The sequence below is a fragment of the Mercurialis annua genome, linkage group LG2, assembly GCF_937616625.2.
Source record: "Mercurialis annua linkage group LG2, ddMerAnnu1.2, whole genome shotgun sequence".
Taxonomy (NCBI): domain Eukaryota; kingdom Viridiplantae; phylum Streptophyta; class Magnoliopsida; order Malpighiales; family Euphorbiaceae; genus Mercurialis; species Mercurialis annua.
In genome coordinates this window covers 4,748,397-4,863,128 of record NC_065571.1, presented here as the reverse complement: position 1 = coordinate 4,863,128, position 114,732 = coordinate 4,748,397, and the positions used below count along the sequence as shown (strand labels likewise).

At 32.3% G+C, this 114,732-nt stretch overlaps 11 protein-coding genes, 2 non-coding genes and 1 pseudogene across 17 annotated transcripts; 8 read left to right on the top strand and 6 right to left on the bottom strand.

The window, feature by feature from the left end:
- The first annotated feature begins 3,451 nt into the window (after positions 1-3,451).
- Positions 3,452-4,013, top strand: LOC126668084 (protein SMALL AUXIN UP-REGULATED RNA 16-like; annotated as a pseudogene).
- A 9,551-nt stretch (positions 4,014-13,564) lies between these two features.
- Positions 13,565-14,109, top strand: LOC126669849 (protein SMALL AUXIN UP-REGULATED RNA 16-like). The gene has a single exon (XM_050363416.2). The coding sequence runs from the start codon at positions 13,589-13,591 to the stop codon at positions 13,880-13,882; it is 294 nt and encodes a 97-aa protein (XP_050219373.1). The 5' UTR covers positions 13,565-13,588; the 3' UTR covers positions 13,883-14,109.
- A 3,741-nt stretch (positions 14,110-17,850) lies between these two features.
- On the top strand, positions 17,851-20,724 carry LOC126666695 (malate dehydrogenase, cytoplasmic). The gene is made up of 7 exons (XM_050359541.2): positions 17,851-17,995; positions 18,736-18,894; positions 19,024-19,199; positions 19,420-19,697; positions 19,791-19,926; positions 20,018-20,129; positions 20,446-20,724. The coding sequence occupies exons 1-7, from the start codon at positions 17,953-17,955 to the stop codon at positions 20,538-20,540; spliced, it is 999 nt and encodes a 332-aa protein (XP_050215498.1). The 5' UTR covers positions 17,851-17,952; the 3' UTR covers positions 20,541-20,724.
- A 1,996-nt stretch (positions 20,725-22,720) lies between these two features.
- On the top strand, positions 22,721-24,960 carry LOC126666696 (malate dehydrogenase, cytoplasmic-like). Its single transcript, XM_050359542.2, has 7 exons — positions 22,721-22,864; positions 23,017-23,175; positions 23,305-23,480; positions 23,587-23,864; positions 23,958-24,093; positions 24,186-24,297; positions 24,667-24,960. Exons 1-7 carry the CDS (start codon positions 22,822-22,824, stop codon positions 24,759-24,761), a joined length of 999 nt encoding a protein of 332 aa, XP_050215499.1. The 5' UTR covers positions 22,721-22,821; the 3' UTR covers positions 24,762-24,960.
- A 2,807-nt stretch (positions 24,961-27,767) lies between these two features.
- LOC126666697 (transcription factor MYB30-like) lies at positions 27,768-29,788 on the bottom strand. Its single transcript, XM_050359543.2, has 3 exons — positions 29,568-29,788; positions 29,298-29,427; positions 27,768-28,681 (listed from the first exon to the last, which is right to left on the bottom strand). The coding sequence occupies exons 1-3, from the start codon at positions 29,698-29,700 to the stop codon at positions 28,162-28,164; spliced, it is 783 nt and encodes a 260-aa protein (XP_050215500.1). The 5' UTR covers positions 29,701-29,788; the 3' UTR covers positions 27,768-28,161.
- A 17,698-nt stretch (positions 29,789-47,486) lies between these two features.
- On the bottom strand, positions 47,487-50,074 carry LOC126670779 (chromatin modification-related protein eaf6). Of its 3 annotated transcripts, none has more exons than XM_050364602.2 (7): positions 49,882-50,074; positions 49,650-49,772; positions 49,448-49,548; positions 48,813-48,882; positions 47,980-48,007; positions 47,843-47,912; positions 47,487-47,753 (listed from the first exon to the last, which is right to left on the bottom strand). In XM_050364602.2, the coding sequence occupies exons 2-7, from the start codon at positions 49,755-49,757 to the stop codon at positions 47,645-47,647; spliced, it is 486 nt and encodes a 161-aa protein (XP_050220559.1). In that variant the 5' UTR covers positions 49,758-49,772; positions 49,882-50,074; the 3' UTR covers positions 47,487-47,644. The 3 variants fall into 3 exon arrangements, with proteins under 3 accessions (XP_050220559.1, XP_050220558.1, XP_050220560.1); XM_050364601.2 differs by having other exon boundaries at positions 49,650-49,744; XM_050364603.2 differs by having other exon boundaries at positions 47,843-47,903; positions 49,650-49,744; positions 49,882-50,072.
- A 5,320-nt stretch (positions 50,075-55,394) lies between these two features.
- Positions 55,395-59,620, top strand: LOC126668028 (cryptochrome-1). Of its 3 annotated transcripts, XM_050361224.2 has the most exons (6): positions 55,395-55,491; positions 55,758-56,636; positions 57,197-57,418; positions 57,599-58,305; positions 58,441-59,110; positions 59,347-59,620. In XM_050361224.2, the coding sequence occupies exons 2-6, from the start codon at positions 56,327-56,329 to the stop codon at positions 59,385-59,387; spliced, it is 1,950 nt and encodes a 649-aa protein (XP_050217181.1). In that variant the 5' UTR covers positions 55,395-55,491; positions 55,758-56,326; the 3' UTR covers positions 59,388-59,620. The 3 variants fall into 3 exon arrangements, with proteins under 3 accessions (XP_050217181.1, XP_055960560.1, XP_050217182.1); XM_056104585.1 differs by lacking the exon at positions 55,395-55,491 and having other exon boundaries at positions 55,705-56,636; XM_050361225.2 differs by lacking the exon at positions 55,395-55,491 and having other exon boundaries at positions 55,709-56,636; positions 59,371-59,620.
- A 5,413-nt stretch (positions 59,621-65,033) lies between these two features.
- On the top strand, positions 65,034-66,585 carry LOC126667070 (phosphoenolpyruvate carboxylase kinase 1-like). Its single transcript, XM_050360035.2, has 2 exons — positions 65,034-65,937; positions 66,309-66,585. Exons 1-2 carry the CDS (start codon positions 65,142-65,144, stop codon positions 66,341-66,343), a joined length of 831 nt encoding a protein of 276 aa, XP_050215992.1. The 5' UTR covers positions 65,034-65,141; the 3' UTR covers positions 66,344-66,585.
- A 9,871-nt stretch (positions 66,586-76,456) lies between these two features.
- On the bottom strand, positions 76,457-78,766 carry LOC126667322 (low affinity inorganic phosphate transporter 1-like). Its single transcript, XM_050360284.2, has 2 exons — positions 78,175-78,766; positions 76,457-77,705 (listed from the first exon to the last, which is right to left on the bottom strand). Exons 1-2 carry the CDS (start codon positions 78,686-78,688, stop codon positions 76,702-76,704), a joined length of 1,518 nt encoding a protein of 505 aa, XP_050216241.1. The 5' UTR covers positions 78,689-78,766; the 3' UTR covers positions 76,457-76,701.
- Positions 78,767-80,025: 1,259 nt separating this feature from the next.
- LOC126667736 (probable inorganic phosphate transporter 1-3) lies at positions 80,026-82,181 on the bottom strand. Its single transcript, XM_050360794.2, has one exon. The coding sequence runs from the start codon at positions 82,127-82,129 to the stop codon at positions 80,516-80,518; it is 1,614 nt and encodes a 537-aa protein (XP_050216751.1). The 5' UTR covers positions 82,130-82,181; the 3' UTR covers positions 80,026-80,515.
- Positions 82,182-90,039: 7,858 nt separating this feature from the next.
- Positions 90,040-90,507, bottom strand: LOC126668083 (uncharacterized). The gene has a single exon (XM_050361301.1). It carries the CDS (start codon positions 90,505-90,507, stop codon positions 90,040-90,042), a length of 468 nt encoding a protein of 155 aa, XP_050217258.1.
- Positions 90,508-96,876: 6,369 nt separating this feature from the next.
- Positions 96,877-96,983, top strand: LOC126670806 (small nucleolar RNA R71). Its single transcript, XR_007638802.1, has one exon. It is a non-coding gene; the product is annotated as a small nucleolar RNA R71 (small nucleolar RNA).
- Positions 96,984-103,795: 6,812 nt separating this feature from the next.
- On the top strand, positions 103,796-103,902 carry LOC126670799 (small nucleolar RNA R71). The gene has a single exon (XR_007638796.1). It is a non-coding gene; the product is annotated as a small nucleolar RNA R71 (small nucleolar RNA).
- A 3,981-nt stretch (positions 103,903-107,883) lies between these two features.
- LOC126668082 (transcription factor bHLH160-like) lies at positions 107,884-110,838 on the bottom strand. Its single transcript, XM_050361300.2, has 4 exons — positions 110,185-110,838; positions 109,248-109,577; positions 108,250-108,324; positions 107,884-107,946 (listed from the first exon to the last, which is right to left on the bottom strand). The coding sequence occupies exons 1-4, from the start codon at positions 110,635-110,637 to the stop codon at positions 107,884-107,886; spliced, it is 921 nt and encodes a 306-aa protein (XP_050217257.1). The 5' UTR covers positions 110,638-110,838.
- Positions 110,839-114,732: the final 3,894 nt, after the last annotated feature.

Sequence of the window (114,732 nt, the reverse complement as noted above, 5' to 3'; positions counted from 1 at the left end):
TTTAAAAAAATTAAAAAAATATTAAAAAAGTTTATTTATTATTTTAAGTATATTTTTTAAAATAAATATTCAAAAATAGTTTTTTTAATAATTATAAATTTATTATTTATTATTAAATTATTTTGTAAAATTTTGATTCTCATTCCCAAAAGTCCATTCTCATTGAATAAGGGGGGATAGGTGATTCCTATTGAGGGGGTAATTACATTCCCATTTCCTAATACAATTTGACAAAACAAATATAAACAATGAGAATCATTCTCATACCCATTCCCATTCCCCTTTTAATGGCGAACCAAACGGCCTCTAAAGAGTGTGTAATTTGACTAGCAGAACTATTTATTTTGGAGCGAAATAACTTTGCAGTTTGCATTACATTGATTTTGTTTTGAGGAAAAAATCAACTCGGTCCTTGAATTTATGACTCGGAATAAAATAACCGACTCTCAGCTATTTTGATCTGATAAAGATTATATTTTTTATTTTTATGTCAATTAAAAATAAATTATACAATATGAACAAATATAAGTTCAAGGACTATAATATTCCAATATCATTTTTAACTGATTTAAAAATAGAGGTTGTACTTAATTGATCGAAATAATTGTGAATTAATTATTTGATCCAAGTCACAAATTAAGAACTAGTTTACATTACCATGACCTACGTTGTTTTTGTTTTCGTGGGCTGCGTGGCGCTTGCTACACAGCGTTTTGTTCAAGTGTCTTCTTAGGTTTTATGAGAGGTTTAATACAAAGTTTGACCCTTGAATTTGTATTTTCTATCCATTTAACATCTAAATTTAACGTTTAATCTATCAAATCTCTGAACTTGTTAAATTATCCTTCTTAACCCCTGAAACGGAAATTGAGTCTCAAACGCACTGACGTGGCGAAAGATCTTTAACTCAGCTGCCAGCTCGTTTGCCAGATAATAAATATATAAGATTTAATACATCGTTTGACTCTTAAACTTGTATTAATTTACCATCTGACTCCTAAACTTGTATTAATTTACCATCTGACTCCTAAACTTTTAATTTAACCCATCACACCTTTAAACTTGTTAAATTATCTTTTTTAACCCCTGAAATTGAGAGTTTTACATTTATTTTAATTTACATTTCACTTTTGATATATTTTTAGTTTATTTAATAATTAATAATGAAATATATTTTTCCATGTTATATATACTATTTGTTTAATGATATTGTTTATTTTGTATATATTGTCATTTACAATAAAATTCCAATGAAAAATAGTATTATTTTTATTTAATTGAATATTTATTTTAATATATATTTTAATATATATTTTAATATATTTTAATCTACAACTACAACGGACGGTATGAGATCCGAACGACTAGGTTACAAGCAACTCAAATGGCTAGAAAAACTATTATATTGTATTGTTAAATATAGTTTTCATATCATTGAAAAAAATTAATACGAATAGATAATAAACATAAATAAACTATGATAATTATAAAATAAATATTTAATAAACTAAAAATAAATATTATATAAAAATATATTAAAATTAACAAAAAAAACTAAAATAAATATTAGATTAAATGAAAATAATTATTAACTAGGATATAATTATTTTTCATTATAATATTATTAGAATTGATAATGTATACAAACTAAATACAAAATAAACGATATATATTAAAAAAATATAAAGATTGGAAAAGAAATAAATATTTTACTAATAATTATTAATTAAATTAAATATATATTAAAAATAAAATATAAGTTTAAATAAAATTTAAAATTTTCAAATTTAGGGATTAATAATGATAATTTAACGAGTTTAAACATATGATGGGTTGAACAAAAAACTTAGGGGTCAGATAGGTAAATGAGTACAACTTCATATGTCAAATGATGTATATACGACATTTAATTTTCTCCACCTAAACTTTGATTTTCTTCACTGATGCGCCAATTTTTGTTTGAACACATACGCCAAAGTTAGGTGGACGAGGAGAAGTTGAACGTTTATAAAATTTTCAAAATCATGGGTTAAAAAGGATTATTTAACAAATTCAGAAGTCTGATAGGTCTAATGTTAAGTTTAGAGTTTAGATAGATGTTTGGCAAAGAGTTTTAAGATGATTTTAAAATCATATTGTTTTGAATTAAATTGATGTAAAAATTTACAACGAATTGATTTATGGTGTATTTGTAGTGTCTTATGGTGTATTTACGTTATAATGTATTTTTAGTGTATCCAGAGTGTATTTCTGTTTTTCTGATGTATCTATGTTTTTCTGATGTTTTTCTAGTCAATATATGGTGTATTTGCAGTGTTTTATGGTATACACTATAAAAACACTACAGATACACTATATATACAACATAGATATATTATAAAAATACCAGTTATATTAGAAAAAACACCATAAATACACTATAAACATCATATTTATGCTAAAAAAACACTAAAAAAATCTATAAAAACAAGCATAAATCATTATAAAGTGAAAAAAAAAAGTATTTTTGAAAATAAAAATAAAATATTTTTGTTTAAAAAAAGGTACAACCAATTAATATTAAAAAATAATATAAAAATAAAAATAAAATACAAAATAGTGTATTGTAGGAGATTTTCTCATTATAAAAATATTACAATATATTTTTCAATTATGTTGATTTATTTAATAGTTATGTTTTAGTTAAAAAAATATGTTCGAAGTAACGTAATAGTTCTAAAAAAGTATAAAACAGAAACTTTACAAAATCAGTTGCAAAGAATCATTCACTCAGTAATCAAATATAATTCTTTAATTAACTAAAAATGATTTTAAAACTTTAATTAATTGATTAATTATTAATAATTAAACATTGACTATTTAACAAATTGTTTTAGTATTATTAGGACTTCTTAAAATCAACTGAAATGTTTCCTCAAAAAAAAAAATCAACTGAAATGATTGGCCACCTAACAGTGTCAAAAAGTCAATTTTTTAGATTTTTTTATAATTTTACATAAAGTTTTTAAAATGTTCAAATCTATTCTATTCAATTTTTTCAATTAAATAAATTATTTTAATATTTTACATCATACAATATCTATTTGTCTTTTTCATTTATTTTGAATTCCAAACTTGTTAGTTTTGATTTAAATATTAAAAAATAAAAACATTAGAATCAAGTTTTGATATTATTTTTGAATTATAACTTTTTAAATTAATAGTTAAATTTTATAATTTTAAAAAATAAATTTTACTATCTAACGAATTTTGGTTACACATCACCTTTTTTGGTTATATTTTACTAACACGAACAAATACCCTTTCTAAAATTAGAACAAAATTCATTAACTTCCAATGTTTTAAACCCCCCCAAACCTAACATTAAAATTTTCCCAATAAATACATCTCTAGCCAACTCAATTTCAATCATTCAATCTAAATTCTCTTTTCTCTTCCACTACTACAAACCATGGCTATAAAAAAAATCAAACACGAGTCATCAAACAACTGCTGTAAAGCAAATTCTTAAAAGATGTTCAAGTTTTGGTAAGGAGAATGGGTTTGATCCTCATCGTCATGATCAAGATCTTCCTTATGATGTACCGAAAGGTCATTTTGCGGTGTACGTGGGTGAAAATAGAAGCCGACAGATTGTTCCGTTATCATGACTAGGTCATCCCGAGTTTCAGAATTTGCTTCAGAGGGCTGAAGAAGAGTATGGATTTAAACATGATATGCAGGGTCTTGCTATTCCATGTGAAGAAGGTTTTTTTCGCTCTTTAGCAGCACTCATAAGATGAAATTAATGTATATATTTTCAATTATTGTAAACCTAAGTACAGCTCAATAGCTCAGTAATCACCATTGTTTAAAGTAGTCATCATATAGGGTCAATTTTTTATTATTTAATTTTTTTTCAAAGGATTGATAATAATGAGAAGCTCTCTTGGGTTCTGTAATTTAAATTATGGATTCGAGTTCAAATTCTTTAATATTTAGTCTGATCAGTATATTTCAAGTCTTTTAGAGTATTCTGCTGGCTTTTCTGTAATGGAGGCAAAATTAAAATGGACAGGTTTCATATTTGCTTCTCATACAATCAACAAAGGATCAATTCACCCCCTCAAGTTGGCACAAAATATTAAAAAAAACACTTCTAAAAAAATGGACAAAATAAAACCCTACCTTCGTCAAACCGTATCAAATCCCTCCTCCTCCAATCGCACCACTAAGATTGAAACACACTGACACGTGCTGATGCGTGACTGGCACGCTTTTCTGACACGCATGTCAGACGCGTTTTGACGCGTTTCTATAACTGTTTGACAACTGAATTTTCTTGACTTTTTTTTTACTTTGAGTGTGTCATGTATCTATTATTTAGTGGTTGACTAGAAAATGTAAACTTTCTCCTTATTTTGTCATGAATGTAAAGAATTTGAGTTTTAGCTATTTGAGTAATATTTAATTTATTTTGGAATGTTTTTGTTTTTTTCTCATATCTATTTGCCTTTTTCATTTATTTTGAATTCCAAGCTTGTTAGTTTTGATTTAAATACTAAAAAATAAAAAATTTAGAATCAAGTTTTGATATTATTTTTGAATTATAATTTTTTAAATTAATAGTTAAATGTTATAATTTTAAGGCTAAACTGGAGGCCCTTGTACTATATCATTTTTGTTTAAAAAGTCATTGTACTATTTTTTTATTCTTCAGGTCCCTCTACTTACATAATTTTTGATTTTCAGGTTCTTTTTTAGTTTTTTCTAGTTCCTCTATTTACAATTTTTTTGTTCCTCTAGTCCCTCAAAAGGACCTGAAAATCGGAATTTTGCCAAGTACAGGGACCTGAAGAAAAAAATAGCATAAGGGCTTTTTGAACAAAAATGATATAGTATAAGGGCCTCTAGATAGGTTTAGCCTAATTTAAAAAAAAAAAAAATTTACTATCTAACAAATTAGAATAATAATTCAATTGAAAATTAAGGTAAATTAGTTTAATTTGAATTTGTTTTAGATAAAATTGAAATAAAATTATTAAATTGGTATTATTTAGTAAAAAGTCAAAAAAGATTTGACAGTGACAACCTTAAACCTTAAAATTAAAATTAAAGTTCAAATGATCTTATCCATTAGGCCAATATAAAACATTGGTTGAAGTTTTTGTAAAATAGCAAATCTAAACATAAAGGTAAGATGTTGTGAGCCTTGGAACATGAGAAGTGAGTCGTGTGATGGCAGCAAAGATTGGGCGATTAGAGTGGTGCCAAGTGTTGAATGTTTCGGTAGTTAACTTTCTATTTTTGATTGTTACCATTTTGGTATCAGCAGCAACACATAATGGGTATATATATATATTTTTTTTGGTAAGTCCATACGGTTTTCAAGATTTCGCCTTAATTAATCCGGATCCGACCCGCGTCGCGCATCTGACATGGTGGGTGAGTCTGCCAGTGGGAATTTTCTGCATTCACAAGGACTCGAATCCGAGACCTTGCTTAAGCGATATCAAGCCGCTTACCACTTGAACCAATTCCCATTGGTGATGAGTATATAAATTGACACAAGTTTTTTGATAATCCATTCACAATTTAATTAGTTGTCGGCAGAAATTAGAGAATTTACATTGCACTTTGTGCTGGAATTGTCTTCAAGGAAATTGATCCAGTAGGTATTACACGTCCACATTACACTTTTTAGCCTGAAATTTGGCAACTTATTGCATCAAGGGATTATCCAACTTAGCAAGATAATCAAATTACTCCTGACATTTGACTCGTCGTGTTATATCATTCTTAAGTTGTTTCGTTAACCATAAATTGCCGGATTTTTGAACAGTATATAATTGCAATTAAAAGATATAGTTAATAAAATTAATAATTTGTAATATTCGTTATATAATTACAATTTAGTGTAAAGACAATTATTTTATATGTAAATAATTTAAAAAGAAAACTTACGTGGATTCAAAGAAATTATCATCTAAGATGATGTTTTCTTTATTATTTATTTACAAATAGATGAAAAATATATGGTTTTATAAGAAAAGGAAGAAAACCCAAAAATTATAAAGATGCATTAAACGAAAAGAGAAGGAGATGAATAATCATTTTGAGGGTTTACAAAGAAAACCTGCACGAAAAAAAATAATATAAAGTTGAGGTTTTTTTATCAATTTCGTTGAAAATGATTTATTTTATATTTGTGCTGAATTGAGGGGGGTGAATGAATCCTTTATTCATTTGATAATACTTTATAAATTCTTTTTGTTTTCTTTCAATAATGGCAGAAATTAGAGAAATTTACATTGAACTTTATGCTGGAATTGTCTTCAAGGAAATTGACCTAGTAGGTATGACCCGTCCACATTACACTTTTTAAGCTGTCACAATGTGAAATTTGGTAACTTACTACATCAAGGGATTATCCATTAATTTGATGTTCAGACTTTTTAGTCCAATAAATAGATATTATCACTTTGTCACTCAAATGATTCGAAAATATTTATAACTAATTTTATATGGACAAAAATGCCATTCTAAAATGCACCTCGCCGAATGAACCAAAAAACTAATTTGCGCCAAATAAAAAAAATCGGCTCGGTTTATTTATTATAAATATTTCAAGTATATTTATTTAGTTTGAATTTTATTATAAAAAAAAACCAAAAATTTAATTATCTAAATATATTATAATTTTTTTTTGATTCTCGATCTAAAGAATCGTTATCTTTGCACTAATTTGCAATTCTATCACGAGTATTACAAAAAATCAATGTCAATTACCTAGCTTTAACTTTTTACAATTATATCACCGTTAAAAAATCTGATGATTTATAGCTGACATAACAACCGGAAAATAGCGTGGGACAACTCTGATGCCATGAATAATTTAATCATAATTTGCGCTAATATTTTGGAGCATGATTTCATGCTTTGCATTTTTTTCTCATAAAAATATGCAGTCCTAAATTATATTTTGAGATAAATAATCAATTTAGTAACATAATAAAATTAATTGTGGCATTTGACATGCCGCGTCATATCGTTCTCCGGTTGTTTCGTCAGTTATACGATGATATAATTGTAAAAAATTAAAAAATGGTGACTGGAATTGATAATTTTTAAAAGTCGTGATATAATTGTAATTTGATATAAATGTGTTGAGTTTACTATAATTAATCTAAAAATAATTTAGAAAGGAAGTTTATGTGAATTTAAAAAATGAGTATCATGAGAAAGAAAGATGGTGCTTTTTTACTGTATATTTAAAAATGTATAAAAAATATACGAGTATCATAAAAAAAGAAAAAACTCAAAAATTAGAAAGATGCATTGAATGGATAGAGGCGAAGATGCCTAAAGGGGAAAAACATAAAAAAAACTGGAGCTTAATACATAGTTTAACCCCTGAACTTGTACCCTTTTACCCATCTAACCTATGAACTTAACGGTTAACCTATCGAACCTCTAAACTTGTTAAAATAATCCTTTTTGACCCCTGAATTTGATAATTTATAAACGTTTAACCCTATTCGTCCACATGGCTTTGGCGCGTGTGTTCAAACAAAAATTGGCGCGTCAGTGCAGAAAAGCAAAGCTTAGGTGGACAAAATAAATTTGTTTAATACGTCGTTTGACCCTTGAACTTATACTAATTTATCTATTTGACCCCTAAACTTTTTGTTCAACCCATCAGACCTCTAAACTTGTTATATTATCCTTCTTAACCCCCTAAACTTGAATGTTTCAAATATAATTTAATTTTTATTTTATTTTTAATATATATTTAATTTAATTAATAAGTATTAATAAAATAATTTTATATAAAATAATTATTCATTTTCCATACTTTATATAATATTTTTTTAACATACATCGTTTATTTTGCATTTATTTTGTATATATTATCAGTTCTAATAAACTTTTAATGAAAAGTAGTTATACTTTATATAGTAATTATTTTCATTTAATTTAATAGTTATTTTAGTTTATTTTTTTTATTTTTTATATAGTATTTATTTAACAAGTCTCACCTGATCATTCAAATTTCATCCCGTCAGTTGAAAAATAAATTAAAATAACTAAAAATAACTAAAAATAAATATTTAATTAAGTAAAAATAATTATTTAATAAATTATAACTATTTTTTGTTGGAGTTTTATTAGAATTGATAATATATACAAAATAAACGGTATCATTTAAGTATGGAAAAATAATATATTTTATTATTAATTATTAATTAAACTAAATATATATTAAAATAAATTTTAAACTCTCAAGTTCATGGGTTAAGATTGATAATTTCATAAGTTTAGAGGTGTAATGGGTTAAACAAAATATTTAGGGGTCAAATAGGTAAATTAGTATAAATTCAGGGGTCAAATAATATATTAAGCGTTATATATTTGGTGATGTGGCAAACGAGCTGGCAGCCCGGTCAAAGGTCATTTGCCACGTCAGCGCGTCTGAGACCCAATCTCCGTATTAGGGGTTAAAAAAAATTATTTAACAAGTTCAGAGGTTCAATAGGATACACGTTAAGTTTAAAGGTTAGATGGGTAAAAGGGTACAAATTCAGGGGTCTAATTATGTATTAAGCCAAAAAACTGGTGTTTCTCAAATTACAATTGAGTGACGAAAATATACGGGTTAATCATTCTAAAAATTCCATCCATGTTATTTTATTTTTCATTTATAGTTTTACCTTTTTTAAATCTTCACCTTTAATCTATTTCTCCAGTTTTCACTTTAAATTATAACCATTTATCTAAGTTGGAATGGAAAAAAATTTAAATATATTATAAATTTTTCATGAACCGGGTCTAGGTAAGACTTTCCCTATATTACTTCATATTATTCTAATTTTCATCTTTATCATAATAAATTATAAAATGAAACAATATGAGAGGTTATTTATACTCTTTTTTCACTTCATTTTAAACAAATGGCTACAACTGAAAACAAAATTGACAAATGGGCTATAATTGAAAATTTTAAAAGGTGAATGCATAAACGAAAAAAATTAAAAAAGTGGAGTATTTTAGGGTGATTAGACCAAAATATAAAGTTGTGAGTTTTTTTTACCGATCTGTTAAGAATGATTTAGCTGATATCTTATTCCAAATTGAGGGGTGAATTTTTGAAGAATAATTGAGGGGTGAATTAATCCTTTGTTCATATGATAATACTTTACAATTTAATTTGTTGGCAGAAACTGGGAATTTTACATTGTATCCAGTACACGTCCACATTACACTTTTAGCTGTTAGAATCTGAAATTTGGCAACTAGGTACATCAAGGGATTATCCATTAGGGCTTTATTAATCTGATATTGAAACTTTTTAGTACAAAAAATAGATACAATCACTTTGTCACTCAAATAATTCGAAGATATTTATAATTAATTTTATTTGGACAAAAATACCATTCTAATTTTCTAAACATGCATTAGTACGCACCTAACCGAATGGACCAAAAAATAATTTATACCAAATAAACGTTAATCGGTTTAGTTTATTCATTAAAATATTTCAAGTATTTCAGTTTAGTTTGATTTTTAAAATATCTAAATCTAACAATTTAATTATATATTTATAATATGAAATTTTAATGTGTTCAAATGGTTAAAGTGTATTATATATTACTATTTATTTTAGAGATTTTCTTCTAATTTTAATAATCTGCTTTTCGTTGATATTTTTTCCCCAATTATGAAAGAAAAAGGAAAGCAAAATAATTTGGAATTCTTACATGATTTTATGAGTTGGTTGACTATCGTAAATAAACTATCTATGAAGAGCAGATTATTTAAATGAAGAATTACAATTTGTTGTCTCTCAAACAATGATACGTACTGAAAATCTACAGCATTGAGGTTGGAAAGTAATGGGGATCAGAGAGGTTTTGTGTTGGCTTAAGGATGGCTCAAATTTGATTATAGAGTTTGATGCGTTGGAGGTAATTTTAGAAATCAGAAATCGTAATTTACTTGATCCTGAAATTTTAGTTGAGGATTGCATAGAGTTAGTAAAGCAGTTTTATAACATTTATTTTGTTTTTAAGACGGTCTGCGAATCAAGCAGCGCATGTTTTGGCGCAAAACATTCCCTTGTCAGGTCATCATGAGTGGTTTTGTCACTTTTCTGATTTTGTTAATGATATCTATCTTATTTTTATTTTTTAAGGAATCACCTTAAATTTTATTGAATGATTTAATATAAAGTATGTAGAATTAAATAACGGTAGAGAAAATTCAAATTACGATATGACTGAATTATCTTAATTGATCATATTATAAGATATTTTTGTTGGAAGAATGATTTACAATTCATTTAAAAATTAGCAGAAGTTTGTCTGTTGGATATAGCCAAAGTCAACATCAGCAACAAAGGAGACCATATATTGATCGTTACTATTCTCAATTTTGGCATGACTATTTAGTGCCACGCAGGCAGGACTACTATTTTAGGGATCGGAAGGGGTCATTTTACGATTTACACCGTTTATCGTGAAATAAATGGTGTTAAGATTATATTTTTTTAATTTATACCGTTCATTTTATGATGAAGAACGGTGTAAATCGTGCACATGACCCTTTCAAATTTAAAATGAATTTAAGAGAATTCCAATTTTTATTTTATAAGTATATTATTCGTCTTTTTCATAGCCTTTACACAGTGGTGGGAACAGACGGATTTGGCTTATATTCCGATCATAATTGATTGGAGATGTAATTTTAAACTTTACATAATTCGTATGAAGAAATTGTCAGTTTTAATTTTCTTCTTTATAATTCGTCCCCTTATTTTCTAGCTATGCCGTTGCCTTTAATCGAACTGGCTCAGATTTTTTTTGGCTTGTGCCAAAATCCAAAAGCTTTAAACCCTATAGCCACTGAAAATAAAGATGTGGTATCTTGTTTTTATCTTCTTTCATTCTTGTTTATCCCAATTATTTACAAAGCCATATGTGAATATTATTAAATTTATTATAAATTTAAACAATAATATTATCATATTATGGTTACTTGTTAGGCTAAATTCATCCTAATTTTTTTGTACCATTACCTTTTATTTCATTTGATTCTTGAAAATTTATTACATGTAATCGATTTTCTAACTATTTATTTTGAATATATGTGGTCATTTTAAGCGTAAAACGTCGTCGTTTCATGCAATTAGAACGATAATGTTTTTTTTATTCACCCACAAAAAGATCATAAAGTACAAATAAAATAGTTAAAGGACTATTTATATATAAAAATTTATTGAGAACTAAATAAAATAAAAGCTAATAGTACAAGAATTTTATGATGAGATTAGCCTATTTATTATTAATTACATAAAAAAGTTTTCTTAACCTAATTTATCATTTCTAATTCCTTGCTTAAAAAATTTGTTCCTCTAATCTTTGTTACCTCTTTTAATTTTAATTATGAATATAGACGAAAACCACTATTTTGTTGAAAATTCTATATATTTTTTTATGTAAAAATTTAATTTTGTTTCTCTTTTCAGATGGAAAATATTTAAAGATTAGTATTTATATTTTCTAAATGCACTAATGAAATATTTAATACTTATTTTATATCAAATTGGTAGGCGTTTTTCAAATTATAAACACTCAATATTAATTCAATAATTAATTTTTTTAAATATCCTTATTAATTAATTATATTAAAATATATTAAAATAAATAAAAGTGACCAAAAAACACAAAATCACTATTGAATTAAAACAATGATAAATATGATAGCTTCTTTAACTTAAATTATTTCACCTATATAACTTAAATATTTCAGCAAAAAGCGGTAAAATAATGCCTTGAAAATGCACTTATTATCATAGCTGATTGAGTAGCTCTAAAATCATGTGTACAAACAATTAAATTCTTCGTGGATATCATCAATTTTACGATATCTAATAACGGCATTTTAATCCTTCTTTACCCTATAAAAATATTAAATATATGAATTCGACTTACATAATAACATCTATCAAAGCAATGTTTGTCAAGGAAAAAACAAAAAGATTATAAAAAAGATTAGTCACTACGAGCGCCTAATCCGTGTTATTTAATATAATGTTGTTTGTTAAAAATTGTCTATCAATTTAAATGGGAGAGAAGAATTTTTTAAAAATTGTTTGAAATTAAAATAAAATAATCAGAATTTCAAATAAAAGAAGGATAATGAAGATTAAATATTTTCCAAACTTTTGGTCTATAATAAATACATTTAAATATTAGGTAATTTCAAAATAGATAAGAAATGTTTTTTATACTAGTAATTAATAGGGGTAATGTTATAAAAATTCACGAACTTTACATGTTTTCTCATTTTAATCATGCACTTTAAATTTTCTCATTTTCATGCACGAACTACCACTTTTTCTCAAATTCATGCACGGTGCTGAAGTGTCACGGCTCTATTGGTGTAATTCGCTGAGGTGGAGGTCATTTTACACCAATGAATGAGTGTCACCTCAGCACCGTGTATGAATTCGGGAAAAAATGGTAGTTCGTGTATGAAAATGAAAAAATTTAAACTTCATAATTAAAATGAGAAAACGTATAAAGATCGTGATTTTTTTTGACATTAACGCTAATTAATATGAGAAAATGAAGAAACGTGGGTGGATTGGATAAAATGTTATGCAAGAAAAGGCACAATAGGGACAACACATATTAGTAAACCCAATAACTTTTTTACAACTATAGAACTCAAAAAAGGTCCACCAAATGACACTATTAAGACAAAAGTTGGAAAAGAAAAGAGAGAAAGTGTATCATTGATGTCTTTGAAGGAGGCGACAACCCTCATTGGCTTTGAAACTCTACTTCTATTAAAATTCTTCTCAATTTGCTCTCATTCCTAAATCCTAACAACTCACATGTCTTTGTTTCAAACCCCTAAACCAAACCAATGGTAAAATATACTCCCTCCGTCCCACTCTAATTGACAAAATAACTATATTTCAATAACCAAGACAAGTTAATAAATGACATAGAAAATTATTTATATACCCTTCTATTGATAATGGAGCTAATTAATGCTATTAGTATATATTAGACAAATTTTCATTAAATACTCACCATTTTCCATAAAAGACATGGTTTTAAATGAGGGTAAAGATGGAAAATTAAAGAATAAAATTATAGTTATGTTAGTTTTGTCAATTAGAATGGGACACCAAAAACTCCATATTTTGTCAATTAGAGTGGGACGGAGGGAGTATTAAGGGTGAGTTGTGACTAAACTTTATTCTAATTCCAATAAGGATATCCAAAATTGATTTTTATTTTTAAAGTTACTGAATTCTAATACGTTGATTAACGGTTGATACTTTAGTGAAATATGAACGAAAAAAACGGATATAGCCGGAATCGAAATACATGTGATTTGTGATATGGCGAGTGTTTTAGTTACACATCAATTTTTTTGGTTAAATTTATTAACACTAAAATTAGGACAAAATTCATCAACCTTCAATGTTTTAAACCCCCTAAACCTAACTTAAATTTCCCCCAATAAATACTTCTCTAGCCAACTCCATTTCAATCATCCAATTTGAATTCTCTCCTCTCTTCTACTACTACAAATCATGGCTATAAAAAAATCAAACACGAGTCCTCAAACAGCAGCTCTAAAGCAAATTCTTAAAAGATGTTCAAACTTTGGTAAGAAGAATGGGTTTGATCCTCATCATCATCAGCAAGATCTTCCTTATGATGTACCGAAAGGTCATTTTGCGGTGTACGTGGGTGAAAATAGAAGCCGACAAATTATTCCGTTATCATGGCTAGATCATCCTGAGTTTCAGAATTTGCTTCAGAGGGCTGAAGAAGAGTATGGATTTAAACATGATTTGCAGGGTCTTGCTATTCCATGTGAATAAGTTTTTTTTCACTCTTTAGCAGTACTCATAAGATGAAAATGAAATTACTGTATATATTTTCAATTCTTGTAAACCTAAGTACAGCTCAGTACTCACCATTGTTTAAAGTAGTCATCATATAGGGTCAATTCTTTTTTTTTTTCAAAGGGTTGATAATAATGAGAAGCTCTCTTGGGCTTTGTAATTTAAATTATGGATTCGAATTCAAATTCTTTAATGTTCAGGCATTTCGAGTATATTCGACTATTCTGTTAGTTTTCTGTAATGGAGGGAAATTAAAATGGACAAGTTTCATATTTGCTTCTTATAAAATCAATAAAGGATCAATTCACCCCATTAAGTTGGCACAAAGTGTCAAAAAAGCTAACTCTAAGAAAACCGAACAAAAAAACTCCAACCTTTGACAAAGCGTATCAAATCCCCCGTCCTCTAATCGCACCTCGCGAGAGTGAAATACCTGCATCATTAACTTTTTTTTTTTGGAAAAGAAGTTTAAAAATGACCTTAATGTTTACCTCATATCTCGGATTAAAACTTTAATAATTTTGACTGTCAATTATGTCATTCACATGTCAATTAAATTAAAAATTTACAAATTATATTAAATTGAAAACTAGAGTTAAGGATTTTTATGCACTTTTTCCATTTCTTCTTCTCCTCGTTTCCACTGTAGTCGTTTGTCCCTGCCGTTTTCTGGTTCGTACCTGCAAAATGATAATCTTTTAATTTTCTCGTAAGATAAACAGAGATCAAATGGAAAATAGAAGTGCAAAAAATATATAGAAAATCTACGCAATATAGTTTAAGAAATAAGCAATTTTAGTTGAAAATTCTTTTTCTATCTGGTAATTAAATGCACAATTTCTCATGCTTTAACAATTGTTGAAGAAAACTAAAAGCTTAAAATTGCAGATAAAAGAATTAAAAAACACTTCCACTTACAGTATGGAGTTGTTGCCGGCATGTACCCGTTTTCACATACCAGCTGGGATACTTGTTTGAAGACGGTGGAAATTATTTTTCTTGCGAAACGGTGTATTGTTTCAAATTTTTAGATTAAGTAACTTTTAAAAAATTAAAAAATAATTATCCAACCATTTCAAATAATTCTATTTACATTTACATCGATTTATTCATATTATTTGTTAAATATTATTTTTTGAGTATTAATAATCTAATTCACTTATGTAAAATATATAAGAATTAAAAATTCTAGATTAAAAAATTATTTAATAATAATAAATTAATTTGTCAACTATCAATAAATAAGTTTAAGTTACTAATTAATATTAATAAAATCCTAACTTATTTTAGTTTAAATTCATCATTTATTACTGTTAAATCAATATATACAATTTAGTGTAATTAAGCTATAATTCTATAAGGAAAACAAAAGTTATAATTCTATAATAAAAATCAAAGTATATAAGAGAATAGTATTGTTTGCCAGTGAGGCCTAACCCAAGTGGTTAAGGCGCTCCAGTGCATTCATGAGATCTCGGTTTTGAGTCTCAGTAGGGCCAGTGTTTAAGGCCGAATTAAAAATGAAAATTTAACTACTAACCACTAACTACTAACGTAATTAGATTCTACCACGGTAAAAAAAAACAAAAAAAAAGTATTATTTGGTTTCTGTTTATGGGTTTTTTATTTGAGGAAATTACACCATTTACCAAAAAAAATGAAAATAATTATAAAAGTATATGTTGACTTTTTTCATTTACAAAAATATTAATAATATTTACAAAAGTACAAAAAAATAAAAAATAATATCAAACATACGGTGTATACTGTGGGTATAATGTTAGTATACTAATAAACTAACATTATATCAACATTGTACCAAAATTATACCAACATTATACATACTGAGATTTTATTAATATTAAATAAAAATTTACCAAAATTACATCAAATCGTATACTGAAAATTAAATTAATAATATACCAAAATTATACCATCAGTATACCAAGAGTATACAAATTTTCTAGTTCATTACCAACTATAGTGAAAAATACACATAAAAAAAAATACATGTTATCAACTAGAAAATATATATAAAAATTTATAATAAATATACCAAAAATATACTGAAATTATACCAATAATAAACCAAATATTATTTTTAAATTATCTGATTTATAGTTTTAATATTCCAAAATTATACCATAATTATACCGACATTATACAAATCGTACTTTTGTAATTAATTTTCATTTTTTGATACTTTTGTAATTAATTTTAAATCAGTCGTATTTTTGTAAATAAAAAAAGTTTACAGGTACTTTTGTAAATATTTTTAAAATTTTAGGTACTTTTGTCATCGTCCCTTTTTATTTTTTTTAATGGGCTTTCATGGGCCATGACTCATTTTAATATCTTAAAGGGAAAAAGTACAAAAAATACTCATAATTTTCACAAAAATACAGATAAACCTTTTTATTTATTTTTATATATAATTGAACGCTCTTTATTTTCAAATTGAACAAATAACCCATTTCGTCCAATACTATTAAAAACATTCGTTAATAGCTGACATGTCTCTCATAATCATATAGAAAAAAAATTCAAAAATAATTTTAATGTTTCAAATATTTATCGAAACTTTGAGAGGGTAAGTGTCCCAAAAGTAAAATAAAAGGATTTATATGTTCGATTTTAAAATAATAAGAGTTTAATTATTTAATTTTAAAAACATAAGAGTTTAATTGAGCCCAAAAAAATAAAAAAGATTGATTTATATTTTTGAAAAACCTATCTTAAAAGTAAAAGTTATCCTAATGGATATTAAGAAATGTGAAAACTATGCAACTATACCTGACGACGAAACTGTCAAAAACTAATTCGTCTTCTTCAAAAATCTAAAAACTAATCGGCGCCGACGTTCACAAATTAAGGCGTAGCAGGTGTATCCTATTCATCTCTCAAGAAGTTTGTGGTAAGAGGCTATCTTTGAATTGGACGAATTATCTGAAAAAGATCGCTTAACTGTGGTAAGAGCACGAAAAATTAAGGGTTTCTCATCACAACCTTTTTCGTAGCAGAAGTCTTTACGACACCGACTCCGCCTTGCCGTAACTCCGCCACTGATTAGTACCATGGACCGAGCAAATTATCATAAAGAAATTTCATATATATTACCATTCATATTTTTGTTTTCTATATTTAAAAATCAAATAAAATATGGCATTTTTTTGATAATTGATAAAATATGACCTTTCAGTTTTTTTTAACAATTTAATCATTCTATTCATTGATTTATTTGTGTTAGTAAACTTTATCGAAGGACTAAAATGAAAAAAGTCAATATCAAGTTATTTCTTAAATTTATTTTTTAAAATTCAATGCCTTAATAAACACAAACAAAATTAAAGTATAATTATAATCTTTTAAAATTTGATGCCTTAATAAACTCAATTTATATAATATTTACTTCTTTTGTTTATATTTTGTTTATTGTTTTTCACTTAATTTTGAAATAAAAAATTAAATTTAAAAAAAACTATATTTTTTTAGTTTTAAAATATTTTAAAATAATAAAAATTAAATTGAAGCTGTTAAATTACCAGTATATATTAAAAATATAATTGTTTTGATTATTTTTATTTAATTTTTTAGTTTAACTGATTTATACTAAAAAATAGACAAAAAAATTAAATTATCAGTAAAAATAAAATTTAAAAATTATTAAAAGAGATAAATATGTGAATTTTAAAATATATTCTGGCTCATAATAATTTTGCATCCTATTAAATGTCTATACAAGCATGATTCGTGTCATCATCTGCATCATCAAACGAATCTCAACGGCTATGCGTCACACGTACGCACGCTTCCATACCATGGGCCCCTCCATCCCCAAAACTAACGTCTCTTAGGCAATAGATAATATACATTTATAAAAAAAACTAAAAAAAATTTATTTAAAACGAAGTCGTTTCTTGTGGATTACCTGCAACAACATAACATAAATACTGTCGCTTCGTACTCTCCTTGTAAGCCGATCAAAACTAATCTACTCTCAGTTGCTATTACCAATCCTTAATCAGTTGTTTCTTTGATCTCTATCAATGGCGAAGGAACCAGTTCGCGTTCTTGTCACTGGAGCTGCAGGTACTTCAAAATGATTTAATTTTTTTGAACTGTTTTTAACACTCAGATCTGTTACTAATTGTTGTCTGTTTAACCTTTGATTTTGATCTTATGTTAACTTAACACTGTTTTACGATTCAGATCTATTATTTCTAATGTTGATTGGCTAGATTTTAGACTCTGGATCACTGTCTGTGATTTGTATTGATTAGATCACATTTAAGTTTGATTTCAGTTTCTATTAGTTTAATTGAGTGAGTTATATTTGCTTGGCGCTTACCGATCTGAAGTAACAGTGATGTTAAATGATTTGGTTGGCTGTATAACACTATAACAGTGATGACTGATGAGTCCCTTTGGTTACAATGTTAATAATCAGTAATTGTGGATTTACTTAGGATATAATTTTGAAACATTGATCTTATCGTATTGTGCTTGTGCGCCACAATCTAGTAGTTTATTATTCTGTATGAATGTTGACTTTAAATTCACAGCTTATTAAATGGAGTGTTTTGTTTTCTTCCAATTTTTGATCTTTTATAACGTAAAATTGCAACCGTTTGCTTGTGGGTTTGTTTGATAACAAGGAGAGGTTTAGAATTTGGGTATTTTGTATGCTCGACTAGAGTTGAATTCCAACAATTTTGACCCTTTTGCCAGCTACTTCACTTGACTAAATAGAATTGAACTGACTTCATTTGAATCCTTGCATTTTACACTTCCCAAACACTATGATAATGGTGCGATGATGAATTTTGCAGGACAAATTGGATATGCCCTTGTTCCCATGATTGCTAGGGGAGTAATGCTTGGTCCTGACCAACCTGTGATCCTCCACATGCTTGATATCCCACCTGCAGCTGAGGCATTGAATGGTGTTAAGATGGAGTTGGTGGATGCTGCTTTTCCACTTCTCAAAGGTATCTATCCGACTCTAATTTCCTTTAACAAAATCTGAAAAGAGGTTGATTAACATTGTTGGGCTCTGTAAGGAATCAATTGCGTATGATTGTGACATATGATCTAATCCTGATATTATTTTCTGTCAGGTGTTGTCGCTACAACGGATGTTGTTGAGGCATGCACTGGAGTGAACATTGCAGTCATGGTTGGTGGTTTCCCCAGGAAAGAAGGAATGGAGAGAAAAGATGTCATGTCAAAAAATGTTTCAATCTACAATTCACAGGCTTCTGCACTTGAGAAGCACGCTGCTGCTAATTGCAAGGTAATTGCAATATATTGTGCTAAAAATTGAAAAATTGAACTCTGAATTCAAGTAAAAAATGGTCTTTAAGAAGATAAAACATTTTTTTACACATGTTGTGATTAATAAAAGGACGAGCAGTAACATTTTGCGTTAGATGCTTGAAATTTTCAGTTGCCAGTTTATTTACGTTATTGTAGTAATTGTGGTTTAATCTTTTGTCTTGCCTCCTCTATCTCAGGTTCTGGTTGTCGCCAACCCTGCAAACACAAATGCACTGATTTTAAAGGAATTTGCTCCATCCATCCCTGAGAAAAATATTACTTGCCTGACCAGGTTGGATCATAACCGGGCACTTGGTCAAATCTCAGAAAAATTGAATGTCCAAGTCTCTGATGTTAAGAATGTCATAATTTGGGGAAATCATTCATCAACTCAGTACCCTGATGTCAACCATGCGACAGTGAAGACACCATCTGGCGAGAAGTCTGTCAAGGAGCTCGTTAATGATGATGAATGGTATTAATCACTATACTCTCCATGTTATAGTAGGATGATATGTTTTGTGAAAATATTGAAGCTCTAGTATTAATTTTTTATTATTAATTGAAGGTTGCATGGAGGTTTCATCTCTACGGTCCAGCAACGTGGTGCTGCAATCATCAAAGCTAGAAAGTTGTCAAGTGCACTCTCAGCTGCCAGTTCTGCTTGTGACCACATTCGTGATTGGGTTCTTGGAACTCCTGAGGTTTGGCAATACTGCCTCATCTTTTCAGATTCACTTTTGGTTTGCTTACATTTTTTCTGATCTTTTATATAATTTGTTATTCGACTTGTAGGGCACTTGGGTTTCCATGGGAGTTTACTCCGATGGATCATACAATGTTCCAGCTGGGTTGATTTATTCTTTCCCTGTCACATGCCAAAGTGGGGAATGGAAAATTGTTCAAGGTAACCATCTGCAAACAAAGTAGTTACTCAGTTATTAACTCATTTAAGTAGCTTTCTCTTTATTATGTTTTCCTGGTATATAACAGTATAATACATAGTATTTGTTTGTGCAATTGCTATTATGTTTTAATTACTTTCTCATTTCTTATTTGGTAACAAAACTAAATTTAATTATTGTACTTTTAAGAATGCAAAGGGCCACGTTGAATAAAGATAATTAATCATTTAGTCTTTTCTGAAATCAACATGCTCAAAACTAGTCTGCAAGTTCCCTCGATGCTCGCGTATATGTTATTATTATTGTTATGTGGTATAGGGCTCAGCATTGATGAATTTTCAAGGAAGAAATTGGACTTGACCGCAGAGGAACTTTCAGAAGAAAAGGCTCTAGCTTACTCATGTCTCTCGTAAGTGCATCAATGGTGTAGCAAGTGGGCCTCAATCGACGTTTTCCTCGTCGAGGCATAGTTACAGTTTTGAATAAAGCCTTTGTATTTTGAATTTTACTTTGTTTATGGCTTTAATGAATTTGAGTTGGCTACTTCTTATATGATGAATTGTTGGGACAATTATGATAATTTCACATGGTTATTTATTTTACATGTCTCATCATCTCTATGTGCACCAGTACTATTGGTCCCTTCAAATTAAATTTAGATATTGTCAACTCTTAAAAAAAAATTGTTTGATACGCTTTTAAAAATTTGAAACACCATTAAAAAAATTAAAAAGAGAACTGTCAAGACACCATTTATGTAATTTTTCCTAACATTTATCATTATAGTAGTACTTCTAAGTTAATGGTTATGGATTAATTTTATTGTGTACTCTAAATTAGTATACATTATTTTAATGAAGAGATAGCAATCAAGTAGTGTAAAACTATATAACTATAACGGAAAGGTATAACAAATATTTGTGTTTGCATTTGTCAGTTGAGTTTTACACTTTTAATTTTACAGATATTACTTAAATTAATGTTTCAAGCATTTAATTGTTTTAAGTTGGTTTGATAACCTAAAAAAGTTAAACTTAATTTATTCAGTTAAGTCAAAAAAATCACTTAAAATAATAAGTCAAAAATTTTGACTTATTATTTTTACTAAAAACATTAAATTATTAAATATTAGTTTTATCATTAAATAAACTTTATATTCTTATTATTTTTAAATATTACTCATGAATAAAAATATTTTATCTCACATATATTAATTTTTTTTACTATTTTTTAACATCACAATGAGCGTATTATACTCTAATCAGCACTTAAAATTGCAAATTAATATATTTTTTATTATGAATATTATATTTTCTATCTTTACTTTTGTTTTTATAGTCTATATGTCATTTATTTGATATATCCGCTCTTAAATATTATTTGAACTTTAGATGTAATACACAACATTGATTATCAGATTTAAACGGTTTTTCAGAGTTCTAAAAACTAGTATTTTATTTAAGGACTAATTTTCAAGTTAAAGTGGAGTATCATATTTTTAAAGACTAATTATCAACATATGCAACTAAAATTTATAATTTTTATTTATAATATGTGTAATATTCATAATAATTTTAAAAATTGTTTATTTATATTTTAAAAATTATTTATATTTAATAATTTATTTTTAAAGTAGTTAATCTTTAAAAGTTTTATATGTAAATATAGTAATTTCAATAATATTCAGTTTTTGCTGACTTGCGGTTATCAAACGGACTTATTTAGTTCAGCACTTAACAAAATCAGCAATTATTATTTTCAACACTTAAAATTCAACACTTAATTTTCAGCACTTAATTTTCAGTGTTATCAAACATCACCTAAGTCTTGCCGTCTCTAAAAATGTTTCTAAGATCGAAAAAACTAGTGTAGGACTTACTATTAAAGGATGAAAAAGAATTAAAATATTATCTCGCACTAATAGTGCATGAAGTACATTTATTTTATTTTGGCGATGAATGGATTAATGTCTAAGAAAATAAAAAATTAAAGATTTAAAGCTCACACTTAAAAGTCTAGGGATTCAATATCAAATAGTGGACAAATACATAGACTAAAATATGCTCCCAATCAGAAAATCACAAATATTATTAAAGTCCCATAAAGCTAAATGATAAATATTAGCTCTTTTTTTGCCACTATGAAATGTTCCCTGTAATTATAGCTACTTTGAAATCCATATCCAAATTCAATACTCAGCAGCAGTATATAAATTATAATCCGAGAGATCCAAGCACAGCCTAACAAACGGAATAAACTCTGTACATTGTCACCATTAAAATTCGAACTTAATCTCCGATCAACATCTCAGTACCGGTTTGGATTAATCGTTGTTGGTAGAAATAGAAGCAGAATAAAAAAATAACATTTGGAGTCTAACCTGAGGTTCTACACGTGCCTTTTAGCCTCCACATTTTCCAAAATAGCCTCCATTATTTTATGCGAAAGAACGCCATTATTGTTTATTAACAAAACAAAAAATGTGATGAAATGTAGAACAACGAGGCAATTATTATGGCCCCTCTCACCAGTCACCACTACCACTACCTTCTGTCAGATTTTTTTAAATACTACAAGACATATCATTTCATTTCCTTTTATAAACCCATCACCTTCTTCTCACTTCCCCTGTTTTCTTTCTCTTTTAGCTAAGTGTTCTTACTTTAATTTCTTCTTCTTCTTCAATTTCCATCAATGGCCAAAGAACCAGTTCGTGTTCTCGTCACTGGAGCTGCTGGTAAGTCAATGCATAATCCTTTTCAGTTTTAACACTTCTCTTTAATAACCGAGCACTTGTGGGAGGAGTTGAACTCACGGTTTTAGCAGAATGCTGCTCGGTGCTTATACACATTATCATCACTTCGTATGTAATTTTTGTTCTGTTAATAGGGCAAATTGGATATGCACTTGTGCCAATGATTGCTAGAGGAATGATGCTCGGACCTGACCAGCCAGTGATACTCCATATGCTTGATATTCCACCTGCACTTGACTCCTTAAATGGGGTCAAAATGGAGTTAGTTGATGCTGCTTTTCCACTTCTTAAAGGTAATCAGGCATTCAATCATTTGTTGATTCAAAGACTACCGAAATTTGGAAAAACGAAAGAGAAAAGTTCTCTATGAAATTTCAATTAATCTAAAACTGCCTCCGTAAAGTTCGATTACTTGTTTTTAGGCATTGTTGCTACAACTGATGTTGTTGAGGCGTGCACCGGAGTAAGTATTGCAGTCATGGTTGGTGGTTTCCCTAGAAAAGAAGGAATGGAGAGGAAAGATGTCATGGCTAAAAATCTTGCAATTTATAAGTCTCAGGCTTCTGCTTTAGAGAAGCACGCAGCCTCTGATTGCAAGGTATATAAGCTAGTTCTTTGTTAATTCCCACTCTAGTTAATGTAGAAAAAATATGTATATTTATGTTTAAGTGTTTATAGTTTCTTATTGTTCCTCTGTCACACAGGTTCTGGTTGTTGCTAATCCTGTAAATACTAATGCGTTGATTCTAAAGGAATTCGCCCCATCAATGTCCGAAAAAAACATTAGTTGCCTAGCTAGGCTAGATCAAAACAGGGCACTTGGCCAAATCTCAGAGAGATTGAACGTTCCAGTCTCTGATGTTAAGAATGTGATCATTTGGGGGAATCATTCGTCGACTCAGTACCCTGATGTTAACTACGCTACTGTCAAAACTCCGTCCGGGGAGAAATCTGTACGAGAGCTTGTTAATGACGATGAATGGTATCATATATAAGAAACTATGTTTCTGTTCAAGTGTGGTTAATTTAATATATTCTGTGGAAATGCTTATTTGATTGTCTTTATTGGTTGAAGGTTGCGTAAAGAGTTCATCGCTGAAGTCCAGCAGCGCGGTGCTGCAATCATCAAGGCTCGAAAGCTTTCAAGTGCACTGTCGGCTGCTAGTGCTTCTTGTGATCACATTCGTGATTGGGTTCTTGGAACTCCTGAGGTATGGTTCGGTTTTATTCAATTTGTTCAACAGCATTGTTTAGAGTAGATAGCTGTTGGATCCAATTTTCTTGTCTTTGGCTTCACTTGTAGGGCACTTGGGTCTCCATGGGGGTCTACTCTGACGGCTCATATGGTATACCAGCCGGGCTGATTTATGCTTTCCCCGTCACCTGCAAAAATGGAGAGTGGACAATTGTTCCGGGTAACTATACATGTTGCGTATGCAGTAGTGCTATAACTACAGTCTATATAGCTCAACACGAAAAAAGAAACGCTGAAACAAAAAACGGCGTAACAATATTTTCTAATAAGAAAATGCTATACATATAGTGATTTGGAGTTTCAAAAGCGTTTTCAGCAATGAAATGAAATACCGAAACATTAAATTCAAGAAGTTTCCGTACAAAATAACATGTAGAACTTGTTCTCTCGTTATAATTTGATCCTTGAGTAGTACTAGATTTTATCCTTATGTGCTTTATTTATGTAATGCAGTCATATAACCAATTCATTTTGAATTTCTAACAACCTTTTTAAATTTATGCCACTTTACTCATAAATGTTTGCTCAGGACTTGACATTGATGACTTTTCGAGAAAGAAGTTGGATTTGTCCGCAGAAGAACTTTCCGACGAGAGGGCTCTTGCTCACTCATGTCTCTCGTAAATGCCGGGACTTAATTTCCAAGGCTAGCATTAATAACAAGTCTTTTGTGCCAGGCATTCTTGAATAAGGCAGTTGTTTACTTAGTAATGAACCATTGTCAATTGAGAAACTATGTTTTGAATACTCTGCTATGCTTTTCAGATCATTTTAGAATATCTGATATTCTTCGGTCAATAATACTGATGTGGTTTTTCTTTTTCGCATTGCATCTATTTTCACAAACTTGATTACTCTCGTAACTCTCTACGAAACGGAACTTCACAATTTTCGGGTTGTGGTTAAATCAAGGTAGTCTATCGTTTGCGTAAATTTTTGCAAGTACTGAGATGATTAAATTTTTTAATCTTAAGATCTTACAAGTAGCAATTGGAGGTCAGTTTCCTGTTATATTTTCATTCAAGAACTTTCTGAAAATTCATTTTTTCATAGACAAAAGTAAAAAAAGGTGAAATCACCCCCTTCTACGATTTTCTTCATGCTATTCAATACATCAACATCTATAGTAACGGGTGGAACCACCTTAAGTCTGGGTAGATTTTAGCTCGGTCTGTCATCAATTCTTTTTAGAAATTTTTAAATATTTTTGACAATTTTGAAAAAAAATGTAGAATTACTAGTGAAATTATAGCTAGATAAATATTAAGCCCATGATTCCAGGAAAATTACCTAAATGGTTAGGTAAAATTTAATTTGGGCGAAATTTTTGATTCCGCTACTGTCTATGATATCCTTTTCTAGCCGGACTATAAAATTCCAAAATTTGGCCGATTAAGCCAGAGAAAACTACTTTACACTGATTTTTTTTAAAAAGAAAACAATCATGGAATGGATCTATATCTGTTCTCTTCTAACTATTAGTATTCCTCCGCCATAAATAAGAGTATTTCATAAATTTTGTGGTACCACATATTTATAAACTGAAAATAAATATACAGTATGAAATGCTCTTATGAATAATTGATTGTTCATTTGGAATTATATACCCTTTTTGTTATCCCGCGAGATGTACATCAGATTTATGTACTTGTTAACTTCATCTCTTGATTAATGCAGTCAAAATCAATTTTAATTTTTCTGTACTGTGATTACAAGCAAAAACGGAAATATAATTAAACATTTAAACTCATAATCTTACAATTTTAAATAATTTCAATATAAAAAAAAGATAAAATGAAATAATATATCCACAACTGTGACATAATTGATAATTATTTATTGAATAAAAAGTTGTGACAATTTGGTTTAATAATTTTATGTTTTGAGTCAATAAAAACTAAACACCAAATACAAAAAATGAAGGGTGTAATTGATAAAAATAAGGTATGATACAATATTTTAAGTTATTTTTATGACATATTTAGAGATTTTTTTGTGTTTAATTTTTAATTTTTTTGATAATAACATAAAAAAATTCATAAAAAAATTAATAACATCAAAAAAATGATAAAATTGGATTGACAATTTTCTAATTTTTTTTCCAATTGTTTACTAATTTATCATAAAACAAGTCAGGACTAAAATTTATTTTATTTTTATCAATTAGAATTCTCATTTTTTTAATTTATTGTTTGAATATAATTGCTAAAAATTACAAAATTGATGGACTAAATATATATACTTATATAATTGAGAGAACTAAAAGAGCTTCTCATGAGTTCCCACTTCTTTTAAACTACTTTTGTTTTTGACAAGAAAAATTCGATAATGTATTAGATCAAATCAGTAGCGATAACAGCTGTAAGAAATTCAGGAAATTGGCTAAACCAATCCTGATGACCTGACATGGAACGGGCATACTGCGCTAATACATGCACGGCCTGATTCGCAGATCGCCTTACATACACAAAATATTCTTTTAAACTACTTAGTTTAATATTTTTATATTACTAACTTTTTTTTATATTGTTTATTGAATTGTATTTATTTTAATGAGAGTTCTAATATATATTAATTTCTAATCTTTACAAATCATAGTGTTATAATATATTTTATTAGATATCAATCCTTAAAAAAAGTGAAATTTTGAAAAACTCATATTTTATATAAAATATTTATTTAATTTTAATATTTTAACAAAATAGTTATTTAATTTTTATCCAATGTAAAAGTTATTATTAAAAGAGTATTAATATTAAAAATAGTCAATATTTTTTAAATCACTTATTTAAATTATATTTATTTTTAATGAGTAATCTAATCTATATTAACTTCTAATCTCTACACATAATAGTGTTTTAAAATATATTAACTTATAATTTATACAAAATAATCATTTTATTGAATATTAATCTTTATAAATAAAATTAATCTAGAATTTTGACAAGCTCACATTTTAGATAAAATATTTATTTAATTTTTATTATTTTAATATTTAAATTTATTTGATTTTTACTAAATATAAAAGTTATTATTTTATTAATATTAGAGATGGTCAATATCTTTTAAATCACTTATTTAAACTATATTTATTTTAATAAGTATTCTAATCTATATTAATTTTTAATCTCTACATATAAAAGTGTTCTATTATATATTAACTTCCTATATCTATAAATCATTTATTTTATCGAATATTAATTTTTAAAAATAAAATTAATGTAAAAAATTTCCAAGTTCACATTTTATATAAATTGTTTATTTAATTTTCATTATCCTAACGTTATAGTTTATTTGATTTTATCTAATATACAAGGTATTATTAAAAGAGTAATAATAGTAGAGATAGTCAATACTTTTAAATAATTTATTATCAATATTAAAGTAGATTTTTATTTATTAGTTTTGATATGAATTTTTTCACATTTTTATATATACGTTTGAATAAATTTATTATTTAAATAAATATTAATTTGATTCTGCATAAATACACAAGGTTTACGACTAGTTGATGATATACTGTCAATTTTTGTTGTCGTTTTGGATATATTAATTCATTTAGTAAAAAACTAAACTAAATTTTACTAAGAACTACAAGAGATTAAGAATAGATCTTATTCCAGAGAAAGAAAAATTGAAACTCTCTCTCAATTTATATAAGCATAATTTTGATTGCAATTAATATATTTATACGGTACAATATTTACAAGATTCATGAATTTACATTCAATGAATAAGAATGCTAACAATTTGAATGAACTTCTAATCTATTTATGCCCTCCCTAATTTAATCTCTAATCTTTAATCTCCCTCCTCACTAAAAAATCATGCCTTCTTTATGGCTTTTATCAAAGCATTTCTCATCATTAGATTTTTAAGATTTTGCTTATTATGTGATTTTGTCAATGGATGATAATGGTTCTTCTTTTTGGACCAATTTGGCCCACTACTTACACCTTTTGTAAGTTTTTTCCTTGTTAATGGTCAAATTGCATTGTAAAAAGTACTCATTTCCTCCTCCAAATTATTGTAATTCCCCTATGCCGCCAGATTTAACAAAAACATTGTACCAAAAGTCCATTTCGTTATCAATAATATTTTGATCGTTCCCAAAGTAGCCCGATTCCATAGTTTCTCCTTGAAACTGATCAAATTGTAATTCATCAAAAAAATTTGACCCCATGCTTATTAATTCTGATTCTGACCAAAACTCGTCATCAATCAACGGAAATGATGAAGTCATGTTCTCATCAGATGACGATTCCATATTTTCGCTCGTGGTTAAACTTGCACTGTTTGTTTCCGAGGTGACAATCGAAGTTTCCGACAGTGTCGAAATGTCACTCGAAGAAGGCTGAGGGGACATTGGTGAAATTTCAATTAGTTTTGGAGTGGTAAAAATATTTGAATTATCTGATTTTGGTAATAATGAGACGTTATTGGACTCATTCCTTCGTTTTAGCCTTTTCTTCAAGTGGGTGTGCCAGACATTCTTTATCTCATTATCTGTCCTGCCTGGTAATTTCGCAGCAATTGCTGACCACCTGCAATTATATAGCTATTTTAGAATCATTTTGAAAGAATTTGATATTCTTGAATTAGAGTATAGCATGTTGGATTAAAACCATAATTTTTGGTTGTGATAAATTAATTAGGTCAATGCATGAAATACATAACAATTATATCCCAAATTGATTATGGACGTATATAACTATATTAGCTGCATGCAAGTCGTCACTACTATTTAATTAATTTCATAGTTTGCTCGAATCCAAAATACAGAATCTTTCAAGTCTAAAAATGAAAAATAACCCATAACTAATGTCCAAAACATTCTAATATTATGATTTGTTTAAGAAAAACTTAATCTATCTATTAACATCTATTATCCATTTACTATATATAAATATACCATAATCTTTAAAATTTGTCAATCTAGTCCAATACTTTTCCGAGTATTGCCAAATTTATCTTTGGCTCGTTTAGAGCATGACCAGTCTAACATATATCAAATGACACGGAATAAAATTTGGGAAAAAAGAGAAACCATATCGTTCTTGTGTTATATTTAATGAATTTTTCGTCGAGCAAGATATTTTTATTGTACGCGTTAGCACGCAAACATCAGATCATTGAAGCAAATAGTAACAAAATTCATACCTATTGCCAAGCATTTCATGCAATTTGATGATAGATTCCTCCTCTTCCTGAGTAAAATTTCCTCTTTTAATGTCTGGCTTCAAGTAGTTTATCCATCGAAGTCTGCAACTTTTTCCACATCTTAACAAACCTATAGAACACAAAAACATATTTAAATTCACTGATAATACATTTTTGGAAATATACAAAAAAAATAAATGTTTTAATCACTCTCTCTCTCTCTCTTCTAATTAGGGTTAGGGTTACGAAGAATTTATTTAGTTTAATTACCAGCTTGTTTAGGAAGTGCACGCCAATTAGTATGACCAAAAATTTGAATATGAGAAATCAAGATTTGATCTTCTTGAGGAGTCCATGGCCCTTTCTTTAAACCCATCTTCTCACAGCAAGGAGCTCTCCCCATTATCGTTTCTTGATCTTTAGAATAACACACTCAGTCTTAGTTTTTTTTTGTTTGTTTTTTAATGTCTTTGGCTAAATTAGTCTTTGAAATACCAAATAATGGTGGCTATTTATATGCAAATTTAGCAGAAAAAGTTAAAAGATATACAGTGTACTGTTTGTTACAAAGAAAAGTCTAACACCATATTCAAATTAAACTGTATATTTGTGTAATGATTAAAGGATATTGATATTTCCTGGAAGGAGACTGGTTCACACATAAACCAAGATTATATTAGGTTAGTCAATTTTTTTATTATTTAATTATAATTTTTATTAGACTAACTGCTTTAGTAGTGAACAATTAGGATAGCACAAAAACAAGAAATCAATTGAGTGCTTATGAGCCTAATAATTTTTAATTTTGTCCTGTTTATAATAGATTAATAGTAATTAATAATTATAATCCAATTTCATTGAATGTTTGGTTTGACATGTATTTTTTTATTGTTTTCAATTTTTCACTTTTTACTTACAAAAGATACATCGTTCATACATTTAAAATATTGAGTAATAATATATAAACCATTACTTATAGTAAATCAATCTAGCTTAAATTAACCTTTGTTTTGAGACATTTCGTAAATTTTATAAAACCAATAATTGTAGTACCGTATTTTTCTTTTGTTTGTAAATAGATCACAATGATTTTATGTGCAAATGGGTGTGGATATTTTTGACATATATACTTTAAACAAATAAAGGTATTAAAAAATGCAAGTACTTGAAACTAGGTCAAAAATGTCATTCTCCAAACTGGAGAGCACTTGTGGACAGTGATTGGTACACATAATTTGATTTTAGAAACAGGAATTGCAAGTGGATAAAGCGAAAACAAAAGGAAAGAAAAAAACTAAGAACAGAAGTTATATTATGTGCTTTATTTGAATCAGTATTGTAGATTACTAGTGTCCCAAATATATATATATATGTAAAAGACATTGATGTACATCTTGAATATTTCCATTTACTACTGATGGATCAGCTTCGTGACGGGTTATGAATCTTCTTTGATAGTCTTTGACTTGTAAAATATAAGGGTTAGACTGCTCATCGGATGGGTGGTCGTCCGATGGGCACTCCTATAATTGAGTCAGTATTGAGTTTAAGAAAATATTAAATTATTATAGTTTATATATGCTGTGTGTTTAGGCATATCTCACCATCTTTATATAGTAGTAGTGAATGAATATCTTGTATAGTTCAAATAGGAAAGATATTCCTATTTGACATATGAATTCAAATAGTCATGGAGTTTATTTAGGAATAGATCTCCTAAATAAGGTTATCTTTCTTGAATAGGAGTAGGACTCCGAATAGAAATGTATTTCTTTATTCTTTTAAAAGATCTAAGTCTTCCAGAATCTTCTTTTATTATTAATATCCAACTTTTTAGATCTTTGAATATCCATATCCGAATCTGATTACTGAATCTCATAGGATTCAGTCTTCTGTTTATTGTGGCGAATCCATATAGAATTTTTATGACCTTAATTGTCTTTAATATATCTTTTTTTGGCGAGTCTCGAGGTTCGCCTCGATGGGCGAATCACCGGACTCGGTTCATAATATTCTGATTTCCATTATTCTGGATCCATCACCTACCAAAACAAAGTCAGACCGAGACAATTTATTTTGATTTTTGTGTTTTAACTTGAATCATGATATCAAGCATAAATATTAAAATGTGACATTCTATAATGTTTTTATATAGCGGTGTAGCCATAAATTGAAATGAAATAAGATAAAATATACTAATATTAGTATATAAAACTTGTAAATTTAGAATTCTTTGAATTTAAGGGTATCGAGATATTATTTTTGTGCTAAATAATATCTAATTAAAAATAATTTTATTTATTTTTAAAAAAAAAATTAAGGGGTTATATTATTCATGAGGCTTTGCCACTGGCTTTTAACTTTTAATTTTTTATATTTTAATAGCTAAATTTTATTTTTATCAATAATGGAAGGTAAATGGCTTAAGTAGCCAATTTTTTTCACCAAACTATTTTTTGACCGAAATTTTTGGTCGGTTCGGTTTCTTTCGGTTTTAAATTTCAGTTTGGATTTATTTTAAAAATTAAATAAACATCTTAATATTTTTTTTGGTAAAATAACAAAAAAAACTCCAAAATTTAGATTAAAAGTCAAAAAAATCTTTAATTTTTTTTGGAAAAGTCCTATTCGGTTGGTTTTTTGGTTATTTCCGTTTTACAACCTCTTAAATCGAACTGTTAACCAAACTTCAAAATTTTCAAATTAGAAATGAACCATAATGTTTTCATCGTAAACCGACCAAACAACAAACTTCGGTTGAGTTTGGTTTGTTCGGTTTTTTGCTCGGTCCTAATGGCAATGGCAAGTGGCAGTGAGTGTACGGGCATAGGTTAGATCCAGGAAGTTCACATATGTTGACTTAATCCTATCTATTGTTTTAATTTGATCAAAATGGTCCAACAAACATTTATATGTTTTAGCATAAGCCGAAAACTTTAGTATTTGGGGTCTACTTCAGACTCCACATGTACCCTTATTTAATTAATTTCCTAAATCTCTTATATTTTGGTCATCATGGGGCCCATGCTAGTCAAATACCATAAGGCTTTTTATTTTAATATTAATATTATTTGGAAAATACATATCAACACCACATTTAAGTATAATGATAGAAAAGTTAATTATGAAGATCAAAATATCATTAGGGGAATATTGTAGGGGTAGGTAAATATACCGACCGACTGAACTGATGATGGTCGGTCAATTCAGTTGGGTGATAAGTTTAGTTTATAATCGGTTTGGTTTTATTAACAAACTGATTGCATAGCCAATTTTTTTATAATTATTCTTTATAATTTTGTCGGTTTTAACTAAATCAATCGATTTACCGACTTATTAAGTTTAATTTGGTTTAGATATTTTCTATTTATTTTTTCTCGGTTTGTTTTCAAATAAGATGCAATCTTTGGTCGGTTTAGTTTTAAGCATTTTATAGGCCGATTAAATCTGTTTTGAATAAATTGAACCGAACCGGTCGAATATGCGCCCCTAAATATCGTTCTCTTAGTTTAGATATTTATATTTATGTGCCACTCATTTAATATATAGGTATATATTAATTTTATGTATTTTTTGATATTAGTTTACTTTTCCAACATCCCTCATGACTGCCATTTGTATTATATGGCGCTCTTCAATTGGGTCTAAATTGAAACCCAAACCACATGTGTGATTTAGAAAGTTCAACTAAAATTTCTTTGTTGAAAAATAGGATAAGAGGCAAAAATATCTTATTCAATTTTGTGTACTATGAATAAATATTAGAGGCAAAATGAAATTTATATCATAATCAAGGATGTCCTAAATGGGATGTGTATGGCAAAAAAATTGTATTTCTACATGTGCTTTATTTTAGTAAACACTAGCTATACATATAGCTCACTATTAGTAAACACTAGCTGTAAAATTCATTAGATCTCCGTATCTTTATCTTTTTAATTATTAAATCATTAATTCATAGAAATAAAAAATTACAACCACATATAATGTTTATAATTTACCCATTGGCATCAAAAAATTATTTACACATTAGCATAATATCTCAATCGATTTATATTTTAACTTACTTTTTAATAATGTATAAATTTTTATTTTATTGTTGATTTATGATTGTGAATATTAACTAACGTCTCGTGGTTGTAATTTCTTCACTTCACGCCATACTGTTAAGATAATGACTCGTTCTAATTAATTTAAAAAAGATTTTTCCAATGGTATATTTAATGAGAAGAATAAAAGAAAGAAGAAGAAGATAAGAAGAAGAAGGAGAAGATTTTATTGAATCTTAATCATCAAGTTACAAAATGATCTATCAATCTGCTTTTATAGACAAGCAGAGATAACAGAAAATAAACTGCCTAACAGAAGAAGAATCTTCTGTTAAAATAACTGCTAACATAACTAATACTAACTAACTCTGTTAGCTGATAACAGCAAGCTAATCAACACAATAAGCGTGCTGTTTTAATTAGCTGGCACACGAGCTAGATGCTGCAGGCACTTGGATTGCTGACCTGGCTGATTGCTTACTTGGCAGTGGAGAAGCTGAGTGAAGCTTTGGATCAGTAACTGCATTACCCCCTCGTAAGCTGGCATGAAAGATGTCAAGCATGCCTAGCTTAGAAATATTAAGATCAAAGAGATGAGGAGATAGTGGCTTTGTAAAGCAGTCTGCCAGTTGAGAAGAAGAGGAAACTGGCAATAAATGAATAACACCATCACTGATCTTCTGTCTAATGAGATGACAGTCTATTTCTATATGCTTGGTTCTCTCATGATAGACAGGGTTATGTGCTAACTGGATTGCTGATTGACTATCACTGTAAACCAGAACTGGCTGAGAATGAAGCTGCCCCAAGTCTTTTAGCAGATAAAGTAACCATTGGATTTCACAAGTAGCAGAAGCAAGTGCTCTATACTCTGCCTCAGAGCTGGATCTAGAAACAGTACTTTGTTTCTTTGATCTCCAAGAAATCAAAGATGATCCAAGAAATATACAAAGACCAGATATAGACTTTCTGCTGTCAATACAAGCAGCCCAATCTGAATCTGTGAATCCTTTGAGTTGCACAGTGCTGGCTGCTGACAAGAATATACCTCTACCAGGAGCTCCTTTGAGATACTTCAATACTCTATAAACAGCAGCTAAGTGAAGCTGAGTTGGCTTGTCAAGATACTGGGAAAGCTGTTGCACAGCATAAGATATGTCTGGCCTAGTATTGCACAGATACAGTAGTTTTCCCACAAGTTTCCTATACAAAGTATTATCTGGCAAACACTCACTGTCTGCAGAAGAAATTTTTGAAGTTTTCAGCATAGGAGTAGGAGCAGGTTTTGCACCAAGGAGGCCTGTTTCTGTAAGCAAATCAAGTGTGTATTTTCTTTGACACAAATTGATTCCAGCTGATGTTCTAGCAACTTCAAAGCCAAGAAAATATTTCAGCTTACCAAGATCTTTGATGGTAAATTGATGATGTAGGAAATCTTTTATCTCTTGAACAGCAACCAGATCATTACTGGCAATGATAACATCATCCACATATACCAGTAAAGCTATGAAGCTTGTGTTTGTTTGCTTAACAAACAAAGAAGGATCAGAAGCAGCAGGACTGAATCCTTTTTGAAGTAAGGCATGAGTGAGCTTGGCATTCCATTGCCTGCTGGCTTGTTTAAGCATATAAATGGACTTTTTTTAACTTGCAAACCTGACCTGGATGAGCAGACTCAAATCCTTGTGGTAACTTCATGTACACATCTTCATGTAGCTCCCCATGAAGGAAAGCATTATTGATATCCAGTTGGAATAGATGCCAGTTATGAATGGCTGACAAAGCAAGTAGAGTCCTGATTGTTGTCATCTTGGCAACAGGAGAAAAAGTGTCCAAGAAATCTATGCCAGCCTGCTGTGTAAAACCCTTGGCAACTAACCTTGCCTTGCACCTTTCTACAGAGCCATCAGCCTTATATTTTCTTTTATACACCCATTTGCACCCAATGTCATGTTTATTGGCTGGTAATTCTGTAATGTCCCATGTGTGATTATGATTAAGAGCATTTATTTCAGCCTGCATTGCCTGCTTCCAACAGTCAGATTGAATTGCTTCATTGTAAGTTGCAGGTTCTTGAAGAACAGCCAAACTGTTTGTAAAACACTGATGGGATTTGGATAAATGGGAATAAGAAATGACATTGGCTAGGGTGTGTGGGGTGGAGCTAAATTTTGAAGCATTTGTAGGAGGTAATGAAACAGTATAATCCTTGAGATAAGTTGGCAAACTGATATTTCTTGTTGATTTTCTAAGGACAGGAAAATCATTAGTAGTGAATACAGAATCTGGGAATTGAAGAGTCTGTTGAGTAATATCAGTTGCTGGTGGAAAAGACCAAGGATTATTCATAGAAGGTGAGTTTGGTGGTGATGCTACATGAGTATCAGATGTATGAGAATGGAAATCATCAAACATAAAAGAATTCTGACCAGGAGTAGCTGAAAGAGTTGTATCAGTATGTTTTTCTTTTGAAAAAGGGAAAATTGTTTCATAAAAATGTACATCTCTTGAGAGAAAAACCTGTTTAGTCTGAAGATTTAGAAGTTTATAACCTTTGATTCCAGTTTGAAATCCTAAGAAAACACATTTGTAAGCTCTAGTTTCAAATTTTGTTTTGTGAGAATGAGTGTTAGTAGCAAAAGCTAGACAACCAAAGACCCTAATGTGTGAAAAAGAAGGTTGTTTGTTATAGAGTTTGAAAAAAGGAGTGTTATTGGAAATGACAGGAGAGGGAGTTCTATTGATAATGTAAACTGCATGAAGAATACATTCTGGCCACAAAGAAATAGGAAGAGATGATTGAAAAAATAAAGCTCTTGCTACATTGAGAATGTGTTGATGCTTCCTTTCAACAATACTGTTTTGTTGAGGAGTATAAACACATGATTGTTGATGCAAAATACCATGCTGATGAAAGAAATCAGTCATGTTGAACTCTAAACCATTATCAGAACGAATGATTTTGATGTCCTTTTGGAATTGAGTTTTAACAAAGGAATGGAAATTTTGAATATTGATTCTGGAATCAGCTTTAGATTTTAATAGAAAAACCCAGGTATATCTACTATAATCATCAACAATAGTAAGAAAATATTTAAAACCTTTAACTGAAGTACCTTGGCAAGGACCCCTAAGATCAATATGAATCATATCAAAGACTGCATTAGTACATGATTCACTTACTGGAAAGGATAGTCTTTTCTGTTTAGAAAAGTGACAAGAATCACATACATCAGAATTATGAGAGAAAGAAATAATGGGATCTATCTTATGTAGAATTTTCAGTCTAGAGCTAGAAAGGTGACCTAATCTCATATGCCACAGATTTGGAGAATGAAACATTTTAGTAGAAAAAACATTATTACAAGTGATTGATTTTTCTTGAAAAAGAAACTGATACAATCCATTCCTCTTTTCAGCTTGTCCAATCATCTTCCAGTTGGATAGATCCTGAATGTAGCAATGGGAGGAATTGAAAAGTAGGCAAAGATGAGGATTATTAGTGAGTTTGCTGGCTGAAATTAAATTGAAGCTGAAAACAGGCACATAGAGCACATCATAAAGTATCCAAGAATCTGTCAATTTAACAGATCCAATATGTGTGACTGGAACTTGCTGTCCATTTGGAAGATTAACTTTCACACCAGAAATAGACTTGTATGTGTCAAATAATTCAGTGGAACAGATTATATGGTCTGTTGCACCAGTATCAATAATCCAGTTTTTATGTAAATCAACTGCAGCATGTAAACAAATATGAACAACAGTACCTGCTGTGTGGTCTGGATTAAAGGTAGCAGATAAAGTGTTGACATGTGCTGATGGAGCTGTATTTGCTGATCCAGTTGGTTGAATCATAGCTAAGAGTTTAGCATATTGCTCTGTTGTGAAAGGGAATGGTGCTTGATTGTTGTGCTCATTTCTGTAAATTTCCTGTTGAGAAAAATCAGTAGAAGAAGATCTGTTGTTTCCTGCATATGACTGAGCTCCAGCATTGTCAATTTGAATAACAGAATTGCTGTGCTTGTTTCTGAATTGATATCTAGGTGGATAACCATGCTTTTTGTAGCATATATCCACTGTGTGATTTGTCATTCCACAATAAGAACACAGCTGCTTCTTATTGAAATATCCAAACTTCTTGTTGAAGTTAGGTCCAGTTCCTAAGATTCCTTTTCCTTTTGCAAAGAACACATTAGCCTCATTTGTAACTGAAGCATTGTCAGATTGATCATGAGAGTTAGAATTGCTAGAATAAGAATTCTCTCCTGTAAAATTCCCTCTAGCAGCAAAAGCATTAGACTCAGTCATAACTGACTGTCCTAGTCCCAATTGTCTCTCAAACTGACTGACCAAGGAAAAAACCTTGTTGATTGGAGGCAAAGGCTCCATCATTGTAACCTGTGATTTGATCTGAGAAAAATTCTCATTAAGTCCTTTCAGGAACTTAATAACATGATCATTTTCAACATACCTTCTGATCAAATCAGTAACTCCACAGGCACATTTAGTCAGACATACACAGCTTGGTATTGGTCTCAAATTATCCATTTCATCCCAAAGAGACTTAATAACCGTATAGTATTCAATCACAGACAAACTGTTCTGTTTAAGAGCATATATTTCCTCATATAAATCACCAATACGAGTAGCATCTCCTTGAGAAAATCTCTCTCTGAGATCAGTCCAAATATCTAGTGCATTATCTATGCAACCAATACTCTGTCCAATTGCATTAGAAACTGACCTACTGATCCATGAAACCACCATATTATTACATCTCTCCCATATTTCATACATAGGATCAGTTTTTACAGGGACTGAAATGGTTCCATCAACAAACTTGTATTTATTTTTAGAAATTAGAGCCATTCTCATTGCTCTATACCAGATATGGTAATTACTACCAGTCAAAACATTAGGAACTAAATTCAGTGAAGGATTCTCACCAGGATGAAGGAAATATGGACTGGACATAGACTCTTCTGGTCTCAGTTCTCTTGTGTACTGATTCGCCATTGTTATTGCTTCAAAACTTGTTTGATTTAACAAATTTCAGAGTAAATTTTGCGGAAGTATTCAGAGAATAAGCTTTGGTACCATAATGAGAAGAATAAAAGAAAGAAGAAGAAGATAAGAAGAAGAAGGAGAAGATTTTATTGAATCTTAATCATCAAGTTACAAAATGATCTATCAATCTGCTTTTATAGACAAGCAGAGATAACAGAAAATAAACTGCCTAACAGAAGAAGAATCTTCTGTTAAAATAACTGCTAACATAACTAATACTAACTAACTCTGTTAGCTGATAACAGCAAGCTAATCAACACAATAAGCGTGCTGTTTTAATTAGCTGGCACACGAGCTAGATGCTGCAGGCACTTGGATTGCTGACCTGGCTGATTGCTTACTTGGCAGTGGAGAAGCTGAGTGAAGCTTTGGATCAGTAACTGCATTAATATTAGACATGAATAAAGCAATTAGTACTAAATCTCCCTAATACTTGAGCATCTCATACAAGACAATCGGTTGGCTATCTTCTTGAAACACACGTTATTGCACCAAGAAATGTTTGTGTATATAACAAGTTTATTCATTTGAGAGTAGTCCATTATAAATTGGATTTAATTTAAAAAAAAAATCTTATCTATTGTAGTAAATAAATAACGAGAAAAAATTGTATCTTAATACGAAGTACAAACTGGTTAAGAAAAATTCTCTGAATACTGTCTATGAAATATTTACTTTTTAAATTGTTAAACTATTGGATGTTTTATAATTTTAGCTGTAATCAAACACGTTTGAATATTTTACACCAAAACAAAAGTGGTTTCTTGGTAAATAATTATAAACTGATTTAATTAGTTGAGCCACTTTGTAGATTATTTGGTGAAGAATAAAGACAAGTTGGAGAAAACAATGAAGTCTGTATTATTTTATTACATTAATTTTCGGCATGAAAGAGTCACCCATTCACATTTCACTTATGATGTCAGTATAATCTAAAGTGTAAGAGAGTTGTGTTTTATATTATAATCTGCTTCCTTGTGCAGCCACCATCGACTGCTATGTTTATATACACAAATTATCCAACTCATAATAGATGTATTACGTTAATATAATTTGCAAATGTGAGTCTATTTTGAATAACTAAAGTATCTCTAATTGTATTGAGATGTTGTGGAAATCTCGCCTCCGTAACTAACAACTAACATTAAGACTTTAAAAGTTGGTTACCTTTGACAAAATAAATGTTAATATAATTTAGTAAAATATTTTTTTTTGTAGTTATAAATTTTAGATTATAATTTAAATATTTTATATTTTTTAAATAAAAAAATAAAAATTTCAATATATAAAAGAATAAAAAATCAATTCAATTTTTAAACTTATAATCCGGAATCAAATAATTCTCTTTTAGCTATTTTGAATAATTAAAGGACAATACTTTATGTTTTTAAATTAATTAAGGGTACAATTATACAAAATGAAAAATATTTAGAAACCACTATGATCTAGTTTTAGCTTTATAATTGATTTTAAAATAGAGAGTATTATTTTTAATGAACTTAAAATAAAAAATATTGTCTTTAATTAATTAAAATAAGTTTTGAGAGTGAATTATTTGACTTCGACTCACAAGTTTAAAAATGAACAAAGGGTCAACGCACCCCCTGAACTTGTGACACGGGGTCATCTAACCCAATTTATACTTTTTTGAGCAACAAACCCCAAAACTCTTCATTTTTGGGTCAAATAACCCATAATTGTTTGTTAAAATGCGTAAAATACAAATCGGAGGTGAGAGATACAAAAATATAATTAGATACTTCCCTAATTGTTGCGATATAATTATTCTAAATTTATTTTTTTGAAATAAAAATATAAATTATTGGGTTATTTGACCCAAAAATGAAGAGTTTTGGGGTTAGTTGCTCAAAAAAGTATAAACTGGGTTAGATGACCCCATGTCACAAATTTAGGGGGCGCGTTGACCCTTTGTTCGTTTAAAAATCATAGACCTTTTACTCATACAACAAATATGCATTAGTACATATTAACGTGACATATATGTTGGATGATATACTTATTTGTTAATGTAATTAACTAGTTAGCTGCATTAATTTTTACTATTTATAGGCTGCCGCACTACTCAAAATTTAATATATGCGTGATTGTTACTTAGCTATATTATAACCTTATCTTATGAAAAGTTGGGCTGCTGTAATTAACAAAAATTAATATTATTGTGCATGAAAAAGCATAAACAGAAGAGTTAAACATGCAAATAATAAGAAAGCTTAATTTGCACTTTCATGGTAGGTCTCTAGCAAAGGGACATTTTAAAGTCTTTGATTAATCATTTTTATTAGAAATAATTAACCAGTAAAATGATTCACTTGTAAATATTTTATTGAGGAAGAAATATTTAAAAGACAGGTTGAAATCTTTAATAGATTTTAGATTTAGTGTGGGCAAATTAAGGCACCTATATTTTTTTATATAATTTAAGGCACCTATATTGATTGGTTAATATGCAATAATTTTATTGATGCTGCCATGGTTATTGATGGCTATTGGATGCTAAATTTCATAATAATGGATGCTAATGTCAATGTGGTAGTAGTTAATCTGTAACCAAGAGTTGCTCCAATGCATTTTTTTTTGGGTGTGCGTATCGCTATTTGCTTTCTGATGCTACAAATTTTAATGTAATTTCTGTTATAAGATTTGCTAACACGATGACCTATTGTTTGGCTAAGAATAATATACATGTGATGAAGTGGTGGTAGAGAGAGATATCAAGTAAAAAAAACATCGTGAGTTTTAATTATCGACTTAGATTATTTTTATGTGTTTGTGTCTGTATTTTAGTTGTTGTTTTTATAAAAAAGTATTAGTTTTCTTGGTATATTTTAATGATGTTTTGATGTTTGAATGTGTAAGTTTTTTGTCAAATCAAATTGTTTAATGTTTATTAGCATTACTATTTTAAATTTTTAATGAATTAAGATTGTTATTGTTTATTGAAATATGCTTCGATCAAAGTAATGTGAGATGAAAATTCTAAGGACGTAAATGATGATGCTTCATAATTTTCAATACTTGAATTTTTTAAATTTATCAAGCCATCAAAATTTACGTTTTGAATTTTGTTAATTTTTTTAAATGTTAAGATTTTAATTTGAATTTTTAACATTTTGTATCCATTAATGTAATGAAGTACTTCAATGTTATTTTAATACATCTAACTTTTGATTTGAAAAAAAAAGGCAAAAAATGCTATCAATTTTGACGTCCACTTATTATATTTGAATTTTCTTTTATTTTTGGCACATAATTTATACATTAATAAATAAATAATTTATTTCACAAAAGATTAATAATTTTTTTAAATGTTTTAAGGAATATAATAAAGTTTAAAATAATTTACTAATTGACAAAAAGTAAAATTTCTTGAGAACTATGTCAAAGAATCTATTTTGAGCATAAAAATATATCTTAGTTATTATTAAACATATATATATATATATATATATATATATATATATATGAGGAAATTACACTTTATGCGTTTTTCTCGAATTTTGTTTTTATAAAAATATACTCTGACTTTTACTGTTGTAAAAATATCTTTTTAAAAAACTTTTTTCTTGCAAAAATACACTTTTTTCAATCTATTACTAATTTACCGATGGTTTTGCAATAATCTATTTATAATCTACCAAAATAGCGTATTTTTACAACAGAAAAGATTAGAGCGTATTTTTACAAACATTTAGCTGAAAATAGATATTTTTTTGTAAAAAGAAAATCATATATATATATATATAATATGTATTGATAATATATGGTCAAAATACTAATACATGATATATATTATTCAGATGACCCATTAAACCACTCAGCTTATATTTAATCCATAACACTTCTCCTATTTTTATTTTGAATATTTTTTATATATATAACTAAAAAAGAAGAATGTTTATAGAAGAAAATAAATTCACGATCTAATAGATTGCTGTGTGACACTTATATTGTTTAAACCATAGATTATTGATTTTTTTGATTTATATTAAATAGCATGTAGAGAAGGTAAACGTTATCAGTAATGATAATTGACAAAAATAAATAAATTAGCTTCATCAGTTTGCGCATGTAGGAGTATAATATGCGCACAAAAATAAAATTCAAAAACTCTCAGCTGTTCCCACAAGTTCCAACTCATCATGCATTGAATATTTACATATCATACTAAGTTACCAAATTCCTTTTTTATTTGACTTTAGTCAAATTCAACTTTGTGTGCTGATTTTTTTTCTTTCAAGATAAAATACTACTACGAGTTATTTTTTGATCTATAATATTTATCGCTTTATTTTTTTTTCTAATCTATATGAAATAGTCAAAAACGATAAACATTATATATTGGAAGAAATAATAATTTAAAATAACTACACTATGTGTTGTGTTGAAATTAAATATAGATTTCAAGAGGATAATAATCAAATGGCACAACGTGTAAAATATACTAATGTTCCTCTCATTGAATATGAATTAGGTAGAAATAAATCTAGCTTAATTTTACTCCAAAACTCATTTAATTTGTAAATAAATTAATTTTATAATTCATTTATATATATGAATATGATAAGTCTTACAAAATTATAAATTCAGGGTTAAATTAAATGAATTTTTAAGTAAACGTTTAAACACAATTATAGCTGAACATAAGTCGGTTTGGTTCTGAATCGACCGAAACGATGCCAAAGATTTATAAATGGTCGACATAACCACTAATTATTTTATCAAACATTGAAAAAATTTGACCGAATTTCTTAGTCCATTCGGTTTTTTTTATTCGGTTTGGACTTATAACTTTTGATACAAACTCAAACAAAAAGTCTAAAAGAAGTAGGCAAAGTAAAATAAAAGATCCAAAATTTAAATACAATATCAAACAAAAACCTTATCAATTTGGAGAAGTCAGTTTCTTTGATTTTTTTAGTTATTTCAATTTCATAAATCTTCAAGCCGAACCGTTAACCAAATTTCAAAATTTTCCAAACTAGTCATTAAATCAAACCATTTTTACTTAATAACTGAACCAAATAATGAATTTTAATTTTATTTGGTTTGCTCAGCCCTAAACACAATTATATTTATTTATAAATAATTTATATAAAAGTTTATGGAAAATACATCATAAATAATAAAAATATCATTAATACTTAATGATATTTTTTAATTCATGTACTATGTAGTATTAATCATGATAATCATGTTAATTTGCATTTATGAATTAGATATTTATTTGCATATAAATTAAAAAAAATATCATTAATACTATATACTTGTTTAATAATATTTCAAAAATAATCTTTCAATCTGTCTATTTAATATTTAATTGACTAGAATTAAATATTTTTATTTAAAACTACCAATATAAGTCCTTAATGGTTAATACTCCTAAAAGTAAATAATGATATTTTTGTCAAAAGTCTAAGTAAAAGTATAATTAAATTTTTTTTTTTATATATATAGGATAATTTAAAATTGAAATATTTTTTATAATTATGAAATGTAGGGGTGGGCATGGACCGGTTAACCGGTCCATGAGGGTAATTTATAAACCGGTCCATTGTAATACGGTTTTTAAAATTAAAAATCTAAACCTAAAATTTTAAACGGTTAACCGGTAAATTGGTTAACCATAAAAACCGGTTCGGTTTTTCGGTTTTGCGGTTTTTAACCATATAACCATTAGAAAAATTAAAGACAAAAAAATATATATTTTTAATTCTATTTGATTTTTTAGCAAACAAAAAAAAACTATAGAAATTCAAATTATATTAAAAAAATATAAATCTAAACTATCTTATAAATAGTTAAATCAATGCAAATATTTAAAATTATTATTATTTACAAATAATTTATGAGTAATATTAAAGTTAGGTTTGTATTTTTTGAATTGTTTGTAGTGTTGTTCACGTCCACTTTCTACTATATAGACTTAAATATTCCTATTTTTGTTAAGTAAATATTTTAATAAGGAAAACAAATTTCTTTTACAATATTTTCATATATAAAATCTCCTAAAATATATAAATATTCATAAATAAAATATATGTCAATATATTTTTATATTTAGATTTTATTGTGTATATTATAAAATCAATATTATTTTATAGATCATAAAATATATCTTATTAATTATTAAAAATATATGAATATATATATATATAAACCGGTTAACCGGTTAACCACGGTTTTTAGAAATCTAAAACCTAAACCTAAACCATTAACCATGAAAACTAAAAATCAAAACCTAAACCTAAACCGTTGGACCGGTTAAACATATTTCCGGTTCGGTTTTCCGGTTTCGGTTCGGTTAATCGGTTTGACCGGGTTTTTTTGCCCGCCCCCTATGAAATGTAAAGATTAGTAATTATAATAAGCATGTGAATAAGATTTTAATATATCTTAAAATTTTGACTGAACTGGTGCCTTCCATTCCATGCCAAAATATCTTCAAACAAAATAGATCACAATCAACTACTGTTTTTCATCTAATTAAATTTCATTAATTATAGTATAATCTTATTACCATCCTTGACCAAATAATTTATAGTTAAGATTATAATAATTTATAAGTATGAAATATATATTACAAGTGTTAACATTTTTATAGTCATGCTGGTCATTGATTAATCTTTTTTTATCACTGCAATACTTTTTTTTTTAATGGTTTGTCAGTGCAATACTTGCTAGTCATTGATTAATCTTTACTTGTCACTGCCATACCTTATAGTGATTAATTTTTACTTTTTAGTCAAGATTTACTTTAGTAATGGCCTTTGAATTCAGCATTAATTGGTTTTATTACTGTTTTATTCCTTGGATTTTATAGGAGGCAGTTCCAGTAATTGATCTCAACATCCAATTTCAGTTAATTATTTTGAGTAAAATTATATTCATCCATTCCCATAAAATATTTATTTATTATAATTGAAATTAGAAATCATGTAAAAGTTGGCCTACATGCCTTTTACTTTTCTTATTCCAACTGATGACCTTTTTTTAAGAATATATCACGCGTAAAATACAAATGATTACAATTATTCTCTGTTTTTTTTAAAGAAATACTCTTACTATTTTAAAATTATTTACTTTTTCATTATTTCACAGTTAAATTTTTTTATTGATATTATAACTTTTATTATTTTTTCTATCATATACATTTGTTTAATATAGTTATTAATTTTTATTTTCTTATATATTTCAATAGATATTAAAAAATATTAGTTCGTTGGTAGATTTTAAATAAAGAAAATAAAAAATTAATTTTAAAATTTATCATTTCTTTAAAATGGGAAAATTTTAAAATAAAAAAATTGACAACTCTATTAAGAGGGAGAGAGTATTTAAAAAATATTTTTAAAATGTATTTTTTCTATTTTTTAAGTAAAATTTTAGATTTTTTTAATTATATTTTCAAATAAAATACTATACTTTAAAAACTAATTATGAGACAACATAAATAAGGATAAATAAAATAATTAATTTATATATAGCTTTTAATATATGTGAAAAACAAATACTTTCCAAAAATGAAGCGGAAAAGCAAGTAATACCCGGTAGCATACAAATGATAGCTGATTCAATCTAATAGTAATTGATAAAAAGAAATTAGATTATTACTATTAATTTATAAATTTATCAATATGAGTATAAATTTTATTTAAATTTTATTAATAATATTACTAGATAAATAAAAATATATTATCAATAATGAATCATTTAAAGAAAAATGCAAATGTTATGAAATTGAATTTAAAAAATAAAATAAGTAAAATAAGATAAATTTAAAATAATAACAAAACAATAACAAAAGAAAAAAATGTGTATATAAATATGTAATAGGACAATTTGATAAGTGTACTTTTATTTAAAAAAATTAGGTTTAAATGAAAAAAAAAGGTGCAGCCTTAAAAAATCAAAATGAAGGAGTTGACTATAATTGTATTATACTTATTAAAGTTAGATCGATTTTTTTTGTGTGTGTTTAAGGTTGGCTCATAGAAAAAGAACTGAAAAGTGGTTAAGCTTTGAATATTTTTAGCGATTTTCATGCACATGTAATTATATATATATATATATATATATATATATATATATATATATATATATATATATATATATATATATATATGTATGTATATATAGTAATCATTCATCGGCTCATTTCTTCTTTTTACCAAACATTGAATTCAGATTTGGGTATTTTTTACCTTGCTTGGTCGAAAAGGTCTCGAGCTAGCAAGCTCTAATTATAAAATTAGCACTAGTATTTATGAATCACACAAACTTTTAAATTGGAATTAGACAAGCAACTGATAGTCTAAGATCATAATGTAGAGTCGTTTTTATATATTTTAATATAGTTTTAGTCGGCAATTAACCAAACCAAACCAAGCCTAGTTTTGGTGATAGATGTGTTCTTAACTTAACCAAACAAGCCTAGTTTAGCACTCAACAAGTTTTAACTGCAAAGTCACCAGTATATATTTCGTCCGAATTTATTTCTCATTTCCTGTTTATGGCTGAAGTTTGACGGATTCGAATTAGACTTTTATGAATGTGTGTATAAATTTAACTAATTACAAATAGAAGTTTAAGGCTGCAAATAAAAATAAACTCGAAATGGATTCAAGTTTGGGCCGGATTTGAAGCAAAAATAAGCATTCAGTTCGGGTCTAAATGGGCTGGGCTTGGACGGGCCGAGTTTCAGCCCAATAATCAACTAGTTGTCAGCTGTCATTGTATTCCCCTTCGTGAAGCTTAATTCGGCCGTTGCTGGAACCAACCCAAGAAAATACACAGGCCAATTTTTAGCTGCATGTAGAATCAATTAAAAAGCAGAATCAATAATTGCAGGCTCCACAGTCATAACTTCTTGTTGAGTTCATTTTTCTATTTGATTTCTGCCAACCAACGTTCATAATGTCTAAAAGGTTGCAAAGTACTGTTAAACTTTCACAAAATCTACTAGATTTACTTCAAATCACGATTGCATTCTCTCGTTTCTCCAAAGAATTTTCACAACAATAAAGTATACTCGACGAAATTAGGAGTCAAATAACAATAATGATTTCTTTTAGTAGTATAAAATAACTTGTATGTCAAGCCACACTACATAACTTGTTATGATACAGTCGCCTAAGTCCACCCCCTATTCAATAATTAAAATAAAATGATACAGTGATTACATGTCTGTAAGAGCCAAGAGGTAATTAATTATCTCACATCAGGATCATCTTCGTCGTCAAATTCTGCTTCGCTGGATGCTTTGATTTTTTTCACATCTCTTTGTCCTGTTGATGCTCTTCCCTTCTTTGGCTTCCCCCTTCAGAAAGGGTTTTCGTGATGCGTTAATATATATACGAATAATTTTCAAAGCTCAGTGTGTATAGATTGAAAGGACATGGTACTCACTGTCCATTGGCAGTTGCATTTCCAGCCTTGAACCGTGTAGAACCAAAATCGGGCCTTCCATCTGCGGAGACTATATGAAGCATTAAGATCCTATCTCTGATGTCTGGAATAAATGAAAAAGAATATACGAGGCTTACCATCCCGTATAAGTCCAAGTTCTCCGGCCTAAAGATTAACAAAACACGATAAGAAAATTTCACAAATGAGCAACTATCTCAATTAAATATCCATGCGACGGTCAGCATCATTAGAAATTTTCGGATGCTGGAGAATAACAAACAGCATAACTAAACATGGCCTAGAAAACAAAACAAAAAACACTAAATAATGAAGAACAAAGAAAATATATGGCCACAAAACAGTTGGCTGCGAAAACAGAGAACAATTTGTTATTCGTCTAACATAGTCATACCAACCAACCGCCACAGGGGCACAAGCTGTCTACTAGCTTTGAGTTCCGAGATTCTATGTTCTATCAGCATATATTCAAAAAAATAGATTGACTGAATTTCCACAGCAAACAAAAATATTGTTGCATCGTCGGTTCTATAGATAGAGTATGTTCGCCAATGTTCTAAATTTCAGTTCTGAGATTTTTGAGTTCATTCTATGTTCTAAATTTCAGCTCGTTATCTCAGCCAGAGCCATGACCAAAAACTATGGATTGTTTTGGAAAACTCCACTAAGAATAGCATCAAGTGCACCACTAACAGACAAAAAATTCACTGATTATAAAATATATGGTAGCATAATCTACATCGTCCAAAACTGAATTTAAAATACTGTTCTCAGTAGAATAAAAATCAAAACAAATAACAGACAATTGATGAGCCATGTGATGCCTCAAAAGAAAGGTCTTTCAGTTAGTAAAAAATTGCCAACTGCTCAATCGCCAAAGAACAAAAGAAAGAAATCTAGAAAGTAAATAGGACTAAGCCGTTGCTGTACGAGTAAGAATTGCAATACATACCACTGGCGAGGTAATTGATGACAATGAGAAAAGTCTATCATCTGGCTGAAATTTCCTGGACCTTTTTAAACTGCAAATTGAATTGCAAGACAACTTTTTTGTCACAAAATAGCTACGGGAAGCAGTGACACTAGAAACTTGTCATTTGCATAAACAGGGAGCCTGTAAAATACATTATAATGTTGTTGATTCATGCATGCTGATTTTTCATCTTATCAAACAGCTAAAATTCATAGATAAGCATATGAGCAACACTCTGGTTTAAAATTTTCCGCTAGTCATGTAATAAAATCCCAACTCAGGTGATGCACACACAATTTCAATCAAGCTACAACTGCAATCAAATTTTGTTAAATTAAATGATCATTTTCATCTATCTTAATTGAGAAGTTCTTAAGTAGCACACACACTTCATTCAATCAACATGTTCCGTCATGAAAACGTGTCAGAAACTTGAGGTTTCGGACACGAAACTTCATTTTTAACATAGTAAACGTTCAAATGACCCCGTTTCCGTGTCCCGTTTCCGTGTCCCGTTTCCAGTGCCCCGTTTCCCGTGCCCGTGCTACCTAGTTGAGCATCCATAGTTACCTAAATCATCAAAATATTACTGAAAATAGTAAAGAAACACTTACTTGGTGGTGCTTTTTGAGGAAGATAAAAAACCCTCAAAACCTTTAAGCGCATGTCCAATATGACTCGATTCTTGTAAATAACTCGTCTCTAATTCATACACCTAAAATTTAATTATAAAAACAATTATAACAATAATCATAACTTCACAAATCTTTAAAACATAAACTAAAATTAAACTAAAAGAGAAAAAAAAATTAAAACTTGTTTCTCAATGTTACGAAGCTCTTCTCGAAGCTTCTCCCTCTTTCCCATCAGAGAAGCAAGTATAGCCGTCGGATTGGAACCGCTTCTTTGACCTAATAAATACATGATGTTTCAGAATTTCTAAAACAGAAAAAGAAGAACAATCAGAGAATTCGAATTGCTAATTACGGAAACCGAATTCTTTCGGTAATTCATTTTTTATGAATGAAATTATGAGCGATGTGATTACCTTCGGATTCCATGTTGGCGCGGAATTTGAAATCTCGGAATTCGAAAGATTCGGGAAATGAAGATTCGGTTATGAAATGGCGCGCTATATAGTTATAAATAACCTACCCACTTAAGGCTTCGTTTGAATTGAGCGTGAAGACATTAAGGATAAAGAGATAAGATGGCATTGCTATTTGCAAATACGTTTTCCATTTATTTTAAAATGCAAGTTTATAAAACTAATGTTTTTAGAAAAATTACTTAATAAATCTCAAATTTTTTATGTAATAAATCTCAAATTTTTTATGTAATAAATCAATTAAATTCATGATAAATTTTATAAAATAAAGGATAATCTTTTGAAGAGATTGTAAATTCTTTTGTCTCTATATGAGAATTTTTTTTCCAAAAATAAAATTCATTGATGATAATTGAAAGTCATATAACAAGATTTAAACATATAATCTATTAAATATTAGCCACAAAAACTAAAAAACAACTAATGATACAAGCAAAAATAATAGAAAATAAGAAAAATCATAGAGATAGAATCTCGCCATAAAAATAATCAATAATGATGAACAAAGTTTCCGTTGGGACGAGAGGTCTACGATTTGGACACCCTTTTTTTTTTAACCGACGATCCGCTCGATCCGTTCAATCTTAACTTTTCAATCTTCTTCTTCAATAAATTCCACAAAGATAGATCAAAACACATTGAAACTTTCTGAATCTTCAAAAACTTGAATATGAAGCTCGAACGATTGTTAAAAATGTTTGAATAATCCAAAAAAAATCAATATGCCAACCAAAAATATTTTCACAAAAATTTATTCAAATACACGATAACTTCATTCCGGAGAGATTATTTAAAAACAAGAAAAAACCTAAACAATAAAATTTATTCATATACACACGATGAACTCCGTTCCGGGAAGCTTATTGAACAAAAAAAACCTTAAATATAAAAATCAATTTGGGCAATGAGGAGGTGATTTTTTGACCAAGATCGGAAATCACCATCGCCCACCCTCTAAAAGAACAAGAAGAACAAACTTTCTAGAGAGAAGGAGGAGTAAAGTTTAGAGAAAGAGTGATATGCTTATCTCTATTAGAGTTGAATAAATAAAAAGTAAATTATTTTAAAACTCTCTATATGTCATAATTTACATTTTTGTTCCTTCTATTTATGTCAACAATTTAGTCACTTCGTGTATTTTTTGTGTTAGTTAACAGAATTATTGAATCAAATTAAAAAAATAAATTAAAAGTCTATTTTTTCCTTAAATTTATTTTTTAAATTTATTTAAATAAAAATCATATTATTATGCAATTTTCAAAAACACTCTCCAAATCCAAAAAAAAATCATCTTTATCTAAAAATAATATTTTTTTACTTTTTATGCTTTTATTTTGATACATTGTAGATACATCTTTGATATCTTAAAAGAACATTGCTCATATATTTCTGATACACAGCAGACAAAATGAAAAAACTTTATATTTTAATTTGTACCTAAAACATTACATCATGAATACATCTCTGATACAGAACGGGCAAAGCGATAATTTTTTAAGTGATGAGAAAATTTTCAAGGAAATTTTTCTTTTTTAAATGGTACTGCTAAAACTTTCGGCGTTTTTAAACTTTGTTTTTGTAATTTTCTCAAATACTTAAACTTTACATAATCTAGAAAAAAAGTTTTAATTTTTCAATTTCATTACTTTTAGAAAAATTATTTAAAATAAATTAATATGTATTATTATTAATTATAATTTTATGAAACTTAGTAATTATTTAAGTTGTTCAAATTATTTTTGTGAAACTAATTATATTTACTAAATGTAATATATCTTTCATATATTATTTTATGTTTTGTTTTAATTACACTTATAGAATATAAGGAAAAGGGTAAAAATTGAAACAAATTAATTGCATGAACTATTTAAAGAATAAATATTAAGTAAATATAATTTTAAATGTAAAATAATTAAAAGATTAAGAAAATATTATTATTCGATAATTATTCTGAAATACGAAAAATTAGGTTGTTAATAATTATTAAAAAATGAGTTAATGTAGTGATCATATTATTATTATATTTTCAAAATTAAATCTTTCAACTATTTAAAGTGAATAATTTTTTTTTTGTTTTTTTTTTCGAGCTAGTAGCTAGAAAACTAAGGTAGTTACTCTTCAATAAGAGGTGAAGAAAATTTCATAAACCTAACTTTGGCGGATTGAACTAGGTTATGCGCTTCCGTAATATTCTTCCTTCCCACATAAACAACCTGACAGGCTTCGAACGACGATTGTAAACCCCACAGATCATTACAAATCCCCATGCTCATTGCCGTTGGACAACATCTAGTATTAAAAGCAGTAGAGACTTGCATGACATCGCCTTGAAACCTGATTTTCTTCCAACCTTTAGCTAAGCACCAAAGCATTAGATCTTTGAGAGCTAGAAATTCCATAATACCAGAGTTCCAAATGTAGCGATATATGGCCATAAAGGTGCCCAGGCGCTGTCCCCCACTATTCCTTGCTACACAAGCAATCGTCCCAAACTTCAGCGAAGCCTGAGTTCCCCCATCAAACTAAATTGTAATCACCTCCCTGTCTTTAGAGTTTCGCCCTGGATCTACTCTTTCTTGGTTTTGGTCTTGTAGAGGTGAATTAGGCTTTTGTTGATTGTCAGCCCTGTTTGCATCCACAAACTCTGTATAATAGTGTATCGCGTTCTGAATTGTTTGCTCTATTGACCAACCTGCTTTCTTGGAGATGATGAAATGTATAGCTTTCCATATTGCCCAAAGAAAGAAACAAAGTTGTGAGATGGTTTGTAAAGACTCTTCTTTTGACTATAAATATCAAACCTTCCCAAATCAAGGAGAAATCCACATCAGGCACCAGGATTAATCTTAAGCCTAAAGGCAATCCAAACCAAACCGATTGGGATAATTCACAGCGGAAGAATAGGTGAGCCAGATTTTCTTCTTCCCCACGTCTAGCACACTTGCCACTGCCTATAGATCTGATCTGCAAAGCTTGTCCTGAAGGTAAACCCTTTAGAATGGCTCTCCACAGAAAAACTTTAATTTTGTTTGGGATGTTCAAACTTCATAGGTAGATCCAATGTCGTCTCTGGCCCAGGTTAACCTGCTGTGATGATTGTGGAGCATGAGCTTTTGCAACATGGTAACCAGAGTTAGATGAGTACACGTCATTTCGAGTGTGATGCCAGATAAGACCATCCTGGTGTGGTAACGAAGGGAGAGGAATTCCTAGGATTGCTTCCACATCTTGAGGGATAAAAAGTATTTGATGAGACTTTCATTCCAGTTTTTCCTTTGAGTACACATAAGACCTTGAACCGTTGTTGGAACACTTGTCCTTTGCACATTTTCTCTTAATTGTGGAATAAAAGGATATACACTAGGTATCCATGGTTCTTTTTAAGTAAGAATAGACTGCCCTGAGGATATTTGCCACCTTAGGCTTCTATTTAGGAGCTGTATACCTGAGTGGAGGCTTTGCCACCCCCAAGATGCATTTGTTCCTTTCCCTGCTGATAAAATGTCCTCTGCCAGAAAATATTTACCCTGTGGAGTTATAAATAAAAGTGATTGTGGATTTTTGACTAGTCTGGAAACTTGCTTTGCCAGTAGAGATTGGTTAAAAGCACCAAAATTTCTAAACCCTAGTCTCCCTTCCCTTTTACTCTTGTACATCCAGTCCGAAGCCACCCAACTTATCTTTCGTTTATCTCCATGGGTTTCCCACAAAAAACTAAACATACAGCTATTGATTTTTTTGCACAGTCTGATTGGTAATTTAAAACACATCATGCAGTATATATAAGATATAATCTTTTTTCTATTTTTATTGGAACATCAAAAATAATAATCTACATTATTTTTAAGGTACAAGAATACTTTTTTTTTTGAAAATAAGTATATTACGAAAAGGCCCACACCACATCTAATGCACCATACTCCACGTGATCTTCACGTGTGTTTATTAGATCAATAATCTACGCAATATCATAAAGAATTAAGAAATAGATAATTATAGAACACAACTGTTGTGCCATGTCATTCATATAACATACTAACTGTGCGTTAGTCATATAAAAAATAAAATAATAATTAATAAAGGCCATGAAGTTTTTTGAACAACGTTCCAGGTTCAGACAATCCTCTCGATGAGCGGCCACAACTACTTGGGTAGAGACCGCTGAACATCATTTGTACAGGCCGAGGCTATATGGGCTTAGGCCTTTTGATGGCTGTCATTTTTTGGGCTATTTTGAAGGGTTAACTAATTTTGTATATAAGCAGTCAAACAAGATCGGATGGAATCTAGCCGGACAAGCAGGCAATGGAGAAGAATCCTCGATCTATTCTATGGTGAGTAAAGCGCGTCTTGCGAGTCAAGAGAGGGATCAGATCAAGATGTCGTGGGCTCACCTTCGCGCGCACCGACGCGCCTAGGGAGGCAACCTGTTCGACGTCAGAACCGATCGCTCAACTTGCTTGATCGCAAATGCTCATCGGTTTAATGTAAAAATGAAGTGGCACAACGGTTGCATGAGATAAACACTCTCGAAAAAATAACTATATAATACAATTGTTACGTCATGTTATTCGTACAACAATCAAATTGCGTGTTAGCTACGTTGAAAATTAAATGATAAAAAAATAAATAATAATTAAAAATAGGTAATTTCATCAACGGTCCTTGATTTTTCTTCTCTTTATATCAAAGTCCTTAGACATCAATATGTAATTAGAAAATTTCTGATCTTTCTTCCACTCCGACACCAAACCCTTAATCTTCAATTCGTAGTCAGAAAATCCATGATTTCATTAAACTTTTGTAAAGATCATTTATTTTTTTATTTTTTTACTGCTAGGCAGTTGAAGTGTTATGAAAAACACATAAAAAAGAAAACAATATATTTCATTATTCCTATACTTTTTATATCTTTAATTTATTTAATTTTATATTTTATTGTTGATTGAAATATTATAAAAAAAGTAATTAAAATTTACCACCATCTTATATTATTAACTAATTAATTTATATTTTTAAAAAAATTTACAATTATACAAATACCAGGACTCTATTTCTATAATATATTTTTTTTATTTTCATAACTATAAACATTTAAAATAATATTTTTATTTTATTTTTTTTACTTTTAATTTCTTTTACATAAAAAAACAAGTTAAGTCAAATCAACAAGTTTTAGTTTCAACTTTCAACTATAAAAATAAAACTCAATGGGTAACTAAATGAGATACGCAATTTTAAAAGAGATCAAAAGTAAAATTTAATATAAAAATAAAAATATTATTATATGTGTGCGTGTTTAAAATTATAACGAAATAATTTTTGTCAAAATATAATAAAACGTCAGAGATTTTCTGATTACTAATTCAAATTGAAGGATTTTGGTGGGAGATAAAAATAAAGTTAGGGACATAATTAGGAATTGAAGTTCATCGAGTTTGGTGAATAGAGAATAATCAGTACACCCAGTTTCCTTTGGGCTCTGATGTGTCTGCACTGAAGATTAAATGGTCTCCTGTTACCAGTCATCAGCTGGAGTTCGCTTCCCCGGTAATAATTTCATATCAGTTACTGTCCCCAGTGAATTTGTGCCTGCTTGCAATGAAATATTTCTACTTATTGATCATTGCTATCCAAGAGTTATTATCAATTTATAACTAATTTGGTGATTAATTATCATCACTAACTAATGAGCCAATATGAAGTTCCAATTGGGAGAATAGAGCTGAATGAATCCTTTAGTTAATCTCTAACCTTGGAAGTACATAGACCCAGCTGAAAGAGACCCTTATCAACTTTTTTTGTTTTTCTTACAGTGGAAAAACCTAGAAAACAAGCCCCACACACCCACGTGATCTTCACTTCCACTGTTCTTATTACCTCAATAATCCAACTCTAAAGGAAAGCAGGAACTTGGGTACTCTTGGCTTATCTTTTTTTTCTTTGTCGAATTGTTTCTGCTTACTTTGTTTCAATTGTTTGGTTTGATGGGTTGTAGATATTATTCTTTAACATGTAATTATTAAGGAATCATTTTGGTTCGTGTACCAGATCTGTTTTCTTTCATGGTTTCCTTTTTTTATTGTACAGACAGAGCTAAAAGTTAGTTCATCAAAGGATCAAGAAAGCACATGAACTGTTTCATACTTTTTAAGCTTTTAGTATTTTGTTTCTGTTGCTATTTTAAGTCTTGTTTGTTGGTTCAAGAAATTGGACATCAGGGTTTTGTTTCATTCGGTACTGTACTGTGATGATCAACCCGAAATTGACTTCTTGAACTCTTATAGTTTTCAATTGAAGCTACTTAAAGATGAGGGGAAATAATTTCAAGAATCAAAAGATTTGATCTTTCGATTTGATCCTCAAAGATCTGAGTTATTCCAATATGGAGAAAGCTAAGACCATTGTTTGGTTTAGACGGGACCTTCGAATTGAGGACAATCCTGCGTTAGCCGGAGCAGCTAGGGATGGCTGTGTGTGTCCTGTGTTTATATGGTGCCCTCAAGAAGAAGGACAGTTCTATCCTGGCCGAGTGTCGAGGTGGTGGTTGAAGCAGTCTCTGGCTCACTTGAGCCACTCGCTGAAATCGCTTGGGGCGGAACTTGCAATGGTTAAAACCCATAGTACTCTGGCTGCTCTTTTGGATTGCATCAATGCGGTTGGAGCAACAAGAGTTGTGTTCAATCATCTCTATGGTATGTTCACTTTATAGTGCTTCTTTTAATAGATTAATTTTGCGAGTTGTGACTATTGAATCTTTCTCATTGTGTTATATAATTTCAGTCTATTTTAGTAAGTCAAGGGAGATAGGAAACGTCAATGATTATGCTGCTTAAAATGCTTGGTAGTTTTATTAGTGAATTTTACATGTTCATATGTTGCTGCTTTTGCTGAATTGATCTACTAAAGTAGCTATTGAATTTATATAAGAAAGTATAAATAAATGAAAAATTGACTGACACCACACCCAGGATCAGAGACTTATGTTTCCATATTGCTGGCTATGCAGCACGGACACGGATACGGAAAAACGGAAATGTTATTTTAAAGTTTCCTGTGTTAAAAATGATGTTATAAATAAAGTTTCGTGTCGGAAACGCCAAGTTTCCGATGCGTTTTTGCAACGGGAGACTTTAATTGAATGAAGTTTCCGTGCTACTTCATAATGCCACTATTTAATAACTAGTTTTGCTTAGAGTTCCTTACTTAGTTTCTGTATTAGAGATACTTGTTGATGTTTCTTTTATCTCCTTAGATCCAGTATCTCTTGTTCGTGATCACAACATCAAAGAAAAACTGGAGGAGCTTGGTATTTCTGTGCAAAGCTATAATGGGGATTTGCTGTATGAACCATGGGAAATATATGATGAAAATGGACATGCTTTTATGAAATTTGACGCATACTGGGAGAAGTGCTTGGACATGCAAATGGAACAAGTTTCACATCTTCCTCCATGGCGGTTAATACCTGCTTCAGGTAATCCCAATATGTATACTATGCACAAGTTAAATTGTTGGTCAGTTAGTATGTTGAACCTTCTCGTAAAATTACTGTTTAACGGTTCAAATAGACTCAAATTTTAAAACTTATTAAAATATGCAATATTTTGATTTTTCTTTATTTCTTGTTTCAAAATCTTTTCCCTTTTATTGCCAGGCATAGTTAATAGCTGTTCAATTGAGGCATTGGGTCTCGAAGATGTAGCAGAAAAGTCGAGCAATTCCTTACTAGGAAGAGCATGGTCTCCTGGTTGGAGTAATGCTGATAAGGCACTGACTGAATTTGTTGAAAAGCATCTAATAGACTATTCGAAGAATAGGTTAAAGGTCGGGGGAAATTCCACTTCACTTTTGTCCCCGTATCTTCATTTCGGAGAAGTGAGTGTAAGGAAAGTTTTCCATTCCATTCAAGTGAAACAGTTGTTATGGGCAAAAGATGAGAACACGGAAGGGAAAAGAAGTGTGACTCTATTTCTAAAATCCATTGGGCTGAGGGAATACTCCCGTTACCTTTGTTTTAACTTTCCGTTTACCCACGAGAGATCGTTGTTGAGCAACTTAAGGTATTTTCCATGGAATGCCAACCACGATCATTTTAAGACTTGGAGGCAGGGAAGAACTGGTTACCCGTTAGTGGATGCAGGAATGCGTGAACTCTGGGCTACTGGTTGGACACATAATAGAATAAGAGTGATTGTTTCATGTTTTGCTGTAAAAGCTCTGCTTCTTCCATGGAGATGGGGAATGAAGTATTTCTGGGACACATTATTGGATGCGGACATTGAGAGCGATATCCTCGGTTGGCAGTATATATCTGGCAGCTTACCAGATGGCCATGATCTTGAACGTCTAGATAGTCCTGAGGTACGTTTTATTCTATCTCTAGTGAATAATTTTTCATCTTTGTCGAAATTAGTTACCAAAATTATTAGTCATATGATATTATCAAATACTTGAATTGATATTTATTTATGAGAATTATTTGTAAATTATGATCAGATGCAAGGTTCAAAATTTGATCCAGAGGGTGAATACGTGAGGCAGTGGCTACCCGAGCTAGCCAGAATGCCGACTGAGTGGATCCATCATCCTTGGGAGGCACCTCATAATGTACTTAAAGCTGCAGGGGTGGAATTGGGACAAAACTATCCAAAACCTATAGTTGATTTGGATTTAGCTAGAGAACGTCTTACTGAAGCTATATTTAGGATGTGGGAAACGGCTGCAATGGCTTCAACCTCCTCAGGTGGAACAAATGAAGTAGTTGTTGACAACTCTAATGGTACTGACATTTTGGCCGTCTCGAAGGTTGCATCAAAAGCTCCTTGTCCTAGTGCTTCATTAAATGATCAGATGGTTCCATCAACCGGAAATCTCGAGAGTACTCCATTTGTTAGGAAGAGATCGAAACCCATGGAAGAGGAAAAACCACAACCTGAAACTCTACGTGATTATAATGACATTTATGGGACCTGTAGAACAGATGAAGAGTCATGCTCTACGGCTGAATCTTCAGCATCGAAAAAGCAGGCCACCAGCAGAGTTTCATTTTCTGTTCCCCAATATTGTTCCACATCAGAAAGCAACCCCATGCAAGATTGTGAATCTTCCGACCTCAAGCAGCCTTGGCAAGTACAAATAGATACGGAACGTGATTCAAGCAAAGATGGTAAGCAATTCCACATATCCACTTCCTTGTCTAGAAAATAAGAGTGCCTCTTGACTTTAATCTTAATCTGTTCACGCATCAATAGCATAACTAAGAACGAACGAATCAAAAGATGTTTAGATTCTCAGAAATGACGATCATAATTCAATGAATTATTGTCGTTGACATGAATTCTCTAGCGGCAACTTGTAAATTTTCTTTTCTGCACCATTCTTTTGGCTTCTGAACTATTGCAGAACTTTTTACTGACAAATTTGCAGTTGCTATGGGAACCTAATCACTAGCCGGCGGCCTACTGTGTAAGAGGAGAGCTGATTCGGGGCGCAAAATTTCTGGAATTGTTAATACTAATGTCAAATATATAACTGATCAGTTGAATTTGTGTCTCTAAAGTCTGCTGCTTGCAGATTGTATCTCATCATCATGGTTCATGTTGTATAAAAGAGATCTGAGACAGTTGGCCTAGTTTTATTCAGAACACTTTCTACTGATAAGTGATTTTTTTAATTATATTCTGCCTTGATATGTGTGAAGCTAAGCTAAGTATGGTAGAAAGCTTAGAAATTTTTAGACCAATAATGATGACACAAAACTGTTTAACTTAACCAAACAGAGTAAAGGATCACCCCACTGTAGGACAATGCTTTACATTTTTAGGTCAATTAAGAATAAACCTATACAATATGAACAATTTTAGGGAGCAGAATGATCCAAATTTTTTCTTAATTGATTTTAAAATAGAAAGTATTATGCCCGCACGGGTTTGGTCTAGTGGTCTAAGTCTCAGCCATCTGGACGCCAAAGGTCGTAGGTTCGAACCCCGGCTACGCCCTTTCTTAATATGGAGTGGTCGAGGTTGGGTTGTTGGCCATTATAGCCCGGATTTACCAGGTATGTGAGCTTGCGGGCGGTCCACATCCCGGGGTTTGACAATGATATTGAGTTTCGGCTCAGTAGAGTGGGTCCTCGTCACCAAAATAGAAAATATTATCTTTAATTAATTTAAAAATAAAATGCATTATTCTTAGTTAATTAAAATGGTTGAAAATAAGTTATTTATAGATCATATTAATCTTATGCCAAAGTCGAAGGTGGACAATTGCGCACCTTTGCATTATTTTTAACTATTTTTATATGTATTTTATTTCATAAAATATTTAAAATACAAATTATAATAATTGCCGTCCACCTTTACAAGTACGGCCGCATGAAATTCTTTTGTTTTTTTTTAAAAAAATATTTCTAGTTTCGCCTCTGCCTCTGCCTCTGCCCTTTGCTATAAACGAAACTATATAAACCAAGTTGGCAGAGATGGAGACTTGTGATATTTTTGTATCCAAGGGATTACGAGGTTCAGAGTTCCCTAACAGACAAAACAGACAAACTTTGTCCTGGTTAGCAGCCGAACAAGGCAACAACGCATGCAACATTTCATCCATGTTATTATTAGGCTTAATTTCTTAAAAAAACCCCACCTTACACTTTTTTTTCGTTTATACCCTGATCTTGTAAAAACACCATTTGTACCCAATTTTGGGTTTTTATGTTTCATCCCTACCCAAAAGCATTAAATTGTACTTTTTTCATTTAGAAAAGAGTTAAAACATACTTTTTTCTATTTTTAAAAATACAAATAAATCCTTAAACTTAAAAAATGATCAAATATATCCAAATAATTAATTAATTTTTTTAATTATATAAAATAATAAAAAAAATTATTATTTTTAATTTTTAGTCAGAAATATTTTTTAAAAAAATTAAAAAAATTATTATTATTTTTAATTTTTAGTCAGAAATATTTTTTTAAAAAATTAAAAAAAAATAAACAAAATAAACAAAAAATTCGGAATTATTTTTTTAAAAAATTATTATTATTTTTAATTTTTTGAAAAAGATGGTATTTTTGTACTATTAATAACTTTAATATCTAATTAGTATATAAGTTAAAAATGAAGGATTGTTTTAAACTCTTTTTCAAATGAAAAGAGTACAATTTAATGTTTTTGGGTAGAGATGAAACATAGAAACTCAAAATTGGGTACAAATGGTGTTTTTACAAGGTCAGGGTATAAACGAAAAAAAAATGCAAGGTGGAGTTTTTTTAAGGAATTAAGCCTTATTATTATAACATTCATGTTTGATAGTCTTTATAAATTATAGTAAATTATTACAATATATGAATACTAGTGTTAAAACATACTTAGATGAGTCAATCAACATCATTGCACATTATTTTGGAAAATTATTTGAAAAATGAAACTGCTCCATATATGGTTTGTCGTTGTAGTTACGATTTGTTGCATATAATATGTAGTATGACATCTAAGCAAAGAAACAATCATTGTGATTAGCGACGAATATTGATCATATGAGGGCAGGGCGGGGGTGGGGCTGCTGCCGTCCCCCCACCAATGCCTCCCATTCAACTCTTCCAGCGCGGAACTAAAATTTTTATTATGGAGAAATTTCATGTATACAAAAAAAAAAATTGAAAGATCTAATTGTTTGAAAAATAAAATTTAGTCGTTACATTTTTTAAAAGAACAAGAAAATTGAGGAGGCGTCTCCTCTTCATCCTATATGACTCAGTCCGCCTCTGAATTACTCCTTCCACTTCCATTGATATCACTTTCTTTTATAGAGCCAGCTTATAGAGCAATATATTAGAAATTAAATAATTTTTTATGTTACGAGGACTATTAATCTATTATTAGCTGTATCCATTATCTTTACGGAAAATAATTTTAACTATTTTATTAATTTTTTTTATTTTTAAAATTAGACGGTTCGGTCCGATAATTTTACAAATTAAAATAATTATTATATTCAAATCTCAATTCTACTAATTACGAAGTTTTTTTCCTAACATATAGACAATCTATGTCAGATCAGATTGTCCAAAAAAAAGGATCAAAATTATAGATAGATAACTTATTTTCGTGTTTTTATTTCTCTCATTAGACCATTACTATAATTAAAATATTTCTCTCATTAAAGGTTTCTCCTATTTAAAATAATTCACTCATCAATAATTATAAATAATTCATTTTACCAATAAACTGTAAGATTTTGCCCTCTCTTTTTTATATTTATGGCTGATTGTGCCATTAAATCTATTTTATTTATGCACACATTTAAATCGATTCATTTTGCGCTGCATATTTGGCTAAAGTTATTACATTTATGGATGAATTAGTTTAATAATTTTGACCAATTCTAATAAATATAATATAGATTTTTCACATAAATTGTTAAATAAATTAAATATAAATATATTTATTTATAGATACAAAAATTCATTTGACTTGCAACACGTCGTATTTCGAACGTACACACAAAGAATATCCATATCAATTAAAAAAAATGAAAAGCAAACTTAAATATCAAGAGAAAATTAGATGGTTGAAAAGAATAAAGAAGAATAGAGAAATTATGAGATATTTGTTTGTGCTTATATTATATATTCATCACAAATTTGGAAAATGGTCCAACACTAAAAACCATTTTGACCTAGTAATTAATTAAAGATCACAACCTTTGTGATTGTCCTGCTTCTTCTGTACCATATATTGTCCGGATTCAAGTAGTATATCAACATCAACTAAAATTTGCTTCAATAACTCTTTGTTTCCTCCAAAAGTCACCCAAAGAAAAGCTTTATATCCTCACAATTCTAATTTTATGCAATTCTATATCTTATGATTTATTGCCTCCAAATCTCTTTGAAGATCTTCTCCTCCCACTAGCATCCATTATTATCTATCTAATCAAGTTTTTTCTAATCCAAACAAAAATGTTAAACTATTAATAGATAAAAAAAATAGGCTGCTTTATGTATTTATATTGCATTTTTAATAATGTAATATAATTATATTGAAATAATGGTTAAGCATTTGCTTTGTTGATCAATATGCACATCGGTCGATGCTATTGAAATGGAACTTATCAGTGGGACTTGGAATGGAGTGGTAAGGACTCCTTTCTTCTTAATCAAAATTTCATGTTGGAGTTATAAATATGAAGCAACTAATTAATTCACACAAAATGAGAGTGTTTTATAGCTTTAATAAGTTCTATTCGGCTTGGTCCTTATCAATCGGAGCAGTGACTCCAAATCGGAGACGGACCTAAGAAGAGTTTATGATAGATAATTGTCCATCTTATTATTGTAAATCGTTGAAAATAAATAAATATATAATTTAGTAGTATATTTTTTCCTTTAGAATTTATACCATTTTTTATTTTAAAATTTATGTTATGTTAATGTTGTTCATTTTACAAACTTTTATTATAATTTTATCCGTTTTATAAAAAAAATTAGGTCCGCCACTTAGATAGTCAATTCTTTCCTAAAAAAAAAAGATAGTATCAATTCTCTATATCAATACTCAATCTACATATAATTTATATGTATATATATATATTAAATACGTATCACATGGGGCTAGTTCCATTAATTTATTTGAGTGAATCTGTTCATATATAGGAATAGTAGGATTCGGCACAAATGAGTGAATATCTGATTTCATTATTTTATTTCAGGATATTTCATATGAATATGTATTCACATGAGATTAGCTCTTTGTATTAAATTATCACCTGATTTTTGTGGTACACTGGTACTTCAAGTCATCCACTAAGTGATTTAATTTATTCTTCTCCCTCTATTTTATCCAATGAAAAATTCTAACCGTCTATAATTATTTTTAACTGCAATGAATAATTTAATTTTATTGTTGACGATATTCTTATTTTATATTATTTTAATTTTATGAAATATAATAAAAAATCAATTTTTTTATTTTAATTGTTTAGAATTTATCGACGAATCTCATATCCAATCACATTTATCGCAAATCAAAAACTAAAGATAGATCAAATCTTTCAATAATAGAGATAGAATCATTTGAAAGCTCTATAAGATTTTTTATATTGTATATTTTATTGTTAGTCTTTCGTTCTTAAAATTTTTTTTTTTGTAATTTTTTAAAATGTTTATCTATTTTTTATAAAAAATATTGCGTGATGTGGTTGAATTGGATACCATAGACATAGCTTTTGATATCAGAAATCAATTTGCGGTGATACATATTGGTTTTGATCAAGGATTATATATATTTTATTAGAGAAACAATTTGATAATTTATTTTTTATTTTTATAAGTAGAATTAAGAACTAGTGAATTACCGTTTCATGTCAGATCGGATTTAGTTTTTAAATTGTTATCTTTTTTTAAATATAATTGTTTTAGATTCGATTTTAATAAATTTTGATAAATTAGAAATGTATGAATAAATTTACAATAGATTTCTTATATAAAAGAAAACATGTGGCCCTGCATCGCATGTATCATCTACTAGTAAAAATTACTATAAAATTAAATTAAATTATTTATTTATTCCCTTATAATTTAATAAGTGAAAGAAGTCATAGAGGTATTAAATTAACATGAATTATTTGACCTACTACATCACGCATAAGACATGTTGGACCTGCTTACCTTGCATATAAAATAAAATACTTAAGTAATTTTATTACTAAATTAAGTATTTTTATAGAATTAAATTAAATTAAATGTAACTCCAAAGCAATTCTAGACATTTTGGAAGTGAATAAATATTTTCATCGGTAGTATCCAAAATGCATGTTGAACTAAAAGGTGGACGGTGAGGATTCAAGTGACGTGGCAAAGTCTTTCCAAAAAGAAATTGAATCCTCTTCCAACTTTTGTACTCCCAAAGTACGGAATTTCTTTCTTCCGAAACTTCTATTAAACAATCCACTTGTCATTAATCCAGCATCTCAGTCACTCATACCTATTTCCAGCCGTTAGATTTGACAGCTTTCAAATTCCTATTGGCCAACACCGAATATTCCGGAAAACATTCTATTAGAATTAACCACTTTAGTCTTTGCTTTTCTGTTAATAAATGAAAACCCCCCGCCAAACACGGCCTTATATTTATTCATATTTAGCAACGGCACAACTCATAGCACACACAAAAAAACAGAGCAAAGAAAAAAAAAAGTAATGAGCAACGCATTAAACAGAGACTACCTAATCAGCGACGAGATCGGCCGTGGAAGATTCGGCACCGTTTTTAGATGCACATCAAGAACAACCGGCGACACCTTCGCCGTTAAATCCATAGATAAAAATCTCACCTCCGGCGACTCACTCGACGCTCAATGCCTCCTCTCAGAGCCGAAACTTCTCCGCCTACTCTCTCCTCATCCTCATATAATCCAAATTTATAATATCTACGAGGACGAAAATCATCTTCATATGGTTATAGATTTGTGCTCGAATCAAGATCTTCACAGTTTGATTATCTCTAGCGGCGGATTTTTATCGGAAAATGACGCTAGAGTTCTTTTTATTCAGTTAATGAGAGCTGTTTGTCACTGTCACAAATACGGCGTCGTACACCGTGATTTGAAGCCTGATAATATTCTGTTAGATTCGAGAAATTTTGTTAAGCTGGCTGATTTTGGATCGGCTGAGGTGGTTATGGAAGGTGATTATGGGATTAGTTTAAGCGGAATTGTAGGAACTCCGTATTATGTGGCGCCGGAGGTTTTGAGCGGTAGAGATTACGGCGAGAAGGTTGATGTGTGGAGTGCTGGTGTCGTTTTGTATATAATGTTAGCTGGATTTGCGCCGTTTTATGGTGAAACTGCTGTTGAAATTTTTAATGCTGTTCTGAGAGGGAATCTTAGGTTTCCGGTGAGATCTTTTAACGGCGTGTCTCCCGCCGTTAAGGATCTTTTAAGAAGAATGCTTTGCAAAGACGTTTCCAAAAGGCTCTCTGCTGAACAAGTTCTGAGTAAGTATTTTTTTTTGGTTAAAGTTTAATGATCAAATATATACATTTTTTGTTAGCACGAGTTTGGTCGATAAGCCTAAACCTTCGGTGTCATAATCACGGGGTTAAATTCCGCTTACACTCTTTCTAATAAATAGAGGGATTAGGATCGGACAGCCATATACGGAGATTTGTCGGTGGTTCACATTCCGAAATTCGACAGTAATTTTAGACTTTACTTAGAAGTGACTTCTCGTAAAAAAAAAAAAAACATACACTCAAAAATTACAATTTAATGACTAAAAAATTAAAGATTATGTTAAACAATTAGTACAAAACATGAATTATATGATGTTGTAATCAAATTAATTTTCTTTTTGTGGATTTTATAGGGCATCCATGGGTGACAAATGGAGGGATGAATTGATCTTAGCATGAAGAGAATGGATATTATTAGCTTAGTTTAAGAAGGGCTGTATATATTACTTAATTACTACTATATGGTAACCCTAGCTATGCTTTTTTATTGGGCAGGCAATGAGGTAGAACTAGAGGGAGCAAGTTTTGCATATTGTAAGTAAATTAAGCAGGAATGCTTTGTTTTGATTAAAAATTAATCTAATATGTACTAGATTATGTTATATATATGGGAAGAAATATCATTACTTATTTATCGAGTAAAGGTTATTCTGATCATTAAATTTATAGGCACGCTCATAAATTAAATTTGTTTTGAAAACTCAAAATTGGATACAATTAGTCATATTTTGAAGAGGTATAGACTAATTTATCAAAATATATTAATATATTAAATTAAACTTGTATAATCCGTCATAAATTCAAGAATCAGAAAGTTCATTTGCTCAATTATTTATACACCATGAAACTATCTGTAGAAGTAGATGTTTGAGTAGAAGTAAATTCTAGCCATCTTCAGGGGTGGGGCAGCTGGGGCGGCTCCTCTTCGTATTTCTCTCTTATTTTTATTGTAGTGGTATATATTGTTTTTTTTATATATATATAATTATGGAGGAGTGAGGTTCGAACACGAAACCTCTTACCAAGATGACTGTGGCTATTATCACTGTGCTACAACATCACTGGCTATGGTCCTGTCATTTCCAAATAGAATACACACTTATTACAATTAAGAAATACATTGTCCGAGTGAAGTAGTAATCAAATTGATTGCTTTAAATGTTTAGGGTTGTTAAAGGTCACTTTCAGTAATCAAATACACTGTCTATGCAAAACTTAATGGGGCCTGTAATATTCAGCTTATGCTAAAAATGACAACAATTTCTCTTCTACACATCATATGTATATGAGGTGGGGCGGCCTTTTATTTCATTTTGAGTTTAGTGATTGTCAATTTGCCATGCATTCAAAGTAGAAATTAAAGTTTGATGTCTTCAAACTCTCACCGTCCCTTTCTAACTCCGAACTTTCTCAATTTTCTAATAGTATTTGACATTAATTACACATTTTATAAGAAATAGTATGATTTTTCTCCGAATATTTAAGAACGTGCCACTAAATTTTATTTTTTTTATTATAAAAAACAGAGGTTTTATGTCAAGCCAGTTATACACTAAACCGTAGCAAACGGGATTTCGATATGAGAGTCAGATTCGATTCTCCTAAGTATAAATTATAATAATAATAAAAAAACAAACACTTGATTGTTGAATTAATAAACTATTATTAAGTATAATGCCTGCTTTATGTGGCTCGAGTCTACACTGAAGAATTAAATCCAAATAAGTACATTAGCATGATTGGGTCCAAGCATTTCTTATCAATTAGGAGAAGGCTTCACTATCACATGGGCAGATTGTACATTCATTGATTGATCCAAAGTATTAGGCATTTGAAGCCATAAAGTTTTTTTCTTGTTAAGGGCAATGCCACCGTTAGCTAGATATGGCTGAGCAAAATTTGATTAAATCAAATCAATCAATCTTTCTATTAATTCAGAAAAAGGTTTTTGATTGATTCAGGTAATTCATTCGGTTTCGATTGATAAAAAAATTGATTAAACTACAATTGTAAGTTTCTCAAATTTGATTTACTGAACTAATTGAATATTTTAATTTATATTTAATTTTTTATATTTGTACTGGTTTAAGCAAGTTAGCGAATTTGACCGAATAATTCACTCAGTTTAGTCTTGCATTTTTAAGATTTTGACTAATTCAGTTACTTCGACCGGTTCGATTAAAGAGATAGAATAAATTGATTAATTTAATTTTAGTTAAATCAATCATTTTTAACTTAACCAAATATTTTCTCATCCCTACCTTTAGTTATATGGTTTATATCAGATGGTTCCGGCCACGGTTCATGAACCGACAGTTCCAGTTCGAGATGGCCGGTTCACCTTCCAACTATGTCAGCTAATTCAGTTCCAACTATGTTCACTAATGGCGGATGAACCCGGCCACAACTCATGAACCGACAATCCCAGTTCGAACCGGCCGGTGCACCTTCCAACAATGTTAGCTAATTCAGTTCCAACTATGTTGACCAATGCTGTATGAACCCGGCCACGGTTCATGAACCGACAATTCTAGTTCGAAACGGCCGGTTCACATTCCAACTTTTAGCTAATTGAGTTCCAACTATGTTGACTAATACGGTGGATGAACCCTTAAGTGATGCAAAAAGATTACAAGTTGGGGCCATATTGGGTATTGTTGTAAACCATGGCAGCCCCACAATGTGTTACAATTGTATCCCCACAATGTGTTACTATGAGCTATTGTTTGAGTTTTAGAAATGTTCTTGTAGGATATCCAATAGCTAGCCCAATTTCTATGCAGTCCTCAAATTAATTTTGGGCTGAGTGATTGGGAAAAATTGCACCTATCATTTTTATTTGAGAGGCCTAATCTATATCTATATCTATCTATATCTATACTATATATAAAAGCACGGATGGGGGGGGGGGACCGGCACTTTTACGCTAATGCCCTTGATACTAATTTTTATTATTTGATTAACTATAATTAATATAGAATACTGATTGAATTAAACTACTCCTAATAGAATTAAAGTAGACTACTACGAAATTGTTCGAATTTGTTATTTGATCAAACAAAAAGTTTACTAACCTAATATGGAAAATATGAAGATACTTAACTATTTTTTCTATCACAATTAAAGAGGAGAATGGTTGTAAGAATACTTTTTGCCCAACTTACATACACATGCCTCTAGCAAAATAACTATATTAACTTATACGCGTAATATAACTCTATTAATAAAACTATATAGTAGTGCACTTTTAAAAGAAATTGTTTATAGCTATTTTATCTCTGATAAAAAAAATTAGCTATTATAGTATATTGTTTTCATGATGGCTATTTTATAGTACGGGGTTTTATAAAATATTTCTTATTCCAATAAAAATTCTAACAAATTTAATTTAACATTGATTGTAACATTAATATATTTTCATATAATTATAATAAATTTTATTTAATATAATATTACACTTACTACTATTTTAATTATCAGTATAAATAATCACTATAATAATAGTCTTAATACAATTTATAAAAAATACGTCATAACCGAATAAAAATCCGAATTAATTTCGTATTAGTTATATAGAAAACACATTTAAAAATTATATTAAATTTAATAAAAATAATAAATTATAAATGAATGTTATTGATTATAATTAATTTAAAAGATAATTAAATTAAAGTATTAAATTTATTTATTATAAAAATTATAATTAATTTTAAATAAAATATATTGGTATTATTATGATGATTTTAATTAATATATAATAAATTGACGAGTTACATTACGAGTCACGTGCGTAGCACGTAATGCGAAACTAGTTATATATAAAAGCACGGATGGGGGGAAACAGGCAAATTTACTGAATAATTCTTTTCAGTTTACTACTAAATAAAGGTTTTATAGTCATTAACTAATTAATTATTTAATTAATCACTATTGTAATTAAAGTCCTAATTAGAATAGGTAGCTAAATTATCTCCAATTTAATTTTTAGTAAGTAAAAAATAACTAAATTGTCTCCAAATTAGTAGGAATACCTATCTTTCAGTTTGATTGAACTACAAAATTAAAATACTGTATTTGGTCAATATAATATATTATTATTTAAATTTCTATTTTATTATTTTAAAAATATTATTAATAAAAATAAGTTAATTATTTAATTATGGTTATTATAAATCCAAAAGAAGAATAAACTCAGTATGGAAAAAAAAAATTAATAACCGAATATATTATATTTACTTTTACAAAAACTCTTAACTAATTTAATATTAATTATAAATAAAAAATGATATATATATAATAAATTTACTAATATGCTTATTGACGAGCTACGTTACGAGCCACGTGCATAGCACGTAATGCGAAACTAGTCACTCAAAAATCCCTCACCTTTAATTTTTTTTTCAATTCCACCCGAACGTTGAATTTTACCCACTTTTAAATTTTCCGTTTTCAATTGTACCCCAATATTTTAATTTTTGTTAATTTTTTTACTTAAATGATGAAATCATTGAATTAATTAAGTCTAAACATGAAATTAAATTCTTTTTTATTCAAAAAAGTACAAATAAGTCCTTTAGTTTTAAAAACTAACTAAAAACCATAATCAAATTAACACTAATTTAAATTCTTAATTAATTTAACTAAATTTAAATAAATTTTAAAAATATACAATTAATATATGCGAGACATGAAGAATGTTTTAAACAAATTTCCAAACGCAAAAGACGTTAATTTAATTTTTCAGGGTACAATTGAAACACAAAAATGCAAAATAGGGTAAAATTGATAAATTTTCAACGTCAGAGTATGATTGAAAAGGGACTAAAAGGTCGGGTTTTTTTTAAGACATTGGGCCTATTTGATGCTTAGATTAACTTGTACTTACAACTTAACAAAACAAATTTTACACTTAAAATCTCAACATCAATGTTAGGAAATATTTTGATATGCCTATAAAATATGAAATAAATAAATAATAAAGAGTGATGAATTTTGGATGAGAGATCAGACCATTATGGATTTTTTTGTTAAAGTAAAGAAGAATTACAAACATACTATACTTAATTTTTATTTTCTATTTCATTTTTATTTTCCTTTTCGCTCTAGTTAGATATGTTTTTTTCTGTTTTCTTCTACTTTATATTTATTGCCCATTATTAGATTTTGTTGGTCTTCTAATTCTGCTTTAAGATTTTGAATATAGTCTTTTTCTTTAACATTTTACAGATTTAAAAATTTTGCTTCCCTCGATTTTAATGTTCATATTCGAGAAGTTAGTTTGCTGTTACTGTTATCTCAAGTTGAATTTCTATGGATTTAAATTATAATTTTAATATAGTTGAAAGCTATATGTTCTATATTTTAAATATTTGTTATTTTGATTATAATTTTTGTTAAATGATATAGTTGAAGTTTGTAAACAACATTAGAGGAATTTGTCCTGCCTTGTATTCTCAATATGTGTTGATTATATACATTCAATAGTTCCTTAATCATAGGAATCTCCAATAATACTACAGCTATCAAATCTCCTAATAACAACAGCTACCTTAATTTACATTATTAACTAAGGAAACAAAATAATCATATGAGATATAGAAGATGCTCTAAATCTCAGCTAATCACAAAATATTCTAGTCAATATCTCAAAACCCCCTCTCAAGTTGGAGCGTGGAGATCACAAACGCCTAACTTGCCAAGTAATGTTGTAAACTGCTGAGCACCCAACGCCTTAGTAAGTATATCAGCTAGCTGCGCGGAAGTATGGACGTATATGGGCTGAATAAGTCCGGATTGAATTGCATCACGGACGAAGTGACAATCAACTTCAATGTGTTTTGTGCGTTCATGAAAGACGGGGTTACGGGCGATGTGCAAAGCTGATTGACTGTCACAAAAGAGTTTTGTAGGAGTTGGAAATACCCCTAGAGAAGAAAGGAGACCTCGTAACCATTTCAACTCGCAAATAGTGCTTGCCATGGAACGATATTCAGCCTCAGCTGAAGAGCGAGAGACAGTGGCTTGCTTCTTAGTCTTCCATGAAACAGGAGAGCCACCTAAGAGAACAAAATATGCTGTCAAGGAACGACGAGTAAGGGGACAGCTTGCCCAATCAGAGTCACAATAAGCTTGCAAACATAAATCAGAGTTGGCCTGCAACAAAATGCCTTGTCCTGGTTGTCGCTTTAGATATCGAACAACACGTACAGCAGCTTGCCAGTGAGCGTTCTTAGGATTTTGCATGAATTGAGCAAGTATGTGTATGCAATAAGAGAGTTCTGGCCGAGTGATGGCCAAGTAAATAAGACGACCAACGAGCCGTCTATAGGATTCAGGATCAGCCATCTCATCATCCTCAACTAAAGCAAGACGATGATTTTGCTCAATAGGAGTACTAGCAGGACGAGCACCAAGAAGGCCAGTCTCAGAGAGTATGTCAAGGGTGTATTTCCGTTGAGATAGAAAAATGCCAGAATTGTTACGAGCTACTTCAAGACCCAAAAAATACTTTAAACGTCCAAGGTCCTTCATATGAAAACAACGACTCAAGTAGTCTTTGAAGCGGCTAATAGCACCTGAATTATTACCTCCAATCACGAGATCATCGACATAGACAAGCACATGTAAGTCCACACCAGAACTAGAATAAGAGAAAAGAGAGTAGTCAGAATATGATTGAACAAATCCATATTCCTTCAAGGCTGCAGAGAGCTTAGAAAACCAACAACGTGGTGCTTGTCGTAATCCGTAAAGTGACTTTTTCAACTTGCATACTTTTCCGGGCTGATTGGTATGATATCCCATGGGTATTTTCATGTACACCTCCTCGCCAAGATCGCCATGTAAAAACGCATTGTGGACATCCATCTGATGGAGTTCCCACTGCCGAACTGCAGCAACAGCCAAAAATACTCTCACAGTGACCATTTTAATTGTGGGTGCAAAAGTCTCATTGTAGTCGACCCCCTCGACCTGCCGGTTGCCCAAAATCACCAAACGAGCTTTGTAGCGTTCCACAGAACCATCAGCTTTATACTTGATTCTATACACCCATTTGTTACCAATTACCTTCTTCCCAACAGGAGCATCAACAAGATCCCATGTCCCATTTTCATCGAGAGCTTCAATTTCCTTTTTCATGGCTGTACGCCATTGTGGCGACTTGACAGCTTCAGCAAAGTATGCGGGTTCAACGTTTGCATCCACTGCAGCTAAGAAACAGCGATGCGACACAGAGAAGTTAGTGCAATTGACAAAATGTGTAAGAGGATAAGGAGTACCTGAAGAAGCATAATTGGGAGATAAACTAGTGGAGGGGCTGGTATGAGCAACATGAGTTTTTGGTGTACCCAGTTCATATTCATCTGCATTATATCTCGAGGACTGTATTTTAGGACGAAGCCCGCGTCCAAACTTCTCTGATGGAGAGTCGCTCATTATAGTATTGTTATTGTTACCGGAGTCATGAGGTGGCGTGCTAGGGACTACTGCAGCTGGTTCATCATTAGAAGAGGTATTATAACGACTTGTGTCGAGACCGAAATTGTCTTCTTCGTCATCACTTACCACATGACTCGTGTTATCAAGGAAAAATTTGAAGTTAAATTTCTCCTGATCCACATGAACAGATTCAGTAGCAAATGGAAAAGTTGCTTCAACAAAAATGACATCTCGTGACACAAAATTCACCTTTTTGTCGAGATCATACAATAGCCACCCCTTCTTTCCAAATGGGTATCCCAAGAAAACACATCGTCTACTCCGACTAGCAAACTTGTCATTATCCTGGCGAGAGTAATGAGCATAACACAAAGAGCCAAAAATCCGAATGTGTTTGTAAGAAGGCAATTTTCCAAAAAGAATTTCAAAAGGAGTTTTACCATGCAACAATATAGAAGGTGTGCGATTAATTAAGTAACCAGCTGCCAACACACATTCACCCCAAAATTTCACCGGTAGGCTAGCCTGAAACATCAATGCTCGTGCAATGTTTAAAATATGCCGATGTTTACGTTCAACTCTACCATTTTGTTGAGACGTACGTACACATGTAGTTTGGTGTAAAATTCCATGCTCAACAAAATATTCCTTTAAACAAGTGAATTCAGTTCCATTATCGCTACGTATCACTTTGACACGTTTATCAAATTGGCGTTCAATAAGAACAAAATAATTTTTCAAGAGACGAGAGACATCACTCTTTGAGTTAACCAAGTAAACCCACACAGCACGAGAATAATCATCAACTATAGTCAAAAAATAATTTGCTCCACACGAAGCTTGTGTTCTATAGCTTCCCCAAAGATCACAATGAATTAACTCAAAAGGTTCTACAGCATTATTTTCACTAAGCGAAAATTTATCTCTAGTTTGTTTAGCCCGACAACAAATTTCACAAGCAACCTTATTACCACCAGTGCGACTAACAAAAGGCAATAAATCAACTACTTTACTTGATGGGTGTCCCATTCTTTGATGCCAAAGTTCATGTTTGTCAATCTCCCTAGCAGTACAAGCCTGCACCTCTTTTGATTTCTTCAAGTAGTAAAGCCCCTCACATTGTTTATCCACACCAATCAGCGTCCCCGATACTCGGTCCTGTATCACACAAATTTCATCAATAAACAGCACTATCATTTTCTTGTATTTAAGCAATTGGGATACTGACAATAAATTGCAGTTAAAATTTGAAACATATAACACATTATTTAGCACCAATCCAGCCCCAATATTCACATCTCCTTCTTTTATGGCCATAGTATGCGCTCCATTAGGCAGCCCTACAGGACTTGCCTCAATGTTACGCACATTATTAAGTAAAGAAAGATTGCCCGTAATATGTCGACTTGCTCCACTATCAACAAGCCAAACTTCATTATTTGTCTTACCAGTTAGACGATCATTAGGCTTAATCTGGGACTGCACATAGTTCTTAAAGTGATCCCACTGCTCGCTAGACAAACCAAGAACATTTGCTCTCTCGGCATCTGTCATGCTTGGATCATTGTTGTTGCCGATTTGTACGGTATTGGCTTGATTTACAGTCACACCTCGCCCTCGACTTCCAGTAGTAGAGCTTGAGGTTGAGGATTGAATGCTTTTTCCTTTCAGATTCCTCGAGCGCTCTTCCCACCACTCCGGATAGCCAATAATTTCAAAACATGACTCTGCCTCATGATTCTTCTTTTTGCAGTGACTACAAACCATTCGCCCTGTGTCTTTACGTTCCCCCCCTGAACTACGAGTGCCTGCACTAGTACGCACAGCAAAGCTCATGGGCTCGGGGTTGTCTTCACGCACGTTCCCCCGAACGCGTTCCTCCCTTATCACCATTGAGTAGGCCTTGTTCATGTTGGGCAGCGGCTCTGAGTTGAGAATTGTAGATTTCACATTCTCATATTTGGGAGTCTCCAGACCCATCATAAATTGATGTACACGTTCATCTTCGCGACGTTGAATCAGAGTGGTACTGATATTGCACCTGCAACCTGTGCAAAAACATACAGGTAATTTATCAAAATCGTTAAGTTCATCCCAAAGCTTCTTCATGCGACCATAATAGGCAGCCACACTCTCATTCTTTTGTTGCTTGCAATTGGCAAGATCAGATTTAATTTGTTGTATCCTCGGTCCATTTCCCACTGAGAAACGCTCTTGCAAATCATCCCACAACACCTTCGCTTCATCCATATACGTGATGGTGGATCTGAGATTCGGTTCGATGGTGTTGAAAATCCAGGACACCACCATCGAGTTCACAGTGTACCAAAGATCCAGCTCATCGGTCTCGGTTGGACGTTGAATGGAGCCATCAACGAAACCAGTTTTTGTCTTCGCTCGCAGTGAGCCTTTGAATACACGAGCCCACTCTTCATAGTTCTCTCCTTTTAGCTGAACATGGGTGAGAATTTGTCCAGGACTATCACTTGATGACAAGTAATAAGGCGATCTCTTCTCGCTGCCAAAGCCTGAGTCTTGACTTGACTGCTTCCCATCGTTGATCATAGTGTTTTGCTGTTTCTACAAACAATGCTTTGATACCAAGTTGAAGTTTGTAAACAACATTAGAGGAATTTGTCCTGCCTTGTATTCTCAATATGTGTTGATTATATACACTCAATAGTTCCTTAATCATAGGAATCTCCAATAATACTACAGCTATCAAATCTCCTAATAACAACAGCTACCTTAATTTACATTATTAACTAAGGAAACAAAATAATCATATGAGATATAGAAGATGCTCTAAATCTCAGCTAATCACAAAATATTCTAGTCAATATCTCAAAAGATATTCCGAATATACTTTGTTTCACTTGATTTAGCTTAGTTAGTTGGTTGGTAATACAAAATCTGCATAAATTCATTATAACAATTGTTTTTGTGTTCAAATGATTTGTATACTACTTCTGTTCCATTTTAATTGTCCATCTTTAACAAAACACACATATTAAGAATGTCGTTAATGTGGTCGTGTTTGGACCGAAAAAAGTCACTATAGTTTTTGACATTTAACTATTTAAGTAATGCTAAGTTTTCCACTCCTTTTTTTTTCACTTGCAACGTGAGAAACTTGACAATTTAGTCTCAAGAGATTAGTAAATCTTAGACTTCAAATTCATCATAATCATATACACATAATCATAGTGTTTTTTTTTGACCTATCTGATTTTGATGATACATCTATTTCAGGTTATGCTATATTATGATTACACAAAAACATAGCCTAATTTTAGACACTTCGTTTCAGTTCCGTTCCTCACCTTCACCAGAAATTTCTTCAAGCGATTTACCTTTAGATTCAGGTATCAAAAGTGTAAACAACAACCCCAAGAAATTGAGTCCACCAAGAATTAAAAGTGCCTTCCTCACACCCATTCCATTTTCAGCAAACAGAAACCCGAATGCACCGACCATCGCCCCTGCTTTTCCCGACGCAGCTGATATACCGTGGCAGGTCGACCTTAATCTCGCTGGAAAAATCTCCGCGGGCACGACAAATGTGGTCGTGTTTGGACCGAAATTTGCGAAGAAAAAAGTTAGTGAGTACATAACGACGAACCCGATACGGTTCTTCGGTAAAGTCCAGTGATGGTAAGGTATGGCTAGAGCAAACATGAAAACTGTCATGAAAAAGAATCCCATTAATTGAATAGCAAATCTTCCCATTCTATCAATTAAAGCAACAGTAAACCAGTAACCCGGAACTGTACTGCAGAGAGCAATCAGAGTTTGTGCTCTGCCAATTTTATAAACCTCTTCGAGCGCATTCATTGTGCTCGCCTTCGGAATCCATCCGATGGCACTGAAAATATCTTTCTGAAACAAATTCTGACTGTAGAATGCAATGTCTAGCAAGAACCAAGTGGTCGTTGTTCCGAGCAAGTGAAGTCCGTGGCGAGCGAGAAATTGTTTACTGAATAGGCCATAACCATTTCCTCTGCTTTGTTCAGCTTCATCATGTTCTGCTTCCAAATCAACCTGAAGTACTTTTGACATATTAGAAGCGGCCAGTCTCGCGTTATTGGCGACTAATGCAGTGTAACGTGCAGTTTCGGGCATTTTCGTACGCCAATAATAAGTAAGTGCGGCTGGAATTGCACCAAACATCAAGATAATTCTCCAGACAAAATCAGTCTGAGGAACAGTCGAACCAAGAGGATCAACCTGATAACTCGGCGCAGGAAATTTCGACTCAAACGCAGCCGAGACGACTAGAGCAACCATCCCACCAGCCAAGATACCAAAACCTTGATCAAAGTAATTCAAAATTATATAGTTAGTTTTTAAATTAATTCTTTGTCAATAGCTATTACTATTTCTATTGTAGTTTATTCCCTTTACATTTAATATTTTAGTTGGTTTATATGAGTTAAAACAAAGTTGCCATTACTGAACTCAGCTTTATGTTTTTTTACACTTCAGTTACCATCGTTTTATTTTTTATATTTTGCTAACCTGACTTTTATTTTCTTAATAACGAGAGTTGCTCACCGAATTCCGACAAACACGAACTATATGACACCCAATTTTTATGTTGTCACATAAGTAATTATTGATCGGAATTGCGACAGTAAGTTTTTTTTTTTTTGGAAAAATAGAAGTCGAAGTATAACCGCAAGAGATTTTGACCCGTATATTTGCTTGTAAAAGACCAAGTAAAATTGTTGAAAAAAAAAATACAATTCTCCATATTTCTTTCGAATTTTCTCAACAAACCTTGCATTGCAAAAACAGCAGCAATGAAAGCCCCGCGAGTCTTTTTATTAGCATATTCCGACATGATTGTAGCCGAAAGAGGGTAGTCGCCACCGATCCCGACCCCAAGCCAGAATCGAAAGAAACAAAGAGTAGACATAACAGAAGTTGGAGTGTTACCAAAAGAAAGACCTGAAGCAATAGAACAAACCACCATAAGCATCAAAGTCATTCCATAAACTTTTTTTCTGCCCATTTTATCACCGAGCCAACCAAACAAAAGCTGCCCCGCAAGTGTTCCGACAAAAGCAACACCATTAACGGCAGACGAGACGTTCGACGGTAAAGATCCAGGAGTATCAGAACCGTCCTTATGGTAATATATTCTGCCAAGCAATTTGGTCACTAAAGATATACAAAAAAGATCATAAGCATCCGTGAAAAATCCCATCCCGGCAATTATTATTGCTGTAAAATGGTACAGTTGTGTTTTGGCTACATCAAGTGCATTAAGCACTTCTTGTTCACGTCCCATAAATTTCCCCTTAAAATGAAAATTTTTCGAACAACAAATCAAACCGTTAGGCTTTATATATATAACTATGACTAAATAAGAAACTTTCTTGAAATAATTTCTTTGTTTCTTTCGGATATATATATATAAAGAGAAAGAAAAGAGTGCAAAAACTACAAGACGATGGATGGAGGGAAATGAAAGAAGAGTTCCGTATTAAAATGCACTCTCTATGCTCTACTTTGTGGTTTCTTTTATATTTTACACTTCGTGATTATAGTTGGTAATTTTGACTGAACTAGTCATTTAATTTCAATAAGTACGAATTTCTCTTCAATTTTTACTCTTGATTAAATTTCCCTACTTTCTATGTTCTTTTAATTGCTAAACATAAATTAAACACGTACAATTTTTCTTGATTTTTAGTTCAAGATCTTTGTTACCAATGAGCTGTAACTCAAATGGTATAAGCGCTAGGCAGCAAACTGCTAGGTCGTGGGTTTAATTTCAACCACAAGCGCTCTCCCTCCCCAATTATAAAAAAAAACATATATTCATTTTTATTTATAAAATTTAAACCTTATATTATTTAAGGGATTAATTTTTTTTTGTGCACACTAAACTATCAACTTTTTACACTTTCATTTTATTTGTTGTATTTGTACAATCTAATTTCTATTTTTTTTTTTAAAAAAAAACAGAAAGTTACTATCGCAATTGCCGCTAAACTAATTAATATCAACCAAATATTAGGATATATATGCTGATCACATTTGTTTTTTAATTGATTTTTTTTAAGAATAAAAATTTCCTGCTGCCTAGGCAGCCGGAAATTCCTGCAAACTGTGTGGTGGCAGTCTAAGAAGCTGCCACCACACAGTTTGGGTTATTTATTTTGAATTGGTTAATTAACCAATTCAATTCTTGGTTAATTTGGCCAATTCAGCTCTCTCCATTTGTTTTTGCAATTCACTTTAGTCCATTTTTTTTCTCAAGTTTTAAATAAACAGGTGAGAAAAAAAAATTGACAACTCCTTCAAAAACCTTCAGATGAAGCAATTGTTTTCAAGCTTTAGCTCAGTTTTCTATTTTATTATTGAAATTTGCATGATCATGGAGGTGAGTTTTCTTGGTGTTTAATTTCCATTACAAGTTTTACGTTTAATTTTTCTTTTTGTAATATTCCTGTTTCTGTTCATTAACCCTAAAGTCCAATCTTTCAAAATTCAAACAACTCAAGTGATGGAATAATAAAACATCTTATTTTTTTCATTTTATGTCTTCGCATTCCCAGTATTTCATTATTTTCTCTTTTAGGATTTTTAGGAGTTAAGATAACAGAAGGAGTACTGAATTGGTTAATTAATCAAGATCAGAACTGGCTAACTAACCAAATCATTTTATTATGCCATTAGCCTATCAAACTCTGCCACATAATAGCAGCAGGAGTTTCCTGCAACTTGGGTAGTCGGAAAATATTCTTCTTTTTTTAAAACAAGAAACTAAAAAAGGAACAATAATTTCCTGCAAACACTGTTGCAGGAAACTCCTGCAACAGTGTTTGCAAAACATGACATGTGTTAATTATTCAAAACTAAATGAGTAATTGGCCATTTAAAAACCCATCCTACAATACGTGTCATGTTTTGCAAACACTGTTGCAGGAGTTTCCTGCAATAGTGTTTGCAGGAAATTTTTATTCAAAAAGTAATACAATACTACTTGGCACTTAAAATGCACATAAGCAAGAAAAGTAACACAATGTCATAAAATACACATAAGCAAAAACCCACAACAAATCTATCATAAAGCATGATGACAAGAGGTTTTGGATTAGCAAAGGAAAAATCACAGAGGAACAGTCCTAGCAGTAGCAGCAGTAGTCTTCATTTCTTCCCCATTTTCTTCATTCTCCCCGGTCAACTCTTCGAGCGATATACCTTTTGACTCCGGCACCAATAGAGTAAACATCATGCCGAGGAAATTGATAACGCCAAGAGCAATCAAAGAGTTCTTGACTCCAATACCCGGAGGATAACCTGCATCAGTCTTGTTCTTGTCTTGGCTTTGTGCTGCATATAAGAAACCAAATGCACCAATTATAGCGCCTGCTTTTCCTGCTGCTGCAGATATACCGTGACAAGTTGATCGTAACCTGGCAGGAAAAATCTCAGCCGGAACAACAAACGTAGTCGCGTTGGGTCCGAAATTGGCGAAGAAAAATGTGAGAGAGTAAATTATAACGAAACCAATTCTGTTAGGCTTTAAAGTCCAGTGATGGTAAGGTATAGCGAGCGCGAACATGAAGACTGTCATGAAGAAGAAACCCATCAATTGAATTGCGAATCTTCCCATGTAATCGATCAAGAACACTGTAAACCAGTATCCTGGTACGGTACTGCAGAGAGCAATGAGTGTCTGAGCCCTAGAAATCATGAAAACCTCATGAATGGCGTTCATTTCTTGAGCTTTAGGAATCCAGTTGATGGCTGAGAAAATATCTTTCTGAAAAAGGTTTTGGCTGTAAAATGCAATATCCAGCAAGAACCAAGTAGTTGTAGTTCCGACCAAGTGAAAACCATGGCGCTTGGCGAATTCTTTAGAGAATAAACCGAATGAATTTTTCGGCTCCGTAACCATTTTTATGACTTTGTCTTCCTCTGCTTCGAGATCACGATTTAGCACCTTAGACATATCGGCCGCGGCTTGTTTCGCGTTCTTGGCAACCAAAGCCGTGTAACGAGCAGTTTCCGGCATCTTCATCCGCCAGTAGAAGGTTACAGCGGCTGGAATTGCACCGAACATCAAGATGAGGCGCCAAATATAGTCAGCTTGAGGGATAAGTGATGCATGTCTATCACCAGCATATGAAGGTGCAGGGAATCGGTGATCAAACGCCGCTGAAACTATTAGGCCAACAATCCCGCCGCCCAAAATACCGAACCCTTGCATAGCAAAAACCGCCGCGATAAATGCGCCGCGGGTTTTCTTGTTAGCATATTCGGACATGATAGTTGCAGATAAAGGGTAATCACCGCCGATGCCGAATCCGAGCCAGAACCTGAAGAAGCAAAGTGTAGCTATAACAGCGTCCGGAGAATTGCTGAAAGAAAGGCCCGACGCAAGCGAGCAACCAACCATGAGAATCAGAGTGAGTCCGTACACTTTCTTCCGTCCCATTTTGTCACCGAGCCAACCGAAGAATAGCTGTCCTGCTAAAGTACCGCACAGCGCGACGCCGTTGACGGCGGCTGCTACATTTGGAGGTAATGACCCTGGTTTTTCTTTAGTATAGTCAGTGTAATATATGCGACCAAGCAACTTGGTCACCAAAGATATGCAGAAAAGATCATACGCGTCGGTGAAAAAACCCATTCCGGCAATCACAATTGCTTTAAAATGGTACAACTGAGTCTTGGCGACATCGAGTGCGATCAGCACTCCGATTTGTTGTTTACTCATGGTCGATGCAGCAGCTAAATAATCCTCTCCAACAATTTTTATTTACCTAGAATAATATATACAGCAAGAATTATATAGCTAAAACAAATCCATATTTAGAATAAAATTATCCCAAATTCAATAAGATGTAGAGCGGATTGAGAAATTATAATATGCCTTTACCTTACTCTATGCCAAATTGTTCGGCTTAGGGTTAGGCTTAGATTGGCGGTGGCATCTTACATCATGTTGTAACGAAATATTACTAGTTCTTAAGGCATTCAGATATTTAGAAAGTCTTACATGTGATATTTGCTCTCAATTATGGCTATTTAACTTATGAGCTATTTAATTATTATTCTTCAAGCAACAAATTATCTAAATGAACAAATACTGCCAACATTTGCCCCATAAAGTATTGCTTGCTACCTTACAATTGTTCATCATTTGCAATTGTTCATCCTGAGGTCTTTGTATTTTTATATTTTTTTGTTTATGTAGTCTTTTGTATTTTGCTTTTTTAGTTAGCCGTTGTACTTTTCACTTTTTATATATTTAATCCCTCTACAATTAAGTATTATAATAATTTAAAAAATAAATTAATTAGGGACGAAGTAAACAAAAGATGGAACTTTCATAATGAAGTAAATAATAAATTTACAAAGAATTTAGATGAAAATAGAAGTATGGAGACCAAGTAAATAAAAATAAAAAAAATAAAAAGACTAACTAAATCATTACTAGGAAACGGAACTTAGCGACGGATTGCTAAATCCTAAAATTTTCATGGCAGAAACTGTCCCGCCTTCTTTTTGTCGTGGTTTAGCAGCAAATATGAGTAATCTGTCGCTAAGTTTAGCAACAGATTTCATATCCCGTTTCACTTAACACATGTTTGTGACTGCAATTCCTCACTAAGTTGGATTAAGTGAAACTCACCGTTTCACTTACCCATGTTAGCGACGGATATGCGGGATCCGTCGTTAAATTTAGCGACGGATCCTTCATATCCTTCGCTAAATTGATGCGTTGATGAAACAGTGATGCGTTAATGAAACAAACTGTTTTATTAACGCATCGTTCCTTTACCGACAGATCATTTAACTTTTGCGACTGACATAAATCCGTCGCTAAAGTTAAATGATAAATCAGGGTTCGTTTCCTCTTTTTCTCAGTTTTGTTTTAAGACTGAGAAGAAGAGGAAGCCGACGATTTTCAGGCGATTTTAGGCGTTTTGTTGCTCACCCATATTCCGGTAGCCATTTCGTTTCCGTTGCTCACCCATCTCTGATTCGCTCCACAGCATTCCAGACGCCATCTCCGGCCGTTCTTGTCACTCAAACCTCCGGCGATTCTTCTTCCTCAAACCTCCGGCCGCCGTCAATCCCCTCCCCCCGGTAAGTTTTTGTGTTGTTTTCTTTGTTAGTTTTAAATTATTTTTGTTAATTTTTTTATTTTGTAAAATAGTGATTGGCCTCCATTTTCCGGCACCGCCGTCCTGCTTTAGTTCATAGCTATTTTCTAAAGCCGTTTGTTTTTTTTATTTAAGTTAATTGTTAATTTTTTTATTTAATTTAAAAATAAGGTTAGATATAATTGAATTAAGTATAATTATAATTAGACATATATAATTAGGTTAGATATAATAGTAGGTCTATGATATAATTGAATTAAGTATAATTATAATTAGACATATATAATTAGGTTAGATATAATAGTAGGTCTATGATATAATTGAATTAAGTATAATTATAAATATATAAATTTAAAATATATTAAGTTAATTTAATAATTAGATTATATATAATAATTATGTTAGTTTATTAATTATTAGGTTAGATTATTATAGTTAGGTTAATTTATTATTTATAAGGTTAGATTATTATAATTAGGCTATTTAAGTGCAATTTAAGTTATTTTTAAGTTATTATAGATTATTTAATTATGAATTAGATTACTTAATTTTTAATTGTGTGTTAATTGTTAAATTAGAATAATTGTTAAGTTAATTATATTTTCATTCGGGTTTAAATTAGGTAATGTGTGTAATTAGTTTATAATTGTTATATTAGTTAAATGTTAGGAAATTTAGCATAATTGACATATTTAGCTTAATTATTTAATTGTTAATTAGAATTTTATCAATGTTGATTTCAATTATCGAAGTAATATAGGTTAATTGGCATGAATATAAAAAGTTAATTGGTATGAATTGGTGTGCTTGATATTTTAAAAATGTATTCTTTACTTGCAAGCTTTTTCTAAAAAATGAGTGATGCTCATTTTCAGGTGAAATGTTTTCGGATTTCATAGTAAATATAATACTAATTTGCTACAATTTTTGTCTCTCTTGTAGATTTGTGTTCCGCTGATGATTTTTTATTGTCGTTGTCGTTTGTTTGCACCGCTCCCAATTTTTTTTCCATCCATTCTATTGCGGTTCTGCTCTACAACAAGTAAGTTTGCTGATTACTGTTTTTTATTTTGTTTAATTATAGTATATTAAATAAACTTAAAAAAAAACTGAAAAGGATTTTATTAGTTTGTTATCTGTTTTTTCCAGCAATTTCTCGAGAGAAAACCTTAGCAGAACAATCCAACCCATAATCCGAGTCGAATAAACAGCTGTTGAGCAAAAAGCACAACTTGTAATAATCCGAAAGTCGGAATCGATCCCACGAGGAGTGAATCTAGAGCGATTGATGAGAATGAATTTTAGTTGCGGTTCAATTCGTTTAGCGAATCTCGAATAGTTGAAGTTCAAGTATTTTGTTAACACTAAATAGGCACTAAACAACTAAACAACTAAACTAACAATTCAAGCAACTAAAATAAGAACGAGTTTAATCAATAAGTAAAAGATGTCTAGGGGTTGAAATCATTCCTAGGTCATGCATACATGGTAATGGATAAATTGGTATATAGCAAGGGCCGAGTTGTGCCTAGCGCACCGTTCCCGCTCTCTCGAGCCTCTAAGAACGACAAAATCAATCATCAAGTAATCAATTAATGCTTAACTCACTCTCGTGATACTAAACAAAACCAATTACCCAACATCAATTAATCAACAAACTCAAGGTCACCTAAATCCTAATCCACTCTCGTGGTATTACAATCTAGGCTTCTAATTCCAAAGTCTATTCACCTAACCATTTCTCAATGAGTCAAGCAAACACTAAATCATGCATTAGATAGCTAGGCTAACACAAGCATTAGGAACTAGAATTAGAACAAGCATTTAACCAATCACCATACCATTTAACATAACAAGAAGGAAATCATCTCAACCCCCAAACATGGGGGATTAGTTACACATTTCAAGAGCTAAATTAACAAAATGATAAATGGAAGGCATGGGTAAAGAGTACTTACAATAAGATGAAAAACCCACAAATAATAATTGTAATAGAAAATAAAACTTGTTCATTCAATGAAGCTTCAAAGATCTCAACAATGGAGGAAATATAAAAATCTGGAAATTCTATTGAAGAAGAAGACTAAAATTTAGAGATTTCTAAAATTAGGAGAAGATTCAAAAGTACACTAATGGAATAAAGTCTAGGAAAATCTTCTATACCTAAAATAGAGATAAGGCCCCTTATATAGTACTTACAAAAGAAGGAAAAAAACAAACATTCAATTACACATGTGTTGGGCCCAAAATAGCAAATTTATAAAGCCTTGATGCATCTTGAACTAAGATTTCCCCATTCCAGCAAGCCCAAGCTCGAATAGAGCTCTTTGGGCTAAATGAGGAGCCCGATTCGAGCTGTCATTTTCTGCCCCGGATCTCGATCTTCAAACCTTCGTAACTCGGTGTAGAAATGTCCGATTAAGTCGATTCTTGAACCGTTGGAAAGCTTAGGACGTCTACTTTAACTTTCATGAAGATCACGAGTTCATTTGAGGCTTCTAGCTAGTCCAAATTTGTCAATTAGTGCCCAGGGGTCAGCTTTTCAGATTTGCAAATGAGCTTCCGCATCGCTTTTGTCGTCTTTTCCAACTTTTGCACCAAAATGCTTCCGCAATGCTCCTAAGTACCTGAAATACTAAAACACGTAATAAGGCATACGAAATACCATAAAACCGTGATAAAACGTTAATAAAGCATGCGGAAACGACGCTAAAGATAGGAGTAAAATACTCCTATCAAACCTCCTCACACTAAATCTTTGCTTGTCCCCAAGCAAGAAATGAACTTAGGCAAATCAAACGGAAACTAACCATGGCGATCTTGAACAAGCATCAACAAATGAACTCCTATTCAACAATGGCTCAAATGATCTCGCCTAAAGTCAACAACCGCTAATGATGCACACAAGAGATGAATGCACTTTTAATGACAAAATGAGATGACAATTAGACTACACTTGCATTGGCTTAAGGTTTTTGTTGAACAATTCAAGTCATTAAGGTCATCTAAGGGACATGCATTACTTGGTCAAGTGATAAGAGGGCAATCAAGGCATAGCAAACATAGGCATCAATTTAAAAGCATATTAATTCTCACAAGATTCACTCTAACACACAAGTGTTTGGGTGCACACAATTAAGCTCAAGAAAAATGCTAATTCACCATAGGCTTGCTTTTAGTCCGATTCTCCCCTACTTAGTTCAGTAATCAATTGCTATCATATGGTCTTTTGAATGGGTTGTAACTTGGCTAGGGGCTAGGGGTTAGGGGGTAGGTAGAGAAGGATAATTTGGCTGCAAAAATTTGACTTGATAACTAGATATTTATTCACATTTATTTGTCTAACTTGGAATTTTCTTGCACATTTGAACTACAATTTGATTTTCATGCCTTTTATTCAACTTTTCTTTTTACTCTCTTTTTTTTTGTTATTATTATTTTTATTTTTATTTTTTTCTTTTTTATTTTTCTTGATCTTTCTTTATTCTTTCTTTCTTTTACTTTTCTTTCTTTTCTTTAGGCACATAATTACTTCTTTGCTCATGCCTTTCCTATTCTTCAAGTTAGACAAACTTTTTAATAGTTAAGAGTCATTCAAGTCAATTTTTGGGGTATTTTCAAAGGGTAATTTGTTGAAGGGATGGTGTGTTACCATGTGTTGCAATTTGAAAGAAACGGTTTAAGGCTCAAAGGGGTGACCTAGTGGTAAGGGTAGGCTTTTTAAGTGGTCTTAAACAAAATGGTGATCCTAATGCCATAATCATTTAGCAATTGACACTCAACTATATAGTCTTAAATGGACACTAAGCAAGTTCTAGGAATATAGCTACACAACACACAAGAATTATAATCAAGGCTCAACATTTTAGAAAAGAATGTGGTGTTATGCACTAATTTAATTCCTATGTTCTCATGCCAATCATGCCCAATTTTATTCACAAATGACCCAAAATATTCAAAAATTTGCACATCATGCATCCATATCCCAAAACAACTATCATGCTCACAATTGCTTTCACCCAAGAACATTTTCACCCAATTTCCATCAAAATTTTGTCACATAAAAGCATTTTCATCAATCAATCATCCTTGGAAGTTGCTCAAATTAGACAAAAACACATTCATGCCATTAAAGATCGGGAGATGTCATAAGTTGATAAATTTCCAAATTCCGTCACAATCACAAACATACAAAACGTTCAATATCATGCTTAGAACAAAGATTTAGTGGAGGCGACTCAATAACTAGACTACTAACACAACTAAAACGACAAAGTAAAATAAAACACACTAAAGCATAAAATAAGATAAATTTCAACTAACGACATACAATTGACTAACCCTCCTCACACTATTTCGAACTTAGTCCCTAAGTAAGAAATATAAAGCAAAATTGTATGAGTTGAGTTAGAGAAATGCAAATCTTGTTTTAGTCGAATTCCGGTGGTTCGGGTGATGGAGTTGGGAATGGATAGGTCGGCGCCCCCGGGGCATTAAAATAGTCACGTAATTTCTCCTCGTGGCGCCTTTGTCGATCATGAAGCCTCGCCATGCGATATTCCATACGTGCCCACATCTTGCGTTGATCCTCCATGAATTGGAGTTGGGCGGCTTCAAAGTCATTCCTTGTATCCACATTAGGAGCGGGAGGCTCCCATTGCACGCCCTCCGGTATTGCTCCTCCTTCGGCGCTTGTTCCGGCCGCATTTTTGTCTTTCCGTCGCACCGGCTCTTTAGGTCGCCTCGGCTCTACTTCTTGTCTTGGTGATGCGCGCAAACTACGCGGAATTGGCTCGCCGGGATGTCCTTCCACCCAATTATCGTGTAAGTATTTCCCCACTATTCTCTCTTTCCTCACATATCCTCCTATACCCAAATGATCCATATCAATCATTCGTGGTGATTGAATCCGATACTTGCTTTCATCAAAATCCGGGTCTTGTCTTGCCAAGAACAACACTAACCATCCGAATCCTTTCTTCTTTGGAACTTTTGGAGTCTCCCGGAGCAATGCCATCAAACGATACCCCATACTCAATTGCAATTCTTTTTCCGTTGGGTGATCTAAAGCTCGCAAAAGGAACAAATCCGACTTTGATACTTTGTTATGCTCATGGCGACCATGGAAAGTGTGGCCATACCACTTAAGCAAGATTATGGTGACAAAATCCCGAACCTCTTTCAATTTGGCGATGTGTGAGTTGTAACTCGGCTTCCCCGATGCTTTATTCCATATCACGTTTGCCTCCATATCGTCTAAACCCGACAACTCTTTAAATCCGAACTCATTCAATTCAAGGTCTTGGATCAAACTTTCCATGGAATATTCCCGCTCCTTACCATCTAACCGAAATGTAATAGAAGTGTTGTCGGATGACGCAAGAGTGGTGAAGAATTCAAATGTGAGTTCCTCACATTGATCATGTGGTATCTTAGTTACTTTATCAAGGTAAAGGAAGTGAAGACGTTCTTCTACCGCTTCATCAATTCTCAACTTCTTCATAGTTTCCCAACAAATGGCATAAGCATCGGTGATACCCCATTTCGTAAGCTTCTCGTAGCGTTCACCCTCATTAACCGAGCGGATTTCGAAAGGTGCCTTGTATTTCCGTGAAAGAGCCCCGAAGGTGGTTGTCTTCTTTGAAGAGCGGATAGGTTGTGGTGGTAGCTCCTTTTGAAATTCTTGCTCACTAGGAGGTATGGATTTTTTCTTGGAGGCTCGGCTTGCTCTTGTATTCCGAGACATTGTAGAGGAAGGAAAAGGGTGTTTGAAAGTGTATTTAGTTTTGAGTTTGACTTAGAAATGGTGGAGATAGAGCTTGGAGAATTTTTGCTAGAAGAAAGAGAATGGAGGTCTTGGCTATGGAGTTTTTGATAAATGGGGAAAAGAAGTTGGAGAAGATGAAGTGTTGGAGTTCTTTTTGTGGTAAGATTTGAAAAATAGGAGAAGAGGGATGGAGATCTTGCCATGTCATTAATCTTTATGACTTGTTTTTCTCTTTGGAAGGCCAAGATGCCTCCACCTCATCAATCCAAGACTTGTAAAACCCCACCAATAGAAACATTTTTTTAAAAAAAATTGCTCCCCTTCTTTAATGAGGTGAGCTCGAATCGAGCTCACCTCTTTCTTACCAAGCTCGATTCGAGCTTGGTCTTTGGTGACCAAGCTCGATTCGAGCTTGGTAATCTGTTCACCCAGATTACCAAGCTCGAATCGAGCTTCCCTTTCTCAAGGGAAGCTCGAATCGAGCTGTCCAATTTCAGGGGGAGCTCAATTCGAGCTCCCCAAAAATTAGGGGAGAATTTTTTTTTTTTTTTTCGTCGCCTTCATACCTACACACCCAAAATCAAACACACCGGCGTTATCTCGAACAAAAAGACATAAAACTAACAAAAAACAATATCTAAACAATCTAAAGAAGGTAAAACAACAACAAAAACATTAAATCGAACCTCTTGGGAATGCCTCCCAAGTGCGCTTGTTTAAAGTCGAAAGCTCGACCGTCTCACGATGGACTCATGTAGGAGTTGTGAAAGATATCTCATCTTCCACCCGATTCGTCAAGGGTCCAAGATATGGTTTGCACCGGTGGCCATTAACCTTGAAAGTTTCACCCTTGGAATTCTCCAATTCCACCGCACCGTGATTCGCCACATTCCGGATTTTGAATGGGCCACTCCAACGAGATTTCAATTTTCCCGGAAACAACCGCAAGCGTGAATTGTAAAGAAGTACAAACGGACCAACCTCTAAGACCTTAGGGGAGATGTGAGCATCATGCCATCGCTTCGTTTTCTCCTTATAGAGCTTGGCATTCTCATATGCCATTAATCGGAATTCATCTAACTCATTCAATTGAAGCAATCTCTTTTCCCCCGCCTTCTTGAAGTCAAAGTTCAACTTCTTAATAGCCCAATATGCTCTATGCTCAAGCTCTAGAGGAAGATGACACGCCTTCCCATAAACAATGCGGAATGGTGACATACTGTTGAGAAGGGGAACATTCTCAACTTGATTTGATCCGCGGTTATCCCATGAAGCTTGAACGTATTGAGTACACCCAAGAATTTGGCGATGTGCGCATTGGGATCCTCTTGACTCAACCCGTAAAATGCACAACAATTCTCTAAAAGTTGTATCGTACTTGGCTTGATCTCAAAGGTTGCCGCTTGAACCGGCATTGCAAAACATCCAAACGTGGCATTATCCACATTCGGCAAAAAGAATTCGCCTAAAGTTTGTCTTGGTTGATTGTGCACTTGTGGATGCAAGTGGGGTCGATCATCCCTTGGGCGTTCTTGATGCCTTTGGCGATTCACATTCTCAAGTGGGGGAGGAGGCGGATAATGTTGTTCCGCTCCTTCCACTTGAGGATTGAACCGCTCACCTTCCTCAAAATCTTCATTCTCATTTTCCATGATAGCGGGTCTACGATTTTCCCGCCTCACACTTCTTTCAAAGCCCCCGAGATTGTCTTGAAACGGTTCTAGTGGAAGATTAGCCCTTCGTGTATTGTGCATACACTATAGTTGATATCCTACACAAACAACAACAAGCAAACCACGCGTAACCCGGAAAAAAGAAAAAACAAACAATTGTAACAAAAACAGAAAATAAAACTAACTCGACCGAACTACAACTAATTTCAATCAATCAATAAACACTCGTCACTCCCCGGCAACGGCGCCAAAAACTTGTTGAGGATAAACCCAACTTGTAATAGAGTGGACCTAAGTCCGAGTTATCGTACCCACAAGGAGTGAATTCAAGAGTGATTATCGATGAGAGTGATTTTAGTTGCTATTCAATTCGTTTAGCAAACATGAATATGGTTTTCAAAGTATCAAAAGTCTAAAGGTAAACAACTACTAAACTTGCAATTAAACAAGATTGAACAATAAGGATTCAACTAAGGGTAAAAACGCTTGGAGGTTGCTAGTCATGCCAAAGTCATATCTAGGTAGTTCGGGTCAAGGTGATATGAGCTTAGGTCGGGTCAAGCTATTCTACGGAACCAATTCCGCTCTCTCGAGCCGGAAGTGAATGAGTCAAAACTTGATTAACAATTTCGAAATCTAATCCACTCTCGTGCTCATAGATTTTGATAGAGTTAATCGAGCCGACTAATCAAGCAAACTCCACAACCAAGATAGCCCTAGATCATGCTAATGCATCTAGGTCTAAAGCATGTACTCCCCTAGGTATAGTCTAATTAGTTAACTCTCGTCCTCTTAATTAAACCACATAGCAAAGAATAAGAGGCCAACCTATACTAAGCATTAAGCTCAAGAAGCACAACAACCAACATCACCCATAAACCCTAACCCTAATCACCTATTTAATCAAGCATGGCAATCATAACAACCCCCAAACAAGGGGTTTAGCTACTAATCATCATCATGGCAAAACTAATTAAGCAATAATGAAGATTAGGCATAGAGTAAAGATTAAGTACCTTGGAGTAATAAATGAACCTTAAACACATGAACAAGATAATGAAGCTTCAATTAAAAGACTAATACTTGTATTTAATAAGTTTCCCAATATAGCAAAATCTGGAAATTAGTTTGAAGAACACCAAGAACTATGAAGATCCTTTACTACTTTTAGTAAGAACAATAAGAACAATGATTTAAAGCTAGAGAGAAAGTGTTGCTACAATAATGAGATGTCTATCAATTCTCTACCAAATCATGACATAACCTAAAATAGAGATAAAAGGGTTTTTATATGTTTACAAAAGAGGAAAGAAAAACATTCACTCAAGGAGTGTTTGGCCCAAAGAAGCAAAGAGAATCAAGCCTTGAAGCATTTGAAATCAAATTTCCCCCTTTACACAAGCCTAAGCTCGAATCGAGCTTGATTTTTTGCTCCTCAAGCTCGATTCGAGCTTGAATTTCTGGAACTCAGAGTGGTGAGCTCGAATCGAGCTCCCTCTTGGCCTTGGTGAGCTCGATTCGAGCTTGGCATTACGGTTTCAGCTCCGATCTTCAAAACTTCATAACTTTGCGTAGAAATGTACGATTGAGTCGATTCTTGAACCGTTGGAAAGCTTGGGACGTCTAATTCAACTTTCATGAAGAACACAAATTCATTTCAGGCTTCTAGCTGGTTCCAATTTGCCAATTAGTGCAGAGGGGTCGGTTTTTCAGACTTGCAAATGAGCTTTCGCCTCTTTTCCGTCGACTTTTCCATCTTTTGTATCAAAATGCTTCCGTGATGCTCCAAAGTACCTGAAATAATAAAACATATAATAAGGCACTCGGAATACCATAAAACCGTGATAAATCATAATAAAAGCATGCGGAAACGGCACCCTAAATAGGAGTAAAATACTCATATCAAACCTCCTCACACTAAACCTTGCTTGTCCTCAAGCAAGAAATGAATCTTACTCGGAGACGCATGCTAGCTAATAACTTCAAACCCGCATATATATCATACACAATATTCCAACTAATGAATTACCAAACGAATGATTCCCGACCTAACAACTAAGAGTGATGCAAACAAGTGAGAAATGCAATGTCAATGACATAAATTGATAGCATCAAGGTTACAATCACAGAAGCATGCTTATCGACCATTCTATATTACAAACTTGCTATCTTATGCGGGACGTGTATACAAATCGGATTCAAGCTACGTTGGGCACAACACGGCATAAATGTTCTACTACAAGCAATGGTGTATTCCTCACTAGATTTCACTCGCTCAAGATAACAAAGGGTATACAAAGAACACATGTAATAGTCACCATAGGCTTGCTCAAATTCCGGACTCCACTACCTAGTTCGGTTTTCGGCAACTATCAAATGGACTTTCAAGGGTTATAATGGGGCTAAGGGTTAGGGGTAGGTAAAAAGATAGATTTTTGCTAAAAACTTGACTTGAATAACAATTGCACTCTTTTACTTGGTCTAGCTTGGAAATTTTCATACAAGTGAACTTTTTAACAAATGAGAACTTTTCATGCCTTTGTTTATTCTTTCTTTCTTTTCTATTCTTCAATTTCTCTCTTTTTTCTTTTGTTTTCTTTTTCATGTTTTTTTTTTATTTCTTTCTCTAAGGCATTAACTTATATTTTTAGCACTTAGTTCACTTTTTTCAATAGTTCATCAAGCTAGAGTTTCCTTATGTTTTTATAAGAACTATTTCAAGTCAAGTTAGGGTGTTTTAGAGGTAAAATTTTGAAAAAGGTTGATTTGTGTGAAAATTGTGGTTTAAACAAAAATTTTGGTTAAGGCTCAAATTGTGTTATCTAGGGGAAAAGGGGTAGGCTTTTTGAGTGGGTTGGAGAAGTGTGTAATCCTAATTGCCATTATCACCTAATTGCCAAAAACTCAACAATACAATCTTGCCCGGAGATATGAGCAAGTTCTAGGACTAAACATGCAAAACACAACAACAAAATAGGCTCGAAAAAACTCAAGACTTGGGTGTGTTTTAACCAATGCTAGAACTACAACAATCATGCCACATATGCCCAATTTCCTAAAATTCAACAATTTTACTACATACACATCATGTATCCGCATCAAGCTCGTTGGTCATGCATTTAGGGTCAATTGTTGCTAACAAGTGATTTCACCCTAATCTTATCAACTTATGTCATATAATTGACATTTCACTAAGCAATCATCAACAACAATTGTTAGAACAAGAAAAACCATTCAATGATTCATTAACTAGAACATGACAATTGATATAATGCAAGTACTTGATCAACTTAGCTAACATGATACAAAATTAAGCTAAGGGTCATGCTCAAAGATTCGACCAAAATTCTCCTAAACAAAACATCAAAAACACACAAACAACTAAAATTAACAACGAAAAAGAAAAAACATCAAAACAAACAATCCTACGCAACTACATTCAATTTTCCAACCCTCCTCACACATTTCGATGCAATGTCCTCAATGCTAAGAAATTAGACAAATAAAAATTGAATTGGAGTTGAGTTTAGAAAATCAAATCTTGTGTGTTCAATCGAACACACAAAAACATAAATGAAACACTAAAAATAAGTAACAAAATATAAATGACAAGAAAAGAAATCGAACCTCTTGGGAATGCCTCCCAAGTGCGCTTGTTTTAAGTCGAAAGCTCGACTATCGATCCTCAAAATCATGGAGGATCAAAAAGAGCGACTTGCTCGCGATTTCATCGGTCAACACTCTAGGATATGGTTTGCACCATTCTCCAAGCACCTTAAAAACATCTCCATTGGCCCCCTCCAACTCAATCAAATCATTATCCAATTTGCGCCGTGTTTTAAACGGCCCGCTCCACTTAGAAATCAACTTCCCCGCTTGTGAATGTACTTGAGAGGTTCGAACTTGGACGTACTCACCAAGAGTAGCAACTTCCGTGCATATTTGTCTCTTGCTTGCGGTTGCTATCCCGTTGAGCTTCAACTTCCATGATGCCCAACGTCTTGGTTTTCCCTTGCGTGGCTTGACATGAGGTGTTGTCTTGATTTTTGCACACACAACCTCGGGTTCTTTCATAGGAACCTCCTTCATAGGCACATGGAATGTGGGCTCAATAGTATCAATCTTCATGCATTTCTCCTCCTCACACTTGCTTTTGCCATGCTTGATGTCAAACACCATGCTCTCATCATTCATTCTTAATGTTATCTTCCCCCCATTAACATCAACCAATGCTCTCCCCGTATTCAAAAAAGGACGCCCGAGAATCATGGGGCAATCTTTGTCGACCGCATAATCAAGCACAACAAAGTCCACCGGAAAGATGAACTTGCCCACTTTTACTAGCACGTCTTCCGCAACCCCGTGCGGTCTCTTGAGCGAATGGTCGGCCAATTGGAGCATCATGGAAGTTTGTTTTATCGGTTGGTTTCCACATATTTTCCTGAAAAGACACAACGGCATTAGATTTATACTTGCACCTAAATCGTAAAGACAATTAAGAGAAGTAGAAGTGCCAATTAAGCAAGGAATCGTGAAACTCCCTGTATCTTGTAGCTTGGTCGGTAGATTGCTTTGGATAATAGAACTACAACTTTCCGTTAGAGGAATTGTTCCGCCTTATTCCCAACTTCGCTTGTTCATAATTATGTGTTTCAAGAACTTAGCGTATTGGGGCATCTCTCGCAAGGCATCCCCCAGGCTCATGCTTATTTGAAGTTTCTTGAATATTTCAAGAAACTTATGAAACTTTTCATTATCCGGAGCCTTTCTCAACCGGCTTGGGAATGGTATTTTAGGCACAAAAGGTGGTGGTGGTGGTGGCCTCACATATGGTTCTTCAACATCAATATCAATAGCCACCTCCTCACACGACTTTGGTAGCTCTTGACTAGAGCTTGCAACATCTATTACCACTTGAGGCTCAACCTCCACAATCATTGGCCTCTTGCCATTAGCTTTTTCAAGATCCTTATCATGATCAACATCAAGGACTCTACCGCTTCGAAGTTCCACAACTTTGATGGCTTTCACATGCTCTCTAGGATTGTTTTCCGTAGTAGAGGGCAATCCCCCTTGAGGTCTACCTTGAAGCGAAAGTGCCATTTGTGAGATTTGAGTCTCTAAGTGATGGATGGTGGAAGCTTGGTTCTTCTCCCTTTGCCTATTTTCATTGTGAAGTTGCCTATTTTCAACCTCCATCTTTTCAAATTTCTCCATCAATTTGGCAAGCATGTTTCCCTCATCCGTGTTCCTTGGTTGTTGGAAACCGGGAGGGTGTTGTGGTCTACCACCATAATTATTCCCTTGGTGTTGGTTGTTGTGGTATTGACCTTGTGGTTGTTGTTGATATTGAGGTCTATTTCCTCCTTGAAAACTAGGACCCGCTTGGTTGGAGGCTTGAGCATTGCCTTGACCTTCTTGGTTTCTCCATCCAAAGTTAGGATGATTCCTCCATCCGGGGTTGTAGGTATTAGAGTACGGGTCATTAGCTTGCCCTTGGCCCCCAACATAGTTCACTTGCTCACTCCAAGCTTTCCCCGTGGCATAACACTCCCCACTACTATGGTTGTAGTCCCCACAATGCTCACATCCCACTTGAACATAGGCGACCGGTGCGTTTCTTGGAGCAACTTGTTTCTTGAGGGCATCCACTTGTGCTTGTAAAGAAGCATTAGTTGCTTTTATGGCCTCCATTTCCCTCACTTGATCAAGAGTCATTACCGACTTTTGAGTAGATGACGCTCTTCTATCAATAGGGCCCCAAGTGCTACTAACTATCGCCAACTTTTCCACCAATTCTAGCGCCTCTTCATACGTCTTTTGCATTAGTGATCCGCCCGAAGCCGCATCAATTGTTGCTCTAGTAGTAATAGTCGTCCCATCATAGAAGATTTGGATCACATGCTCTTTATTGAGCCGATGATGGGGGACACTCCTTTGTAAATCCTTGAAACGCTCCCATGCCTCATAAAGTGACTCCCCTTCAAATTGAATAAATTCAAGAATATCCTTGGTCAACTTTGTAGTCTTGCCATGAGGGAAATATTTGTTGAGAAACGCTTGAGCCAACTCTCTCCAATTGTGGATGGATTCGTTGGGTAGAGAGTGAAGCCATAAGCTAGCCTTGTCCCTTAAAGAGAAGGGGAACATTCTCAACTTGATTTGATCCGCGGTTATCCCATGAAGCTTGAACGTATTGAGTACACCCAAGAATTTGGCGATGTGCGCATTGGGATCCTCTTGACTCAACCCGTAAAATGCACAACAATTCTCTAAAAGTTGTATCGTACTTGGCTTGATCTCAAAGGTTGCCGCTTGAACCGGCATTGCAAAACATCCAAACGTGGCATTATCCACATTCGGCAAAAAGAATTCGCCTAAAGTTTGTCTTGGTTGATTGTGCACTTGTGGATGCAAGTGGGGTCGATCATCCCTTGGGCGTTCTTGATGCCTTTGGCGATTCACATTCTCAAGTGGGGGAGGAGGCGGATAATGTTGTTCCGCTCCTTCCACTTGAGGATTGAACCGCTCACCTTCCTCAAAATCTTCATTCTCATTTTCCATGATAGCGGGTCTACGATTTTCCCGCCTCACACTTCTTTCAAAGCCCCCGAGATTGTCTTGAAACGGTTCTAGTGGAAGATTAGCCCTTCGTGTATTGTGCATACACTATAGTTGATATCCTACACAAACAACAACAAGCAAACCACGCGTAACCCGGAAAAAAGAAAAAACAAACAATTGTAACAAAAACAGAAAATAAAACTAACTCGACCGAACTACAACTAATTTCAATCAATCAATAAACACTCGTCACTCCCCGGCAACGGCGCCAAAAACTTGTTGAGGATAAACCCAACTTGTAATAGAGTGGACCTAAGTCCGAGTTATCGTACCCACAAGGAGTGAATTCAAGAGTGATTATCGATGAGAGTGATTTTAGTTGCTATTCAATTCGTTTAGCAAACATGAATATGGTTTTCAAAGTATCAAAAGTCTAAAGGTAAACAACTACTAAACTTGCAATTAAACAAGATTGAACAATAAGGATTCAACTAAGGGTAAAAACGCTTGGAGGTTGCTAGTCATGCCAAAGTCATATCTAGGTAGTTCGGGTCAAGGTGATATGAGCTTAGGTCGGGTCAAGCTATTCTACGGAACCAATTCCGCTCTCTCGAGCCGGAAGTGAATGAGTCAAAACTTGATTAACAATTTCGAAATCTAATCCACTCTCGTGCTCATAGATTTTGATAGAGTTAATCGAGCCGACTAATCAAGCAAACTCCACAACCAAGATAGCCCTAGATCATGCTAATGCATCTAGGTCTAAAGCATGTACTCCCCTAGGTATAGTCTAATTAGTTAACTCTCGTCCTCTTAATTAAACCACATAGCAAAGAATAAGAGGCCAACCTATACTAAGCATTAAGCTCAAGAAGCACAACAACCAACATCACCCATAAACCCTAACCCTAATCACCTATTTAATCAAGCATGGCAATCATAACAACCCCCAAACAAGGGGTTTAGCTACTAATCATCATCATGGCAAAACTAATTAAGCAATAATGAAGATTAGGCATAGAGTAAAGATTAAGTACCTTGGAGTAATAAATGAACCTTAAACACATGAACAAGATAATGAAGCTTCAATTAAAAGACTAATACTTGTATTTAATAAGTTTCCCAATATAGCAAAATCTGGAAATTAGTTTGAAGAACACCAAGAACTATGAAGATCCTTTACTACTTTTAGTAAGAACAATAAGAACAATGATTTAAAGCTAGAGAGAAAGTGTTGCTACAATAATGAGATGTCTATCAATTCTCTACCAAATCATGACATAACCTAAAATAGAGATAAAAGGGTTTTTATATGTTTACAAAAGAGGAAAGAAAAACATTCACTCAAGGAGTGTTTGGCCCAAAGAAGCAAAGAGAATCAAGCCTTGAAGCATTTGAAATCAAATTTCCCCCTTTACACAAGCCTAAGCTCGAATCGAGCTTGATTTTTTGCTCCTCAAGCTCGATTCGAGCTTGAATTTCTGGAACTCAGAGTGGTGAGCTCGAATCGAGCTCCCTCTTGGCCTTGGTGAGCTCGATTCGAGCTTGGCATTACGGTTTCAGCTCCGATCTTCAAAACTTCATAACTTTGCGTAGAAATGTACGATTGAGTCGATTCTTGAACCGTTGGAAAGCTTGGGACGTCTAATTCAACTTTCATGAAGAACACAAATTCATTTCAGGCTTCTAGCTGGTTCCAATTTGCCAATTAGTGCAGAGGGGTCGGTTTTTCAGACTTGCAAATGAGCTTTCGCCTCTTTTTCGTCGACTTTTCCATCTTTTGTATCAAAATGCTTCCGTGATGCTCCAAAGTACCTGAAATAATAAAACATATAATAAGGCACTCGGAATACCATAAAACCGTGATAAATCATAATAAAAGCATGCGGAAACGGCACCCTAAATAGGAGTAAAATACTCATATCACATACCGAGTGGAGTTTTGTAGGCCGTCCTATACGCCCACAATGCATCATCCAATTTCAAAGACCAATCTTTCCGGGATCCATTCACCGTCTTCTCGAGAATCCTTTTCAATTCACGGTTCGAAACCTCAACTTGGCCACTCGTTTGGGGGTGATAAGGTGTGGCGACCCGGTGATGCACATTATACTTCCTCATAAGAGCTTGAAATTTCCGATTGCAAAAATGCGAACCACCGTCACTAATAACCACTCTAGGAGTCCCAAACCGATTCACTAACCGCTTAAGAAAACTCAACACCACTTTAGCATCATTAGTGGGCAAAGCCTCCGCTTCTACCCATTTCGAAACATAATCCACACATACCAAAATGTATTGGTTTTTGAATGAAACCGGAAAAGGCCCCATGAAATCTATACCCCATACATCAAATATCTCCACTTCTTGAACCGAAGTCAAAGGCATCTCGTCTCTTTTTGAGATGTTGCCTACACGTTGGCACCGATCACAATGGTCAACAAACTCTTTGGCATCACGAAATAAAGTTGGCCAAAAGAACCCGCTCTCAAGCACTCTAGCGGCGGTTCTAGCCGAACCATAATGTCCGGTCTCATGACATGAACTCAAAATGGGCATCATTTCTCCCAAGGACACACATCGTCTCAACATTCCATCACCACATATTTTAAACAAGAAAGGTTCATCCCACAAGTACCTTTTAACATCGGATAAGAACTTCTTCCTTTTGTGGGATGTCAAGTCCGGAGGCATGACTCCCGATGAGAGGTAATTTGCAAAATCGGCATACCATGGTGTCTCCACTTCCCGAATCATCATAAGCGTTTCATCCGGAAACCGCTCATTAATCTCCACACCAATAGGAATTGGTTCCGGATTCTCGAATCTCGAAAGGTGATCCGCCACCACATTCTCCGTACCCTTCTTGTCTCGGATTTCTACATCGAACTCTTGCATGAGAAGAATCCAGCGAATGAGCCTTGGCTTTGCATCTTGCTTAGTGAATAGATACCGTAAAGCGGCATGATCGGTGTATATGATGCATTTCGACCCAAGCAAGTATTGTCTAAACTTATCGAGAGCAAAGACAACCGCCAACATCTCCTTTTCGGTAGTGGTATAGTTGAGTTGTGCTCCCGCCATAGTTCTACTAGCGTAGTAGATCACATGCACCCGCTTGTCCTTTCTTTGCCCCAACACGCAACCCAATGCTTGGTCACTAGCATCACACATTAGCTCAAAAGGCAAACTCCAATCCGGAGATGAAATAATGGGAGCGGTCACAAGTGCCGACTTTAGCTTCTCAAAAGCATCTTGACAATCCTTTGTGAAGTCAAACGACGCATCTTTTACTAGCAAACTTGTCAAAGGTCGAGCAATCGACGAAAAATCCTTAATGAATCGCCGGTAAAAACCCGCGTGGCCCAAAAATGCCCGAACTCCTTTGACCGTAGTCGGAGCGACTAATTTTTCAATAACCGCCGTTTTTGCCCTATCCACTTCAATTCCCGCCTCCGATATCCTATGCCCGAGTACAATGCCTTCATCCACCATGAAGTGGCACTTTTCCCAATTTAGCACTAAATTTGTCTCCACACATCGTGCTAAAACCCGCCTTAGATTCGCTAAACAACCATCGAACGAATCGCCAAACACGGAGAAGTCATCCATGAACACCTCCATAATATCTTCAATCATATCGTTGAAGATTGAGGTCATACATCTTTGAAATGTGGCGGGTGCGTTGCATAGTCCGAAGGGCATTCGCCGGTATGCAAAGGTGTCGTAGGGGCATGTGAAGGTCGTCTTCTCTTGATCTTCCGGGAGGATTAATATTTGATTGTAACCGGAGTACCCATCAAGGAAACAATAAAACTTGTGTCCCGCTACCCTTTCTAACATTTGATCGATAAATGGTAGCGGAAAATGATCTTTTCGGGTTACCTCACTGAACTTCCGATAATCGATGCATACTCGCCAACCGGTTACCGTCCTTGTGGAGATTTGCTCTCCTTTTTCACTCTCCACCATTGTCATACCGCCCTTTTTAGGAACACATTGAATGGGACTAACCCACTCACTATCCGAAATTGGGTAGATTATTCCGGTGTCGAGGAGCTTGACGATCTCTTTGTGCACTACCTCCTTCATATTCAGATTCAATCTTCGTTGCCTTTGAGCCGACTTCTTTGACTCGTCTTCGAGATTAATCTTATGCATCACAATTTGAGGACTTATTCCTCGAATGTCGGAGATTTGCCAACCCATTGCTAACATGTGCTCTTTCACTACTTGCACAACCTTCCTTTCTTGATCCTTAGAGAGCTTGTTTGAGATGATTATCGGCAAGGTCTCATTCTCCCCAACAAAAGTATACCGGAGGTGTGGCGGAAGCGGCTTCATTTCAACTTTCGGGGGCAACTCCGAAGATGGTGGAGTCACATCATTGCTCTTGTCTAAACTTTCCGGCTTCGGTTCATCCTCTCTAGTATATTCATCATCCCCCGACTCGGAATGAAACGAAACTTGAGAGATTTGTTGAGGACAAATTTCTACCCTCTTTGCTTCGTTCAACAATTGCACATTCTCCCGGAGTTGCTCTTCCACAATCTCATCAATCACATCAATTCTCATGCAATCCTCCTCCTCGATGGCATTCCGCATCACTCTCTTCATATCAAATTCCACACTTTCCTCATCAATTCTCAAGGTGAGCTTGCCGGCATGAACATCAATGAGAGCACGCCCGGTGTTCATAAAAGGGCGACCAAGAATCATAGGACATTCTTTATCTACCGCATAGTCTAGGATCACAAAATCCACCGGAAAGATGAATTTATCCACTTTAACGAGCACGTCTTCCACTATCCCATACGGCTTTTTGAGAGAGTGATCGGCAAGTTGCAATACCATCGAGGTGCGCTTTACCGGTTGATCACCAAACAAAGACCTAAAAAGAAACAATGACATCAAGTTAATACTTGCTCCAAGATCACACAAGCAATTTATAGCATTCATATTTCCTATAGTGCAAGGTAAGTTGCTTTATTGGTAAGTTGCTTTGGATTATGGAACTACAATGCTCCGTGAGCGGTATTGTCCCACCTTGCTCCCAACTACGCTTGTTCATAATTATGTCTTTCAAGAATTTTGCATATTGGGGCATCTCCCGAAGTGCATCCGCCAACCTTAGATTGATTTGCAATTTCTTGAAAATCTCAAGGAACTTGTGAAATTTTTCGTTCCCTTGAGCTTTCCTTAACCGGCTTGGGAATGGAACCGGTGGTACAAACGGTGGCGGCGGTGGTGGCCTCACATAGGGCTCTTCAACCTCGATAACCACTTCCTCACATTCCATTGGTAGTTCTTGGCTTGAGCTTGCTACATCAACAACCACTTGAGGCTCATCCTCCTCAACAACATGCTTCTTCCCATTGGCTTTCTCAAGGTTTCTCCCGCTTCGGAGCTCTACCGCCTTAACTTGCTCTCTAGGGTTGTTTTCCGTAGTGGATGGCAACCCTCCTTGAGGTCTTCCTTGAAGCGAAATTGCCATTTGAGAAATTTGAGTTTCCAAATGATGGATAGTAGAAGCTTGATTCTTCTCCCTTTGCTCCATTTTCTCTAACTTCTCTAGCACTTTGGAAAGCACATTTCCCTCATCCGTATTCTTTTATGGTTGGAATCCCGGAGGGTGTTGAGGTCTACCACCATAGTTGTTTCCTTGCCCTTGATGGTTATGATAAGGGCCTTGATAAGGACCTTGTTGTTGGGGCCTATCTCCTCCTTGGAAACTAGGACCCGCTTGTTGATTTGCTTGCACATTGCCTTGGCCCTCTTGATTCCTCCATCCGAAGTTAGGATGGTTTCTCCACCCCGGATTATAGGTATTCGAGTAAGGATCATTCCCTTGGCGTTGACCTCCCACATAATTCACTTGTTCGCTCCAAGTTTGACCCGTGGCATAGCACTCATTACTTCCATGATTAAAATCTCCGCAATGCTCACAACCTACTTGGACATATGCAACCGGAGCATTCCGTGGACCCACTTGCTTCTTCAAGGCATCAACTTGACTTTGTAAAGAGGCATTCATGGCTTTCATCGCTTCAAACTCCTTGGATTGGTCAAGTGTCATTAATGCCTTTTGAGCCGGTGGTCTTCTCCTTTCCGAAGACCAAGTGCTACTCACCATAGCCAATTTTTCAATCAACTCATTAGCCTCATCAAGCGTCTTTTGCATCAAAAAACCTCCCGCGGCCGAATCAATGGTAGATCTTGTGATCTCACCCAAACCATTATAGAATATTTGAAGCACATGTTCCCTTACAAGCCGATGATGAGGTACATGCCTTTGGAGATCCTTGAACCTCTCCCAAGTTTCATAAAGAGATTCCCCCTCATATTGGTAATAATCAATGATGTCCTTTGTCAACTTCGCGGTTCTCCCCATCGGAAAGTACTTGTGAAGGAAAGCTTGAGCAAGATCCCGCCAATTGTGGATTGATGCATTAGGTAGTGATCGAAGCCACAAGCTAGCCTTGTCTCTTAGTGAGAACGGAAACATCTGAAGCTTGATTTGATCGGAGGTGACTTTATGGAGCTTGAATGTGTCCAACACTCCCAAGAACTTGGCTATGTGTTCATTCGGATCCTTACTTGGTAACCCAAAGAATTGGCACCGATTCTCTAGGAGTTGAATCGTGCTAGGCTTGATCTCAAAAGTAGCCGCGGTGACCGGTCTTGCAAAACACCCATAGGTAGCATTATCCACATCCGGGAGGAAGAAATCCCCCAAAGTTTGTCTTTGTGCTTGATGGCCTTGAACTTGAGGGTGATTGTCCCCTTGTTGCTCTTGCCGATTCCTCTCATCGAGTGGAGGAGGCGGATGTTGCCTCACTCCATCTTCTTGAGGGTGATAATGCTCCTCCTCATAGTTATCATCCCCATGTTCCATGATAACGGGTATACGATTCTCCCTTCTCACACTTCTTTCAAATCTCCCGAGGTTGTCTTGAAACGGTTCTAGCGGAAGATTGGCCCTTCGTGTATTGTGCATACACTATAGTTGATCTCCTACACAAACAACAACAAGCAAACCACGCGTAAATCCGGAAAGAAGCAAAAAACAACAAAAGTGATAAAAACAGAAAATAAAGCTAACTCGACCGAACAATAACTAATTTCAATCAATCAATAAACACTCGTCACTCCCCGGCAACGGCGCCAAAAACTTGTTGAGCAAAAAGCACAACTTGTAATAATCCGGAAGTCGGAATCGATCCCACGAGGAGTGAATCTAGAGCGATTGATGAGAATGAATTTTAGTTGCGGTTCAATTCGTTTAGCGAATCTCGAATGGTTGAAGTTCAAGTATTTTGTTAACACTAAATAGGCACTAAACAACTAAACAATTAAACTAACAATTCAAGCAACTAAAATAAGAACGAGTTTAATCAATAAGTAAAAGATGTCTAGGGGTTGAAATCATTCCTAGGTCATGCATACATGGTAATGGATAAATTGGTATATAGCAAGGGCCGAGTTGTGCCTAGCGCACCGTTCCCGCTCTCTCGAGCCTCTAAGAACGACAAAATCAATCATCAAGTAATCAATTAATGCTTAACTCACTCTCGTGATACTAAACAAAACCAATTACCCAACATCAATTAATCAACAAACTCAAGGTCACCTAAATCCTAATCCACTCTCGTGGTATTACAATCTAGGCTTCTAATTCCAAAGTCTATTCACCTAACCATTTCTCAATGAGTCAAGCAAACACTAAATCATGCATTAGATAGCTAGGCTAACACAAGCATTAGGAACTAGAATTAGAACAAGCATTTAACCAATCACCATACCATTTAACATAACAAGAAGGAAATCATCTCAACCCCCAAACATGGGGGATTAGTTACACATTTCAAGAGCTAAATTAACAAAATGATAAATGGAAGGCATGGGTAAAGAGTACTTACAATAAGATGAAAAACCCACAAATAATAATTGTAATAGAAAATAAAACTTGTTCATTCAATGAAGCTTCAAAGATCTCAACAATGGAGGAAATATAAAAATCTGGAAATTCTATTGAAGAAGAAGACTAAAATTTAGAGATTTCTAAAATTAGGAGAAGATTCAAAAGTACACTAATGGAATAAAGTCTAGGAAAATCTTCTATACCTAAAATAGAGATAAGGCCCCTTATATAGTACTTACAAAAGAAGGAAAAAAACAAACATTCAATTACACATGTGTTGGGCCCAAAATAGCAAATTTATAAAGCCTTGATGCATCTTGAACTAAGATTTCCCCATTCCAGCAAGCCCAAGCTCGAATAGAGCTCTTTGGGCTAAATGAGGAGCCCGATTCGAGCTGCCATTTTCTGCCCCGGATCTCGATCTTCAAACCTTCGTAACTCGGTGTAGAAATGTCCAATTAAGTCGATTCTTGAACCGTTGGAAAGCTTAGGACGTCTACTTTAACTTTCATAAAGATCACGAGTTCATTTGAGGCTTCTAGCTAGTCCAAATTGGTCAATTAGTGCCCAGAGGTCAGCTTTTCAGATTTGCAAATGAGCTTCCGCATCGCTTTTGTCGTCTTTTCCAACTTTTGCACCAAAATGCTTCCGCAATGCTCCTAAGTACCTGAAATACTAAAACACGTAATAAGGCATACGAAATACTATAAAACCGTGATAAAACGTTAATAAAGCATGCGGAAACGACGCTAAAGATAGGAGTAAAATACTCCTATCAACACCATAAGGAAGATTAATAATCCCTGTTTTACTCATATTTGCTAAAACCACATTTTAATTACAGTTTTAGTTTATTTAATTTACAATAGTTTAATTTTGTCTTTTAATTTTCTTAAACAAACCGAAAATATCTTTTCAACTATCCAAATCGAGTCTCCTAATTGGTTGTCTTTAGAAGCTTTCTCTGTGGGTATGATATCCGGACTACGCAATCTGTATTACAAGTTGGCATACGTACGCTTGTGTATTTTTAACCAACAAATTCAGTTTATAAACATCTCAAAATCTTTATTTGCTAAACGATCAAAGAAATAGACAAAATTGGTGTGTTAAGTCCATTGTCTCTGTATGATCGATATTCAGATTTCTGAATTATACTACTTGCGAAATACCGTCATCATGATCCCACCACGCATTCACAAATTGAAAAGGTTTGGGCCCTAATCAATGACATTGACAGAGAGAAAACATAGTGGAACATGATTACAGAGATTTCCAGGTAAAGCAGTGAGGGACATGAAAGGCCAAATAACACATGCTGAAGCGGAAACCAAACATTTGTCAATACGAGATTTTGAAAACAAATTTTGCCAAATGAATATCTTCCTTGATGTGGCAAATCCGACATCTAAATTATTCACAAAATCTCAAAAGGCAAGAATAGATGATAAATACCCAACACCATTCAATATGTCCTTCTGATGAATTGTTTCATTAAAATCACCACTGACCCTACACTACAAGAAATTTGATTTTTTGAAACGTAAGTTGTCGTTGTGAAAACCTAAAATGTGGTTGTTAAAAGTTTTTAACAACGATAAACGTGGTTGTGCGTGTTGGCGTAATGTAATGTTTTTTATAATGACTTTTTCTAATAACGGTCGTTACTATAGATTTTACAAAATCTATAAGATTGGTTGTTAAAAGTTATTAGTAACTATAAAAAGTCAATTGTCAAAACATTATAATATTAATTATTATTTAAATATGTTATATAGTTTTAGAATTTTTTCATTTTTATAATTTAAAATACAATTATTATTAAAATTTAATATTTTTCATTTTTTGATGATATATTACAACAAAAGTAAAAATTATTTTTATAATGAAGAGTGGGTTTATTTTATAGTTAGAATACATCATTCTCATTTCACTTATTTTTAATGTGGGATTTTAACTATTCCTTCTTTCTTTTAACAACGAAATTATTTGTCGTTGTGAAATGATAATATTTAAAAACGACCCATATATTAAATCGTTGGTAAAACAAATAATTTACAATGATATGACTAGTTGTTGTAAAATAATTATCTTTAAAAATGATATAAATTAAGTCGTTGCTAAAAGTATAACTTTTAATAACGATTTTATTAGGCGTTGTAAAATAAATATATTAAGAAACGACATTAAAATAATCGTTACAAAAGGTACATGTAATGTAACGATTTCAATGGTCGTTGTAATAGACCGTTGCTAAAACTCACTTTTCTTGTAGTGCTAGTGATATTAAGTTTAGCCGAGTTCTCAGGAAACCAAAACTACAATTCTGTTTGGTAAGTTTAGATGCTAACGAAAGTCTACCGATAACACCATATTTTACAAACACCTTCTCCAAATCACGAAACCTCAAAGTACATGAAGAACTCTCAAAATAAATCAAATTCCTTCAAGATGAAAGGGAATTTGATTCCCTAACATCTGAACTAACATGCGAATTGCCTAAAATCAAGGATTGAACAAGGTAAGAGTTAGAATCTTTGGTGGGGTTTTGAGAGAGAACCATATATGCAGAAGTACAAATATAACAAAGAAGAAAAGAAATGAAAGTGCTTAAAACATATAAAGAAAATATTTGTAAGATCGTCTGCTCAGTATATTAAAAGCATTAGAAACTAATGTAAATAGTAAAAGAGAGAGGGAGTTGGGGGGTGGGGGTTATACGTTGTTTACAATCATCTGCCAAAACTGAGAGTATTTTGTAGCGGAGGGAGCGCACAATCATGCAAATTGAGGAGAACTCACAGAGCCAATAAGGAAACTAATTAGCTTCCTTTTGAAAACTACGATATAGTCAGCTGCAAGTGGAATTCCATTTATCTGCCAAAGCTAAAAAAACCAATATCATATATAAAATACAAAGTTATATGAATATGCATACATAAGTTCATAACTCTTAGCTTTTCGTTAAGGCTTAGCCATTTAAAAATACGCTAAAGGGCAGAAAAACTATCGACCTTTAATTTAATTATCAATTCCAACCCGACGTTGCAATTTTGTCAATTTTATCCTATTTCGGATTTTCGGTTTTCAATAGCAACCTGAAGCATTAAATTGAAATATTTTTATTTGGATAATACTCAAAATATACCCTTCATATTTACCAAATAATCTAAATATTTTTTAATTTTATAAATTATATAAAAATCATCTTCTCCATAAAATTAATAAAAAATAAAAATAAAAATAAATAATTTAATTAAAACAAATAAATTTCTTAAAATAAATTTTTAAATTTTCGGAGGAAGAGCAGCTGCTTCTCCTTCGGCAACTCCTCGCCTAAGGACCTACTGCTCCTCGTTGAGGAACATATGCTCCTCACTTAAGAAGCAACATCCTAAGAGGAGGAGCATCCGCTCCTTGTTAAGGAGGAGCATCTTCTCTTCCTTCGGTGAGGAGGAGCAACTGCTCCTTTCAATAAAAAAAAATATTAAAAGTTTTCGATGGGGTGCGGCGGTCGATGGTCCGGACGATGATGGGTGACGAGCTGAGGAGGGTTGATGGGTTCCGCGATGGCGTGTCTAATGAAAATGAAGTGGGACGTATTAAAAAAACCAATGTCATATATAAAGTACAAAATTATATGAATATGCATACATAATTTCATAATTAAAAAAATATTTTTAATAGTTATACAAAAGATTTAAAATAGGATTATTTGTAAATAAAATTCAGACATTTAATCGAATTTAAATTTATTTTGTTATTCGATCTATTTATAAACAAAGGAAATCAATACATACCTGAACATGCAGATGATATGAGATTGTGTCATCATATATACTGATTGATGAAGCACTTAAAATGGTAATGCCTTGTGCTTCTAAATTCTGCATAAGAAATGACAAACCCCTGTCTATATTCGTTTGCATGCATATTTGCACTATTACTTCCCCTTGTTTGAGTTCAAGCACTGAAACTGTGGCCCCTTGAAGCTCATCATCTCCAACTGCATTTTCTTTGAACCGTAATACTATATAATTCTTCCTCAAACTTAGCTCCTCGATTTCGCTTTCTATCTCCGGAATGTACTCCGTAATTTTGTCGATTATGACCGGTGCAGTCCATCTCTTCTACAAAATTTTCCAACATGAGGTAAATGATTAAAAGATTTAGAGTTTGTTTTTTACAATAATATTAGTTAATTTACTATTTGAATGCATAATGATGTGAACTTTGTCCGTGCTTCCAGTGTAATTGACATCTGTGTGTGCAAGAGTGTGTTAGAGATAATAAAAAATTGTTAAAGTCAACCTCCAGAGTTGAACTCTTGAATGGATTGGTTAATTTGCGGATTAAATTTTGTAATTAAATCTTTGGGAGAAGAAACTAGTCATGTACTCTGATTTAATGCAATTTAGTCTAGCCTAACCCTTAAATTAGTTTTTTATGATAATATATCATAAGCTTAATGGTAAAAAAAAAAACTCAAACCTTTACGATTTGTTGCAATTTAAACCAAACTTTTTAATTTTTGTAATAATAAATAAATTGTATTTTTTGATTGCGATAATAGCCAAACTTGAATTTTTTTTACTGCAAGTTTGGCCACCAAAAAAAGTTCAAAAATATTCAGTTCACTTGCGCTCAATATATATGGTGAGTGCAAGTAAATGAATAAAACAAATGTTGAAAGAGTTATAGAAAGAAAGTGAAAATGTAATAAGAAAGACGGCAAACCTTAGAAGTTGCAGAATTGGGAAGAAGTGAACCAAGAGCCAAGTAAGAAGCATTGAGTTTCATTCTTCTTAATTTTTCCTTAGCATTGTGTTCTTCTTTCTTGGATGTTGAACCTTCTTCTTCATTAGAATTCGTCGCCATTTTCTCCGTCATTAAAAGCCTGAACCTATGATTTATCTCCTTCGTCTTTGTCACCACCGTTTCGCCTCTTGACTTGGCCAATAAACTATTTTCTGGCTCATCACGAATTGAATTTTCTTGAAAAATTGGACAACCTGAATTGGCTGATAGTGCATTTTCATAATCCTGAAACGTTTCAAGATTGAAGCTGGCAGTTGGGTTATGATTATCATCTTCAATGCTTGGCCAAAAAGTATCTAATGAAATTTCAAGTGGGTCTCGAAAATATTGATTGATGAGACGACGATGATCATCAGAAGGTAGAGAAGACATGATTATGTATATTTTGAAGAATTAACGAAGTGTTGTTTGATTGCAAGAATTATAAACCCTAACAAAGAAAATTCAATGCAGCTATTAGAAACCCTAAACGAAAGCATCTAGGTCATGGACTCGGTTAATTACTAATATATATAGAGATCAAAAGAAAAGGGCCAATGTTTTGCAAATTTGAATCATAGAAAACTACAAGAATATAAATGCTCAATAGAATTAACACAGTGAAGCATGCCACAATGAATGAAGAAGACAGAAAGAGAAAGAGATGGGCGACTGACATTAAATAAGAACATGATTATAATTCACATCAATGTCACCATCTAAAAATGTTATGTAAGTCAATTTATAATATATAAAGATTGGAATGATAATTAATTAGCTGTTGAGTCGCATATAAATGATGTAATGGCTATGCTCATAATTTTGATTTGAGATATAGAATAGAAAATCCTTTTGTTCCTTAATTCTACAGCAAGGGGTAACTTTGAATAAACAAATATATTAGTACACTGATGTCACCATCATCTTGCAATATGGCGACATACTAATTAATCACATGATCTTGCAATAAATTAAGGGCTTTTTAATGATTAAAATGCTTATATAGATAATAAGGTTTTCTTTAGATTAAATTCTTTTTATCCATTATTGAATTGTTTAATTTTATTTTTATACTTAAATTTTTTTTTTATTATTTTTAATATCATTTGGCAGCGAGAAATTTAATTTCTCGACTGCAGCCTTTCACTAAATAATAATAATAATAATAATAATAATAATAAGGTTTTATACATTTTGTTGACAAATCTGACCTGAATTTAAATTTGAATGTATTAAATAATTTTTGTAATTATAAACGACTGAATTCGAGCTTAATTTTATGTTTATTTATTTAAACGAGCAAAACATGAACATAGTGGTGTTCGGCTCGTTTACATTCACGAACAGTTTGTTTAGTTGTTCGTGTACGAACTCGTATAGGAGGTCAATAAAGAGTTCAAAAATTGACTCATATAAAAACTCGATAAAGAGATTGTGAACCAGCTAGTAGTATTTAAATTAACCCAAATATATTTTTAGTACATTAAAATTTAAACAAAATTATTTACCAAAAAATACATTTAACAGAATCACATAGTTTTGATAAAACAAAACTACGTGGTTTTGATTATGTTTGTGTTTATTTATTTAACTGCTAAACATACGCTTCGTGCACGAATTCGTTTAGTATGTTCGTGAGTTCATTCATTTAGCAGCTAGATGAACAAACATGAGTCGAATTAGAACCGAATATAAACGCTGTAAAATTTAAATGAACCGGATATGAATATTTTATTAATAAAAAGATCGAACAAACATAAATTGAACATGAACACGTTCATGTAACGAGTCAAACATGAAAACTTTAAAATTTGGTTTGATTTGGTGATCTGTTCATTTACAGCCCTGAGTGTATACGATTAGAAAAAAATTATAATAAAAATAAGACTACTTATATAATTATAAAAGAAAAAACAAATTAGTGAGTAGAGTTTCTTTATCAATTGAATAATAAACTGAATAACTTTTGAGAGAAATTATATCATATCATCTGCATGTTCCTTGGTCAAAAGAATAAAAAAGAATATTCCATATTCCTCAGATATTTTTTTTTGATAATAATATTCCTCAGATTTAAACTATACATATATTGCTAATTTCGTTATCAAATCAATTGAATAGCATATAAAATCAGTAATCTGAAATACAATTAATTCATACATGAGATTACAAATTAAAGTAATTATGAGATTTCAATAATTGAGAAACAAATGGCGATCCAATATTTGTTGGTCCAAAACAAAAACAAAATATTTATGTTGCCCTGAAACATATATTGAATTTATTTTTTCTTTTGATAATGATAGATATATTAAGGGTTAATTTCTTAAAAAGTCATGATCTTTACACGAAATTTCATTTTAATCACGACTTTTAAAAGTTGGCATATAAAAACACGACCTTTCATTTTTTTTTTTCAAATCTATCACCAAATTAAATTTTGGTGTATTTTTGATGACGTGGCCACCATAATCCGGCATATTTAAAAAAAATAAAAGGTAAAATTCACCGGAAAAATGGTCGGTGATAGATTTGAAAAAAAAATGAAAGGTCATGGTTTTATATGGCAATTTTTAAAAATCGTGATTAAAATGAAAATTCGTGTAAAGGTCGTGACTTTTTATGGAATTAATCCATATATTAATACACCCACAAATCGATAACAACAAAAAAAGAGAATATTGCCGGATAAAAATAAAAAGATTTAGAAAAAACTAAATTCGAAGCCATCTGCAATCCAAAAAAAAAGTCGATGCATTTAAAGACATCAGTACCAAACTAAGAAAAAAATGTAGTGTGAAACAGGTAATACGAAACAACCTTAGTAATACACAAGAAATTTAGTGTATTATTACTAGAACTTTCATTGAAAAAAAAAAAAAATCTTAAATTTTCCAAGCATTGAAGAACGGGGGCAGAACCAAGATCGGACGAGCTCGGTCTGGCAGGCGGCCTTGCCGTAAAGTCTCAAAGGAGCGGATTCGGCCCTTCCCTTTGTTCCATAATAAAACTATTTGGTATGTAATCATAAACAATAGCTTCTTAGCACCTTTCGAGCAGAACCCTGAAGGCGAACAAGATTCACATGTTGAATTTGTTCCAATTGTGCCCACTTGTGTGCGGAACTGCTTCTCTTCTTGACTGATTCTTTCAAGTTTCTTCAAAACAATCACACTCAAATCTGGCAATGCTCTTTTGAAAAGACCCAAAACCTCCTCCTCCTAGTTTCTCCGAGAAATTCTTTGTATACCCTACAACCATCGAATACTTCTAACATTTATTTCATCAGCATACGGATTAAATGTCAATCTACAAGAAAACAAAAATTAAATGAATTTAATGTCGATCAATAAAGGAAACTAAAATTAAGTGTCGATCTACAAAAGAAACCAAAATTCAGCGTCGATCTACAAAGGAACCAAAATTAAGTGTCAATCTATAAAATAAACCAACAATATTCTTAGGAGTAATGTCATAAAAATTCACTAACTTTACACCATTTCTCATTTTAATCACGCCGTTCTAAAATCGTCATTTTCATACACCAACTACCAATTTTTCTCAAATCCATACACCGTTCAAAAATCCGATAAAAATTGCCGACGTGTCACTATCTGGTTCGTTATGACATGTCACTATTCGGTTGTCAACTCAGTAGTTTTTACCGGAATTTTGAACGATGTATGAATTTGAGAAAAATTGATAGTTTGTGTATGAAAATCAGTGTTTTAAAGGACCGGACCGGCCGGTTTGACCGGTTCGATCGAGAACCGAAGATCAATCCGCTCCATTCGATCTTAAGAATCATATTTACGGTTCAACCGTTTTGAACCGGAAAAAACCGGACTAACCGGACTATTATTCAACCTGTTATACCGGAAAAACCGGCCGATTCTCCACCCAAAAACCATATACAGACTCAGATTCATAAACCCATACGGCTAAAATGAAGAATTAGAGAAGGAAAGAATAAATAAAAATCTAGATCTGAGAGGGAGTATAATGTCGTTTAAAGAATTTGAGGTTATGAGAAAGTTGATTTGGAAATACATTTATTGAGAGATGGTAAATAAAAAGTAATATAGTGCTGCTACTAATTAGGGTCATAATATTGGAATTATCATAAGTAGGGTCAAAGATAAAAATGAAAACCCAATTACAAAGACAAAGTTGACTGACAGAAAGTTTGATACTAGTATTTTCTTAGGAACAAAAGATCACTTTCACCCCCGAATTTGTGTCAAATTATTAAAAAAGTCCAAAGCTGGAAAAAGGGATCACTTATACTTTAAACTTGTGTAAAACGGGTCAAAAATCCCTATCCCCACTCTCACCTAAGAGAGTGTACTACACTCTCCGGTTTTTTATAGTGGTTTTGTTGCGCAGGGTGGTTTTTGATAAAAAAAACGTTTAAAATGGTCCTAATTTTTTTTAAACATTACAAATTAAGACATAATAATTAAAAAATTACAATTTAATCCCTATTAT

What these genes read in the sequence shown, in the direction of transcription:
- LOC126669849 (XM_050363416.2), top strand. Translation starts at nt 13,589, where the DNA reads ATGGCTATAAAAAAATCAAACACGAGTCCTCAAACAGCAGCTCTAAAG.
- LOC126666695 (XM_050359541.2), top strand. Translation starts at nt 17,953, where the DNA reads ATGGCGAAGGAACCAGTTCGCGTTCTTGTCACTGGAGCTGCAG. An exon ending in TGCTTTTCCACTTCTCAAAG is followed by an intron (nt 18,895 to 19,023) that starts GTATCTATCCGA and finishes ATTTTCTGTCAG; the next exon opens with GTGTTGTCGCTACAACGGAT. An exon ending in GGAATGGAAAATTGTTCAAG is followed by an intron (nt 20,130 to 20,445) that starts GTAACCATCTGC and finishes TATGTGGTATAG; the next exon opens with GGCTCAGCATTGATGAATTT.
- LOC126666696 (XM_050359542.2), top strand. Translation starts at nt 22,822, where the DNA reads ATGGCCAAAGAACCAGTTCGTGTTCTCGTCACTGGAGCTGCTG. An exon ending in GGGTTCTTGGAACTCCTGAG is followed by an intron (nt 24,094 to 24,185) that starts GTATGGTTCGGT and finishes CTTCACTTGTAG; the next exon opens with GGCACTTGGGTCTCCATGGG. An exon ending in AGAGTGGACAATTGTTCCGG is followed by an intron (nt 24,298 to 24,666) that starts GTAACTATACAT and finishes ATGTTTGCTCAG; the next exon opens with GACTTGACATTGATGACTTT.
- LOC126666697 (XM_050359543.2), bottom strand. Translation starts at nt 29,700, where the DNA reads ATGGGGAGAGCTCCTTGCTGTGAGAAGATGGGTTTAAAGAAAGGGCCA. An exon ending in TGCACTTCCTAAACAAGCTG is followed by an intron (nt 29,428 to 29,567) that starts GTAATTAAACTA and finishes TGTGTTCTATAG; the next exon opens with GTTTGTTAAGATGTGGAAAA. An exon ending in CATGAAATGCTTGGCAATAG is followed by an intron (nt 28,682 to 29,297) that starts GTATGAATTTTG and finishes ATATAATTGCAG; the next exon opens with GTGGTCAGCAATTGCTGCGA.
- LOC126670779 (XM_050364602.2), bottom strand. Translation starts at nt 49,757, where the DNA reads ATGTATTTATTAGGTCAAAGAAGCGGTTCCAATCCGACGGCTATACTT. An exon ending in TTCGTAACATTGAGAAACAA is followed by an intron (nt 49,549 to 49,649) that starts GTTTTAATTTTT and finishes ATTAAATTTTAG; the next exon opens with GTGTATGAATTAGAGACGAG. An exon ending in ACTTGGACTTATACGGGATG is followed by an intron (nt 47,913 to 47,979) that starts GTAAGCCTCGTA and finishes TGCTTCATATAG; the next exon opens with TCTCCGCAGATGGAAGGCCC.
- LOC126668028 (XM_050361224.2), top strand. Translation starts at nt 56,327, where the DNA reads ATGGAGAAAGCTAAGACCATTGTTTGGTTTAGACGGGACCTTCGAATT. An exon ending in TGTGTTCAATCATCTCTATG is followed by an intron (nt 56,637 to 57,196) that starts GTATGTTCACTT and finishes TTATCTCCTTAG; the next exon opens with ATCCAGTATCTCTTGTTCGT. An exon ending in ACGTGATTCAAGCAAAGATG is followed by an intron (nt 59,111 to 59,346) that starts GTAAGCAATTCC and finishes GAACTATTGCAG; the next exon opens with AACTTTTTACTGACAAATTT.
- LOC126667070 (XM_050360035.2), top strand. Translation starts at nt 65,142, where the DNA reads ATGAGCAACGCATTAAACAGAGACTACCTAATCAGCGACGAGATCGGC. An exon ending in CTCTGCTGAACAAGTTCTGA is followed by an intron (nt 65,938 to 66,308) that starts GTAAGTATTTTT and finishes TGGATTTTATAG; the next exon opens with GGCATCCATGGGTGACAAAT.
- LOC126667322 (XM_050360284.2), bottom strand. Translation starts at nt 78,688, where the DNA reads ATGGGACGTGAACAAGAAGTGCTTAATGCACTTGATGTAGCCAAAACA. An exon ending in TGCTGTTTTTGCAATGCAAG is followed by an intron (nt 77,706 to 78,174) that starts GTTTGTTGAGAA and finishes ACTTTGATCAAG; the next exon opens with GTTTTGGTATCTTGGCTGGT.
- LOC126667736 (XM_050360794.2), bottom strand. Translation starts at nt 82,129, where the DNA reads ATGAGTAAACAACAAATCGGAGTGCTGATCGCACTCGATGTCGCCAAG.
- LOC126668083 (XM_050361301.1), bottom strand. Translation starts at nt 90,507, where the DNA reads ATGTCACCATTCCGCATTGTTTATGGGAAGGCGTGTCATCTTCCTCTA.
- LOC126668082 (XM_050361300.2), bottom strand. Translation starts at nt 110,637, where the DNA reads ATGTCTTCTCTACCTTCTGATGATCATCGTCGTCTCATCAATCAATAT. An exon ending in CCAATTCTGCAACTTCTAAG is followed by an intron (nt 109,578 to 110,184) that starts GTTTGCCGTCTT and finishes AAAATTTTGTAG; the next exon opens with AAGAGATGGACTGCACCGGT. An exon ending in TTAGTTTCCTTATTGGCTCT is followed by an intron (nt 107,947 to 108,249) that starts GTGAGTTCTCCT and finishes CCTTGATTTTAG; the next exon opens with GCAATTCGCATGTTAGTTCA.